Raw genomic sequence first — 143,207 nt, 5'->3', positions numbered from 1 at the left:
ACTGTACCCCCACCCCACCGCCACCCCACCCTCCCCAAGCTGCCTCGGCATTGACAAGGGAGGCATCCTCCCTATAGACCTGCAATTGAACTTCTCTGATGGGCTTAGGAGCAGGACGAGCAGGAAGGAAAATGCTGACCCTCCTTTTTGTCTGCGTCTTTCATTTCTGTTTCCTGGGTCACTCGCCATGAGCCCTGGTGATGCATAAAGTCTCCACTGACCCCTGGCCTGCAGATCTCCCCTCACTGTCACCTGGAGGTCACTCCACAATCAGGAGCGCTTGGCCCTGGATCCACTGGAAGGGAGAGGTCCCTGGACTGAGGGAAGGGAAGAAGTTTTATGAAGGGAACATACAGGTCAAATCCTATTAGAACAAATACTATGACATTTGAACAAAAACAGCTGTTAGACTAAAAGCGTCTCATACCTTCCCCCTCCCATTCAGTACCCTCCGTCAGTAATTAAGATGCAAGTTCCTTTGGAGGGACAGTTGAGATCTGAAATTACTTGCTCGTTCCAAGAAGGTGTCCCAGTGGCTGGGATGGGGAGAGACAATAGGGCATGTGTGCCCTGGAATCAAAGATTTCTCAAGGCAGAAGGAGCCTTCCAGATCAATCCATCGAACCTCTCTCCTCCCCATTTCATCAATATACATAAAAGCCTAAGCGACCGAATGACCAGATGACCAAACGACCGGCCGACCCGTCGCTATGATGTGCACTGACCACCAGGGGGCAGATGCTCAACGCAGGAGTTGCCTGCTGGTTGTCAGTGCACTCCCCCTGCTCAGCTGACCAACAGGCGCCAGACACAGGGCTCATGTCAGCGGTGCGAGCCTCTCCCAATTGGGACTGACTGGGCATGAGCCTGCAGCAGGCGCAGCAGGGCCGGGATGAGTGGGAATGACAGGCGGCATTGGACTGCCAGTTTCGGCCTGATCCCCGAAGGCCAGCAGGGATTGGGCCGAAACTGGCAGTCCAACATTCCCCGAGAGGTCCCGGATTGCAAGAGGGCACAGGCCAGGCTGAGGGACCCCACTGGTGCACAAATCCGTGCACCGGGCCTCTAGTAGATGATAAAACTGAGTGTCTGAGAACTTGGAATCAGATAGCCAGTTAGATGGGGGACCAGATCCCAGGCTTCCAACCCTTTGCCTAGGTCAGTGGTCGGCAAACTGCGGCTCGCGAGCCACATCTGGCTCTTTGGCCCTTTGAGTGTGGCTCTTCCACAAAATACCACGGCCTGGGCGAGTCTATTTTGAAGAAGTGGTGTTAGAAGAAGTTTAAGTTTAAAAAATTTGGCTCTCCAAAGAAATTTCAATCGTTGTACTGTTGATATTTGGCTCTGTTGACTAATGAGTTTGCCAACCACTGGCCTAGGTAACCCAGACACTATTAACAGAACTTGAGTCAGGAGAGAGATGTTTCAACTCCCAGTCAAGTGCTCAATCATTCTGCTGCCTTGTGGTGTAACATCCCAATCTGTGTTTTTTTGGCTTTATGACCATAATTCCATTTAGAACCCAAACAACTAGAAAGCTCACTTAATCACACATGTCTTCACAATGCTGACTCCTGACAATGTGTAGGCAAGGATATACAGGAGTAGAGTTTGGAAGTAACTTCTGGATCCATCAGAACATTGGATCAGTCTTCCAGGAGTCGGACAGAGATCTCTCCTCTAGCTTTGGACTGCCGTTTCCTTTGTGGGTCCCCGTTGGCTGGCATGGCCCCCTCTGGGGCACAGGTCCTGTCCCTGACTCGAGGAGTGGTCCACATGTGCTTCAAGTCAACTTCTAGCTCCAAAATTCTATATAAACCCTATTCAGTGGCATTTCCCTGTGTTATTTTTTGAACATTTTGCAGCCTAGGTTGGCACATATGACTAAACCATTCCTTATCAACTTCATGGTACAGTAGAAATAACTCTTCATCGGGAACAAGGAAACCTGGCCTTGCTGAAGTTGGGTGAGTCGTGGAATGCCTCTTCACCTCAGTTTTCTCACCTGTAAATGGGCATATTTATTCCTTGTCTACCCATCCAGCTGGGACACTTTGCCATGAAGGACTAAATCCATTACATAAGTTAGAGGGGAGGGGCAGGAAGCTTAAAGTGCACCACAGGTGGACAGCAGGAGTAGCATTTGGTGATGGGCATGTACTATAAATGAGGGAGCTGGCTGCAAATGTAAGATTGCATCCTAATTACCTTCAGATGCTGACCTATGTAAATATGCCTATTTTGCTTCTTTGGGAGGGGGAAGGGGGAAGAGATGGGGTGGGATTCATTAACGTCCTGCCTCTTTTGCAGCAGTTTCAAGGAAAATCTTTAGGAGGAAAAAGAACAGCTGTTTTTCTGCACGCAGCGGTGGGAGAGAGATGGAGAAGAGCCCTCCGCTTCTCTTTTTTTTGCCCTTTTCTCTTCTGGGTTGTGAGGTACATTTGTCCACTAACAGCACACGCAACTCCCCTTGGACAAAGTCCATAAACATTCCAGACATTTCTGGAGTGTGGCTTTTTTACTTCTGAAACCTGTCTGGGCACAGGTTTGCTGTGAGTTGCCCCCACACAGGAGGGCTGCCTGCATGGCGTTGGATGTAAGATGCCAGGCAGATGGTTTTTTTCTCTGGCAAGATAAGACTACATTAAGTAGGTCCACCGCCGGGATGCAGACTACGAGCGCCCAGTGATGGCCTCTGCTCCAGGTGCAGGGGCTGCTGGGGCTCACGGCTCAGGGAGGAGCAGGTGCCATCGGTGAGGATGGTGCTGGAGAGCATGGCATGCATCCTGAAGGTACAGCTCCCCACGTACCTGAAGCGGCTCCCGTTCCTGAGAGCATTACCAGGTTCGCCTGGCTCACAGGACTGCTCTCCATGTGGCCTGTGCCTGTGGCCGTCCAAGGATGGTGAGACTCCTAATAGAGAGACAATGCCTATTGGACCTCTCTGACATTGAGAAAAAGACAGCGCTGATTCAGGCCCTACAATACCCGAGAACGAAATGTGCAACTCTCCTCTAGACTCTGGTGCTGATCCAAATATAATGGACAACGATGGCAACACTGCTCTGCACTATGCTGTCCTTGGTCACAATAAAGCTATAGTGGAAAAGCTGCTTTTGTGCAAGGCAAATACTGAAGTGAGAAACAAGGTATAGCTCAAGTAACGTTATTTATTAAATATTTGAAATACATGTTTTTAGTTTAGTTACAAGCATTTAAAAAAAAATATGTTTGTATTGAGAGAAGAAGGAAGAGGGAGAGAGAAACATCAATGATGAGAGAGAATCACCCATTGGCTGCCTAAAAAAAAAAAAAAGACTACATTAAGTAAATTTCATGAATAGTCTCTCTCCCAGCCCCAGTGCCTGGGGGGGCCTCCCGTGATTGGTCAGTTGTATGATTATAATGGTTATTAATCATACCCAGAAGCTAAGGCTGGCAGGCCTAACTTACAAAGCCCTGGGTGATAAGGGTGTGGGTAAACACAATAGGTTAAAAACAACTTCATTCCTCCTGAAGGACAAAGGAATTACTTCTTGAAATATGAGCGATTTTAGGAAAACTGTTAAACAGAGACACAGGAAAAACAACAACACAGAAATGCTTCCAGCTTTTCACCGTGTAGGGGAGCACAGCAAATATGGATTAACCCTGTGTGGACCACAGTGGAGTCGGTAGAAGGCAGTCATCAACTCACCCCGGATGGATGCTGGGAACACTTGGATTTCACAGACACTCCCTAACTAAGGGAATTCTCGTAATTAAATGCACATTTAAGCCAAGAAACAGCTGGCCAACCTACACCCAGACACAAACACCCTTTACAAGGCTTCCTCTTTGCTGTTGTTAAAATATTTTTTTAAATTTTTAAATAATTCTTTATTGTTAAAAGTACATTCCCCCCATATACCCTCCCTTTTCCCCCCATGACTCCCTCCAGCCCGGCCCCACCCCCCACCCCAGGCCTTCCCCACCCTATTGTCTGTGTCCATGGGTTATGCCTATTTGCATACAAGGTCTTTGGTTGATTACCTCCCACCCACCCACCCTTCCCCACCTTCCCTCCGGGAATCGGCACCCTGTTCCATGCTTCCGAGTTTCTGGATCCACTCCGTTCCTCAGTTTATTTTGTTACTTAGATCCCACATAGGAGACAAGGCTTCCTTTTTTAATTCCAAATGCTTCTTCAGCAGCTGTTTCCCAGGCTACAAACTTATCCTCAGCCTGTGGCGCTTGTCAACCAGCGGGCTTGCCAATGTGCAGCGTGCTTGCCAAACATGCATAAGAGGCAGCGTGGGCACAGAGAGGCAACGCACACCTCAGAAGAAACTTTCTGGAAAGAGGGTGATGGGGAGCAGGAGAAGACACACAGGTGAGGGAGGATGGCTTGTTTCTGGGAGGACAGCTGACTCTGGTGTCTGGCACACAGGACTGGACTTCTCATTTATTTCCTCCCTAAACACTGGCTCACTTCCCATGACTTCGGGGTACACAGGGAACCAGGCGGGGGTGTGGTAGCCCAGCTGCTGTACTGCTCGTCCCCTTCAGAGCATGTGGCCACACTGACTAGAATACACCGCTCCCTAGTCTAGAATAGACCTCCCACACACCTGAGGTGTTTCAGTCCAGGAGGCAAACGGTTTTGTGGCAGATCAGCTCATTTAGTTTGATGACTGGGTCAGCGAGCCTGAGCCCAGTTCAGTGTTCTTAGACTTTTCTACCAGGCCCCATGTGCTCTGACCCCTGTTACGTATCAGTCCTCATCTCCTACTATGCTACCACTGCTTCCCTCTGATCCGGCCACATGGCCTTCTTGCTCTTCCTCAAATGGGCCTAGTTCTTGCCTCAAGACCTTCCCACTCACTCTTCCGTCTGCCTGGAGCACTCTCCCCCCAGAAATATTCATAGCTCCTACTCACTTGCATCAGGTCTCTGCTTAAAGACATCTCTTCCCCCCTTTTTGGTTGTCATTGTCACAAGTTACATCTTTATACATTGTGTGCCCATCAACATGGGTTTGTGATTATTGCTTTATGCAGTTGTCTCTCATTTAAATGATAGAGGGGGGGAAAAAGAGTAGTTACAAAACAAAAATAGATTAATGCTGTATTTTATACTTACTTCTGTTGATATAACCTTTAACAATGTTCCTTATTTCTGTGGGTGATTTTGAGTCATTGTCTGAAAGACTTTTCAGCCTGAAAAACTCCCATTAGCATTTCTTGTAAGGGAGATCTACTAGAGACTAATTCCATTTTTGTTTATCTGGGAATGTCTTAATTTTTTCTTCATATCTGAAGATATTTTGGGCAGAAAAGAATTCTTGGTTGGTAGGTTTTCCCCCCATTTCAATATTTTTTGACAGATCACCCCACTGCTTTCTGGCCTCCATGGTTTCTGAAAAGGAATCAGCTGTTAATCTTATTGAGATTCACTTGTACTAGCACATGGCAAATTACTTCTCTCTTGGCTTTTAAGATCCTCTTCATCTTTGTTATACAGTTTGATTAGACTTTATTTCTGAGTGAATCTCTTTGAATTTATCCTATTTGGAGTTGTTGGATTTGTCCTCTTGGATGTGTAGATTAATGCTTTCATCGAAATTGGGAAATTTTAGCCATTATATCTGCAAATAATTCTTCCCTTTCTCTCCCTTCTTTCCTGGAACTCCAATTATGCATATGTTGGTATTCTTGATGGTATCCTACACATCTCTTAGGTTGTTAATGTTCCTTCATTCTGTTTTCCTTCTGCACCTCAGACTAGATAATCCCAATTAATTCAATTTCAAATTTTCCAGTTCTTTTTTCTGTCTGCTCAAATATGCTATTGAGCCCACCTAATATATATTTTATTTTTGTAACTTTCAATTCCAGAGTTCCCATTTGTTTTTTTTTAAAATAATTTATATATACTAGTATATATATATATTTTATATTCTCTATTTGGTGGTACATTGTGCCCATGGTTTCTTTTAATTCTTTGAACATATTTAAAATAGTTGATATAAAGTCTTAGTCTACCAAGTCCAACATCGAGGCTTGCGTAGGAACAGTTTGTATTGATTGCTTTTCTTCCTGTGAACAGGCCATCCATTTTTGTTTCTTTGCATACTTTGTAATTTTTTGTTGAAAACTGGACATTTTGATTATTATAATTTTGCCATTCTGGAAATTAAATTCTCCTCCTTCCCAAGGTTTATAGATGCTGTATGTTGTAGTAGTTGTTTGTTTATTTAATAACTTTTCTGAACTAATTTTGTTAAGCCTGTATCCTCAGTCATTTATAAGCACTGAAATCTCTGCTCCATTAGCCTGGTGATCAGGTAGACATTAGACAGAGATGCAACAACAACACTCTCAGTCTTTGCGACTGTGCCCTGATGTGTACTGGGAAATTCCTTCAACACCCCACCAAGTAGTTGACAACTCTGCCTTGCCCTTTATTCTTGAAGGTTAGTCAGAGATGAGAGCTTAGGGATGCCTCATTTCTTTCCTGAGCATACAACCAGCCCTGGGCATGCATATGGCTTTCGAGATTTTCAAGAAAATGTCAAAGTTTTCTAAAAGCATCTAATTCCCCAGCTTTTCCTCCCAAACTTACTGCTTAATCAGTTGTTTGCCCAATTGTTATCTATTGTCCAAGCATCAGGGCTAGCATATTTGCCCTTAAATGTCTTTGACAAGTGCCCCCCAGGATAACCATCTCAGCACCAGGAGAGTTTTGAGATAAAGGCAGTCCCTTTGAACTGCTTCTTCCTTCCTTCCTTCCTTCCTTCCTTCCTCCTTCCTCCCTTCCTCCCTTCCTCCCTTCCTCCCTTCCTCCCTTCCTTCCTTCCTCCCTTCCTCCCTTCCTCCCTTCCTTTTCCTTCCTTCCTTCCTTCCTTCCTTCCTTCCTTCCTTCCTTCCTTCCGTCCTGTAGAGGGCCACCTGGGAAGGCACATGGGCATTTCTTTAAATTGTTGTCAGCTGAATCTGAGGCAACTGGCAGAGCCTCATCTAGGATACACCCTCCCCAAGAAGGCGGAGAGTGATATCAGCTTGGCCTTCATATCGGCCCAGGTGTCCGCCTAGCGGACTTTGATATGTAAATCCAGGCAAGCATCAGGAATGCTAGGGCCTACTCAAGAATGCAAATAAGCTCCTTTGATCCTAAGTTTTGGTGATACTTCCTGGTATTTGGGGGTATAAAATAAATGCGCTGCGTGAGCTCCGGGGTCCCTGCCTCTCCATCAGAGGTGGCAGCGGTTCCACCCAGCTCCCAGCTTTTTAAATCTATCTCTGCGTCTTCTTTCTTTCATTCTTTCTTTTATTTCTCAATCCCTGTCCGCCTCCACTTAGAACCGGTTCGCTCATCTCTTTCTGTGCTGGACATGGAAAAGGGAGATCCCTGCCATATCTGGCCCCCGCACCTACCTTCCTTCCTTCCTTCCTTCCTTCCTTCCTTCCTTCCTTCCTCCCTTCCCTTCCCTTCCCTTCCCTTCCCTTCCCTTCCCTTCCCTTCCCTTCCCTTCCCTTCCTTTTGTCCACAAATAAAGATGTGCCAGCCCTGTCTACATGCTAAATATAAAAAAAAACACACATACACCAAACAATCAGACTTTGTTTCTGCTCTCATTGAATTTACAACCCAGTGGTTGAGTCAGAAATGAAAAGGACAATCACAAATGATTAATTACCATTGAACCGAACCTAAGTAACAAGAGAAGCTTGCGACCTAATCTCAGGGGTCATGAATTGCAGCCCCAAAGAAAGGACATTTAACTTGGGATGAAGAGGAGGAAATAAGAGTAATAATACAGAAGAAGTAAAGGAAGTATTCAGGAGGAAGGGTCAGGGGTGTGCAAAGGCCCTGAGGCAGGATGATATCCAAAGGAGGGGACCATAAAGGAAGACAGTGTGCTGGGCATGAGACAGAGAACAGGCGATGGTACCAGATGAGCCTGGAAATGGAGTGGAGCAGGGGGCATGTCATCCAGGGTCTTGTAGTAAAGATTTGGACCTTATTCTAAAAGCAGTGAAAGCTGTCATTATCATAAAACCAGTGCAGAGAGGGTGTCCACACTTGCTCTCTAAGACTCAAGTGTGTCCCCTATAACTAGTATCAACCTGATCCTGCACTCTCACCACAAAGAAATCATACAACTCGAATCTGACATTCTTGACATCTTGGTTGCTCCTAATTGAAAGCAATCTAAAATGAACTCCTTTGTTTATTTCATAATGTGATCTCAATTCAATCTGCATTTTCCTCACTCCTCCTCCGGCCCTCCCCTGAGCAGCCTCGCAATACAGTGTTGTTTGTTTGGGGGTGAGGGGGGGGGGTTTCTAGTCTAACCTGACATTGTGGGGAAATGTGTCCTGTGGGCTTCTCTTCCTTGTGCCACCCCTGGGTCCTCACCAAGCTCTTCAGAGATGGGTCCCAACCCTTAGTCCCTGGTGCCTGGTACCTGCTGGGAGGAGGCTGCCTCCCCTCTCCCATTTCTACACGACCCACAACCACTCCCTGCCAAAACGCCAATGTCCTCACCTTGGTAGCTTCCTTCTTCCCTGAAGAGGTATGCTTATCACATGATCACACAGCCAGGGAAGGGAAGGGAAGGGAAGGGGAGGGGAGGGGAGGGGAGGGGAGGGGAGGGGAGGGGAGGAGTTCCCCTCCCCTCGCCTCCCCTCCCCTTCCCTTCCCTTCCCTGGCTGTGTGATCATGTGATAAGCATACCTCTTCAGATGCAAGATGGCCTGTGTGCTTTTTAAGTAGTTAGGATGGTTTACTTGGATGCACCTCATTCTCTCATCCACGCTTGGGTCACCACTCAGTCACCAGTTTGCCCAGGACTCTCCCAGTTTTCACACTAAAAATTCTGAGCCTGCCTGGCTGGCATGGCTCAGTGGTTGAGGATCAATCTATGAACCAGGAGGTCACGGTTCAATTCCCGGTCAGGGCACATACACGGGTTGCCAGCTCAATCCCCAGTGAGGGGCGTGCAGGAGGCAGCCGATTGATGATTCTCTCTCATCATTGATGCTTCTATCTCTCTCTCCCTTTCCCTTCCTCTCTGAAGTCAATAAACACACACACACACACACACACACACACACACACACACACACACGTACACATATGTTTAAAAAAATATCTGAGCCCAGGACACCCTTCAATCTCAGACAAGTAGAGTCGATTAGTCACCCTACACCCATTCCTCCTTGTGGCCTGTGGCTAGAAGTCAGGGACCAAAGATACTAGTAGAAACACAGAAAAGAACCTTCACTGAACCAGATAAGGAAGTACAGTAGCTCAACCCCTATAGCCACAGGCTCCCACGCAGGTCTCCCACCACCGTGGTAAGAATACAAAACATCCTCCTTGCTTACATATTCATCAAGGAAGAGGTCACTCGCTGCAGAAATGACTCTGATGACATGAATAGAACACACGTGTTAAAGTGTGGGGACAAAGTAGCGAAGCCTTATGCCGAAGTCGGAAGAGAAACAAGAATCTTAGGTCATGTATCTACGTTTATGCAAACATCATCTAATTCTTATTTATTTGGTTAACACTCCAGAGCAGGAGAAAAAAAGTCAAATGTTATAGTTTCGGCATCAAAAACACATGTAGAGCAGCTCTGGCTGCCCTCGCGGATGGAAACTGGCCCTTCGGAAGGGGCGTGGAAGAATGCCTTTGCATTGCTGAGCGCTCAGGTTCCTGCCTTAGCAGATCAAGGGCAGATGTGAATGGATTTCTCTACTTCGTAGCCCACAGGGAGCGTGCGACTGAAGGCGGCTGGGAGAAAGCGTGCAGAGTACATACAGCATTCTCTCGGGACATGGACTTATTTTCATGCCCAAACTAGGGGCCATCGGGGGTGGATGCCTGGATTCACGGAGAGAACCCCGATTTGGAGGTACAAGGGAGATCCCAGAGTTTCTCCCCCAGGGAAAGGTCCCTCTTCAAAACAATGCCCCGCTGCCTCTTCTGTCTGGGGGAATGCCCCCCCCGGGGGGGGCGGGGCTGGGTAGAGGGCAACTTACTTGATGCTGTGCCCCATGCCAAGTGCTTTACATGCGTCCTCTCCTTTGATTTGCAGAATGGTCTGTCCAGGAAGGTCTTGCAGGTCCTCAGGCCTTTGTGCAAGAATGCTTGGGGCTGCCAAAACCGGTTTGGCTCAGTGGATAGAGCATCGGCCTGCGGACTGAAGGGTCCCGGGTTCGATTCCGGTCAAGGGCATGTACCTTGGTTGCGGGCACATCCCCAGTGGGAGGTGTGCAGGAGGCAGCTGATCGATGTCTCTCTCTCATCGATGTTTCTAGCTCTCTATCCCTCTCCCTTCCTCTCTGTAAAATATCAATAAAATATATTTAAAAAAAAAAAGAAAAAAAAAAGAATGCTTGGGGCTGATGTGTTTCAAACTCATGCCTCCCCGGGCCCAGATTTTAATAAAGGATCATGTGGGCATTGACCCTAGAGTACATACACCCCTTGGAGGATCTGTGGGAGCAGCCTTCGATGACACACATTTGTCTCCCTTCCCACATTCGGGGAGACAAATAAAAGCTATGCATCACTTCACATCAAATCAGGTCAGACCGCACCACTGAGTGAGTCTAAGCGCCAAGCATCTGGGTCCACGCTTGGTCCTGTTGGACCGAGTTCAACCAGTCCTGGCGTTGCCCGGCCCCCGGCCAGCCTCCTCTCTGGACCCCGGGCCTGGGTGCTGTGGCTGAGTCCTCAGGCCCCGCTGGGTTCCTCAGCTGCGTGGGCCCTTAGCACCCACCCTCCCTTCGTCAGACCCTGGTTCTCTCTCCTCGTCTCCCAGGAAGGAAGATGGGTGGGCTCACAGAAAGCAAAAGTCTGGCTCATTTTTCCAAGAACGAGACACCCTTGGACTCCCTGAGACCCCCCAGCGTGAGAACATTCCTGGTGTCTTGCACTATGAATGTTTCCAGCGCAGCAGGGTGGGGCCTGGCTCAATATGTACCAACCACTCACCCGCAGGTGCTTCTGGGAAAACAGTCGAAGGCGCCCCTGAGGTGGGCAGGCGTCTCCCTGACTCGGAGGGGAACACAGGGTTTGTGGGCGAGGCCCAGGTGAACGTCCCCACCAAGGAGAAAGTGGGGAGACCGTGAGCCGAGGCCTTCCCCGTGGGGTGTGTCACTCTGAGCTCCTTTGCAAAAGCAGATTTGTCCATGGTGGTTGCTGTCCTCTCCCTCTCCCCTGGTTTCTGGCCAGGAGGAAGCAAAGGGTCCAGAGAAGAGAGGCCAAAGCCATGAGGAAGTGTGGGTGCTGCGGGGCCGGGGGCCGGGGTGCTGGTGGTGATGGGGTTGGGGACAGCGGGGCGGAGGGTGGAGGGTGGAGGCCCTCCCTGTCCCTGCTACACATTCCGCTGCCTGGTGGGCCACCACTGGCTCCTGGCTAAGTCACGCTTACAGGGGCACGGCTGGCGGGCTGGCCTGCGGCTCTGTGGGGCTGCAGTAAGTTGGAGCCCCCCAGTTGCACTTGGCCTCTTCAGGCAGATGGAGAATGTCTATCAAGACGATGCAAAAGCCTCGCTCTTCAGGGGGGAATCGAGGGCCCAGGGACTGCAGCAGCGGGAAGGCGGCGTCCTTGGTCCCCTGCGCCCCAGCCAGTGTTCCAGCCTCCACAGAGCCAGGTAGGCGGCTGGCAAGCTGACCGGAAGAAAGAGTGAAAAAGTAATCTTCGCGAGAACGTTCAGTCTCTTTCTTCTCCGTTTCGGAGGGACTTGGCCCACATCCTTGCCTGGGGAGAAAGTGTTCCCGAGAGCTGGGCATGGGGAAGGGGCGGGGAGAGGGAGGGGTGCTCACTCTGATGGCCCAGGCCAGGGAGGGTCCAGGTGAGCACCCTGGAAACAAGAGATGGCCAGAAGGGCAGCCTCACCCGACTGCCACTCCCTGGCCGTGGCTCCACGCCGGCCACTGTGCTGCGGGCTGTATGTGGGGACCATCGCCCTGTGTCACCAACTCTAAAACAGACACCCAGGACATCTTTTACCATCACCACGATCTGTTCGTAGCATCTTAGCAAGGAGTCACAGTCTGACCAGCAGCATTTCTTTAAAAACATTTTTCAGTGCGTGGCACAGAAAATAATGGTGCCTCCTATTACTGAGAGAGGCCACACTGTGAAGCTACACGCATCAGGTTTCAATCCTGGCTTTCACTGCTTTTTAACAAGTTGATTAGTTCCTCGGACTCTCTGAACCTCAGTGTCTTCATCTGTGAAATGGGAACAATAATGACCCCCAACGGAAATACTGCCTTGTGTACAGAAAATGCCTGAAGTGGGGGAGGGGGGTGCTCAGTCAACTGAAGTTTCTTTATTATTATTATTATTATTATTATTATTATTATTATTATTGTGATGATATGATGATGATGATGGACAGACACAGGACCTTTCCTGGCATCACACCTTTTACACTCCGCCCCTGGGGCCCTGCCACCCTGTCCACTTGGCCCCCCAGTTCCTGGGCTGCTGACACCTGACATGTCCAGTCACTGCCCCCGCGACGCTCAGGCAAGCTGGGTCCACAGCCCAGGCCCTCCCCTGGGACTCCATTCGCAGACAGCTCCCTCTGCTACTTCTCATCCCCAGCCTGGCAGGAAGGGACCATGATGCCCATTTCCCAGATGAGGAAACAGAGGCTCAGAGAGGTTTACTGTCAGGTCCCAGCTCACACAGCCAAGATGTGGACACAGCCTAGATTTGAGCTCAGGGATGACCACAATGACCTGGCGACCTCCTGACCTACCTTCCAGCCAGAGGTTAGACCCGTGGTCGGCAAACCGCGGCTCGCGAGCCACATGTGGCTCTTTGGCCCCTTGAGTGTGGCTCTTCCACAAGATACCACGTGCGGGCGCGCACGTACAGTGCGATTGAAACTTCGTGGCCCGTGCACAGAAGTCGGTTTTCGGCTCTCCAAAGAAATTTCAGTCGTTGTACTGTTGATATTTGGCTCTGTTGACTAATGAGTTTGCCCACCACTGGGTTAGACCAACTGCCCGGGGAACTACCGTTTGCCACGGAATCTGACAAAGCCTGAAGCAGGAGAAAGCCCAGCTGCTTAGGGACCTCGGCCTGTTTTCAGAATTAAGAGCTGTACACTAGGCCCACCCACAGCCCCATGAGGGAGGGGGGTGGGCGCACCTCCGGGGCTCCACCCGCACTGACCCTTTGGACTTGTTCCAGAGGAAGATTAGTGATGCCCTTGCTGGGAACTCCCACAAATCTGCTCAGGAAGAATATGACCACAAGAACTTTCTAGAAAATATGGCTTCCACTGCTCTCCCTTAGCCCCATTCCTGTGGGTGGTTATAACCTGACCAACAAAGAGGAAAGAATTTCAGGAATCCTCAACTGAAGATAGCCATAAAATTCCAGCCTCCGGCAAGCCGTGAAAATATTCCCTTCCACCTCAGTGACCCTTCTTCTGCTCCCTTTGTCCAGAATGTTCCCTCACAGCCCACTCTATCTAGTGAGCTCTCAGACCCTCTTCAAAGCCCAGCTCCAATGTCACCTCCTCTGAGATGTCATCCCGGATTTACCCAGGAATATGGTCAGTGCCCCCTTAGACGTTGCGGATACCTTTTAGAGCTGTTACTGGAGTTGTCAGTTTACTTATCCGTCATCCTCAGCAGACAGCACAGTGCTCAGTATACAGTAGGTGCTCAATAAATGCAGATGCCACAAATATATTCATGAATAAAAACCTGTTTAGCTAAGTTTACGCTGGAAATTGCAAGAAAGCCATGGATTAGGTCTTTGCACCAGCCTGTTCTGGTACATTTCATTTGAAGATTTATGACAGTGGCCATAAGAAAAGAAACGACACTTGCTGCCAAAGCCTCTGCTTTGGAGGCCTGCATAGAGTCTGGTGGGTTCAGGTCCTGGTAGCCTTGTCTTTACTGCCCTCTTGTGGCAAAAAGTTGCTGCAGCAGCAGAAAAAGCTGGAGCTTTCCTTGAGGCCACAGAGAGGGAGATTTTCTGTCTCCTGAAGCAGATTTTTTAGGGTCCCTGAGTCATGTTGAGCCCAGTCCCAAATACCCTGTTTGTATCTGTGATTCTCTGTTCAATGCCTTGAAAGTATGTTTAAAAGAATAATAGACCATGGACGCAGACAGTGGGGTGGTGAGGGCGGGGGGCGGGGTGCTGGGGTGAGCTGGAAGGGGTCGATGGGGGGGAAAAAGGGGACATGTGCAATACTTTCAGCAATAAAGATTTTTTATAAATTAAAAAATTTTAAAGAATAATAGGTAACTAATAGAGCCTGACTGGCCTCAAAATGAACATCAAAGAAATGACAATAAATAAGGAAAGGAAAGGAGGGAGTGAGAGCGGGAGGGAGGAGGGAGGAGGGAGGAGGGAGGAGGGAGGAGGGAGGAGGGAGGAGGGAGGGAGAGAAGGAGGGAGTGGAAGAGGGAGGGGGAGGGAGAGAGGGAGGGAAGGAGGGAGGGAGGGAGGGAAGGGGAAAGGAGAGGGAGGGGGGAGGAGGGAGGGAGGAAGGAGGGAGGGAGGAGAAAGAAAGAAAGAAAGAAAGAAAGAAAGAAAGAGAGAGAGGGAGGGAGGGAGGGACGGAGGGAGGGACGGAGGAAGGAAGGAAGGAAGGAAAGAAGGAAAGAAGGAAGGAAGGAAGGAAGGAAGGAAGGAAGGAAGGAAGGAAGGAAGGAAGGAAAGAAAGAAAGAAAGAAGGAAGGGAGAGAACGAAATGCCAAGTGTTCATCACCTCTGGCTTAGGACTGTGCTGGGTACCTGGGTGTGGAAGGGGAGGGTGTGACAAAGTCTGTGGCATATTTCTGCTCTCAGAGACCTAACACTCTATGTGTAACACCTCCACTAAAAGTGACTAGTTCAGGATGACACTGTCTGCTAATAAAGAATCATAAAATACCTGTCAACCTAACAGCCAAGGTTTGGAATCAGATAGTCCTGGGTGTCTATCCTGGTCCCACCACTTACTGCCTATATGACCTTGAACAAGTTACTTCATTACTCTGAACGTCTCCTCACCTGCAAAACGGGTCCAGTAAAAGCTCTTCCCGGTCACGGTGATTAAATGAGATGACGTGTGCCGAGAGCTCAGCATGGTGCCCAGTGAGGGGTAATTCCCATAAGTATGTGAGCCATTCTTGTTTTAAGTAGTAAGATGTAATAAAGAGCTGGATAAATATATTCCTAATCATGTCCTTCTCAAGGCAGATCTCATTTTTAAAATTTTCAGAGCCCATTGCAATAAGGTGTTTATTAATATGACAGTGCATCATGAGCAAGATGACCCATAGGGCATCTTTGTCTCCAGGCTGCATGGAAAAGATGGCTCTAGCAAGTCAAGTTTAATTTCCCCCTCCTTTACCTGCAGCAGACATCACTAATCAATCATGATGCCCTCCTACCCTATGGTAGACATCACTAATCGATCATAGCCCTCCTTCTCAAAGACCATGCATATAATCTCCTGGGTTATGATCGAGCTCCAGGCAGTTACACCAGTTAAGCAGAGTAGGAAATGGCCTAAAATCTAATTTACCTTTCTATGTCTTGACACACAGGTAGATTAAAGATGTTTAGAGAAAGGGGGAGGTGGCATTTTAGCTAGAGGAAGTAGAGTAAGCTGGATGTCAAGTGCGAAGACAGATCTGATAGGGAAAGGAAGTTAGAGAGGGGCTGCTGTCTGGAGCCCAAGACGCCTGGCTGACTCGTGCAGGAGGCAAAGGGAATCACGGAGGCGTGTCGGGCCATAAGGCCGTGGCAGCTGCCCTGAGGGGCAGGATCTCTCTGCTAGCCAGCGCCGGGCAGGTTGGCCGGAGGCCTGAACCCTGAGAAGCGGTGAGCAGGGCTGGAACTCAGGACCAGGTGCTGAGGGAGATAAGCACCAGGGGTACCGGGAAGGAAGCTGCCGTGGGCTTCGTGACTCCGGGCACATCAGAAATGAAGGAAGCCCTCAGAGCTGCGTCTCTGACCTTGAACTCTGCAGGCTGGGAGAATAATGGCACCTCCAGCAGGAAGCGGGGTTGGGGCACAGGGAGAGGATGCGCTTTGTTTCAGCCAAGGAGGCGGAGGAAGAGGTGGCTTTGGGACAACCAGTGGCAATTTCCTGTGGGCAGCTGGAAATGAGAGATTGGAATCAGAGGGAGAGCTGCAGAGATTAGAGAGGAAGAGAGAGAAGGAGAGAGAAAAAGGTTAATGCTTTCCAGTCCAGCCTCACTTTTACTGAGAGCTTTTTAGGTTGGAGAAGAGAGAGTGCATTCAGGAAAAGATGAACCGGGTGAAGGTCATGGCTTAATTAAGAGGCGTCTGCTGCAATCTAGTTATTCCAAAAGATACTGCATATCTGGGTCAAGTATCTTTTTCATGATATCACTAAAAATGAGTAGGAAAAAAATGTGGGGTTTTTTTGTAATAGGGAACAGTAAGTCTCACTCACAGGACCCCTAATGCTCCTATTGCTAAGAAAGAAAGTGTATGTTTAACTGAAATACCCAAGCAATCAGAAGGGAGGTCAGAGGGATGATTCCTTCATTAGAAGACTCCATTTCCTAATGCATAACAAAGTCACTCCGGCTCGAAGGTCAAGCAGGCCTGGATTTGAACCTTAGCTCCACCACTTCCTAGCTGTGTGACCTTGGACAAGATACTTAACCTCTCTGAACCTTTGGTCCCTCACCCATAAAATGGAGATAATAGAGTACCTAATTCATAGGGCTGTGGTGGCAATCAAATGAAATAATGTATATACAGGGTTAGTCCACTACTTGATGCGAAATAAGGGCTGAATGTATCAGTTATCTTTCTGTCCTAGCACCTAACTCTTTTTAGGAACAGATTTTAATCAACCAGGGCATGTTTTCCTGGCTCATAGGGTTCCTGGGAAGTCCTCTGAGGGAGGCAGAGAAGCTGAACAATGAGATGAACCAGCGGGTTACATTTCTTATGTCTAAATCCATTGCTTTTGTCTAAATGCATTGTCTAGTACAGGGGTCCTCAAACTACAGCCCGCGGGCCACATGCGGCCCGCCGAGGCCCGCTGGGTGCCACTGCCTGTCCTGCTTAGCAGCCGACTCGTCCCGGGCCCACAGTGCGCATAGGAATTTGTTCATAGTTTTTTTTAAAACTATAGTCCGGCCCTCCAACGTCTGAGGGACAGTGAACTGGCCCCCTGTTTAAAAAGTTTGAGGACCCCTGAAGGGACAAAGTAAGGGCTTCAGGAACTCTGTAGAAGATTAACAGCTCATCTTTAGTGGGCTGCTACCCCAGGCAAGGTCTTCTGCTCTCCAGGGCCCTTCCCCATTTCCACCAACATTTACATAACAAAGGATTTCCTGGGAGGGGTCACAAGAACTTGTGTTAGGGCCCCCCTGGCAAATGAATGGGGGACTCCCAACCAACCCAAAGGCGAAGTCCTTGAACCAAGGACAGTGAACAGAAAAGGGTCTCTACTCTTGACCCTGGGCCTGTCCTTGAGAAAACCTTTGAAGAAGTCCTACCATGGATGGCCAGCAGCTGATTAAAAATCTAGACATTTCTGGAGGGTTCTGGTCCCTAGGTTGGAGTTTAGGGAAGGGCAATTTGTTGTAGGAGGGTGAAACTCACAGTAGAATAATAATAATACTAACATTTTCTGAGCAAGTACTATATGCCGGGATCTATTGTATGTATGTGCTAACTCTATCTTCGTCATGACTCAGGAGGGAGTTACCATCCCATTTCACAGGTGGATCACTGAGGTCGAGAGACGTTAACAAACTTCCCTAAGGTTCAACAGCTGCTAAGTGATGGAAGAAAGTTTTGAACCCAGGAGGTCTGACTGCAGAGCCTGAACTCTAAGCGCGGTGCTACAGCTGTGTCCCAGGCTGGGTCCACCCTCAGGGAGGCGAAGGGCCAGACCTGAGAAAACACTCTGCGGGGAAAGGGACCACCGGGAAGTGCTGTTGCCCAGTGATGGAGTGTCGTGTCAGGTGCCAGGCACCCCGATGCAGAACCCAGCGTCAGATGCCCCCAAGGATGAGTCACCCTCGGAAGCCGTGAGACTCTTCTCGGGGTCCCTGTTCTTTGATCTCCCTGTTCCTTTCCTGGGGACACAGCCTGGCAAGGAAGGGACTGCTGGTACCCCCATTGTCTAGCCAGGAAACCGAAGCCTGCAGGAGTGAAACAATATGCCAGCCATTCAGCAGTCAGCCCTATGCAGAGGCGGGCCCAGGTGGATATCCAGTCCATGCATTTGGCTTGGTTACTTCTGATTTGTATTTTATTCCCACCTCACACCTGTAAGAGGGGATGTCAGACAATAACTCATTAATCATAACTCAATAGCCTACTTGAACATTATGTGGGCACTGAGTTTACATGGATGATCAACACAGGCATAGTCTCTGTCCTAATCTAACGAACAGGTCTTTGAACACCCATGCGGGCCAGGCCCTATGGGAGGAGCTGGGACCATAGCAACAGAGGTAGCAGACAAGGGTCTGTGCTCAAGGACCACGTGTTCCCATGAGGAAGATGGGCATCAGATGCAGAACGGCCGGCAATGAACAGGGCTGTGGGCGGGAGAGAGAGAGAAGTCAAAGTAAGGAAGGGCTTAGAGCAGGGGTGGGCAAACTTTTTGACTCAAGGGCCACAATGGGTTCTTAAACTGGACCGGAGGGCCGGAACAAAAGCATGGATGGAGTGTTTGTGTGAACTAATATAAATTCAAAGTAAAGGAGCGGAGGGGAGAGCAAGAGAACCGGATAGAACAGCCGGATCCGGCCCGCAGGCCGTAGTTTGCCCACGGCTGGCTTAGAGAGTGGCGGGAGTGGTTATTCTTCAAGTAGAGTGGTCAGGGGCGACATTGGAGCAGAGACTGAACAGGTGAGGAAATGAGCCACGTGGACACTGGGAAGGGGACAGTGCAAAGGGCATTCCAGACAGAGGACATTCACGCCCTAACGAGGGAGCAAGCTGGGTGCACACAGAAGCAGCAGAGTGGCTGGTGTGGGTGGGGTCCATGGTGGACATTGAGTGAGACTGAAAGTCACTGGAGGGCAATCTAACAGAGAAACAAAATCACTCTTTGTCTTTCCTGCTATAGACCAGTGGCTCTCCACTGGGGGTAATTTTGTTCCACTTTGGGGACATTTGGCAATGTCTGGAGACAATTTTGGTCATTCCACATATCGGGGGAGGGGTGTTCCTGGCAACTAGTGGGTAGGGGCCTCAGATAAGGCTAAACATGCACAGAACAGCCACCTCCACCCCAACGAAGAAATAGCTGGGCTAAAATCTCAATACCAAGGTTGAGAAACCCGAGTATAGACTTAAAAATGACCCATATGCTCTTAGGACGAAGGCAGAGCCCACAAATGCAGTGTTCAAGTCCCTCGGGCCCAAATCCCTCCCTTGCGCCCTCCCTTCCCCAAGAGGTAAGCATCCCTTGCCTTCCTGTTGGTATTTCCTTCTCTGCTCCAAGGACCACTTCCCTGGGATATATTCCAGGCCACGTCCTGCTGCTTGGCGCCTGCTGTGTGTCTCAGCTGAGGATGATGAATGTTCTGTGCTCAGGGCCATGCGCGTGTGTACGCAGTCCTGACGTCTTCTGTGCGCCCCGCGTCCTGAAGTGTAATTTATTAGGCTTAATCCCTGTCTGGGGTAATGGTAAGTCTTCCCTGTGGAAATGCTAGGGAGGAGGATATGCCCCATAATTATTTTATTAGGACACCACTGGGCATTCCAGGGGTCCCTGAGTAGACATCACATGCTCCTCGGATGATTTAGACAAGAAGCCCTCCCTGCTCTCCGCCCCCTTTCCCCAAGCAGGGGGCCTCGATCCTCCCAAAACTCAGGACAAATATCCACAGATTTCCATGCACACATCCCACGCTCCCTTCTGATTACTAAATTCCTTCTCCTCGCTTCATGCCAATTGTGTGCTTCCACAGCGGGAGAATACACGCACATTTGAAGGCATGCAATCAGGCATTTACTGCTTTCTCAACGATGCGAGCAGATTCAAAAGCTCAAGTCAGCAGCAAAGGTTTCTAACCTCCAAACTTGTGCTTTCGGTTTCTTCTGAAATCAGCACTGATGGAGGCTGCTAAGGCAAGTTAGCATTTCATAGATGGTCTCTCCTCCTCCAGCCGGCCTGTCTCTATTTGCAGAGTGAGGGGGGAGGTGTGGAATTATCAGGAGCCTCCCAGCCTCTGCTCCCCCTCAATCATCTGCCTTTGCCATAATTCCCCACTCCCTTCCTACGTGCAGGGTCAGCTTCTATGTACCCTAGGTTCCCGTCGGTTTGAAGGTCACTGGTTTCTAATTCCCCGACTCACTAAGGTAAATTATGTGTTGCATGTTCATTTCAGCTCAGAGATCTCTTCTCTTGGATCCTTTTCTTTACATCTTCTTGCATGAAGTCTCCCATTGATTTGATATGCGAATGATTCATGGACCTTTCCCGCCCTAATACTGCAAAGGGTTCACCCCTTGTCCAAGGTCATCCATCATCACCCATCTTGCAGCTTCCCTCATTGCTATGGCAAACGGCTGGACCAGGAGTGGGCCCTGAGAGGCTGCAGAATAAGAACCTTAAACTTAATTCTAACACTACACTCACTGAGATCCCTTGGGTAACACAGGTGTAGACCCAAGAATAGCCAATATGCTCTTAAGACGAAGGCGGGCCCACAAATGCAGTGCCTAAGCCCCTGGGGCCCAGGTCCCCCTCTCCCCAGGTGAGCATCCCTTGCATTTCCTGTTGGTATTTCCTTGATTCCCCGCTCTGAGCCTCAGTCTCCTCACATGGCAAATGCGAGTCATTTTCCATCACGTGTTGCTTACGGAGAGGATATATCCTGAGAAAGGCATCGTTGGGTGATTTTGTCATTGTGTGAACATCACAGAGTGCACTTACATGAACCTAGGCCAGTGGTCAGCAAACTCATTAGTCAACAGAGCCAAATATCAACAGTACAACGATTGAAATTTCTTTGGAGAGCCGAAAACCGACTTTTGCGCATGGGCCACGAAGTTTCAATCGCACTGTACGTGCGCGCCCGCAGGTGGTATTTTGTGGAAGAGCCACACTCCAGGGGCCAAAGAGCCGCATGTGGCTTGCGAGCTGCAGTTTGCCGACCGCTGACCTAGGTGGTCTAGCCTACTGCACACCTGGGCTGTCTGGGACAGCCCGTTGCTCCTGGGCTACAACCCTGTACAGCAGGTTACTATGCTGAATCCTGTAGGCAATTGTAACTCAATGGTAAGTTTTGTGTATCGAGACATGGAAAAGATCCAGTAAAAATGTGATCTAGAAGATCAAAGTTGGTACACCTGCAGAAGGTGCTCACCATGCATGGAGCTTGCATGACAGGACGTGGCTCTGGGTGAGTCAGGAAGTGAGGGTGAGTGAATATGAAGACCTAGGACATTACTGTTGGCTACTGTAGACTCTATAAACACTGTACACCGTGGCTACACTAAATTCACAAAACAACACAAGATTAAATCAATCGCAAGAGAAAATGACGCAATCGATAGACGCGGTAAACACGAGATGTCTGAGGCTGTTGCTGGCGTAAGACGGCACACCATTTCACAGCACAGTTTTTTGCAAGTAGAAAGGGTACACTGGAAAATAACCATAAAAAGCATAGTATAGCCCTGGTTTGGCTCAGTGGACAGAGCGTTGGCCTGTGGACTGAAAGGTCCCAGGTTCGATTCCGGTCAAGGTCATGTACCTTGGTTGCGGGCACATCCCCAGTAGGAGGTGTGCAGGAGGCAGCTGATCGATGTTTCTCTCTCATGGATGTTTCTAGCTCTCTATCCCTCTTCCTTCCTCTCTGTAAAAAATCAATAAAATATATATTTTTTAAAAAAGCATAGTATAATCAATATGTGAGCCAGTAACGTTGTTTGTTATCATTATCAAGTGTTACGTGATTGCATGTGCTGTACTTCCTACTCCGGCTCCTCAGGAGGTGTGTTTACACCACCGCAGACATGTGAGTGATGGGTTGTGTTATGTGCAATGCGATAGGAATTATTTGAGTGTTCTAGACCCTTATGGAATCACTGTTGTGTATGTGGTCCGTCGTTGACCGATACGTCATTGAGGTGCGTGACTCTGATTCATTGTATTGGGGTGAACGGCAGATGAAATAATGCATGTGAAAGCGGTTTTCAAACCACAAGGTGCACTTTAAATGTTTCGATTTGGTTCTGCCATTGTGCTGTGAATTGATGAAGTAAGAAGCATTAGGGTGATGTGAAATGCAATAGTCTCTCCTTACCCGCGCGTTCTCTTTCTGAAACAGTCCAAAAATGTTAAATGGAAAATCCCAGAAATGAAACAATGCATACATTTTAAAACGCACACCGCTCTGAGTAGCATGATGAAATCTGTCGCCGTCTCCGTGATCAGATGGACCGTCATGAGATCACAGTGCTTGTGCTGGTCATCCTGATTTTACCTTCAGGTAAGTTTTATTACAGTACTAGAGGCCCCGGGCACAAAATTCGAGCACAGGTAGGGTGCCTAGGCCTGGCTGGCGATCAGGGCCATCAGGTTCCCCCACCTCCCCGCCTCCCCACCTCCCCCTTCCCTCGCTCCCTCAGCGCCTCGCCGCTGCCGCCACTGGTCGCCTGCCATGTTCCACGCCACCCCCAGTGATCAGCGCACATTATAGCCAGTGATCGAACTCCCGTTCTCCAGGTCGAACTTCCAAGGGGACACTTTGCATATTAGCCCTTTATATATGTAGATACTGTTATCATTGCCCTATTGAATTGTTGGTTGTTGCTCATCTCTAACTGTGCCTAATTTATAAATTAACCTCTATCATAGGTGTGCATACATGTATAGGAAAAAACAGTCTATGGTATAGGGATCAGTACTATGCTCCATTTCAGGCATCTACTGGCGGGGGCAGGGGGGTGTCTTGGAACATACCCCTGAGGATAAGGAGGAACTACGGCAGCTCCTCCTCTCGGGCTTAGTCAGAGCCCCGGGCTTGGTCTGAGCTGGGTGAGGCCACCGTGCAAAGTGTCACCAACTTATGAGCTGATCAGGTGACGGGAGAGGAGAGAGGGCCACTGGGCATCGCTGCCTCTAAGGCGGGTCCGAGTTTCCACATGTGAACGCCCTGATGGTCAGCCTCCCCCGGGGAAACCAGCTGACGATGGAAGCCGACAGGAGCCCCTCTCCTTCCCTTTCCGCTGGACATCCGGCAATGCAGTCACGGAGGGAAAGTTCACACTCCAAGTTTCGAAGTCATTTCTGTTGAGCTCATCAATAATTGCCTTATAAGAACTATCCCATGCCTAAGAAGCATTTTAAGCCCTTTTAAGCTCCAAAGATTAGGGTGGAACAGGGAGGGGGTGGGGGGCAGGCAGACAAACAACAGAAGGGAGAGCATCCTCCATGCAGAGAAGCAGGTTCTGTACTTTGGTCAGATTAATCCCCAAATTGAAACCGGCCCTGCGCGTCATTCCGAGAACGGAGAGGCGAGATAAGAGAAAGCCCTCCACAAAGCCCCGGCATTGAGCTGTTTGTGGAAATGGAGCCAGAGGACAGGAGCAGCCCGCAGAGGGCAGATAGAGGGTGAGAGTTTCCCAGGACAGTGGGGAGGGGGGGTGGAGGAGGAAGGGAGGAAAAGCAGCAGGGGCCACGGGGGTGATGCCTGCACCCGGTCCGCCAAGACACCCACGCGTCTTTCCCTCTCAACCCGGGGACCACCGACCTGCCTGTTTCCACACCATGAAAAGCACACGTGTTGGGTTTTGCAAATAAGGAGCCACGCAGTCTGGCTCTGCTTCTGGTCCAGGCAGGACATTGAACACTCACCTGCAGAAGCCAGCCCCTCTCTGGGGTATGCCTGGCTTCCAACCCTGAGACAGTGGCCAGGCTTTGGCTCCAACCCTGGGCAATGAGAGGGTTGTCTTTGGGTCTTGGTGGGCCTGTAGGAAGGGGAGACCCAGAGTGCCATTTCAAAAGCTCCGTGGGGCCCAGCCAGCGTGGCTCAGTGGTTGAGCATCGACCTATGAACCAGGAGGTCACGGTTTGATTCCCTGTCAGAGCACATGCCCGGGTTGCGGGCTCCATCCCCAGGGTGCGGAGTGCAGGAGGCAGCCAATCAATGATTCCGTCTCATCATTGACATTTCTATCTCTTTCTCCCTTTCCCTTCCTCTCTGAAATCAGTAAATATATATATATATATATATATATATATATATATATATATATATAATTAAATTATATATTAAAAATATATATATAATCAGTAAATATATATATTTACTGATTATATATATATTTTTAATATATAATTTAATTTATAATTTTATATATAATTTAATATATATATATATTCCTCTTCATGGGGAAGGTGCCCAAGAAGACCCTGGGCTCCCCATTCTCACTTCTCCAGGCTCCGTGAGCACAGGAAGGACACCTGCTGGTGGGACATAGGAACCTCGGGGACACTGCCGTTTCAAGGGTCTCTTGTCATTAATTTCCTTCACCCACAACCGTGTGGGGAGGCAGGAGCCTGGGCTGGATGCCTGTCCAGGATCTGAGATATTCCCAGGAGTGTGGGTTGCGGGGTAGGACAAGGAGAACATTCCAGAAAAGGCAACAGTCCATGCAACTAGCCTAGAGAAGGGCCCTGAACTCTGGTAGGGGAACTTAAGAGGCCACTGAAAGGGACGGCCAATAAGTAAATTCACTCCGGATTGCGGGAGCACCATAAAGGATGTCAAGATAGAAAATAATAGCCCTTCTCTTCTCCGAAAAGAAAGCTGAGGCAATGAGTGCAAAGGAGCCACGCTTGCACAGAGCAGGCTGAAGGGAGGTCCAAGAAGAGGCAAGTGAATGTGCAAAGGGCCTGTGGCAGTGACAGGGGGCAGGGTGTGTTTAATGAACTGCGAGGAGGCTCTTCAGCTGGAGTTTTGCAAATGAAGGAAAGAATGGTCCAAGCAAGGTGAGCTGGTCAGAAGGTGAGGGCCAGACCCAGCGGGGCGTGTCTGGCCAAGTCAGGAGTTTGATCTTATTCTAAGCACAACTGGAAGGCGCTGAAAGCTTTCACCAGGGAAGCTACAATGACCCCATTTTTGTGCTTGAAGATGTCCTTTCTGGAGAACGAACCAGAGGCATCAATGAGGTCCCTCTTTCCTAACTAGAGGCATGAATACCTCATCTTTCTTGGGGAGAGAGGACCATCTCCTGTCCAGTTGTTATCATGGGTGGCCAGCCAGTGGTTCAGGGGCCTGGGAGAAAGGAAGGTGCTCAACAGAAAAGCCATTCATGCCAAGATGCCTGTTTGGCCACATTTTATACCGAGTTTCTCGCATCGCAACCCAGCAGAAAGCGCGCCAGCATGGCATGTCGGCGTCCCGGGTGAGTGGAGGCTGCCTGGGCAGGGAAGGTGGCAGCCCCACAGCTTTCTTTTTCTTTTTTCTTTTTTTTAAATATATTTTATTGATTTTTACAGAGAGGGAGGGAGAGGGATAGAGAGTTAGAAACATCGATGAGAAAGAAACATCGATCAGCTGCCTCCTGCACACCCCCCACTGGGGACGTGCCCGCAACCAAAGTACATGCCCTTGACCGGAATCGAACCTGGGACCCTTCAGATCGCAGGCCGACGCTCTATCCACTGAGCCAAACCGGTCAGGGCAGCCCCACAGCTTTCTGTCCCCGGGTTTTCAAAAAGGAAGACCGGAAGGCTGGAATCACAGCCAGATGCAGTCAGTCCTCTATTAACATTTTTTTTTAACACCTGAACTCCTTCCTCGGTCTCCCTGGCTCCACAGCAGGGGTCCCCATGTGATTGCTGCCGGGATCCACCCCCACTTTCAGGGAACAGGGTTTGAGGCGCTGCCCCTCCACTTTTCAAAGTCTTTCCCCTGGTCATCAGAGAGTGTCTGGTTGGGGTTGGGCTCTGTGAAATCGGGAATCCCTTCCCCGCCTCCTCGGCCTTCCCCCGCCTCCTCGGCCTTCCTCCTCCCTCCCCCCACCCCTCCACTTTTCCCTCTCCTTTATATGGAGTTATCTGTTCAGAGCAAAGCCATCTCCTAGCACTGCTTGGATGGGGGTCTTATCTCCCATCAAAGCCACAGAGCCTTTCCCGGGCCCAGCCAGCGGTGTCTGTCAAAACTTCAACCGTCGCTGGAGGCAGCTCTTCCCCTCTTGGACTTAGGAAGGGGAATGTCACCTGCGAAGGCCCAGCACGGGCTGGTGTCCCCTCCTGGTGCCTGGTGGCTAAGGTTATGTTTTGCTAATTAAAGCGAGGCTTGAGCCAGCCTCTGCTCTGTAAGGCTTAGTGATCAGGGGCCCTGGGGTCAGACGGCCTTAGTTCACATTCTGGCTACACAAGGGACCAGCAATGGGATGGACAGCAGGCCATTAAACCTCTCTGAGACTCGGTTTTCTCATCTGTAAAATGGGGGTAAGGAACGTAGTGCCCTCTACTTCAGGTTCTTGAGAGGATTAACTGGGGTTAAAATACATGGAAAGCACTTTGCTCATGGAAACAGTCAAGGAGGTTTCCTGCCATCCTAACTAGTGAGATTCCACCAGATTCTGTGGGTGCCGGATCATGGAGGAGGCATAGACGTTTCCAGAGATGCTGTGGGAAGCAAGGAAAGGGGAGGATAACCTAGCTTCTCCCTTCCTTCTTCCTCGAATCCTTCCCTAGCGCCCCCCCCCCTGCCCCCCCATTGGCCAAACCTGCTCAGAAGCCAAAGGACAGGAGAGCTTGACACAGGGAGTTCCCTCCATACAAAATAAAGCATGGGAAGGACGGGGATGGGTCTGAGGACAGACATACATCCCCGTGCAGTGTACACACGTGTGCACATTTTCACACTCTGGGCACATGCGGTTTGGGTTGCATGCTCAAACATACAACACATCAAGAAATAAGAGCAAAGCACTTTACACAAGCTACCCCCAAACACCTCTAAGGTAAGGAAACAGGCTCAGAGGGATTGATTTCCCAAGATCCCCCGCATGATAAGCGTGGATCCAGAACGTCTCACCCACAGCCTGAGCTTCAGACCAACCTGCCACCTGCACGTCAGGCACCTCGGGCTCAAGACCAGGGTCCCGTCTCCTTGTGAAGGAGCCAAAGGTGCCACCCTCTCTCAGCCACAAACAAGGACCTGCTCTTTCAGGAAACTTCCCAGGGCAATCTTTTCTCCTGCTTTCATTTTTCGCATACATGCCCTCTGTCACTTAAAATCACTTCCTTGGCAACACTCAGGTGGTATAGGAAACGTGAAAGAGTCACTTGCCCCCCCAAATAAGTACATAAATGAGTAGTAGCTTTGGGGAAGAAAAATATTGAATTCTGTTCACATAAATGCAGTGTAAAGTAGTTTCTGACAAGAAATCTAAATAATTGGCCTCCCTCTCCCTCTCCCCCTCCCCTAAGGCTCCAGGTAAGTCTGGGAAGGTCCTGGGCAAAACGCAGGGGAGGGGGCAGCAAGGAGTGCAGACTAAACACACGTCAGCCCTAGTTGGTTTGGCTCAGTGGATAGAGTGTCGGCCTGCGGACTGAAGGGTCCCGGGTTCGATTCTGGTCAAGGGCACCTGCCCGGGTTGTAGGCTCAATCCCTAGTACGGGGCGTGCAGGAGGCAGCTAATCAATGATTCTCTGTCATCATTGATGTTTTCATCTCTCTCCCTCTCCCTTCCATTCTGAAATCAATAAAAATATACACTGAGTGGCAATATTATTATGATCTCTGAATGCATAATAATCTGGCCACTCAGCAAATATATATATATATATATATATATATATATATATATATATATATATATATATATATATTACAGGCCCAGTGCATGAATTCGTGCATGGGTGGGGTCCAGCCAGCCTGGCCAGGGGGAGGGGACATGGGCGGTTGGCCTGCCTGCCTACTGGTCAAACTCCTGGTCGAGGGGACAATTTGCATATTAGCTTTTTATTATATAGGATATACAGAGTGGCCAGATTATTATGCGTTCAGAGATCATAATAATATGGCCACTCAGTGTATTAAAATAAATAAATAAAAATAAAGCCACCCATCACCTGCAGCCCTGTCAACTCAAAGAGCAAGTTACCTCCAGCCACCAGGCCCCCACCCCTGGGCCTGCTCCTCCTCAGCACCCAAGACCAGGGCTGAGGGGAAGTCAGCAGGTATTTAGTGAGCAGGCAAGCATGCCAGCAAAATGTGTACCTGCACCTCTGGTGTGGTTCTTTTGTTCAGTGGTTGAGCATTGACCTATGAACCAGGAGGTCACGGTTCGATTCCCAGTCAGGGCACATGCCCGGGTTGTGGGCTCGGTCCGCAGTAGGGGGCATGCAGGAGGCAGCTGATCAATGATTCTTTCTCATCATTGATGTTTCTATCCCTCTCTCCCTCTATCTGAATGCAATAAAAACATATTTTTTAAAAAAATGTGTTCCTTTTGTTTTCCTTTTGGGGGTTGATGGGAGTAGGAGGATGGGAAGAGGAAGGATGAGCTCATGTCTTATTTTTATAATTAATCACTTGGGCTTATATCATCAGGAAGACCAGACTCAGCCTCCCTCAAGACCTCCCACTACTGAATTGTGTAATCGCCCCAGGGGCTGACTTAGTCCAAAGGGGAAGTCAGCAACAGAATCCAAAACCCAGGAGGAGAGGAAGCTGGGAGCAGAAGACAAAGGTCGAAGCTGCCCCACGTGTGCTTTATGGGACTCAGACAATGGTGACCCACACAGGTTAAAAAAATCAATGACATAGTTAATGTTTAGAAATGGAAAGAATTCGGGATTTCTGGCTTCTCTTAAAAAAGCCACCTCTATGGCCACAAGGCCCACATTCCTGCAGGGCAAGGATGCTGACTGCTGGATGGGGTTGCCCCGGTTCACCCAGTCTCCACCACCCCCTATTGCTCCCCACCCCGAAGCTAAGTGTTAATTACCTTCCCTCACCATCCTCAAGCTATTTTCCTTACATCTTCCCATTCCACTCATTGCAGATTATCTGCCTGGCTCCCATAGGCATCCACACTGTAGCCCTAGACTCATTAGCTTGTTCTTGCCATCACTTCTGTCCTCACACTTGCCACCAGTCCCCCTGGGGCCACACGGAGCCCATCTGTCCTCCCAAAGTTACTTCCTGCTTTGCTTCCACTTGAGGCCTCCATGCAGATAAGTAGCTTCTCACTTTCAGTTCCTTGAGAATGCATCGCCCCTCCTACCTCGGAGCCTCGGCTCTTGACATCTCCCCTACGTTTTCTTTAGCAACTAGATTGTAGCCTCCGTATTAGTTTTAAATTGCTGCCATAACAATGTACTTAATGGCATAAGCAACACGAACGTATTCTTTTCTAGTTCCGTGGGTCTAGTTTTCTGGGTCTCCGTGGGCTAACATCAAGGTGTCTGCAGGGTTGTCTTCCTGCTGGCTTGCTGCTGGGAACCATTTCCAGCTTCTAGAGGCTGCCCCCGTTCTCGACCAGCGGCCCTCTTTCTCCATCTTCAAAGTTTAGTCTCTCTGACACCTTGAGTCTCTCCTTTTGCTTTGGCCTCATCCCTCTGACCCAGCAAGGAAAAATCATCTGCTTTTAAGCATTCATGCCTTTAAGAAATTGGGTCTACCCAGATAATCCAAGACAATCTTTCCATCTCAAGGTCCAAATCCTTAGCCACATCTGCAAAGTCCCTTTTGCCGTAGAAGGTAACGTATGAACGGTTTGGGGAGGTGGGGCACGGACAACAGCTCTTTCAACCCAGTATGAACCAGCCCTCTCACGCCACACCCTGTGTGCAGAATGGGGAATTGACTAAATTTATAGTTGATCCAAATATTGGTCAGTCAAATTGGTCAATTCGATAGCTCCCCATGGAAGTGTGTCCCTCTCTGGGGCGGGTGCCATCTCCAGTGTAAATGTTTCAAAGACACCTCTGTGAAGACGTATCAGAGAACTGGTCTCATGAGAAAGGGCTGGAAGAAACTCTAACTAGAAAGAGGCCCAGAGACCTGGACACCTCTGGGATCTGTTGGCCTCAATGTGGTCTCAAAATCTTCAATCCAACCACAAAGTGAGCTTGGCTTTAAGAAAATATACGATTCCCCCCTCCCCCTTAGAAACTAATTCAGGTGTACAATGGTTTTTACTGTTATGTCCTTGAGTAACAATCTAGTGAAAAATTAAACAAAGAACCCTAGCCTCATAAAGGAACCATCAGGATGTTCTACAAAGTACATGAATAATTTTCTCCTGCAACATGTGCTTTTATTTGTGGTGGTTGAATTTATTGCGTTTGGGCAACCCAGGAAAATAACATCTGCATTTATTAAGTGCCTACTACATGCAAAGATCTTCCCACGTAGTACCTAATTGGATTGGCCTTATTGGTCTCAGCTAGTGGAATAACCAATCAATCCCAGATCTTTCAGCTAGAAAATGGGGACACTGAGATCCAAAGTCCCCAGCTCCACTGTTCCTGTGTGTGAACCCCAGTCCTCCAGACCCCTAATTGTTTCCTGTGGAGCCAGTGGGCGGGGTCAGGCTGGAGCTAGCACACGCCGGAACCATGAGTATTGACAGGCAAGGGCGGCCTGTTCAGCAAGAATCAATTCCCGAGGGTCCATTGACAAACGCATTGACAAACGCTCCCTTTACTTACTTGCTGTTCCTCTCGCTTCTATTTACTTAGCCCCAACGATATCCTGGGAACAGCCTCAAACTAGATGTGGGGGCCTATCATCTCCAGGGGGCGTCACTGCTTGTTTCCAAGCTGCTCTGTCCCTCTTTCTCCTTCCTCTCCCCCACTCCCCAATCCCTATTATCTCAGAAGCCCCTAAAGTGACATGTACATATCCACTCCTCCAGCAAACAGATACTGAGCCCCTACTGTGTGCTGGAGACACAAAGACAAGAGAATTATAATCTCTGCCTCAAAGTGTCCCCAGGTATGACATGCCAGGGTCCTAAAGCCATACATGTTCAAGGTGCCAGGGGAGTCCTCAGGGTAGAGAGTGGACTCCAAGTCCTAGGGGAAGAAAGCTTTACCCAGGAGGACTTTTGACCTGAGGTTTAAAAGAGAAAGAGCGAGTCTTCCAAGAACCAGAGTGGGGAGAAGACTTCGCTGGCAGGGGAACCATGAGTGTAAATAAGTGAAGGCATCGGCAGGCCTGTGCCTGGCGGGGAGGGTGGGTGTATGGTGGTTGGGAATAAAGCGGGTGGGGAGAGGAAAAAAGCAAAAGACTCCAGGGGCTGCTCAGCAGGGCCTCCTATTCAGCCTGGACTTTGTCCTGTAGGCAATGAGGCACTGATGACGACTTTTAAGCGAATGAGTGACACAACCACATCGACATTTGAGAAGATGGCTCACCTGCCCAGCCCACATGGCTCTGTGGTTGAGCATCGACCTATGAACCAAGAGGTCAAGATTCGATTCCCGGTCAGAGCACATGCCCGGGTTGCGGGCTCGATCCCCAGTGGGGGGTATGCAGGAGGCAGCTGATTAATGATTCTCTCTCATCATTGATGTTTCTATCTCTCTCTCCCTCTCCCTTCCTCTTGAAATCAATAATATATATATATATATATATATATATATATGAAGATGGCTCACCTGGCACTGTGAAGTCTGGAAGGGAAGGCAGAGCTGAGAAGCTGGAGGCTATTGCAGAGATCCAGGCGGGCAGGGATGTTGATGGCCTGAGCCGCAGCACGGCGGTGAGGGCGGGGCTGCGGGACAGATGCAAAAGACGGGTGTGCACAGACTGACGCACTCACATGCATCTTTTGCAAGGACTCCTTCCCCGGGGGTTGGGCAGGCCTGGGGGCTGCACGGAGCCCAGTCCACAGACCCCGGCAGGTCAGAGGAGTAAATGAGCTCTGGCGAAGGGGACTATGCAGACAAGAGCACCTGCCCCAGGTCAACTGATAAGTAGGGTTGCACAAACAATTGCAGAAATGGCTGCTAGGTGCAAGGCAGGTGACAGCACACCGATCGATATCCTACAGCTCAGGGAAGAGGGCGGTCAGCAGGGGCAGGAGAACAATCAGCCCTTTCGTTCAGGAGGGCGTTGTGTTCTCAAAGCATTCCAGCCTTCCACCACCGCATCGGCAGAGTGGGTCAAAACGAACTCCATTTTACAATTGGGAAAACAGAGACCCAGGGGCGTTGCGCATTTGCCCAGGGGTACCAGACCGGCTGAGAAGGGGCTAGAACCCAATCCTGACCTTCAGACACCAGGTGTAGCCTGTGGCCACACCATCCTGACATCCTCTTCTCAAATTCTGCGCCAGATGTGGCCTGTTCCACGCGATCTAACGCGTGGTCTGTCGTTAATTATGTCACGGGGCAGTCATGGCTTAACGTCGGAGGTCTGTGCTACATCACAGGAGCTGTGGACACACTTCACATGCTGTGAACGGGCCTCAGCCAGTTGGTGCTTTCAGCCGCCGCCAGGCTCCTCAGGAAAGAACAGGGCTCCCCTGCTAATTAGAGGAGGGTGGGAATTCGCGGCTTCCCCTCTCAACCTGCTACGTGGTGGTGTTACAATGAAAGTAGTTCTGCCACAGGTACAAAGAGGCATCCGATCACCCCCATGCCGGTCCCTGTAGGTCCCCACTCCCTGCCTTCTTAGGCAGCCTGAGCAGGGGAGGGTCACTGTGTAATCACAGCTCAACGGCGGGGTCAGCTGGCCTTCTGGCTGGCCCAGGAGTCCAAGGTAAGACCAAAAGGAAGTCTGGACCTAGACTTTTCTCTGAAGGTGCTGGATGCCGGCTTCACCAGATTCTTTGATGCTGTTTGTGCCAGGGCAAAGGTGCATCCACCAACAATTCCTTTCTTTCCTCATTGTTTGTGCTAATTCACTGGGTCCCCGGTGCTGTTTTAGGTGGTAAGATCTGTAGTACCCTCTGCCATGGACACCCTGCAGGTGTTTGGGGTGTATGTCAGGGGAGTGGGGACGGTGGTAGAGAATAAAGCTGGTGGGAGAGGAAAAAGACACAGACGTTTAACAAACGCTCTCAGAGCTTCCACTCGGTGCCAGCATGGTTCCACGCGCTTTGAATTTTCCACATCGTAACCCACTGAATTGTTGTGACAACCCCATGAGATACATACTGCTATTGTTTTCCCATCTCAAATGAGGAAACTGAGTCAGGGCAGGTAAAGACTGCTCCCCCAGATGGGGTGTGAGAGCCTTGAAAATAGAGGCTGTGGGTGGGTCTGTTCTCCCATCTCCATCCACAGAGCCCAGCCCAGTGCTAGGCACACCACCACTATGTTGGGTAATACCAGGTAGATAATAATTACCACCGCAACAGTTGGTTTTACTGAATGGCCTGAGGTTGGAGAGTGTGGCTAAGTAGGAGTGTTAGCTGTTGGTCATGAACGAAATCCGTTTTGCACCTGTCATTCTTCACATTTGTCTTCTCCAACCCCCATGCCTCTTGTGTGGCTCAGAGTTGGCCTCAGCAAGGACCTGCTTTCATAGATTGTAGATTTGCCTGCTTGATTTTCCCTTGACAGAGACAGACTCTCTTATGCATCTTGGGGTGCCATAGTGCCCCCCACACCATGAATTCTCCTAAAATGAGGGAAAGAATGCATGATGCAGGGAGAGAAGTCACACAGTTCTGTGTTATTTTGTTTCCACTCTTGTCTAACTTCTTTTATAAAAACTTGCTTCACTGATGATCATGCCAATTTAGAGGAAGCTGTTGTTTCCATAATAAATTAAAAATAAACCAAGAAATGGAATAGAAAAAGGGGAAAAGATAACACAAGTCAAGTACATACTGTGTGCCACGTACTTCCACATACCTTCTCATTGAATCCACACAAAAATTATTCAAGACAGGCTCAGAGAAGTCAAGCAACCTGCCCCAAATCACACAGCAACTAAATGGCTTTATTTAGAGGCTCCAACCCAGGCTCTTGACACCTGGGTTGCAGAGGTAGCAAGCAAAGGTACTTCGGAAAGATGTTGTTGTCAGGCAGTGGCTAGAAGTACATTTTACTGGTAGAGAGGTGCTAGAGCAGGCGTCCTCAAACTACGGCCCGTGGGCCACATGCGGCCCGCTGAGGACATTTATCCGGCCCGCCGGGTGCTGCTGCCTGTCCTGCTTAGCAGCCGACTCGTCCCGGGCCCGCAGTGCGCATAGGAATTTGTTCATAGTTTTTTTTTTTAAACTATAGTCCGGTCCTCCAACGGCCTGAGGGACAGTGAACTGGCCCCGTTTAAAAAGTTTGAGGACCCCTGTGCTAGAGGCTCCGAACTGGCCTCAGCAAGGACCTGCTTTCCCCAAAGAGAAAAGGCTTTGAAAATAGCACAGCACACTCTGCTCAGAAAGCTGACAAGTCCAGACAGAAAGAGATACCCACGTCTCAAGATCCCTCCTCTCTTTCAAGTTTTCTACTGCACTGAAGGGAGGGGGGAGGGGGACTAGCCAACATGCAAACCATATGCAGAATTTTATTCCAAAATGTTTAATAAATCAAAGATGCACTTAGAACAGGAAACATCACACAGCCCAGGTGATAGTTCTTTGTGAGGCTGAAGATCCAAGGGGGCGGCCGTGTGTTTCTGTAAAACTGATTGATGGGATGGGAGAGATCAGGGGGAGAAAAAATGCATTCCCTGACACAGACAACCGCGGAACAGAGAGAGTTTAAAATGCGAGAGGGAAGATGGAAACCCCACTGGAAGATTAAAGGAAGGAAATATGTACAAATGGGCAGATCAATGATTGCGTGACGATCCTGAGGTGTGTAATTCACACCGGGCTGGGCAGCATGAGGAGGTTACACAGTTGTACTGCGCCGGGGGTTCTTCCACCTTTCCAAACCCCACAGCTCACAGGAGCCAGAGCCACCAGTGACCAAAGGCCAGGATTCATTTGGGGAAGAGGGAAGCACCTCTGAATTTGGAGTTCATGGCTTGGCTGGGAGCCCTTGCTAAGAGAGAGACTTTAGTCATCTGATCAAATGTGGTTGCTCACTGTCCCTTGATCCGTCTATCCATCCAGCCATCCAGCCATCCAACAAATATTTATTGACATTCCATACCAGGTCCTGAACTAGGAGTTGGCCATGAGCATGATGGGCCAGGTCCCTGGTCTTCCTTAAAACGCTGCATGCCCAAGAAGAGCCCACGGTGACGTTGAAGAAGCAAGCAGAAGCCAGATCAAGCAGGGAACTTAGTCTACGTGCAAAAGGAAGATATGAAAGAGTTTTATGCTACTGGGTGGTGTCGAATGGATTTGATAGGAGGCAGGAGTAGAAACAAAGCCCTGAGGGGCTCTTGCAGGAGGAGATGGTGTGGGCTTGGAGTAGGGTGGGGGCAGCCGAGGTGGAAGCTGCTGGAAGGATCTGAGATGCATTCTGGAGGTAGAAACATGCTGATGATTTGGGTTTGGGGAGGCAGAAGAGGCCTGTGGTGATTTCCAGATTTCCAACTTGAAGCCACATGTGTATTGGTGCCATTTTCTAAGACGGAGAGGCCTGGAGGAGGGTGGTCATCCTCCCGGCCTCCAGCTGGCATTTCCTGAGCACCTGCTATCACCAGCTTCTGAGGACCAGGAGGAGAGTCTGATCCAGGCTCATCCAGGCCTCTGGCTCAGCCTGATAGATGGGCTTCCTTCTTCTGGCCACGCGGAGGGGCCACGTGGAATTCAAGATTGCCGGTGTGTTGGTGGGGTTCCCTGTCCTATTGACTCAACTCCAATCTGGGCTCATCAGATCATAAGATTTTTTTAAAAATCAAAATTGGCCTGGAATTGACCATAGGTTAAAAACCAAGCCCTTTCTTTTTTCCTGTGAAATGGACTGGAGGGTGATGGAAATCATGCCAAGTGACCAGGGTTTTCTTTTTCCTTTGGCCAACAGAGAACTTAGCTAGACGAGGGGTAGGGAACCTTTTTTCTGCCAAGGGCCATTTGGATATTTATATTATCATTTGCGGGCCTAACTGGCATGTATCAGTGTTGAGCATCAACCAGGAGGTCACAATTCAATGCCCTGCACATGCCTGGGTTGCGGGCTCAATCCCTAGTGTGGGGTGTGCAGGAGGCAGCCATCAATGATTCTCTCTCATCATTGATGTTTCTAGCTCTCTCTCCGTCTCCCTTTCTCTCTGAAATTAATAAAAATATATATTTTTTAAAATTAGCCTGCTGTATTTGGTCAAACATTTAATTAACTCACCCCTAATGCCTTGGCAGGGCCAGACCACATTATTTCTCAGGCCTTCTATGGCCCTCGGGCTGGACATTCCCTACCTGTGGGACATACCTTCATAGCTCAGCTGATGACTGTATCAAGTTCATGGTTTCCATAACGGCATTCTGGTTTTCTCCTAGATATTGATCACCCCAACTAAACACCTGTGTCTGTCCCACGGACCTGGGTCCACCTGGCCATCTTTGTCACTCCAGCCATCTCTGATTAGACCAAGGATCGACAAGGGATACTCATTTAAAACCTGGCTGAGCCCGTTAGATTTCCTGAATTGGATATTTGGATCAAGGCATGGACATTTCAAGTTAACAACTGAAGTGGATGCTGGGGGTGGGGGGTGGGGGCGGGTACCACCAGATCCCCTCCTCACAAACAAGGCCTCCTTTCTCTCAGCTGCTGGGTATTGGCAGCTAAGTTCCTCTCTGAAAACTAACCCTTCACCAGAGTTGCCTGGCACAGACTTCTACCCACGGGGGTAGCCCATATCCAAAGATGGCGATCCCAGTACACAGGCCCAGCCCCCGTGGCGCGTGGGCAGCATAATTTCTGGGTAAACCCTCTGAGGGCAGCAGCGTGTCATCTGTCCGGGGTCCCCTCCCATGGTTTCCAATGTCTCCATTGTTTCCCAGGGACTCCCCCTCCCGCCCCCCTCTTACCCCCCAACCATGATGTGCGAGACTCTGGCTGCCCCTGTATCACTGGTGCACAAACCATGACCTTCTTCTGGAAAATACGATCTGATTGGAACACAGCCAATATGTCACAATGCACATAGGCGCCTATTGTACAGTATGAACAATCGCCCGTCAGCCTAAGCATTGCCCATGGCTGCTTTTGTGTTACAATGGCGGGACGCAGTGGTCACAGCAGAAACTGGATGGCCAGGAAAGAAATTAAAATTTTCATTGTCTGGCCCTTTCTAGAAAACGTTTGCTGACCCCTGTCCTAGAAAGAACAAATGAGATAGGCACCCCCACCAAGAAGGCAATCATTCCTTCCCCGGGTTGGGGATCACTGAACACAAGGCCCTTGCATCTCGGAGGGTCTGGGGCTCAGTAAGTGCCATCCCATAAAAAGACTCTATTGAGATCAAGGCCTGGGTGTCTGCAAAGGATGCTCTCTACCGGCCGCTGCACCCAGCACCTCCCTTTTATGCGCGCACGTGCACCTCTCAGTAATGCCATGAAGTGGGAATGTTATGATTCCTATTTTGCAGGCCAGGAAACAGAGGCCCAGAGAGCCAACGACCCGCCCAAAGTCACACAGTGGGGTGTGTGTGGGTGGGGGTTGAGGGGTGTGTGGCAGAGCTGAGACTCTCTCCAGGTCTATTTGAGCCCAGGCTGCTGTTTGGGGGCCCGCTTCCCCCTGCCTCCCACGCTGAAGGCCCAGAAGATCTGTTACTCCCCGAGGAAGAGCAGTAACAGGGAACAGGTGGGCTGAGGCCCAAGCGGTGAAGCTGAATAGAAACTCTCCCTAACCCAGGGCATCAGAGTGTGGGGCTGGGGCCGGGCACCGTGAGGAGGCCTTTCCTTGGGGTGAAGGAGTCAGCCACTGTAGGAGTGGAGTCCCGGGGTCACGGAGGCAGGCAGGGGCTCCTTCCAGAGACCTGGAGCCCAGCATGTGAGAAAGGGTCACCCGGAGCTGAGGGAGTGGACCGAGGGGCTGCTAGCTGAAACCCCACAGGATGAGGAAGCAAGGCTCTGCATTTAAAATCAGAAACTGCAGGTAGGTTTGGTCCAGCTCCCCAGAGAAAGACACATTCCATGATAAACGCGCCCCTTTGTCCTCCTAAACGGAAAGGATTAAGGATCTTTTAGAGAATTCTCCCCTTTCAGGCTACGTGCAGAAATGTATTCAATTCACCCTGTGGTGATAACAAAACGTTAGGGAAATAGGAGACAATGTGCGGGAGGCCTGTGGTTATTACACAAAGAGCAGTTTCTCCTTGTCATAAAGGGAAGATTACATGTCAGGGAAATTAATCCGGATTAAAAAGGTGCACAGCCAACTCACCTGCTCACTTCACGATCACACGGGAAGAAACGCTTCTGGGACGCTCTCCACAGTCAGAAGGCGGCGGGTTCACACAGGGCCCAGGAGGGAAAGAGACGCGGAAGTCACGTGAGCGATTCTGGGCTCGGACCTGCCTGGACTTCCGTTTCTCCTTTTCACCGTCTGGGCCACGTTACAACGGCTCCAGCTTTGAACCTGAACAACAGTGAGCTCCTTGCACACGTGGCCTCTTGGGCCCTTGCTCTGCGATCAGAGAACCATCAACAGTGTCAGACCACACCTGTGACCCACCAGCATCATCACCATTATCACCACCTCTTAGCCTACAGAAACCTCCCACCCACAAGGACTTCTGTCCCGTCACCTCCTTTCATTCTTTTTCATGGCTATCACAAGCTAAAGGTAACCTGTTTAGCCCAGCCGGTGTGGCTCAGTGGTTGAGCATCAACCTGTGAAGCGGGAGGTCATGGTTCGATTCCCGGTCAGGGCACATGCCTGGGTTGCAGGTTCGAATCCCTACGGGGAGGGGGCAGGAGGCAGCCAATCAATGATTCTCTCACCATTGCTGTTTCTATCTCTCTCTCCCTTCCTCTCTGAAATCAATAAAAATATATTTTTAAAAAATTAACTTATTTCCTTTTTTTCATTGTCTGCCTACCTCCCCCTAACCCAGACCCTGTGGTCTTTAATAGCAAGCTCCTCTCTGCCTCCTCTGACCCTGCATCACCAAGGCCTGGCTCACAGCAGGTCATTGGCAAATATATGATGCAGATTGATGTTGTGTTCATCAATAAATAGAGGTTGCTTAAAAATTTCACAAATACTTTTAGGTTTTCTTTTCACATTGAGTTGGCTATGCTAACTTAGGTGTCCTCGTTATAAAGTATACCACTGTCACTTTCATAAAGCGGGTATTCACTTAACACATTGCGGACCAGTAGTTTTATTGCTGGCTTTACCCAGTGGCCAGATAAGTTTCTATTGAACGAGTACAAAAAAGTTTTACATAAATGTTAAAGGCACGCCTTAAAATTAAATATACACTGCATTTTGAAGTTATTTATGACATGTCCTTTCAAGCTAATATCTTTTTAAAGTATGATACTTTGTAAAACACTGTGTAATATGAAAACACGAGAATTCTCGTGATCCGTCCACAATGTTAAGATATATTTATTCGGCCCAGTCCGAGTGACTCAGTGGTTGAGCGTCATCCTGTGCACCAAAAGGTTGCTGGTTCGATTCCCAGTCAGAGCACATACTTGGGTTTTGGGTACAATCCCCAGTCGGGGCACATATGGAGGGCAACTGATGTTCCTCTCTCATATGGATATTTCTCTCTCTGTCCTCTCTCTCTCTCTCTCTCTCTCTCTCTCAGCTCGTCTTCAGGTCGGATTTTTTTTTTAAAGATATATATTTATTGAGCACCCACCACAGGCCAGGTCAGTGCCAGGCCTCCATGCCAGGATTTCAATGGTGAGCCAGAGTGCCTGCCCTCATGAGCTTTCGGTTTAGTGGGGGCCATGGGGGAAGAGACATTAATGAAACAGCAATGAGTATGCAATTGCGATGGTGCTACAAAGATGCAGGGCCTCGGAGGATGTAATGTTTGGGCCGAGATTTGAAAGATACATTAACTAGGTGAGCTCACTGAATCACCTTGCTAAAGAGTGATGAGGATTAAGTTAAGGACGGAGTAAGGGTTGGAGTAAGGACCAGGGTAAAAATGGGATGAGATTAGAGAAGACCTTTCCAGAAAGGAGGATGTTGACCAGGGGTGAGTGGATGGCTGCCTAAAATAGGGTGGAGACAAAATAAGTAGAGAAAAGAAGACCAATGAGGGGTCCTTTAGGAGGTAAAATGTCAGGACTTGGTTTGTCCTTCAAGGGCCATCAGATGGCTGGGGCATGGACTTTGGGCTTCTCCTGGGATGGATCCCATGGGCCCTCCATGGCCAACACCCTGGCTTCCAAAGGTGGAAGCAGCCCCTAAGCATCCAAGTGTGTGTGCCAAAAAGGATTGCAGATGGGCGAGCGGGAGGCCCAGGAGCGCCTGCCTCATTCACAGCAGGGTTTCAGTACCTGGATTTAGGACTCAGGTAGCCCTTGCATAGGTGACTGTGGGCAATCAGGTGTTTACAGGAGCTGAAGGCATGCTTATTAAAGAGAGCCCAGGAGAACCCACGCTTAATAGGTAACTATTGCTTTATATAGCCCTTCCTACAACCAGTGTATCTACATAAAGAACATAGGAAAAAATTGGCCCCAAACATGAGCATCATGGGTCTCTCCCCCCCACACACACCTTGATCAAAGAAAGAGTCCAATGGGGGAGGGGAAGTAATTAAAAAGTAAAAACCTTATGTAATGAAATTTGAAAGAAAACTTTTGAAGCCAACAAGCAACCACAGGCAACGCTTCAAAGGGCCCAGAATCAATGTTTGTCAATAGCAGTTTTGCATCCTTTAATTTATCTTTCATGAATGTAAAGCGTGATGTTATTAGGAGCTTGTCCATGCCTTAATTCTGTTTGAGATTTGATGAATCAGAACTCGATTCCCATTCTGTGTGAATCCGCAATGTCAGAGGCCGGTGGCAGAAACCTCAGGTCACCTGGAGCTCTCATCCCGCAGCTGGGATGCTATTAACCATCCCGCACTGAACGCTGGGCTGCCCCCCTGCCCCGCCCAAACACAGCTGCAGCCAGCAACCAGGGGCATCTTATCTCGGCCACTTTTTTTGGAGACTCTCTCCCAGAAAAGAAACCACCCTATGACTCAGCCCAGCCCCAAAGTCACCATTTGTTTAATCAAGATAGTTGGTTTGCAAAACATTAAACATTAAACAGTATTTGATGCCTAGTTAATAATTTGCATCCTCTTCATTTGTTCCTGAATCCTTGGAGACAGACATCTTCCCCCCGTAAAGGCATGGAAAGAAATTTAATTTAGAGCAAAACAGGAGTCCTTAAGCTGCAAAGATGTCTGCCAGAATGTCTGATCTCCGTGTCCTGCTGCTTCTGGCTCTGGCGGGAAAGACAGCCTTCGGGGTAAGTGTTCTTCTCAAATACCCGTGGTTGAGAGACTCTGAGCTTATTAGGAAGACCAAACCAGCTGGGCCAGGAGCGACGAGAAAGCCTACTGTTGTCAGGTCGAATGCATCCCGATGACCAGAGCTGAGCCAGGCCTGGGATGGTTTTGTTGAGCACCTAATCCCATAAAACCGTGCAAATGACTTGAGCCCTCTTGGAACTGTCTCCAAAGACAGGGATGGGGTAAGAAATTCTGCTAAGGCCATGGGTCGTGACCTGGCACAGGTCAGAGACCCCTTTAAGAAGCCAAGGATCCCAGCCGGGTATGGCTGCGTGGCTGAGCATCAACTCAGGAACCAAGAGGTCACCAGTTCAATTCCAGGTCAGGGCACATGCCCGGGTTGCAGGCTCGATCCCCAGTTGGGGGGCGTGCAGGAGGCAGCCGATCGATGATTCTCTCTCATCATTGATGTTTCTACCTCTCTCTTGCTTCCTCTCTGAAATCAATAAAAATAAATTAAAAAAAAAAAGCCAAGGAAAGCTGTAAAGTCTCTCTCTGCGCATGCTGACACGCCCAGTTTCCCAGTCCTTTGGGGCAACACCAGAATCCTTGTGCTTTGGCCCTAGAGGAGAATCCTGCCGGCCGCCAGTGAGCCTGGCAACAGGTTGACTTACACGGGTTAGATTTGGAGACAGTGTATTGCTTTTCCCCTTACCCTGTGACCGTGACTGGAGTGATTTAAACGTGAGTAGGGCCCACGAGGGTCGTGGTGAGCAGGGGAGGAAAGGGGGTCTTGCGTGGGGAACTCAAGACATTTGGGAGCAGATGAGCTGTGGAGATGCTGCTCCTGCTGCGTGCCGTTGTGGTCCAGGAGTGTTAGCTGCGTCTCTGTGTGCACGGGAGTGGTCCGTCAGCACAAAGAGAGCCTCCTGGAGCTCCAGGCTGGCGGCCTGAGGGCGGGCGGTGGAGCCAGGCTTGGAATGGCAGCTTTGCCACATTCTAGCTTTGTTATGTTGGGCAAGTATGATGTCTCTGAGCCTCCGTTTCCTGTAACTGCCAACCCAGTGATAATCTCTCACAAACTCAGAATTGATTGAATGAGGCGACCCACTTGGCCTTCACTAAGCGCTAGCTCTTTTCCCTTAAAATTTCTAGAAAGGACACAAGTCGTCTATAAAAATCAGAAAATGCACCCCTTTATTGGGGGAGGGGCAGAGAACGAGCAGGTTATGGGAACTGAAATAACAACCATAACCTCTTTATCTCATTACATACCTTTGCATTTTATTCCCCATTTTACTTCATAGGGCCTTTTCCTGCAGGAAACAGATTAAATTCCAGGTTTTCTGATTAGCATGCTTTAAAAACAAACAGCTCCCCTTTCGGCAAACGGTACTCAGAGCCTCCCTCCACCCCATCTTAAGCTGCTAAGTGGCTCACCTCTGAGTTTATTTTCCAATGCCAACGTGTGTGTGTGTGTGTGTGTGTGTGTGTGTGTGTGTGTGTGTGTGTGTGGTGGCCGCAATGACACGTTGTTATCAAGCCCCTTCCATCCTTTGATTGCTCGTGGGATGTCTGGGGCCAAAACCCAGCAGAAATATCGCACAGGTCTACAGAAAAGCGGTAGAAATTATCAGAGGCCCACAGGGGGTCCAGAGAAAGGGCCAGTCAGAAAGAATTAAATCCTAAAGTTTGCAGGCAAGGAGGCAAGTTGATGCAGTCTGTTTGAAGTTCACAAAAAGATAATGGTCCCCAAAAATCCTTTTTTTTTTTTTTTTCTTTGCAAGCCCCAGTGAATGTTTAGGGTTAGCGATGAAATTATAAGTCAATAATGGATAAAAGAGGAAATGCGAGAGAGAGCCTTCAGGCAATGAGCTTAGTCAATTCCAAGGAGAGGACTCGGGGCTTTGGAATGTTTCTTACCCCAGATGTGAGCCAGACAGGTGGTCGGGGAGGCGGCTTGCATTTCACAAGCCAGGACACAGACAGCCGGGGGAAAGTGGCCAAGTCGCTCAGATGCTTTGGAGAGTTCAAGGCATCACGGGGGGCAAGGAGCCGCTTAGCAGATGGGCTGGGCGGCCTCTCCTGCCCCACGGAGCTAAAAATAATAGCCAACTGCTACCGTTTCGTGGGAAATCCTGTGTGCCAGGCTCTGTGCTCCCCAGGGACCATTTCACGTCTGGAAGGACCCTGAGATGTAGGTACTATTACTGCTCCCACTCTACAGTTAAGGAGCTGGTGGCTCGGCTTCCAGCCACACGGCTGGGAAGTGGCTGAGCTGAGTTCGGGACTACGGTGGTATCCCTGTGTCTGGACAAGCTCTCTGGCCTGGACCCCGGCTACGGATGAGATTGCTTCAGGGTCATGGTCGTTCCTGGAGGGACAGGAGGCTCTTAGACCAGGGGACTGTTGGGCAGGACTCAGCAGACATGTGAAAATTTGAACGAAAGTGGTCACAGGGTCTGTGATTGTTATCCGTGGAAAGACACCTGGATCCCACCCATGAACTCAGATCGCGCAGCAGATCTCATGATGACATCTCTGACTCATCTTTAGCATAAATGTTTATTCAAATATCTGCCATCCAAAGAGGTACAGGGCAAATATCGCTGCCGTGGGCACGGGGGCCCACTCAGAGGGCCTTCCCTGTCCGGCCTAGATTTGGTTATCCTTACCGGGCAGTGTTGAACACCTGTCCCCAGCACAGCCCTGTACTGTTATCCTTGTTTTATGGATGAGAAGCCCGCAGATGGTGGACTAACTTCCCAGCCAGGATTGGGACCCAGATCCATCTGACTCCTGGCACGTTACAGAGGCCTGCTTGACTGTATGGGGGTCGTATACTGCCTTCAGGGCTCAGAAACCTTTGCTTGCTGTAGTTCTTAGGGTGATTTGGGGTGCATGGACTCAGCCAGGATGGAATCTGACCTCTTCCGGGGTCAAAAGCCAGAGCACAAGGCTTGTTGGGCCTGCCCTGCTTATCTCGATCCATCCCCAGACAGGAGAGAAGACACGGCTCGCCCTGCCCCCAACAAGGTGGTCTTTGGATTAAAATGCGTGTTTGTGCCTATTTCTGGGTTTTTTAAAGCCCAGAGTTTAAACGCAGGAACTCTAGAACTTAAGAATTCCCCTGGATCTAGAGCTGCACAAATGTTTGCATAGCCCAGAGGTCGCAGTTCTGCTCACAGCCCGAGTTTTATTTGGAAGGTGGGGGTCAGTCTGAAGATTTCCTTTCAATGGCTTGGCAACATTTGAAAATCAGAAGTTTTCACACAAAAGTACAAATCTCTAGCCTTTCTTGAAAACCCTACATCCTCGTCTGGTGGAGTTCACATTCTCGCACGGCAGCGAGAGAAGCTACCGCTGCTATTTATTGTTAGAAAGGTGCGCCTCCCAGGTCCCACAGGCCCCACCATTCTCTATTGTTGACACCCTTTCTGCCTGCCTGATGCACATCACCTGCCTGTTTCTACCTGAGAGAGCAACAGACAGACAGACAGACAGAGACAGAGAGACCGAGAGAGCCATCTTATCTGGTTATTCAGAATCACCATGGGTGTCAAAGTCTTTTTTTTTCTTTCATAACCTATCAATAATCACTTTATTTTTTAATATATATATTTTTATTGTTTATATATTTTTTATTATTGTTGATAATATTACAGATGTCTTCCATTTCCCCCCCCCCCCCTTTACCCCTTCCAGCTGCTATGACCCCGCCCAGGTCTTCACCATCCTATTGCTCATGTCCATGGGCTATGCATATCCTATATAATAAAAGGCTAATATACAAATTGTCCCCTCAACCGGGAGTGTGACCAGGGATGGGGCCGGCCGGCCAACCCTCCGTGGCCCCTCCCCATCACCAGCTCCACCCCCAATCGGCCACTCCCACCTCTATCAGGGTCGGGGCTGGCCAGCTAACCTCCCACATCCCCTCTCTGATGAGGCAGGCCGGCTGGACCCCACCCATACACGAATTCATGCACTGGGCCTCTAGTAAGTATATAAGTTCTTTGGTTTATCTCTTCTCGTCCCTCCACCCCCACATCAAGGTATGTCAGTCTGTTCCATGCCTCCATGCTTCGGGTCTTATTTTGTTGGTCAGTTCATTTTGATCGTTAGATTCCACGAATAAGTGAGATCATGTGATATTTGGCTTTCTCCAGTTGGCTTGGTGTTGAAGTATTGGGATCATGTTGGATGGTCAAGTAATGGGTTCAGCCGCTGTTAATTCAAGCACCCAAATCTTTGTGGCCCTCAGGACAAAGAAGGCCTCGGACGGCAGATACGAGCACCCCCTTTCCAAGCCTCGATGCTCTAGAATGCCAGTCTCTTGCAGGTTTAGAAGCCCTCCCTCTCGCTGTAACCCACCATCTTAAGGCAAAGGGAGGGCCTGAATCGCATGGCACCTGCTGATCAATTTTTTTTTTTTAACTGATTTTAAGCACGAGCCCGACTCGTTAGCTTTGGCAGTGTAGCCCGGGACCTAGGGAAACCAGGTCGCAGGAGTCGCATGTGTATCTAGGCACAGATACTGTGACATTTTAAATTCATTAGGGTTCTGCTGTCACAGGGAAACAGCGTGGCAGAATATTTGGCAGCCATGATTTTAAATAAAACATGCTTTTTCTTCATAATTAATATAACAAGGTTTCCCGGCTTAGGACTTGGCAAAGATCCCAGGTTTTTTTTTAAAAAAAAAAGGGGGGATGGGGGGTTGTGTGATGTGACAATGACCCGACAAACAAGTTCCAGAAGAGTCTGTGCCGAGTGAGCTCGTCTCAATGGCTCCACAATTTGCAAAAAGTCCATAAATAGAAATGTAAAGAATTCCAACTCACTGACAGCAGTGGCTACTAGTCACAACCATAGTCATAACAGCAACTATTTATCAGCTATTGTGTGCTGTGGGCTTATTATGTCATTAAAGCTTCCGGCAGCCCCATAAGGCAGGGACCACGGCCACCCTCATTTCACAGACCGGAAACGAAGCTCCAGAGGAGTTAAAGAATCTGCCCGAGCTGGGGTTCAAACTCAGGTCTGCCCGATGCCAAGTCCCACGCGTGCACCCATGCTTGTGCTGGAGGCTGCCACGCCAGGCGCTATCCAGAGACAAATGAGCCGGTTGGAGGTGGTGTGAAAGGTGTCAGAGGGCCGGGGCCTGAGGCTCCTGCTTCAGGCCGGAGCTCAGGTTACTCCCCGCTGCAGGCTCCATCCACAGTCCCTGAAGCTTTTCTTCTGGTCCCCGGACAGATCCAGTCTTCCAGACAGCTAGCCAGTTAGTGCCAGTGCTTTCCAACTTTTAATCATGCATGAATCCACCTTCAGAAATCTTGTCCAAGCCCAGACTAGTCTCTCATACTTTTGTTAAAACAGACTCACCTTTTCTCTAGCTAAATAGATGCATTTTTTAAAAGGAAACTGCCACAACTATAGATGGAAAAAATCAAAGAGAACAAAAGGGTGTCATTGAGCGCTAACTGGCTGCAGTGTTCACGCACGCTCAGAGCCTGCAGCCTGCTTTCTCCTTGGTAGAAGGGGAGATTAGCGAGAGGTAGACGATAGAAATGTACCAGCATCCCTCCCCCAACCCCCCGAATCACTTTGTGACGGGATAGGAAGGGTTGACACTAAAATCAAGAAGTAACACTAAAATGGATGTTACGTCACACCCTGGCCAGAAGCCACGCAAATCAGTTTGGGTGCCACCAGTGGTCCCCATCCCACACCGTGAGGAGCACAGGCCTGAGGACAGCTTCAGGGGTGCACTTGGCCCCCAGCAGTGGGCAGGTGCTTTCCTGAGCCCCCAGGATGTTTGCTGAGGCCGATTGGCCCAGGAGGTTAATGTGGGGGCCTGTGTCCACGTGGCAAGCCCCAGACTCATTCACTCTTTTGTTTTTGTTTTGCTTGTTCATTTGCCTTTTCAAAGGGCTTCTAGGTACATGATCAGCTCCAGAAATGAGAAGGTTGTACTCCCTAACCTTCAATGCCGCCCCCCAATGCCTGTTTGTCCCAAGTCCCTGGGATGACACATTTGTACCAATATTGGTGGCCACATGCTTACCTGAAGAGTAATCCTTTGCAAATGCTATGCTTCCCCTCAGCAAATCCCCTTGAATAAAACATCGGGCTGGGTAAGGGAATTCTTCACTTTACAATGGGGGAAACTGAGGCACGGAGAAATTCAACGACGAGCACAGGTACAAAGAGAGGCCCAGGAGTCTCCTTGGCTGGGAGCTTCATGCCTAAGCGAGGGATAATCAAAGAGCGGCTGAGGGCAGAGCCACCTGGGTGCTGGTTGGAAATGCACGTTCCGGGCCCACTCCGGACCCACGGAAGCCCTACCTCTGCGAGTGAGGCCCAGGGACCTAAATTTTTATCAAGCTCTCTAGATCGAAAAGAGACTCTTCTCTCTGCCCCCTGCCCCATCTTTGCTGACCCCAGGAAGCTGCAGCCCAGCCCTCAGTTAATGCGGCAGGGGTCTGAGTGGGCTCTACAACTTTGAACTTTAGAGCTTCTCAGGATCCCTCTGAGCCAGACACATGACTGGTCTCAGACCCAGGAGAGCTGGTCTGGAGTCCCTGCCCAACCCCAGTCCACTCAGAACCTTACAGGAGTCCTGTACCTACCTCGCTGGGCCTCGCCGCCTCCTCTGCACATGAAGGGTCAGGCCAGTTTCTCTCCGTGATGCCTCCTGGCTCGCCACTGTGGTACCAGGCCTCACCTAGGCTCCCAAGAAGGAAACCACCCATATGGACCACTGGCCGGTGCCTTCTCCTTTGGCCTCCAAATGTCCCCATTAGAGTCATCCCTCCTTGCCCCGAGCCCCAGGTTAGGACAGCGTGGCACAGCTTGTGAGCTAAAGCAAGAAGGGCGAGACTCCTTGTGAGTGACACCACTTCACGCCCATGAGGATGGCAAGAATTTTTTAAATGGAAAATAACAAGGGTTAGCAAGGATGTGGAGAAATTGGAGCCATTATGCTTTGCTGGTGGGAATGTACAATGGAGCAGCCACTGTGGAAAAGAGGATTGTGATCCCTCAAAAAGTTAACCATAGAATAAGCATTAGACCCAGCAATTGCACTCCTAGATATATACCCACAACAATGGGAAGCAGAGACTCGAACAGGTTTTTGTACACCAACGTTCACAGATGCATTGTTCACAAGAGCTAAACAATGTCAATCACCCAAGTGTCCATCAACAGATGAATGCGTCAACTTAATATGATGCCCAATGGAATGCTATTTAGCTATAAGAAAAAAGAATGAAATTAAGATATATGCTACAACATAGATGGGCCTTGAGAACATTATGCAGAGTGAAATAAGGCAGTCACAGGAGGACGAGTATTATGTGATTCCACGTGTATTTGAGAGGTACCTAGAGCAGGCAAATTCGTAGAGACTGAAAGTAGAATAGAGGCTACTAGGAGCTTGGAGGAGGGAGGAAGGGGGAATTATTGCTTAATGCATATAAAGTTTATGTTGGGGATGATGAAAAAGTTTGGGGGACAGATAGTAAGTTTAGGGTAACATAGCATTTATGATGGTGAATATAATGATAGGAAAAACGATGTGAATATAATAAATGCTGCTGAATGATATACTGTAAATGGTTAAAATTAAAAAGATATATTATGTATCTTACCAAAATTTTTTTTTAAAAAAGGGATTAAGTGGCTCTGCAGCGAAGCCTGGCATCTCATGATACAGCTTATGTTTGCAGCACGAGCCAGAGCGGGAAGGTGGTATGAGGCAGCAGTTGGGCTAATGACTGGAACGCTGGTGACTCCTGTCTTTTGTCACCGCCACCCCTCACCCTGACCTGAGCTCTTTGTTCAGCAGTGGGGATGGGGCCTGCTGAGCTGTGCACTCCTGTCCCGGGCCTGCCTTCCAGCCCGGCAGCTGCAGCCTCACTTAGCCACGGTGCAGAGTTCTCACCTACCCAGCAGCCTTAGGAGCAATGCAATCCTTTCCTGGTGGCCATCTGGTCTACCACCAGTTCTTCTGAGAGAGAAGGAACGTCTGAGGAGGAAGGGATGGTTGGGATTAGAGTTCCAACCTTTGACTTACCAGGTGAAAGATTGTTTTGCTTTGGTGTCATTCGAAGCCAAGCTCTGGCCCCGAAGGACAGGACTAGCCCCATCTCTCCCCTCCATTGCTTCCCAGTCCTCGGAGAACATTTTCTATCAGCGAATTCCTGGAAATCATCCACTCAGACAATTAGTCTCTGCCCTTTTGTTCTGTTTTCCAGAAGGTTTAGAATTCTTAAAGGCAGAGGAAGAACCTGAATTGAAATAATCACTAGATTAAAGATAGGACAACATAGATTAGACCCCAATGCCTTTCACATCTAAGATTACACTGTTAATTAGTAAGACTCGGGATCCTTCCCTCTCAGTCCCTCCCCACTAACCACCCTTAGCCTGCAAGACACCAGACCTTGACACAGGCTCTCTGGTGACCAGGAGGCGGCTGACATTGCCGAGGGCCTGCTCCTCACCAGGGAAGGCCTGAGTGCCGAGCCATGGGTCCATTGAGAAAGCCCAAGTGGACCAGCAGTTGGACCTGGAGGGGTTCTCTCTGAATCCATGGCAAAGCCTCTACCTTTCCATGTGTGCGAAGCAGCTGTGTGCAGCTCTCCCAGAGGAGCTGGGTAGATGGACCTCACGCTGCTGTGGCCCTGTTGAGAAACGGGACAGACGTGGCAGAAGAAGCGGGCGTGACTTGCCTGCCTAAACTGGGTGGCGAGGCTTGTTGAGGTGTGGATGGGCTGGGGCTCCCCAGCTTTCACCAGCACCTAATGGCCCTCTCCGTGTCCGGCCAGGCCTGAGCCCATCTGGACAGGACTTTCACAAAGCTTTCAAAGAATAGGGGCCCAATCTCTTTCCCTCGCTCAGCGCCCTGTCTCTTAGGGTTAGGGAGCTCTTCTGTTTCCTTCTCCTCTATCCTTTCATTACGGTAGGGGCACACCATGGTCCGCTCAGCAATGGAGGTTATGAGTGAGGGTTCTGGTGTAAACCTGGCTCCATTGGATCTCGGCTCCAGCATCTACTAGCTGAGTTACTTTGGCCAACTCAATCTCTGCCAACCTGTTTTCTTTCTTTCTTTCTTTTTTGAATCCTCACCTGAGGATATTTTTCCATTGATTTTTAGGGAGAGTGGGAGAGGGAAAGACAGAGAGAAGCATTGATGTGAGAGAAACACATCAATTGGTTGCCTTCTGCATGCACCCCGACCAGGGCCAAGGCCAGGGAGGAGCCTACAACCAAGGTATGTGCCCTTGGCTGGAATCGAAGCCAGGACCCTTTGGTCCACAGGCCAATGATCTGAGCCAGACGGGCTAGGGCCATTTTCTGACCTCTAAAATGGACATAATCGCAGTGCCTCAGTGATCAGGATTGTGTGCAATCAGCGAGACAGAATGCATGTGAAACATCTAGCACAGTCCTTGGCACACTGTCAGCTCTTAGTCAAAGTGAGATCATAGTTGTCTTCTCCTCTTCCTCTTCCTCTCCCTCCTCCTCCTCCTCCTCCTCCTCTTCCTTCTCCTCCTCCTCCTCCTCCTTTTTCTCCCTCCTTTGTGTTGCCCTTCTTCTCAGATTTGCAAGTCCCAGGAGTAGGACTTCTATCATATATTTCCTTGTCTCTGTGTGGGGAAACTGAACAGAATAATGGAATGAAAGAAGACAAATATTGCATCTATTCATTCCCCCACCCCCACCATCCCCCAGGTCAGTTTCAGGATCTAGATCCAGGTCATAAATAACCGGCTACTGACCTGATCTTTCCCATACGGTCCCCCCAGTGTCCAGCCTGATGTTTGCACTGCCCGTTTCCACATTTCACCACAGCCTCTCTCCGCGGTGGACCTGGTGATGCACAAAATGAGCGGGCCTCTTCGGATCCCTGGGACCCGCTGACCTGCAGCCAGGCTGCACAGCTGGGCGGCAGCTGCTTCAGACTCCCTGAGAGCCGTGGGATCTGAAGCCCCCACCCCACCCCAGGCCAGGAAGGTCCGGCTGGGCTTTTTGTTTGGTTTCCCTCAGCTCCAGTCCAGTTCCAGCTCCTGGGAAGGGCACGTCTGCCCCCTGCTGGCCATGGGCAGCACAGCACCTGGCTGTCCCTCAGGCTCCAGTTTAGAACTAAGATGTGGAGCTCTGCCTGGCCCAGATACTGGTCTGGGAGGGTCTTTCCATACTGCACCCTGAGGACGAATGCTCCTTGAAGTCCTCCCTCCAGACCCACCCACATCTCAGCACTGCTGGTAGCCAGGCTTGGCCCACACTATTCAGCTCAAATAGGAGAATTCAAGGGGATATCTGTCTCCGCAGGGCTGACAGGTGAAGAGGGCAGGCCCAGCCCCTCAGACAAGCTGGATGGAGAGAAGATGGGGTGGGGGTGGGGGGGTTGGGGGAAGGACCAGGACCAAGGCAGAGCTGACTGGCTGTGACAGGGTGAGGGTGATGGGGGGCAACATACATTCGTCCTCGGGGTCCTCTCTTGCCCTGACACTCGAGCCCAGAGGTGTCAACTCCAGATGCTCCCCGTGCAAGTACCCCAGGCCCAGGACCACCCTCAGGACCCGACCCTGCCCTTCCTCTGCCAAGCCTCCCACTATCAACCTGCCATCCCGGCCAAGCAAACCACCCCCTCCCTTGTCTCATCTCCTGCAGCAACAGGGCTGTGGGGCTGGGAGGCAATCACACAGGCACAGTCCAGGCAGCAAATGGCCTCTCTTCCTTTTTGCACATTCCTTTCCCCTCCCCAACCTTTTATTTTGTAATTTTTCAAACCTCCAGGAGAGTGGCAAGACTCATGCAATGAATATCCTTCGCCCAGATAGACACAATGATGAATACTGTGCCACGTTGCTTTCTTTCTTGCTCTCTCGTGTATGACTCTGTGTGTTTGGTGTGCCGAGTCCTTTGCAGCTAAATTGCAGACAGCACCCTCAATACTTCAGCATCTCCTAAGAACAAGAACATTTTCCCACAGAACCACAATGCCCTTATCACTCTCAAGAAATTCAACATTGAGATAATGATACTATCTCACAGAAGTCTATATTCAAATTTCCAAATTGTTCCAAGAATGTCCTTTCTAGCTGTTTTTAAAGCTCTTGGATGCAACCAAGGGTCACACGCTGCATTTTGGTGCTGTGTCTCTTGAGTCTCATTTAGTGAAGAACAGTCTTCCCATCCTTTTGTGTTATGCAGCATTGGCATTTTTGCAGAGTCCAGGTGAGCCGCTCCGTAGCAAGCCCACCACCCAGACCTGCATGTTCCCTGCGAGTAGATGCAGGACAGGCATGTTCCCTGCGAGTAGATGTAGGACAGGCATGTTCCCTGCGAGTAGATGCAGGACAGGCATGTTCCCTGCAAGTACATGCAGGACAGGCATGTTTCCTGCGAGTACATGCAGGACAGGCATTGCTGCCAAGGGTGCTGCTTGCTGATGTCCCGCCCTCGGTACATCTTGGGATGCGTTCTTTCTTTTTACCTTTCTTTCCTAATTTAGCATCTGCCTCATTCCCCACATGGGTAAGGAAGCCTACAGTAAAACAGAATTAAAAGTGAAGTTAGAACTGGTGCTGCCTAGATGGACGTGGGCAGCCGGAAGATGCATCGCGGTGACCAGCTTTCTGGCCACCAGGGCCCAAAGGGAAACGTGTCGGGCCACAGACCTCTCGTTTTCCAAGTCAGATGTCAGCAAACGCTGTCTGTAAAGTGCCAGACGCATATTTGGTGCTACACTATCTCTGTCACAACTCCCCTCCATGGCAGCACAAAAGCAGCCTTAGCACCATGTCAGCAAATGGGCATGGCGTGTTCCAATAAAACTTTATTTATAAAACCACAACTGCGGAGTTTGGCCCAAGGGCCCTATTATGGACCCTGGACTTAAGTGAAAAGAAATATCCCAGCGACTAAACGAGGAAAGCTTTCTTTTTCTGGTGGGCATTGCATTCTAGGAGGAGCTGTTAATATCATCTATCCTGCACAACCTCTTTGAGGAATGCCATGTGCCAGCACTGTGCTGGGTGCGGGTACATACGTGTGAGGAAGCAGGCGCGCGCCTGGCCTTGCTGGAGGACACGTCAGCGGCTCAGTGACTCACTCACCTGGCTCTGTCTGTGTCGCTTTGTTTTCCAGTTTTCCCTGATGTCCCTGTTTCCGGACCTGGACCCAGGTGAGTGTGCCGATCGCGGGGGGCTCCCACCCCCACCGGCTGGCTCTGGGATGAGGGGAAGGGCGACCAGGCACGGGAGTGTAGGCACCACCTCAGAGTTCAAATGGTCCAGAGGTGTCGCAGACTCCTTTGAGGATTTTCCCAGAAAAACGCACACCCAGGCGTTTGTATGGCCATACAAACACACACACACACACACACACACTCACACACACGGTGCTTTACATTATTTCGAGTTGCCCCTGGACACCCCTGATGCCCAGTCTCAGGACCCCAAGGGACAAATTGCTGATGCAGTTAAACCCCTTCATCTTACAGAGCAGGACACTGAGGCCCAGAGAGGGGAAGCAGCTTGCCCCAGGTCACCCAGCCCTTTGGTGGCTGAGATGAGGTGACAGGTATGAGACAAAGTCAGGGTGTCATTCAAGCAATGACTGGCTCCGGGGTGGAGGGCAGCCCTATGCCACCCCCACTCACTTCACCCCCTTAGGTGGGAAGCCAGCACCTCTATGCTGAGAGGAGGGTGTCAGTGCCATCCAGGGAGCCCCCAGGCTAACCCACCCCTGGCGATCGCTCTCCAGTATCCCCACCTGGTCTCGCTCCTCGAGATTCGATGCGTCCACCCCCCAGTGAGTCTCTTTCACTCAGCCTCACCCTCTCGCCTTCTCCCTTCCCCATCCGCTGTGCCTCGTCTCTGGCTCCGGGTCTGAATCTGCCTCTGGAGACTGCAGTCACATCTAAACTTTGGATTTATTTGGAGCCAAGATGCCAATCATTGAACCAAATTGGTACGACAGTCAATATCCTTCCACAGCAAAGCCCAGGATGGGCAGGCAGGCTGTGCTGCTCCTGGCGATGGATGCCTGGCCTTTGTCCTGCCCGCCTGCTCGGGAAATGTGTGTGGAATTGCACAGGAACGTATGTGAGGGTGGTTGTGGGTTTCTAAGAAGACTTGGGTCTTTCCCCAAAGCAAAGCAGAATGTCCAAGCCAACATATAATTCAGTTCCTTGGGGAACCCTGTTTCAGAGCGCTTCCTCTGGCTGGCCACACCAGCATCCACACGTGGACTCCAGGGAGGGTCCAAAGCCACGCGCTGTCCCCTCCCCAGTCTTCATCACTAACTGCTCAGGCACCAGCAAAGGGGCTTCTCTGGCCTGGGTGTCCGGAGACAGAATGGCAGAACTGTGGGTCCCCCAGTGACGAAACGGGGGCATGAAAGTCTCCAGGGACCACGCTCTCTCCAAGTATTTGAAAAGCAGATGCAACCCTCGTACATGAGGTGGACATTGTGGGAATTAAGAGGTGTCTTGGCCTCGTGGCACTGGATTGCCCTCTGCCGGAAAGTTGTAAACGACTTACGTCTACAATGACCGTGGGCTCATGATGCCCTGGATTGTGCAGTGAACAACAGGAACCACTGGGAGCCGTGGCCCCACTGAGCAGAGGTCACCGAAAAGGGAGTGGATTCATTCACGGTGTCCACAAAACTCTTATCCAACAGGTTGGAGTCTGTAGGGTCAGATTTGACCTGCGAACAGGAAGGACGTCCTCATCGTCAGAGTTGTCCAGACATCTGAATAGGCTGTTGGGCTCTTGAGAGGTAGTGAGCTCCCCATCACGGGTTGTATGTAAGCACGGGCTACAGAACAACTTAGTGGGAGTGGAGAGGGTTGGCTTTAACATCCCGAGATGCTGGGCTCGCTCGGTAAGAACACTGCCAGGATCTTCTGGCATGGTGGCGAGTAGAGGAAGGGACCGTGGGGCACGCCTCCCCTCGGCTTCTGAGTCTGTCTCGAGGTGTCTGTCAGCCTCTGGCTGTGGAGCGGGGTGAGATGTAGGGCTGAGTCTCGCTGCAAAGGGCAGCTTAGGTTTTAAAGACACCCCTGTTGGTGTCTGAGTTAATTTCACAGGGGCGCTGTGCTTTGATGAAATCTGTCAGAACCCAGCAGGCTTTGGACCACAACGTGGCCCGGGAAACGCTGTCTCCTGTCCACAGGCAAGCTGTTTCTGCCGTTGATCTTGCTGGAGACAGTGCACGGCGAGGGTCTTGCTGGAAGAGAAGGTGCCCACGCCACGGTCCCCAGTGGGTGGCAGGGGAGGTGGCCATCAAACGGCACAGGATCTGCCCATCTCCCCAAAGCAGGTGACGCGACAGCCAACAGGCCTGCGGAAATGCCTCTTCAAAGCTGGCTCGGCTCTGCCCAGCGACACAGGCTGAGCCCATCCATCAGCTGTCCCGCCGCCTGCCAGGGAGGGTCTCCGCTGGGCTTGCCCTGTCAGCCGGATTGGAAGCGTCAAATGCAGACAGACAGGGCTGGGGTTTCGGGGAGGCCCTGGGAGGAACCGGCTGTGCCACGGTGATGGATGACGCCAATGGGGACGGCATTCCGGGGATTTTTATTCCGTTCCACACATCTGGCAAGCTCTTTAACCGGAGCAGCTGCAAAGCCTCCGTCACAGCAACTCTGGAGTTTTTCCGAGAGACCTGGGTCTGGACCATGGTGATTCGGGCCGAGGGACCAGGAGCCTGGGTTAAAGAAAATGTTCCAGTGCGTGTTACTTCCTGGAAGCCAAACCCATGGGGTTTCATGAAACATAAGCCCTCAGGGGGCTCCAGGGCTCATAAAAAAGCACCCCAGACTTGGAGTTGGGTAGACTTGGTTTCAGATGCCACCTCCTTCTGCCTTAGGTTTTCCTCTTCTGCAAAATACAATAATAATACCGATGCCATGGGGTTATCTCAAGGTTAAATAAGATGGTGTGCAGCACATTGATCTGGGATAGTGCCTGAGACATAGAAAATACTCGATACGTAATGACCTCTAGCTAGGATGATTCTGGTTAACGCAGGAAGCTCGCGCTCTTCTCCCTGATAAACTCTAGAAATAGACTCTGAATAGACAATTCCACAGGGATTTCTTTTTATACCTAATATAATGTGCTCCTGACAGCTGCTGCATTCTCCCCCAAAGCTCTCCCCTTTTCTACAGCCCAGAGAAAGTCTCAAGTATTGGAACTTAGACTATATTTTTAATATATTTTATTGATTTTTTACAGAGAGGAAGGGAGAGGGATAGAGAGTTAGAAACATTGATGAGAGAGGAACATCAATCAGCTGCCTCCTGCACACCCCCTACTGGGGATGTGCCCGCAACCAAGATACATGCCCTTGACCGGAATCGAACCTGGGACCCTTGAGTCTGCAGGCCGACACTCTATCCACTGAGCCAAACCGGTTAGGGCTGGACTATTTTTCTACAATCCACCAGTGGAACCAGATTTCATGTTAGGCTGCCATCCCTCTCTACCCAAGAAAGTACCTGGACAAGTTTATAGACTCCGGCAGAGCTCAACAGGCATTTTCTCACCAAACACCTGACCCAAATCTCACAGTTTCTCTCCTAAACTCCCCGTGTACTCAGTTCCAAGCAGACGCCGTCTTTGCTGGTACAGCTGTGTGCCTGCTGTGTGCAGACCAACAAAGGGAAGGATTTGGTCACAGAGGGAAAAAATAATCTGTCAAACACACACATTAGGTGCATATAGGGCTCTGTGCTGGGCATGGTGGGGTAGAAAGAAAAACAGGGATGGCCCTGCTCTTCAGAAACCAACAACTGACCTAGCTGGAGGAAACACATTGATAGAGGAGTTAAATAGGAACCACAAGAGAGAAGGGCCATCTGAGATCTGGCCTTGACACTTAACCTCTGCAGCCACCTGGGCCACGGAGGAGTGTCCTAGTGTCTAAAATTCTAATCCCACAAGCAGCCCGATACCAATCAAGCCCTGGGTGTCTGTTTGTTATTACTCCTCCAGACTTAACGGTTTTGACCAGGGGTCCTCAAACTTTTTAAACAGGGGGCCAGTTCACTGTCCCTCAGACCGTTGGAGGGCCGGACTATAGTTTAAAAAAAAAACTATGAACAAATTCCTATGTGCACTGTGGGCCTGGGACAAGTCGGCTGTTAAGCAGGACAGTCAGCGGCACCCGGCGGGCCAGATAAATGTCCTCGGCGGGCCGCATGTGGCCCGCGGGCCGTAGTTTGAGGACCCCTGGTTTTGACCATCAACAATGTACGTAGATCTTAATTCTTCAGGTCGGCAATGTTGACTTGGCTTGGCCATGCCGTTCTGGTCTGGACCAGGCTGAGCTGGTGGATGGGCTGGGCTTCCTCACATGTCCGAGGCCTTGGCTGGGACCGCTGGACCTGCTGCTGCCCCTCATGTCTTCTCATCCGCCTATAGAACAGGCCACACTTGTTCACATGGCAGTCACAGGGGTCCATGGGGGGAGGGGCAGGGGAGGGGCACGCACAGGCTTCCTGAGGCCCAGGCACACTTTCACCACATGCTAACGGCCAAAGCCAGTCCCCAGGGCAGCCCAGACCCAGGGCCAGGGAAATGGGCTTTATCTTTTGGTGGGAGGAGCTGCAAAGTCACATGGCAAGAGGTGTGGCTACAGGGAGGGGTGGCAGCCAGGGCCATGTTTTCCGTCCGATTGGCTCCGACCACACCAGAGGGCCAATGTGGAACTTGAGGCTCCCAGGCCTGAACTTGGCCACATCTGGCTTCCCTACCTCTGCACTACCCTTTCATCTCCTTCCTTGGCTGGTTTTCTTCCCCCACCAACCCAGACAAGAGGCTCTTCTGATGGAGGCCACATCCCCTCTTATTTGTACTACTCCCCACTGCTCCCAAGGCCTTCCTGCACCTGGCATAATACTTGGCCTGTTGTAGGTGTGCAATGCACAGTTTTCACCTAGGCAATGGGGTAGAAAAGACAGTTTTTTGTCTTTATTTTTTATTAAATATGTTTTTATTGATTTTAGAGAGAGAGGGAGGGAGAGGGATAGAGAGATAGAAATATCAGCAAGAGAAAAATATCGATCAACTGCCTCTTTCACACCCCCTACTGGGGATCGAGCCAAAAACCCGGGCATGTGCCCCAACTGTGAGTCAAAACTGTGAACTCTTGCTTCGTGGGTTAATGCTCAACCACTGAACCACACTGGCCTGGGCAAAATAAGCTTTAAGTCTGAAGGTGAAGAACCCTCCCGATGCTGCTGCAGCCCACCCCAAGTGGGAAGGATCTTAGTGCCCTTTGCACTTCACCCAGATGCATGGCTCCCAGTGACCTGGGACCGCCAGGGCTCTGCAGCCTCTGTCCACCTTTACCCAGGGCCTGGGCCCTGCAGAATAGCAGGAGCATGATTCAAAGCCTATCTGGTTTATTCCCTGCTTAGCTTCCCCGAGCGATGAGCAGACCTTGTTCCTAGGGTTGGATTCAAGTCAAAATCGTCCAGCGGACACTTCATCCTTGCCCTGTCACCCCAAGAAGTCACTGCATTCCATCCATGTGAAACTCTCTTCTCCTCACATCTGCAAAGGGGTGGATTCGGAGCGGCCTCGCCAAGATTAGCCCGTCTGACCCTCCACCCGGGGGAGTGATGGGAGAAATGACAGGAGCAATCGGGAGGCACTTATCTATAAACACCTGTTAGAAAACAAAAATACATTCTCCAAAGCAAAAAAGACAGAAAGGGATGATGCAATACCTCATTATCAGACCCCATTGTCTCTCCCAAATGTCAGCTGGAAATCTTTTATGTCAAACTCAGAAAAACATTTTTTTCCCCTCACTTTCTCTCTGCTTTATCAAACTAGATGGAAAGAAACTTTATTTGCTCCAGGAAGACAATGGCCTTATCTTCAACCCAGATCCTCATCCCTGGAAGGTGGCCTCCTCTGGGAGCGTTCTCAGAGTGGGGAAAGGCAGTTCGGGAGAAATAATGAGCAAGCAAAGGGAGTCTCAACTTGACACTGTGATAAATGAGGTGAAACTCTGGCAAGGAACCAGAGTTGGCAGATTCAAAAAGGAAATAAAAAGATAGTTCCATTTTAATGGGAAATATAAAACAGCCATTGTGCAAAAGTCGATTTTTCAAAAGCCAGAGAGATAAAGACTCGAAGGGGATGACTGAGAGACGAGTGAGGTAATGCGATTGATAACCGGGCCTGGGTAAAGTGCGGTCCTCGGAGCCATCAGCTGGCTCGGTGGGAGCGCCTTTTCAAGTCGGCTATCTGCATTTGCGCTGGCCTCATTATCATATGCATCTCTGGACAGCTTCCGTACAGCTTCTGCCTGCCATGCTCCTGCCAGCTGGAGCCAGCCAAGTCCATGGTGTACAATGCACATTTTTAAATCTAGACAATGGGATTAAGTGCCAACAGAAGAGAAAGGACAAAATAAGCTTTAAGTTCAGAGGTGAAGCAAGCCTCCCCGGCGATGCACCCATAAAGCACCTTCAGCACATGCTGCAGCCCACCCCAAATGGAAGGAATCCTAGCGTCCCTCTTGCTCGGCCCCCCAGCTGCTTGGCTTCTGCAAACTTTCTGCAAACCCCAAACTTCTCTCCATGAGCCACAGAGCTCCCAGCATCTTCCAAGGCCCCACATCAATGAGCTTGAGTCCAGTCTCACACACACTTGCTCTTCCCAGTGGACTGGCCCAGCGTGAGGTTTGCACCTGGGGGAACGCCATAGATAGCCCTGCCTTTCAGTGGGCAGGATCCATGAACCTTCTCAAGGTTGTCGTTGGGTGATTCCTAATGAGCAGGCTGGCTATTCCATGGGATGGCTGGACCCCTTTCCCAAGGGCAAGTGTAGAGGTACCTGAAGCCCATAAGAGGCCCCTGAGCAACCAAGGGTTCAATTAGGGGTTCTATTGAGATAAACTGTCTTAATGTATATCCTGCTGTTTATTAGCTATGTGACCTTGGGCAAGTTACTTAACCTCTTTCAGCCTCGGGTTTCTCAACCTAAAATAGAGATAATAACATACCTGGATTTTTATGAGGATGAAATCGAAGATTCGTGTAAAATGCTTAGTACAGGGCCTGGTACACAGTAAAGGCTCAATGAGCATTAGCTGTTGTGATGACTCTCTAGACCAGGGGTGGGCAAACTTTTTGACTTGAGGGCCACAATGGGTTCTTAAATTGGACCGGAGGGCCAGAATAAAAGCATGGATGGAGTGTTTGTGTGAACTAATATAAATTCAAAGTAAAGGAGTGGAGGGGAGAGTAAGAGAACCCTCTGCTCTTTCGGCTCCGCGGGCCGGATAGAACAGCCGAACGGGCCGGATCCGGCCCGCGGGCCGTAGTTTGCCCACGGCTGCTCTAGACACAACTTGGGAGAGTTTGATGCTGTGACCAAGAGGACCGTGTCGTTTCTTTGACTTCTTTAAGCTCAGGTGACTAATAAAGTCCCATCGAGAAATTTCATTCATAGAACCACCCCATGGGGCACTCAAGTGCCATTGGCTTTGACCCTGGGCAGATCTTACACAGGACCGTGGAGACCTTTCAGGCTCCAATCATCTTCATGCTGCTTCTGACTGAGAACACGTGGACACCAAGAATACAATTGCCTTGTCCAAGGTCACAGTTAGTGGGAAGCCAGAACTTGGCTTCTTCCCATTTCCAATCAGGTGCTCTTGGCCCTGTCCAGTGCCAATGCTGCTTAGCTAGGGGTGACAACACCCTTCTTCCAAATGGAAACTCACGATGTTTGACCTCTTTGTCCACCCCATCAGTGTGAGGATCTCGAAAGACACATGATTCCTCCTTCAGGACTTGGAAATCATGGGGCGAGGGGGAGAAATGTTCAGTGAAATAAAATGGCTGATGTAACGATTAGGGTTTCTTTGGTCCTGTTCCTACCCCTGCAGATTGGACTCCCGACATCTATGAGTACAGCGCTGAGTACGATACCCAGGAAGAGAACACGGGTGGTGCTGTTGACCACCCCGACAATCCTGAGTGGTACTACGAAGATGACAGTAGGTACCATGCTGTTCCTGGGCCCTCCCAGGAGGAGGGCCGCGCACCTGGAGGTGAATTTATGTGTTACCGTGTGCAATGGCCTCCCTCTCTTCCTGCTCTCTGACGGGCATTGTAAAATAGGGATCAAAGAAATGATTTAAACTGGCTATTTTCCCAGCTAGCATTATATACTGCGAGGCCTGGGGAGGTCCTTCGAGACCATCTCTCTCACCCTCAAAGGACAGGTGAAGCAAATGAGGCCAGGAAAGGAGTTGACTCAGTCAAGTTGATACACAAGTTAGTGCCTCCCCATCTAGCTCTCCCGACACTGTGAGTAGGAGTCAGAGTCAAAATCATCCCCAGAGCTTTCATGACAGGTAGGTCCTAATTAGGGAGAAGCGTCTGAGTTAACATTCAGCGTCAGATTTGCAGCATTCACAAGCTTGGCATTGGCACTTCCCTTCCCTTCCGCCTGCGCTGTGTTTTTCTTCCTCTACAACTCTTTAGAAGCTTTGCTTTGTTTTTAGGATGTGTGTGTGTGTGTGTGTGTGTGTGTGTGTGTGTTCACATTTGTGCTTCTGCCCCATTTGTTTTTGATGTGATTTTTTTGTGTGTGTGGCTTCTTAACCGAGCCATAGTGCAGAAAGGAAAGGGAGACGCTGGCCCAAGCACAGCCATGTGACTTACAGCAGCGGAAGAAACGAAAAGCAGTCAGCCGCTGGAATAAAAGCTGTGAAACTGTGCGAAGTGGCCTGGAAGGCAGGGCTAAGACATGGGGCATCGGGGGAACATCAGAAGGGACTATCAAAACAAGAGCGGGGCCCAGGGATCCTAGTCCCTGAACCAAAGAACAATGCGTGTGAACAGAAGGATAAAGAATTCCCCGAGGGAAGATCCATTCAGACAACCATGAAAAGCCAAAGGCACAGATGAAATATGACAAAATCTAACTGAACAAGTAGTGGAAGAAAGATGAAGGCCACTGGGTCATTTCCTCCTTGCCGTCAATTTTTCTGTCACCCTCTTCCCTTTGGTCTTCGTGCCTGATGTTCAGAAAGCGTGTGTTCCATTAAGGGTGGGTTTTCTTTCCCCAGGCCTGACCTCCACCCCCGGGCCCTGGGAGTAGGGGAGGTCTTCAGGCTTGTGAAATGCATTCAGCATCAGAGACAGACCCTGTGGCACTCCCAGCGAGACTGGGAGGAGGAAAATACTGAGGATGGGAAAGGGGAGTTTCTCAATGAGAAAGGCCCCCTCGCAAGCCAGGCCGAGGGGAGACAGTCACGATTCCTTCTCGCCCGTCCTCTTTCCAACCTGAATCCCTCTCTCTGGTTGTGTGACTGCGTTTGTCCTTGCTCTTTTGTTTTGTTTTGTTTCTGTGTTTTGTTAATCCTCGCCCGAGGATATTTTCCCATTGATTTTTAGAGAGAGTGGAAGAGAGAGGGAAAGACAGAGAGAAACAATGATGTGAGAGAAACGTATCAACTAGTTGCCTCCTACATGAGCCCCAACCAGGGCCCGGGTAACTGAGGTATGTGGCCTTGACCAGAATTGAACCCGGGACCCTTTGGTCTGCAGACAGATGCTCTATCTACTGAGCCAAACCGGCTAGGGCTTCCTTGCTGTGTCCCCTTTTCACCAATCACTGGCTATGTAGTTACTTTCTCATTTGAGCCGGAGACTGAAATTCGATGAGTACGTAGGGGGTTTCTCGCCTGCCTGCTGTTTATTGCAAATATTGCTTTCTGTCCAGGTGTCTCAGATCCATGCCTGTCCAACCCCTGTGAGCACGGTGGGGTCTGCCTCGTCAGTGGGGACACTTTCAAGTGTAGCTGCCTGGCCCCTTTCTCTGGAAGCAGGTGTCAGAATGGTGAGTGCACCTCCACTGGATTCACTCTTCCCTCTGCAGTTTCCTTCTCCAAGTCAATGGGGTAAAGAAGGACTGAGTGATCCCACAGAAAGGATCATCACCGCGAACATTAGATCATGCATGATGGACTCCTCAGCATGGTCACAGGCAGCATCTCACTGAATCCTGACCCTTGCATATAAATAGGACTAGTGTGTCCATTCTACAGATGAGACCATTGAGGCTAAGAGCTGGACTCTGACCAAGACATATTCCAAACTCAGGACTTTTCTTTGTTTTGGTTTGAGTGTTTAGACTAACGACAACAGAGAAACGTTGTTCTCAAATGGAAGAGCAGGAAGCACGTCAGGGCCCATAACACCCAACTCCATTAGAGAAAGAGCCCAAGAGACTGCAGGGGACTTCCTCATGGCCACACAGCTAGTTAGAAGAACAGCATAAGTTAGAGCCCTGGTGCCTAACGCCTGGCTCCATGCTCTTTCTCCCTGCTCTCCCCACTCATGGGGACTCTGATAAGGGCTGTGTCTGCCTTCAGTGAGTTCTCAGGGGCGAACGATAAGCACGACAAATTAAACTCCTGTGGACTAATTGCACCCCTAGAGAGCACCTGGATTCTGTTCCATCTAGCAACCATCTAACCAGGGTGAGGGAGGCAGTGGAGGTCTTACATACATAGGGTTTTATGGTTGACTTCTTTCTTCTGCGTCCTCTTTATTTCTTTCTTCCATTTTCAATCCTACAAGTCCTTCCACAAATGGTTCTGGATGGTTTGGTATATCGATACAAACATAGTATCTGAGTTCACCCCTTACCTTCTCAGAAGAATGGGGGGAGATGTAAATGGAATATAAAATCAGCTATGAAACGGAGAAACTCAAAGTGCAGCTCTGTTAAAGGTGTAAACGCTATCAAGGTTTTTATCAAGATAGAATAATAAATGAGTAAGTATGGGAAGGAACACTGGAAGGAACTGGGAAGCAATCATAATAACCTGAAGATTAGAGAAAAGCCTTGCCTGGGAGCGGGGGGAGGGGGTGGTGGACGCGGTGTGTGTGCAGGGTAAAAGAAGCAGGTCTTTTAGGACCATGGACAAGGGCACACTCTCCATCAGCCATCCGGCCCTCAAACATGGTACTGTTCAGGTATCCCTCTAAGTGAAATGTGCCCCCATTAATGTCCTGTACTTTAGACCTTCTTCTCTATGGCTCTCCTACAGTGAAAAACAAGTGCACGGAAAACCCATGTGGCCTGGGCGAATGTCTCATTACTCAGAGTCCTCCCTACTACCGCTGTGCCTGCAAACACCCCTACAGGGGTCCAGACTGCTCCACAGGTAAGTGCTGGCAGCCCCTTCCCTGCTAGGCTTTCTCTGCCCTGGCTTGTGCCTGGGGTCTCTGCACCCTACAGTCCAGATACATTTGATGTTCTAGTAACATCCATGATGGCCATTGTAACTAGGAGTTTTAAAGATTCATCATCCCTAGAGAGTTACTGAGAATTGCTTGATCTGTGCTCCTTCCCATCCAAAAAGAATCATCTTAAAAATCACTTCTTCCAGGAAGTCAGCCCTGGTTTATTCCCGGAATGGCTCATGGTGGGGCATAAATTTATACTGATTCAGTGTATGTGTCAGGCATTGTCCCAAGTGGTGTATATTCTCTCTCACATTCTCCTAAAACACTGCAGGGAAGAATTTTATGGATGAAAAAAGTTAAGTTCAAAGAGGTTGACTAACTTGCTCACAGTCACACAGCCTTAAAGGGGGACAGCCAAGTTTCAGCTTAGCTCAGACTGATCCCCAAATGCCTGCCCGTCCATGCCTCTTGCTATTCCTTACTGTGTGACCCATGTACTTGCATACACTTTGTGGCCTTCATCACAGTGCCTCATCCATGTTTGTAGATGATCTTTGAGTTGATGTGCACATTTACTAGGGTGTCAGTTGGTCTGTCTGTCCCTTGGGTGACCCATCTTTGTGAAATGATGGACACCAGAAGAATACCACCAGTGTCTCCTCGTCATCTCAGATGTGGCCGCAACTCGTTCTGAAGACCCTTCCCGGCCCCACTTCCTGTGTTCACAGCGGTTCCTGTGTGCAGGCCAAACCCCTGCCAAAACGGTGGCACCTGCTCCCGGCACCGGCGAAGATCCAAGTTCACCTGTGCCTGTCCCAACCAGTTCAAGGGGAAATTCTGTGAAATAGGTATGGGTCTCTGCCACCACCTCGGCAGAATCTCAGGGCCACCAGAGAGGCCTTGGGAATCCTGCTTTGTTTGGGTTTTGTTCCCAGAACGGGATTCAAGTCAAGATTCCCAAACTCTGCTGTTGCCTCAGCCTTCTAACCTGAGGGCATACGGTGTGTTTGGCTCCAAGTAGAGGAAGTAAGAAACTGGGATAGAGTGTAGGCAACTCAGATCCACCTGGGCCTCCTCTGGGCCTCAACCCACCTGCCACCAGGTCTTGTGAGAGTCAAAGTTAAGTAACTAAGTTTCCACCCACCCACAAGCACTTTATATTTCATAGGTTTTTTATTTGTTTGTGTGTGTGTGTGTGTGTGTGTGTATGTATGTGTATATATATATATATATATATATATATATATATATATACATTTATGTATTTTATTGATTGCAGAGGTGAAGGGAGAGAGTTAGAAACATCAATGATGAGCGAGAATCATTGATTGGCTGCCTCCTGCACACCCGCTACTGGGGATCAAGCCCACAAGCCAGGCATGTGCCCTTGACCAGAATCGAACCCGGGACCCTTCAGTCCGCAGGCCGATGCTCTATCCACTGAGCCAAACCAGCGAGGGTTATTTCACATTTTTGAGCTGGGTTAAATGTGGGACATTCAAGGCACCTTCTTTTTGGGACTTTGTAGTGAACTCTCAGGGTGATCAATATTCAGGCCCAATCATCTCACCCCCCTGACACACCTGCCAAGTCCTTTTTGGGAGCAGCATACCAGTTGCTTTCCGTTCTCACATCCCTGCCTGCTCTCTCCAAGGTTCTGATGACTGCTATGTTGGTGATGGCTACTCTTACCGGGGGAAAGTGAGTAAGACAATCAACCAGCACTCATGCCTCTATTGGAACTCCCACCTCCTCTTGCAAGAGCATTACAACATGTTTATGGAGGATGCTGAGGCCCACGGGGTTGGGGCGCACAACTTCTGCAGGTAAAAATCACCTTCTTATGCTCAGTCTTGGTCACTTGTCAGTGTAAGGGTTGGTTTGTCTCTTTCCTCTGCTCCAAGTTTTCCTGGGCCAGCTTAGAAATTTTGGGACAGAACACTGGAACTCATCCGCTTTCTTTCTAGGGAGATTTTCATACTCAGGATAGGCTAGGTTATGCTGCTGTAATAAACAAACCCCAACCCCAGTGGCTTGAATACATCAAAGCTTATTTCTCACTAATGTGTCATGTGGGTTGGTAGGGGATGGGGGGATTCATCTCCACAAAGTGACTCAATTACCCAGGAAGGGCAAGAAAGGAAGAGAATGAAAAAATAGGAGCATTAGTTTTGCTTAGTTTTTACTACTTCAACCTAGAAATGACACGTCATCTCTGCACACATATGTCATTGACCAAAAAGTGTCATGAGGTCCCATATAACTTTAAGGGAGAAATGTAGAGAAGAAAATGGGATGTCTGGTGAGTGTTACAGTCTTCGCCACAAGAATGTTCAGGTTTTCCCAAGTAAAGGTGACAATAAGTTCCCTTCTGCCCCTTCTGGTGCCTCCAGACCATTCTGCTGGTTTTCTCTCACTGTTCACTGTCTAATCAAGGCCAAGGGCTTTCATGATCTATATCTAAGAGACAGGAGTTCTTTGTATGGCTTTAAACCAGTTCCATTAAGAAAGAGGGACCTTCTACTTTCATTCACCTTGAGCTGTTCCCTTCATGGAGCTGTCTTCAGAGTGACTCCCTTGGCGGCCTTTCTCAGAGAATTCCCATGCATAGAATTTGGAGGTTAGGGCCAAGGATCTCACTTCTCTTCCGACAAATAATTTGATGTGTCCCATGGATCTGGCACAAGGCTCATGAACTACTTCCTGGTCATCGGATTCTTCTCTGGAAGTTAAGGTTTTGCCAAAAAACTACAACCACCCTTATATGCCAGAATCAATCCATGATCCCAGGGACACACAAGAATGTGTTGCTCTTCTACCCAAAGGTCCCATAATGAGGTCCAGTGGGTTCACCAAGCCTTAACCCTGGGTTATTTTGGTTTTTGTTTTAGAAACCCAGATGGAGACAAAAAGCCCTGGTGTTTCATTAAAGCAAACAGTGCAAAGGTGAAATGGGAGTACTGTGATGTCCCAGCCTGCCCAGCCCTAGGTAAGACCGTGGCTGTCCAGAGGCCATGGTGGTGGGGAGGATGCAAATCCATAGACAGATGTTCCTGGGCCCCCATCTCTCCCACCTTTGTCTTCCCACCGCATCTGCTTTACAGACCCTCATCCCAATGGCAACCCAACTGCCGGGTCCTCCACACCCCTCTTGGGATGCCAAGCAGGCCTGGAGACCTTTGTAAATTTGGGCCAGTGGCGCAAATGTAAATTCGTGTTTCCTAACTCCAAGTCAGTGCACTCGGCAAATATTTGTTGATTGTTTGCTATGTTCTAGGAACTATGCCTGGCCTTGGGTGTACAATGGTGACCAAACATTGGCTGGGCCCCCATAGCCTCTCAGGATACAAAACAGCCTGGATTCCAGCCTCACAGTCTTCCAGGCTGCGCTGGCCCACCTCTCTACCCACAACTGGAACAATGCACCCTCCATCCTGATCAATGGGATTGCCTACCTGGACAGTTTCACTTCTGTGCTCTTAGGATCACCTTTGTCTGTAACACTGCATTCATATCAACTCTTGTCCATATCCCACCATTCTGTGAGAACCAACTCAAGGAGCCCTCCTCCAGGAAGTCCTTCATGATCTCCCAAGTATAGTATTATCTCCCCCTCCTCAGAAACCTCAGGGAAAGAAACCAGGCACCATCCTTATAACACTTACCACTTTGTATGGTGGTTACCTCTGCAAATGTCTTATTTTCCCCCATTCTACTTCATCTGGATCTCTTTCCCTATACACTGAAGAGGCCCTCAAATATATGTGTGTGCTAAGGATAGCTAAGTATATGCCTAGTGATGCATTTATATATTTGCACTCACATCTTTGTGTGTGTATACATGTCAAAATAAGAATGAAAAAGCAACGTTTTTCATTGTTAACTTTATAGACTTGCTTTACATTAATCAATGTACTCAGCAAATATTGTGTACCTACTACCTACTCACCCTGTGTGCACCCGTCTCTTAGCTCTGGACACTTGCTAAGTTGCTAGACTCGAAGTCATACCTCTAACAAGGTCCTTCTGAGGACCTGGAGGGAGGGTGAATGGTGTGATTTGTCTTTCTTGTGTCCCACAGACATTATCGACCCCGTAGAACCCCTGACCAAGCTTCCGGGCTTTGACTCATGTGGGAAGACTGAGGTAACAGAGAGAAAAATCAAGAGGATCTACGGAGGTTTTAAGAGCACGGCCGGCAAGCACCCGTGGCAGGTGTCCCTGCAGACCTCGCTGCCACTGACCACCTTCATGCCCGAGGGCCACTTCTGTGGGGGGGCGCTGATCCACCCCTGCTGGGTGCTCACTGCTGCCCACTGTACTGAGTAGGTGCCTGCTGGGAGCAGAGGACAGGGGACCTGGTCCATGGGGATGTTCTCCCCTTCCAATTTGAGCAGCACCTGTTGCTCTCCAAGGCAAAGAGGGTGGCAGAATGCGTACCTTTGAATTCCATGTATTTATGGCATTTAATTCTCAGAACAATCCACCAGAAGACAGGCTGAGGGAGGACAGGGATTTTTACCTTTTATGAATTAGTGTCCCCACTGCCCAGAATAGGTCTTTGTATGAGCAAGTACTCAGCAAATACTTGGGCAAAGAGAGAGTTAACTGTTACTCTCATTTCATAAACGAGGACCCTGAGTTTGGGAAGGTTTAGCACCTGGCCGTAAGTCACGTGGTAAGGAAGTAGGTGAGTGGGATGTGAACCTAGACCTACCTGCTTCCTTAACCTCTTTAGTCATATCTGGACAGAAAGAAAAAATAACATGCTCCCATCTGATGCCCTCACCAGTGAGCCTCCCACGTCAAGTGTCTTCAGTCCTATGTGCCTCAGAGAAGCCAGAACCCACTGGGAGCCTGAAGAATCACTACCTCCCCTGACTTCCCTAAGTTCGTGGCCAGGGCTGGTCCCATGGAAGCCAGGTTCTGGTGGTGGCCTTGAAAGTCTTCCTGTCCACCCTGTTCTTAGACAATTTCTTCAGGGAGTCTAGGAGTTTTACCTCAAGGGTCAAACATGCAAACATTAGCATCTACCAACGATATTTGTTCTAGATGTTCATTGGCTGCTCTTTAGCAAAACCTGTGGGGAATGAGAGGTCTCCCAGGAGACATGGGATACAAGTTACAGCTTGTATTTAAAGACTGTCCCATTAATAAAACACTTTCTTCATGTTGTCCCATTTGGACCACACAGCAGAATTCTGTGAACAAGACAATGATAACAGATGAGGATGCCAAGTCTGCAGGTGGTTGGGCCATTTACCAAAGGCCACACAGTTCACCAGGAGCAGAGCCAGGGCATGGCTGCAGTCTCTCCAGGGCTCCTTCTTGACCATCTTACTTTCCCTTGCAGCATAAAAGCCAAGAATCTAAGAGTGGTACTAGGGGACCAGGATTTGAAGAAGACAGAATTCCATGAACAGACCTTTAGGGTGGAGAAGATATTCAAGTACAGCCGCTATCATGAACAAGATGACATTCCCCACAACGATATTGGCAAGTCTCTTCTAGCGGGGATTTCCCGTGGGTCTTGTCCTGGGTGGATTTCTCTACTGATGGAAAGCTGAGGGTTGGTCCCTCATAGACCTTATGAGGTAGAAAATTTATTTCATCACTTCTAGTTCTTAAAGGTTACTGTTGTGGGTAAACATGCACAAGCTCTTAAGTTAAGGGGAAGAGATGTTGTGTCGTGTGAAAGAGCATATCCTTGAATCCCACCTCTCCCACTTGCTAGCTAGCTTCACCTCTGTTCGCCTCAGTTTGCTCTTCTATAAAATGGGAACACTGACTGCAACCCTCAAATTACTGTGTGTTAAGTGTCATCATGTGCATGTGTCCCCATGCACACCTCACACCTGGTAGGTAATGACAGACTTAAGCTGCTTACTACCCAGTTTTCCATTCACAGTATCTCTCATTCTCTCTTTTATCAATATCTTTTTTCCCCTCATAAAGCCTGTTGTTTTTTTAATTAGTTAGTAGTTAAAAGAATGAAATGTTGGAAGAAGAAGTGGGGCTTTGCTATAAGCACCTTCCCATCAAGCTGGAGCGGATGCTTCTTTGATAAAGAGGATAGCATCACCCATTTCCGCTTTCTCTATCTACCTAGCTTTGCTCAAGCTAAAGCCAGTGGATGGTCACTGTGCTTTGGAATCCAAATATGTGAGGACTGTATGTTTGCCTGATGGTCCATTTCCCTCTGGGACCGAGTGCCACATCTCTGGCTGGGGTGTTACAGAAACAGGTGAGTCTGGCCATGCAGTCTCCTGAGACTCAGGTGAGTTATTTTAACCAGAGAAGAAAGGGTCAAACTCAACTGCCCTTCTGAACTTGAAACCAGTGTTATATTCAAAATGTATTATCAAAAGAAAGATTGCATCATCTCTCAAGCTTATTAAGTCTCATCACCTCCAAGGAGTGTCCCCTGAACTCACACCTGCCCCTGGCTCCTGCCCCCGGACCCTTGACTTTCATCAAGCATTGACCCTGTATCCATAAAGAACTGTTGCCTTCCCTAAGTAGACTGGAAAGAGGATAAATTGGAAAGAAGATGAATTGTGGAATCAGATTTTTGGCTTGTCACTCGGGCAGCTGAGTTTCAGTTTTCCAATAACCATATTTACCTCCTAGGTTTAGAATCATGATAACAGGAGATAGAATTCTACAGAGATACTGATTAAGTCAGCCCAGGAGGGTGGGGTCAGGTCTCATTCATCTCCCACTGTGTGCTGATCTTAGTAGGCATTCTATAAAGTTTTGTTAAATCAAACTTTTGATTTGGCTACAGCGTTTGGTCTTATCTAAGAAAGTAGCCACAGTGTTACTTTGCTCATAGTACTGACATGATGATATCTTCTAATATATGAGACTTTCTCTAATATTCAAGGTGGATTTCTTCCCCATACATCATGTCCTTAATAATGAAGAGCAGGAATCACTTTAAGTAGGCCTGTATTCATAAAGAAAGTGGCATGTAATATATGAAATGGTCAGAAGGATTTGGGTAAAGAAGATACCTGGTTCATTGGATTTAGGGTTAACCCTGTTTGTAGCTATCGTCATTGTAGTCCATATAACCCTTTCCCTGTCAGCATGCTGACTAAGAGCGTTCTTGGCAGACATAGGTTTAGGGGAGGAAATGTCTGCTCTGGGAAGCAGGTGATGTAGATGACCAACCAGGGAAATGCATCCATCATTAAGCATTTTCTACATGCCAATCCTCTGCTAGTCATGGGAAATTAAAAAAATGGTTAAGACACCTTCCCTGTCCTAACCTTACGGTCTAGCTGGGCAGACAGAAGGAATAAATGATTCTGTTCCATGGTAATAAGCAGAGTACTGAAGGTCCAGAAAGCCCTGGTGACAGCTGCGGGCAGAGCCCATCTCCTGGAGAGACCCTTCCTTCCCAAGCTTAAGAGCTGGTGGCCCTCTTCTTACTCCTGCTGGCTTCTAGTGGGGTGGGTGCCACCCTGGTCCCCACAGTGGCCACCTCTTCTTTCTGCCCCACAGGGGAAGGGTCCCGACAGCTCCTGGACGCCAAAGTCAAGCTGATCGCCAACACTCTGTGCAACTCCCGCCGACTCTACAACCACACGATCGACGAGACCATGATCTGTGCAGGAAACCTGCAGAGACCTGGGACAGACACCTGTCAGGTCAGAGACTCCAAATGTACTTGGAGAGCAAGAGGCTGGCAGGACCTTACATGGGCACAGACCCCCTTAGAGCCCTGGGCTGGGAGTCAGGCTCAGGGACCCACCTGCCATAAAGCACAGGCCTAAGCTGGCATATCTGAACCCATATCAATCCAGGAAGACAGCACAATAACCATAGTGGTCACGTTGCCTGCATTGCTGCATTTCATTCTTGTGACACTCTGATCAAGGGGATGTCACTAGCGTTATTTGACAGACGCTTAGAAATTTCTCACCGTCCTGAAGGCTGGAAGTCTGAGATCAGGGCGCCAGCGTGGTCGGGATCCAGGGAAAACCCTCTCGCGGGTTGTAGTCTGCCAACTCCTCGTTGTGTCCTCACATGGTGGTGAGAGAGCTAGCTCTCTAGGGTCCCTTTAACTAGGGCACGAATCCCATGCATGAGAGCTCCACCCTCATCACCTAATCCCCACCTCCGAATACCATCACTTTGGAGGTTAGGTTTCAACATATGAATTCAGTCCATTGCACCAAAATCATTCTAGAAGCTCAGATGCCTCATCTGAGATGAAAATGTTGTCCCCATAAGATCTGAGGCAGAGGAAGAGAGATAACATTGAAAATCCTGTCTACACAGTTGTAGAGTGTAAGCATTGCTGTGTGGTTGAGAGCCATCCTCCTCCTCGCCACTTTCATTGGGGGGTTGGGGTTTGATATAAACGAAGCATTGTTCTATGTGCTTTACAAACATTAATCCTCACAAAAATCCTGGGGGTGGGGAGAGTGTTCTGTTGCTAACCACCGTTCACAATATGAGACATGGAGGCCCAGCTGTCTAGCAGGAGGTAGGGCCTGATTAGGAACCCGGAAGATCTAACCCCATAAACCATGCTGGACGTCTTAGCCATGCGCCTCTTAGCCCCACCCTCCCACCCTGCGTGTGCCGCGTGGGTCCTGGAAGGGCTCTATCCTAACAGGGCACCCCCCGCCCACCCCCGCCAGGCCCTGCTGGAATGAGTCATCAAGGGCCCCTGAGACTCATGGTAGTAATGCCTGTGTTACTGAGAGTCATGATCGCATCTGGATGTGAGGCTGTGACCACAGCGCTGTGGCCTGGCCCTGTGCCCCTCTGCCAGGCCCTCCCTGACTCAGGGGCATGGGTTGGTATTTGCTTCAGAGCCTTGGGTCTCATGAGGCCTAGGAAGAGTCTTGTCACTGCTTTCCCAAGGGCCCATGCCATCCCTCGCTGCCAACCCCTCATGGGAGGTAGGGTGTCTCCCAATGCATTATGTTCACAGAGCTGAACTCTCATCTTTCCCCCCCAGGGTGACTCTGGAGGCCCTCTGACCTGTGAGAATGATGGGACCTACTATGTCTATGGGATAGTGAGCTGGGGTGAGGAATGTGGGAAGAAGCCAGGGGTCTACACCCAAGTTACCAAGTTCCTGAATTGGATCAAAGCCACCATCCAAAGGCAGCCTGGCTTCTAAGGTGTCTTCCGAACCTCAGAGCCCCTCCTCCTGAGCACCCAGACCAGGCGATGCCTCATGGGAAGCAATGGACACCGCTGGGAGCCTTCAGGGTGCACACAGAGAAGTGTCCATGCTCTAAGCAGATAACAACTTCCCGGCCTGGGGCATCCCAGATCAACATCTCCACCATCCTCAGGCTCCCTCCTGAGTCAGCCAGGAAATGACAGAATCAGCCCTAAATATATTGTGCTTGCTTCCCTTCACACCATGGCACCTTCTAGAAAATCACGGTTCACTGACTGCCTCCACCTTGGACATTGGCAAATGTGGGATCTCAGAATGCTCCACATCGGTGGGTGTCCCCTCGGCATCTTTATGCCTCATCCGAGACACTCAAGGTGGCCCAACAGAACGAGCTGTCCACTTCTAGGTAGTAGCTAGAGGATCACAAAATACCGCACTCTCCATCTGCTTTCACAGACTTATTTCTTTAATAAAGGCAACCAGGGCATGGCTGGTGTGCTGTTCGTTGCACAGCTCGTCCAAGCTGAAGCCGAGGCCTGTCGCTGGCGTGCAAGCTTCCTCTCCAGCGTCTCTCCCAAGAATCCTGGGTGGACCCACTTGCTCACAACGGCAGCACCTTCCTCCTCTTGACGTGCAGAATCTCAGTGGCATCTGGGTTCACATCCCCCCTCCGGTGATCTCCGGGCTCCATAGCCTCTGGCCCCCTCTGCAGAAATCAAACACACCTCCCTGAGTCCAAACGAAGCTTCCAGCCAGCTCCCTTAGGATGAGCTGTCCAAGATGCCCCAGGAGCATTTAACACGTCCGCCCTCCCTTACTTTTCACCTCCACCACCCTGTCCAGAGAAAGGGTCCTCAAGGCAAGAATGAGGAAGAAGCAAAGCCAATCTCTCATTTAGATGCGCTGTCTTTCTTCTGAACAAAGGAGGTTCAAATCCCAGATTGTTGTAGCCAGCAAGTCCCTGACCCTTTGTGGGAATGTAATGAGCAAGCAGGCAGCCCAGCCTGGCCCGCCGTGGCCCAGCACTAATGCAGCCCCAGCAGGTTCGTCTCCGCAGAACTAATGGCTGTGACTTCAGAGAAAACCCTGCAGGAAGTTTAACCCAGGTGTCACCCGCCTGGTCACCTCAGACCCATGGAATTAGGCACCTTGCTCGAGCTGCATCTCACACTCTTTAGAGCCAGCTGACCTCTGGCCAAAAATAAAGTCTGAAAAAGGAAAGGTGAGCTTGCCTTCCCCCGTGGCATGCAAGCCGGGCGGGTTTGCACCTTGCTACTTACGTAAGCCCCCTGGAGAGCCAGGCCCCTTGCATTGGCCAGTTCTGCAGCCCGCCGAGCCATCTCCACTTTGTAGGAGCCAGGAGGGGTCCAGCCAATACCTCTGGTCAGGTTCAAGTCTGATTTGTACTTGACCTTGGGGGGGAAAGGGAAGTAAGAGGATGTGTCAGGTTTGGGGATGGTTTGGGCACAGGGTGGAAAGGCTTAAAGGTGAGAGTGAGATGGAAATGTGTTGTCAGTAAAGCAAGGAGAGCAAACTTATCTAAAGCAGGAGCTCCCTGACCCACTGTGCTGTGAGCCTGGCCAGCTTGTCGCTGTCCCTTGCATCTTTCTCAGGGCCATGTGGGTATTTATAACATCGTTCGTGGGCCATACGAAGTTATCAACTTAAAGATTAGCCTGCTCTATTTGGTCAAACATTTAATTAACTCACCCCTAATGCCTTGGCAGGGCCAGACCAAATGATTTCTCGGGCCTTTCTATGGCCTGTGGGTCAGACGTTCCCCACCCGTTTCAAGTGATGGGAGCACAATGGGGGCGGTGGGTGAGAAGACATGGTTTAAGTTCAAGCTCCTACCTTAACTTGCTCTGTGGCCTTAGACAAGTCACTTTCCTTCTCTGGCAGTTTCCTCCCAGAGAGAAAAGGGCAAAGGCTGGGTTGGGTAACTACTAAGATCCCCTGGAAACCGTTTGGCATAGCAATCAAGAGCGTGGGCTCTCACGTCAAGCCAAAGGGGTTCATGTCCCAGGTCTGCCACTTGTTTGCCACGGGATCTTGAATAAGTTACTTAACTTCTCGAATCCTCAGGTCCCTCCTCTGTAAAATGGGGCAATGATGGAGGTATTGGGAGGACCACCGGACACAAGGCCTGGAAAGCATTTGGCACCGCAGCCTGGCCCACAGTAAGGACTGGATAAAGAGCAGTTATTGTTATTACTTCTTCGGGAACTAATGTATCAGGCGTCCCGGGTTCTATCTCAGCCTGGCTCCTCCCAGATGGAGCCTGAATGTGGGGTTAGAGCCAGCTCTTTGAAGGGCCTTGGCCAGGCGGGTGGGGCAGCTCACATCACTCTGCAGCTGGTGGGCCCTCTGTGCGTGCTTCAGGCCCAGCTGCTCCGGGTCGCAGGTGGGCTGGGGCAAGGGCTGCCTGTAGCACACGTCGCTGGCCAGCTGCTGGCTCCTCTTGGCCTGGAGGAAGCCGGGCTGGTCTGGGCGGCTGTGGAACCGGGACCGATTCTTAGCAAAGTCCTTCTTGTACTCATTGTCACTCTGGAGCTTGCCGACGCTGAGGAAATGCCTCATCCTTGGGTCATCGTTGATGCTGCGGTACCCGATCTGCAGGCCCCGGTCCCGCAGGAAGGCCTCTTTGTACCGAAACTGCAGGTCAGAAGAGCAGAGATGGGTCATTGGTACCCACCTCTCCCCATGGATTCTCAGCAGGAATTCTACAGTGGGTCAAGGGCACAGCTTTGGATTCAAGTAGACTTACCATCTGTATGGCCCTCTGCTACCTTCCAGCTGTGTGGCCTTGGGCCAGTTACTGAGCCTCTCTGAGCCTCAGTTTCCCCATCTGATAAAAATGGGAGAATGGCCCTAGCTGGTTTGGCTCGGTGGATAGAGCATGGCCTGCGGACTGAGGGGTCCCAGGTTTGAGTCCAGTGGAGGGCACATGCCGGGGTTGTGGGCTCAATCCCCAGTACAGGACATGCCAGAGGCAGCCAATCAATGATTGTCTCTCATCATTGATGTTTCTACCTCTCTCTCCCTCTCCTTTCCTCTCTGAATTCAATAAAAACATTTAACAACAAATGGAAGAATGAACTTCCACCCTATGGGAGATGGAGAAGATTCCATGACATGGAGGGTTAGCTTCATGTCTGGCACTGAGTGGTGGCTACGAGTATTATTGCTGCTGTAATTCATAATCTAACGGAAGAGAAATGTACCCATTCTCTCAGCAGCCACTCTTCCTCTGATTCTTTCCATCTTTCAGGGACCCATTCCAGTGCTCCTCAAACTCCCTATATAAAGGACCACATCCATTTCAATTTGCTTTTTCAATATGCAATTCACCAAATATATGGTCCTACTGCACACGATTAGTGCACAGTGGTACCATGTGCATTTAAAAACACCCAAACTGGCCTCCCTGCTGCTCAACAAGATGAGTCCACAGGTCACATGCCTGGATGTCACATGTCTAATGGTTAAACATCTTTCTAAATGCTTGCTCTTGGTTTCTGTATGTATCTCATTGTGGACCAGTACCAAGGCGTCCATAGATGATCCATATCTAGCCACGATGCTTCCTCTTCCATCATAACAGTTGCTATGGTTGGACACCTGCTATGGGCATGACACTCTAAACCAGGCGTCCCCAAACTACGGCCCGCGGGCCGATTTATCTGGCCCGCTGGGTGCCGCTGCCTGTCCTGCTTAGCAGCCGACTCATCCCGGGCCCGCAGTGCGCATAGGAATTTGTTCATAGCTTTTTTTTAAAAACTATAGTCCGGCCCTCCAACGGTCTGAGGGACAGTGAACTGGCCCCTGTTTAAAAAGTTTGAGGACCCCTGCAGTAAACCATTCTGTTTTCATTCCTACATGCATCCTAGTAGACAAGTGTTAGATCCCTATTTCATAAATGTAGAAATTTGAGTTCAGAGAATTTAAGCAAATCGCCCAAGACCTTCGAGCGAATTCCTAAATGACTGAGCCAGGATCTTAACTCAAGTCAATGAAGGGCAAAAACCAATCTCTTCCAACCCCATCACACTGCACTACAGCTGAAAGAAGTCCCTTTACTGCAGCTCAACAAACCAATCACGTGTTAATGGACTTCTCAAAAGTAAAGCCTATTTCTTCCTCTCATGTGAAATACTGTTCCGTTTTGGTTCCTGTGGTTTGCCTGTCCACAGGACTGGGAAAACCGGAGTAAGACCTATGGGTCACAGAGGGCGAGAGAGAACACAAAGCCTTACGTCACTGGCGATGTCCCTGGACGCCCGGGCAGTCTGGAACGGGATGGCGTCCAGCCTGAAGTCGTAGCCGCCAGCCCGAGTCTGCTCCCAAGAGTTTCTGTAGACTTTCTAGACAAGGAGAACAAGGAAGTGAGCGAGCAGGCGTCACTCCCTGTCTGCCATGTGGTTGGTTCTCAGCAGGGCAGTTTCTAAGCACAAACCTTCACCTTGATGGTGCCCAGAATGGCAGAGCCCATGGCCCATGTCCATCCGGGACCTCCTCTGCTCTGGGATCGCTGGGACTGGCCACCAAGGGCTACAGCTCTAAGCGCAACCTGAGCGCCAGGTGCTGCTCTTGTGGGTCTTGGGGTCTGTGGGTCTGGCCCACTGGCCACACTCCGTTGGTATCAGAGGCCCCGCCCCCTCCCTCCCATGTTTGCATTCACATTCAGGGACCAGGTTTGCAGCTTCTAGATGCCGGAAGTCAAAGCTCAAGGGCTCTGTTTCCTCCCACAGCAGGAGGTGCAGCTCCTCGGGTCCTGGTTCCCGTGTTCATCAGCTCCACTGACTTCCCAGGGGCCCTCGGCTATTTCTGATGTGAAGTCACCCCATAACGCTGCATCCCATAAGCTCCCTTAGTGACTGCACTGTGCAAGGGAAGAGCCTTCACCTGAATTAAATTGATTGTCGAGAGCCTGACTGAGTCCCTGACCTATGGATTTCACATCTTTCTCTTTCATTTTCCTCCTTTTCAAGTCGTTCTCACAACTCCTCCAGGAGCCTGGAATCACAGCCCCTGGGTCCCCAGGTAGACCCGCATCACGGACAGAGGCATCACAATCACCCGTGCCTTCAAGTAGCGGATATATAAGGCAATAGCTCCGTGAAAGGAGTCATCTGGAGGTGCCTGTGGAGGATCTGTCCTTTATTCGGCCACAGGGAAGGGAGACAGCGGGAGAGGCTCATCACCAGCATTTGACAAAGTGATCGCCTCAGAGCGGGCCGGTAGCTCGCTCGTTCTGTGAGCCACAGCAGGTCAGGGCGCCCTTAAGGACCTCACTTTTGTCACTTGGAAACAGAGCTCAAGGCCGGGGCTCTGTTCTGCAGGGGACTAGGGGGCAGGGGGGAGGGCGGACCAAGCAAAGGAGCAGTGGCAGATAAAAAGATAAAACCCTCACCCACTCTACATCTAGGCATGGAACCAGAGGGGACCACGAAGGGCCTGGGGCAAGCCTGATGGGTCTTATCATTGCCGTGTCCTGCTGCCCATCTTCTCCTGCATCTTAGCCTCCAGCCCCAACATCTACCGCCACAAACCAGGACTCAAAAGCCTGCCATGTTCAAGGGTCTCCAAATACAGAACTGATCATTCCTGGGGTCATCACCTTATTGGTGGACCTCAAACAGGGCCCACATGATTGGATTTACTGGGTCACTGTTGAGTTTAGCAGGCAGGATGGGGAGCCATATAGAAGGGGTCCCACAAATATCCCAGCAAATTGAGTCAAACCCTGATCATTTCCTGGAGAGGGAATAGTCAGGGTCTTCCTAATTCAAGAACCTGGCCCACACCAGACCTGGGCTACGTAATGACAGCATCCAACGCCAACATCACCCCAGTTTGGTGTTCAGTGCACCCCAGCTTCTGAGTCTCTGTAACGGAGGGTCAAGGAGAGCGCGTGACCCAGATCGGGGCTCTCCTTGAGGCCCCGGCCCCCTTCCTCCTGGTCACTGCTCCCTGGATACTATTTGCCTGATGGTCATCACTTCCTCCCCGAGTTTTTGATTCTGTTGAGGTTTTTGCCTTGCCACTGGGAGTCTTTAGATTCCGCAGCCCCTTTGATTTGGAACCCTGGGCGTTCCTCTTCTTTATCACAGTGGGCACAGTTTTGTCCTCATCCTCACACATTACAGCCATTTGATTTTTAGTTATTTCGGCTGCCTGACACATCTCAATGGCTTTCTTTGCCCAGGAAGGTCACTTTCCCTCCACATCCTCCGCACACAGCACTTGATCCAATTGTGTGTATTCCACACGCCCCGAAGAAGTGCTCTTTCAAAAGAGGTCCGTAAGTTCTCCACACCCGCATGCCCCGGTGGCTAATTTCAGCTCCGGGACTCTATAGACAGGCATCCCCCGCGAGAAGAAAGATGCGTCCATCACCAGCCCGGGGTGGCTGTCCTCCTTAAGCTGGGCCCCACGTGGACTGGCAGTCCGATCCCCGTCTCTAGGGCTGTGTGGGCCTCCAGTGGTCCCTCGAACGGAGGCCTGGCCTCCCCCATCCTCGAAGCGTTAATGAGGCGGATGTTTTGTTCCAACTCTGCCGAGGGGGAGGTCCCGCTTCCCCAGATGGAGGTCAGCCCACCAGAGCTGCTGTTCTAAAATTATCCCGCATGCATCCCTCCAAAGCCTCAGATGGTCATAATGACTCCTATTTACAAAGCACCATCGCATTCACTGCGTGGGATCCCACAGGGCTTTACAAATGCAACAAACTCTGTACACGCTAACTAGAAGGCGCCTCTCGCCAACCCCCGCAAGGCGGCCACCTCTGGGGTGACCGGTAGCAGCTGTTCTTCTGCACGGAGCCCCAGGACACAATGGCCAGGCCAGGGAGGGGAGAATGGCCGACGCTGGGAGGCCCGGCGCAGCCCCAGGCTGACACACTCAGCCCGTGTTATTCTGATCTGACAGCGTCTTTTGATTCTGCCGCCTCGCTACCTGTTATCCCAGGATCACAGCTTTGCTGGCCAAGCGGCCGCCTATTCTATTACAACCAGGGGCCTCCAACCCCCCGCCAACTACAAGCCTGGGTTTAGGAAACAGCATATTGGTTATGCACGCAAAGGGCACACATCCAAGGGAAACTGAAGTGTGGAGGCCACAGCCTCATGCACAAAGGAGCAAATTGTATTTGGGCCTGATGGGCCACAATGGCAGCAACTTTCCAAACTGCAGGGTGAGAAAGAGCCACCGTTTCTCCAAGGTCACCCTCTGCATGGCTACGGAGGGGTGTCCAGGAAACAGAGAGAGCAGGTGTCCATGCCTGACGGGGCCCACTCCTCTGACTGTAACCCTGCACACACTGAGGTCTTTGCAGCCATGTCCAGAACCAGAATGTGAGAGTTGGGAGGAACCACAGGCATCATTAGCTCAGCTCCATTCCCATTTCATAGCGGAGGAAACTGAGGCCCCGCAGGGAAAGTGACTTAAAGTCCCACTCTCAGGGCAGTGTTCCTTTTCTCCTAAGTCTTCCTCTCTAGGACTTGTGTTTTTAACAAATAAAAGCCACTCTGGATAATTTGACAGAAACAGGCAACCCTCTCACCCGGCCCCCATGAATGGCCAGCTCACTCACATCGCTCAGGTGCAGCGCGTTGAGGCGGGCTCTGAGGAAGTCGGGGTGGTCGGGGATCAGGGTGAATCTGTGCAGGGATTCCGCATCCCCGGACCTGTACAGGCGCTGCAGGTAAAACAGGTTCATGGTCAATGTAGAACTCCACGTGCTGAACGCACAGGTGAGGAGCAGGCTGCTCTCCACGCCTGCCCCTCCCGCTCGAGTGCCCATCTCAGGAACACAGCCCAGCCTGCAGGACGGCATCCCTCAGAAGCCACCCAGGGAGGGAGGGCCCACATGGTCAGGGCCAGGTGGGGTGGCTGTTTAAAATATTCCTTGAAATCTGCTCCAAATGGGCCACTACACCAGCATCCTGTGGGCCCCACCCGTGTGCTTTACAGTGTAAAGGGTATGGATGCTTCGGAGAATCTTTGCAGCTGAACAGTGTTCAAGCTTTTTACTAATAATAAGATGCCTTAAGATGACACAAGAACTAATTAGTCTTTTCATTCTAGGATTCTTTAACGTGTGTTCAGAAAAGTAAAGTTTTCATAGTTATCGGGGTCCCAGAAAGACACGATTTTAAAGCTCCCTCTTTAGCTTAGCTGCTATGGTTAGAGCAGCACTTTAAGACTTGCAAACAATTTTAAGAAGCACTGGAGTCCCATCTGTGTTTCGAGAGGGAATTTAATACTTAATATTCCGATCCTTTCCCAAATTCAATGTGGGCTTTGCCAACGTGAGCGGGAGAGCATTCAGATTCCGAGTGAGGCTGGCACAGCGTAGTCACTGTGTGTACAGAGCTGAAATCTCTGAGATTTAACATTTAAATCTCGGAGAAATAACATTTAACTTCCTATTCTTTGAAATAAATACAGGAGAGAGGAAATGGGGCTAACTCATACAGACAGTAAAGCAGAAAGAAGCTTTTAATATAGCTGTTCTTTTCTTTTCTACCTGGGTTGTGTGAAGCTGATAATTCCATTACCATCTATCAATAATTAAGATGTATCTGATCACCCTAACTGGCTGGGTGGATCAACTGGTTGGAGCATCGTCCCATATACCTAAAAGGTTGTGGGCTCGATCCCAGATTGGGGCATATACAAGAGGCAGCCTTTCGATGTTTCTCTCTCACATCGATGTTTCTCTCTCTCTTCCTCTCTCTAAAAATCAATTTTAAAAAAGGATGTATCTGATTTAGTATCTAGTAAGGGATCATCAATAATACTTAGTATTATTGTAACAGTTATTAATCAAACCACAATAAGGGACATTTATTGAGGACTTATTATGTTCCAGATGCGTGCTAAAAGTGTCATGTGCTTTTATTTCTTTAATCCTCATTTAACTCAGTTCATCTTATGAAATGGGTGCTGTCGCTGCCTTCCTTCCTAATAAAGGGACTGAGGTTGGAAGCGATGAAGTTACTGGCCCGAGATCATCCAGGTGGCAAGCACAAGGTTTTCACACACATCCATCCTACTGGGAGATTGTGCTGTTCAGCACTGACCACTGAGCTCACCACCCAGTGCTGTGAGCCTGGGAGGAGTGATGAGAAAAACCCACCTCACTGCAGTGCAGGTAGCTGTTCTTGGCATGAACCAGGTCCGGGGAGTCGACCACCGAGGTGAACTTGAGACTGTCTGGTTTTTTCCGGTACTTGGTCTGTAAAAAGAAGGCAAAGATACCCACGTAACAGTTGAATGTCAGGCATTTTTCTGGATGCAGCTTCATCCCACCTAATCAGTCCCAACTATGCCGATGACATTACTGAAAACAAGTCTCTCTTCTTGGTGGGCATGTAACAAGGACACAGAAGAGACCCAAGCTGCCTCTGTGATAAGGAGCACTCCATAGGTATTCACACTCCTGGAAAAAAGGCGGCTGCAAAATACCAGAGCTCAACCCAAGGAACTCAGCGGAGGGCGGGATTCGGCATCAACGTGGCCCGGCTGGGACCCTATCCAAGCAAATTCTGTTATTAAAAAGCTGGAGAAGGCAGTGGCACCCTGGAGGGGATCCCAGGGCAAGAATCCCCGGCCATTAAAATAAATGGTGGGAGTTCAGCCAGGACGGTGTTGCTCCGTGGTTTGAGCATGGACCCATGAACCAAGAGGTCATCAGTTTGATTCCTGGTCAGGACACATGCCCGGGTTTCGGGCTCGATCCCCAGTAGGGGGAATGCAGGAGGCAGCCAATCAATGTTTCTATCTCTCTATCCCTTTCCCTTCCTCTCTCTCTAAAAATTCTAATAAAAATATTTTTTTAAATGGTGAGACATCAGTTAATGAAACTATCCCTGTGCATCTTCGAACACCTGCAATCAGAGAAGCCCTGGACACCCTGAGTAAACTGAGAAGGTGAGTGGTGAATTCTGTACCCCGCTCCCTGAAAACAATGGGCTGGTGCAGATCATATTGTTCATAACGTATCTACCAAGAACCTTCTAAGCATCTTCCATCTTTCACTGCCCAACATGAACGTGTCTTTAAAGCCTCAGCAAAGAATTCACTTGGAGAGAAAGCTTGTTCCATTTTGGGATTTGGCTGCAAATGGTCCCGAAAGAATACTGGGAGTTCAGTGGCCATGGGGTTCTCTTGGGACCCACCCCCCCACCCCTCATCCCCCTACCCTCCCACCCCCCCTGCAAGTAGGTTCCCTCTTCAGAAGGAGATTAGGGCTAGGCTGTAGTCGCAGTCGTGGCAGGTGGGTGGTACCTCGCTGATGAGCTCTCCAGCCTTCTTTGCACTCTCTATCTGCGGGGAGCTCAGCGCCAGCCATCCTGTGCCCTTCATGCCCATCAGGTCTGACTTGTAGCGAAACTGCGGAAAGAACATTTCATCAGGGGAGGTCTGAGCCTGTGGGGGCATTGGTCATAACGCTCCATCACAACATCACGACACCTCCATGCGGAGCGCATTCTGCACGATGTTAAGCGAAGGTGTTTGAATGTGTACACTCTGCCAGGGATTAAACAGTGGATCGTGTGTAAGACACAACCAGAACCCGCCGGCGTGATGGCAGGGCTGAAAGCGGAGGATGAAGACCCGTGGGAATGACCTTGTAAGGGAAGAGCTGAGACGTGCTCCAGCCAGAGCACCAGCCCCAGGATTTTGCTTCATTCTGACAGCCACGTGACTGACCAACCGCCTCAACGGAAACATTTCCCCACTCCCGCTGACAAAAGTGCTTTGACCTCCGGGTCCCACCTGCTGTGACTTGGACCAAGTCACTTGACCAATATGTGACTCAGTTTCTCTCTCTGATGCCTGGAAGTCATAGCAACCACTCTGTGCTCAAAAAACAAAAACAAACAAACAAACAAAAAAAAACACTGGAGAGTATTTGGGGGCAAAAGCTACTCTATTTGCTAGGTGTTTTATTCCCTTGTGGTAGTGGGGGGAGTGGAGGGGACCATGGGAACAGGACTCTAAAAACCAGACCAAACTTAGATACAACCAGCTAAATGTATCTTTAGTCTTGTGTGCAAGCCATTTTAATCTTTCTGTGCCTCAGTTTACCCCCTCCTCCCACTGTTAGTCATGATGTGCTTATATTGTAAAAAATGGGCTAAGCCTTATCCATTTTTTTTTGTTTTTAGGGCTCAGAAGATTAAAACTACAGCATCATTCCTGGGAGAAACTACGTGGTGCTTTAAGACAATGGGTCTGGAGGAGAAACCAAGATGGCGGCATAAGGTATACACCTGTACGGACTGCCTCTCACAACCACACCAAAACTACAACTAAAAGACAAAACGTCTATCACCCAGAACCACGGGAAAGCTGGCTGAGTAGACGTTCTACAACCAGAAGGAAAGAGAAAAGAGCACTGAGACATGCACAACCGTGGAAAAGCTGAGGTACGCAGGTGCGGGAATCGGGCTGGCAGTTGGCGACTAGGTGCGCTGTTTCTTTCAACCCGAAGGGAGACACAGCTCCCCATTACTCTGAACTCCAATTTCTGGCGAGACTCTGGGGACCCAGACCCCTACGGGGAGAAGCTGGACTGTCTGCCATCGGGTCGGAAAGGGAGGGTGGCTTTCTTGCAGAGCTGCACGCAGGAATCATTGTTTACTGCGCTGGGGCGTGGGACGCGGCGACTTGGAAATGCGGAGACCCAGAGACAGCTGACTGGCAGCCATCGCTGTTTGCCATGCCCTAGTGACGCCCTGAGACCCTGCCCTGCCCAATTTACAAACCCACCCAAACTGTACGCAGCGGCTTTTGCATATAAATGGCCTGCCCTATCACAGCTTAACCTAACAAACTGCAGCTCTGGTCAGACCAGGAGAAATCTGCAAACCTCGCTGTAGCTCCTGCTGGGTGGCCTCAGACAGTAGCTGACCTGCACGCCATTGGAGATCCAGAAGCCAGTGTACCTAGTGGTCAGTGTGAGACGACACCAGATTTCAACTTCTCACATCCATAAATGACACATTCAAGAGGCAAACTCAGTGAGCACCAAAGCCCCACTGAAACAAGTCCTGCCCCATAAGGGTGTCTCCAGCACAGCAGTTCTTCCATTATAGACACAGCGGGTCCTCACAGCCAATTGGCCTGGAGGTAAATTCCTCCCAGTATACCCACAGCAATCAAGGCTTAACTACAATAAGACTGTGCACTCAGCCTACAAAGGGGTGCACCAAGAGTATCCACCTCAGGTGATTGGGGTTGGCTGAGCTACTGGCCCCTATAGGTCACCTACCACACAAAGCCACTCCATCAACACAGGGAAGCAGCCAGAATGCAGAGACAAAGAAACATGTCACGAATGAAAGAAATGGAGGAAAGCAAACTACTGGACATGGAGTTCAAAACCACATTCATAAGGTTACTCAAGAATCTGCTAAAAACCTCTGAGGAACTTAGTGAGACCTTTAAAGATCTTAATGAGAATGCCAAAAAAAAAAAAAAAATGGAAAAGGACCAGTCAGAAATTAAGCATACACTGTCTGAAATAAAGAATATACAGAAATTCAACAGTAGATCAAAGGACTCCAAGAATCAAACCAAAGATTTGAAACATGAGGAAACAAAAAACACCCAACCAGAAAAACAAAAAGAAAAAAGAATCCAAAAATAGGAAGATAGTGTAAGGAGCCTCTGGGACAACTTTAAGCGTACCAACATCTGAATTATAGGGGTGCCAGAAGAAGAGAGAGAGCAAAATATTGAAAACCTATTAGAAGAAATAAGGACAGAAAACTTTCCCTACCTGGTGAAAGAAATAGACTTATAAGTCCAGGAAGTGCAGAGAACCCCAAACAAGAGGAATCCAAAGAGGACCACACCAAGACACATCATAATTAAAATGCCAAGGGCAAAAGACAAAGAGAGAATCTTGAAAGCAGCAAGAGAAAAACAGTTACCTACAAGGGAGCACCCATACAACTGTCAGCTGATTTCTCAACAGAAACTATGCAGGCCAGAAGGGAGTGGCAAGAAATATTCAAAGTGATGAATAGCAAGAACCTACAACCAAAATTACTCTACCCAGCAAAGCTATAATTTAGAATTGAAGGTCAGATAAAGAGCTTCACAGACAAGAAAAAGCTAAAGGAGTTCAGCACTACCAAACCAGGATTATATGAAATGCTGAAGGGTATTCTTTAAGAAGAGGAAGAAGAAGAAAAAGGTAAAGATAAAAATTATGAACAACAAAATGACAACAAATACATACCTATCAACAAGTGAATCTAAAAATCAAGTGAATAAAAAATCTGATGAACAGAATAAACTGATGAATATAACAGAATCAGGGGCATAGAAAGGGAGTGGACTGGCAATTCTCAGGGAAAGGGGGTGTGAAGGGTGCGGGAAGAGACTGGTCAAAAATCTTACACCTATGGATGAAGACAGTGGCGGGGAGTAAGGGCATGGGTGGGGTGGGGAATCAGGTGGAGGGAAACGAAGGGGGTTAAAAAGAGGAACATATGTAATAATCTGAACAATAAAGATTTATTAAAAAAAAAAGACAATGGGTCTGGTTAGGGGTCTTCTAAAACCTTATTACTATGCCTTGATCTGCCCACCATCACAGATGGTGAGACAGCTGCATGCATGCTTTTCTTCTTCTCTTTATGGTTATTAGGCATTTTTAAAGATGGAAAAAGACCCTCTGAGGAAATCTAAAATTTGGATCTAAACAAAGTTGATAGCATTCCTCTAATTTAGACATCGGCTCTGCTGTAACGCAAAATATCGCTCCGGAAATTGGCCTTTCAGCCTTGTTAGTTCCCTTTCATTTCAGGATTCACAGCGGCCCTCGCAGCCGGCCTCAAAGAGGGTCCGTCTCTGATGTACTGTCTGCTGGTGAATGCCCCCGTGCAAATTCCACTCTGCTTCCCAACTGATGCAGGAGACATCACTCGGGTTCAGGAGCAGGTTTCAAAACCCCGTGTCAACCAGATTGCTTTTTAGAGTGCGATCTTTCAGTCTACACCGGCAAAGCTTATGCCTTCCACTCTGATAAAGAACAGAGAAAATTGGACAAATTTCTAAGTTAGAGAGAATAATCCTACAGGGCCTCTTCACAGCCGGGCCTTGCTCCTTTCAGAAGCAAGATGAAGTGGGGAGCGCTCTTTCAACTCGCCTTTTGTTGCGCTGCACAGTACAATCGCAGGTAAGTCAGAAAGCAAGATGCAGGTTCCCCAAAGATCTGACTGCGCCTTCGACTCTCTTATAAAATGGACGGCTTATTAATATTTCAGCTCCCGGTCCAGCTTTGACTATTCACGCAGACCCTAAAAACACCAACACGCCTGCCTCAGACTTCACGATAAAAAAAAAAAAAGGGAGGGGGAGGTGGAGGGGAGTCAAGAAGACACGGCTACCCAAAGATGGTTTCGAAGAAGGATTCTAAGATAATAAGAGACCTCTCAAGCGGCCTGGCTGAATCCAGCATCCCCATGTGGCAGCCTCACTATTTCTCCTTGCACACAGTAAGGCCTGGAAGCCACCTGCAGATTCAGACACTGTGTTGTAAATGCACAAGCTAAGTATTTGGGTCCCTGATTTATTTTTTATTTATATTCTTATTGATTTCAGAGAGGATGGGAGAGGGAGAAGGAGATGAGAGAGAATCACTGATCGGCTGCCTCCTGCACGCCCCCTACTGGGGATTGAGCCTGCAACTTGGACATGTGCCCTGAACCGGAATCAAACCCTGACCTCCTGGTTCATAGGTCGACGCTCGACCACTGATCCACACTGGCCAGGCTGGGTCCCTGATTTTTAACAGCAGCATGCCAGCAGTTGCACCCAGGAGGTGGCCATGGGAAGGGTGTATTTGTCATCTTAATAAGAATCATTATAATCACTGCCTTGCATAAGGTGTACATTGCTTTAGACTCCTCTCGTTCTGTTCACACACCATCCTGCAAAGGAGGGGTTCTTATTTCCACCTATAGGACTATTTTGATGTTCAAACGGTTGTTCCGAGTCTCAGAAGAGCCACCAGCTGCTGTCCTCTGGGCATGCCACACCTGGGGCCCTTGAGAGAACCCTCAGGAGCTAGAGCACCTGGGTTTCCTAATCCGGCCAATTGGGGGAGCTGGAGAGTACTGAGCCAGAGTCAGGAGACAAGTGCCCCCCTTTGCCTCTTACTGGCTACGTGGTCTTGAGCGAGTCATTTCCCCGCCAGTCTGTGACCCTGGGCAAGTTGCTCCACACTCAACCTGAGGGTGAACAGCACAACACTGAAGTTCCAGGAAATTGTAATAATCACTGGATCGTCATCGTGCATTCAATCATTGTATCATAATTAATCATCAATTATGTGTTTAGAATAACTGGCCTGTGCCATACATAACCAAACTAAGAACAGTCATTGCCTGACCGTGACCGGAATTGGGAGGCCTGGTGTAGGGAACGTCATCAAAACAACTCATTCTTGCCCTAACTGGTTTGGCTCAGTGGATAGAGCGTCAGCCTGCGGACTGAAGGGTCCCAGGTTCGATTCCGGTCAAGAGCATGTACCTTGGTTGTGGGCACATCCCCAGTAGGGAGTGTGCAAGAGACAGCTGAATCGATGTTTCTCTCTCATCGATATTTCTAACTCTCTATCCCTTTCCCTTCCTCTCTGTAAAAAATCAATAAAATATATTTTTTAAAAAGCAAAAAAAAACCCCAGCTCATTCTTACTGGTGTGCTTCCATGGACCAGGCACCGTGCTGCGTGCCTCATATGGACCCGTTCTCAACTGAGAACTGGCTTCTCCCCCGGGTGCAATGCTGTCCCCCAGGTACATCTGGCAATATTTTCAGACATATTGACTGTCACACTGGGGGAGGGTGGGTGCTATTGGTATCTAGTGGGTAGAAGCCTGGATGCTGCCAGGGCGGCCCCCACGACAAGGAATTCTCCAGCCCCAAATGTCAAAGGTGCCGGAGTTGAGAACCCCCGATATGGATGATGAGGGTGGATGTGACAAGGGTCCCGTGGGCTATGCTCTGAAATGAGAGCACCTCCCTCCTGGGCCTAGAGCCAATGCGCACACAGCCCGTATGTGCTGACCACACGTTACCATCGTTGCCATGTCCCCGCCGAGGACCTGAGGCTTGGAGGGGGGCTGGGACTGGAGCTGACCTGGGCGGGGCTGGTGCTACCTGCCAGCCTGCTTGGTGCCCTTGCCTGGGAGAGGACCGCCTCTATCTGGGCCTCAGTGTCTGCTCTGAGCTGTAGGAACCATGACTCCCCCACAGAGAGCTCCCTCCGGAAGGGCAGGATGGTACAGAGTGTGGGCCCCAGAGCCAGTCCAGCCTCGACACTTCCCGGGTGACCTCTTCTTAAAAACAGGAGTAACAGCCTGGCTGGTGTGGCTCAGCGGTTGGGAACCAAGAGGTGGATTGTTCGATTCCCAGTCAGGGCACATGCCCAGGTTGCAGGCTCCATCCCCAGTAGGGGGCCTGCAGGAGGCAGCCGATCGGTGATGTTCCTCTTTCATCAATGTTTCTATTGCTGTGTCCCTCCCCCTTTCTCTCTCTCTGAAAAATCAATAAAAACCTATTTAAAAAAATAAAATGAAACGTGAGTAACAAGGGGCGCTACCTCCCAGCACTATAGCGAGGGTGACAGTAACGGCGAGCAGTCCGTCAGTGTCAGCTGCGAGACAATGACTTTCCTATCATCACCATCACTCCTGCCATTAACGATCGAGCCCCTCTTCTCTCTCGAACCCTGGGACGTCCTCCCCACCCACTCACATACTTCACTCTGGCCTCAAATGCGCGCAGGCTGCTCCTGCGCTGGGCCTCAGCCTTTGAATTTGCTATTCTGTTTGCTGGAGAGCTCCATTCCCTTCCAGCATCTCTTTGCTCTTTGCGCAAAAGCCACCTTTTCCAGGACCCACCTCACCCACCCCCGCCCCCCGTCTTCCATTGCATATGTGCATGTACACACACACACACTCACATCCTCCTAGCCCACTTCCCGGCTTTGTCTGTCTCCACAGCAGGCATCACACTAAATATTTGACTTATCATATTTTATCTCTCTCCCATATCATGGAAGCTCCAAGAGCACAGAATTTTTTTTGGCTTTTTTGGTTGACTGCTGTAGTCCCAGCACCTAGAATAACGCCCAATACATAGTAGGTGCTCGATAAATATTTGTTGAATGACGGATTGGCGAACTCCAGCCCAGATAACACAGACTGAGCAAGTCGTCATTGGGCACAGGGAGGAGTGTCTGACAGGCTAAGGAAGGAGCAGAGATTGTAAATTATACCCAGGCTTGGTGGTAGGAGGAGGGTCAGGAGCTGGTGTCTGACCCACCAGGCGCCCCCTACCTCACTCTGCAGGGCGTGAGCTTTCTTGGCCCAGGCCATCTTCAGGTCCTCGGGCAGCGCCGTGAACTCGTGGCACCGTGTCCTGTAGTCGTGGTCGCTGGCTAGGGCCTGGGCCTTCCTGGCGTGGACCAGGTGCACCATGTCCATGGGCAGGTGGTACTGTGCTTGGCTGCCCACTGCTTGCCTCCTGTACTGGAGCTCGCTCTGCAGCTGGCCCACCCGCCGGCAATGCCGGAGCCGGGGGTCGTCGTTGACACTCCGTGCCCCGATCAGCCTCCCTCGCTCCTTCACAAAGTCGTGTCTGTAGAGAAACTGGAAGAGAAGGCCCGTGGGTGAGGGGCTGGCGTACCACCTGCTGAAATCCCACCTGCACGTTCTCACGGCAGTCCCTAGAAAAGTCACCTGTTCTGACACTAGGAAGTGATGATTATAAGAAAAACCACAGTGAGGCCAGCCTGGGAGCATGCTTCCTGCCTGGGGGACCAACAATTAAAACATCCCTCCATCCTTCCTTTCTAATTACAGCCAGGTCCTCAGGACCCAAGCGAGGGCCCCACTCCCCACACTCTGCGCATGTGTCCTGTGGCCAAGAGGAATTCATCAAAAAGGGTTAAAAAGAAATGTATCCATTCGCACTTGGCAAACGGTGAAACCCAAAAGGCAGGACCCATTTATTTGAAGTCCACATCTTCTGTGATTTGTTTGTGGGGAAGAGAAAGTCACCTTCATGTCCCAACACTACGGACGCCATCAACAGAGTGGCTGCACACAGCCAGCGAATCCTAACGCACAGCCGGCGTGTGAAACTGCAGAGAGCCGGGACCAGACGTGTTCGGGCTCAGTACAATTTCCCCGGCGAGTTTTCCCTCTAATTCTGGGTGGAGTCAGAAGGCAGGCAGCTCCCCGGGTCCAGAGGGATGGTGGCCTCGACATCGCAATTAGAAATAAATCGTCATCTCCTTCCTGCCTGAGACCTTTGTCTGAATTTAGCTTCTGATGAACAAAAGCTCGCTTAGCCTCCCTCCGTCAGAGAATCTCATTCGTAACTAATATATTCTGCAGGTGACATCCTGTCTCACATGGCAAGAGATTTGCTTTAATTCAGGAAAATCAGCTGCAGACATGGTTTTACACGAAGTTAACAGAAATTAGGCGAGACGGAAGGTCATATCATTCCACTCACATCACTGGCGATATCTCCAGAGACCCGAGCAGCCTGGAAAGGGAGCGCGTCTATTGTCAGCTTGTAGCCTTGAGCACGGAGATTATGCCAAGACTCCTTGTATTTTGCCTACAATGGAAACACATGTAGATGTTCTTTAAAAAAAAAATTACATGAATCAATGAACAAAGGCTACCCCTTTCATTTTGTAGCACCGTGTCCCGGAATCGATTTCTGACAAGTGAAAGCTTTCTATTTTGCAAAGAAAATCTCATCAGCACACCCGCTGTCGTGGGCTCTGACACGTTATGAACGCAACACGTTTGTGAAAAGGTCTATTTAACATGCGCATCCAAAAGACACGTGTGTGTGTGTGTGTGTGTGTGTGTGTGTATGTGTGTTTTCAAGTTCTTGTGAACGCCAGAAGGGTCACTGTTAGGTCACAGACATACGTGGCTTTGGCGCGCGCTTGAACTTCAGCAACAAGAAAGGCTTACGTCACTCAGGTTGGCCGCATTTGTTTTCGCTCGGGCGAACTCGGGCAGCCCCAGGGTCATTGTGTACTGGTGTCGCACATCCTCCCCAGCTGCTTTATAGAGGCGCTGGGCAAACAGAAAGAAAGGAAAAGCAAGAAAATCGCTGTGCATTTCTGCAGGGCTGGAGGTCCCTCCCTCGCTCGCGGTCGGGAAACACATCTGTAAAAGGCCATTCGCTGTGTCGTGAGTGCACTGTCAGCCTTGGGGAAGAGGTTTCTTTCGATGAAGGCTTTTTGCATGAGTCAAATTGAGTGATATAAAATGTATAATAAGAAACTGCAAGTTGATAGGGTTCAGGACGTGATACCCCCAAACAGGGCACCTTGGCATGCCGAGTATCTCAAGCTGAAGGGATTTGAGAAATGCAGGTGCTACAAGAATGCTCTCTGACTCCCCCGTGAGGCAGTCACCAGACCCTCCAGGGAGGGTGCCGTCCCTACACCTGAGGAAAGAGCATCCTCATCTCCGAAGACGAAGGGACGCAGGACACAAGAGAGGAGCTGAGCAAACAGACCTTGCTGAATGTCCCCCACTTTCCTCCACTTAATGGATACCCTTTGTCCTATCACATTTTCCCACGACTTTTCGCTTTTCATCTAACCCAGTGTCATAACGCTCGGGCTTAACCATGTCTTCAGGTCTTCGTTTCTTTACAAAGGCTCCCCTACCATGTAAAACACGTATTAAATAAACGTTTATGCTTTTCTCTCGTTAATCTGTCTTTTGTCACAGAGCCCTGGACCAGACCATCCGATGGGAAAGAAAAAGATGTTTTTTCCTTCCCTACACGTTGCTCAATAACAGCCCGAGGAAAGAAAAACCATTTAGGAAGTCTATCTCAAGGTTCTTCCCATATTCGACTTTTCCCTCAAGGACTCAGTGTAAAGACAACACGAAGACATGGGAAGTGTAGGAGAAACTCTGTGATGTGTAAGGGAAGTCCCCAAACCTTAGTCTGTGTTCTTTACTAAAACCGCAGATCCTTCCACCCCAGTGCTAGCCTGAGCTCAGGGTCTCAGCCGGTGCAAAAGCATTTATTCACGTGATGAGAAATGGGTCTGTGGTGGCTGAGTTCTTTGAGGCCATAACAGGTTTTGTAAACCCAAAGCATCCAGCTCACCACTCAAACAAGAAAGGTTCAACAGGAATTTAAAACTTAACACTCATTAAAGAAGCCCTTTGGACGTTCTTATCCCAAGTGAGAGTGGGAAACTAACAGTAGAAATAGCCAAATCTCAACCGACTTCTAAAAGAGTCGGGGAGAGAATCTTAAAAACTAAAGATGATGCAAAATTTAATTCTCTGCCAAGTTCACTTTCTATTTCAAGCTTGTCAGGCAGCCACTAAGAAGAAATAGAATTGAAAAGATGGTTTAACGTGAGATTCCTTTCCTTGGCTCCCCCTCCGATAGATGTATTAAAGTGTAAATTGGGTAAACGATGAGTGAGAGGATGACGAGGTGAAATCTGACAAACAACATACACTACTACTGTCCTTGGCTAACCACAAATCCCTCCTATGACAATCATCAGAATGGCGCTATAAAAGTGGTCAGCCAATATTTGTTGAGACAGAACAAATGAATGGCACACCAGCACGTCTCAAATGTTAATGCACAGTCGGTGGGTCTGGGGCGGGGCCTGAGGCTCAGCATTTCTAACAAGCTCCCGGGAGAGGCAGATGCTGCTTGCTGGTCTGTGACTGCACTTGGGGGATGAGACGGCAGACAACCAGATTTCCACCTGGGCCTTCTCTCCTTCTGGAAAATGTTTAAGCTCTGTATAATGGCGTTCTCTTCTCCTAAACCTCCACACCAACACCCAGGCTTTCCACCACCTCCCCAAACCCACACATAGTCACACGTACTTTTAACAATCTAGCAGTTTCTCAAAAGCCCGTTCCAAAGCCATCAGGGGGAGAGTTTACCTCGTTCGTAATCTGGTTGCTGAGTTTTGCTTGAAGGAGGCTGGGGGTGTCTGTCACAGCTGTGTACTTGAATGACTGGGGATGCTGACGGTATTTGCTCTGAATTCACACATAAGAAGGAATAAGAAGACGTGGTAAGATATAGAACCAGCTCTTGAAACACTAGTGATAAAACCTCTTTTTGCAAAGGCTGTAAGTCTGTCAGCTGGAATCTATGCTCTTATGACCTCAGAACTCAATGGGATGGAGGAGCAGAGAGGAGCACAGGACAGACTGACTCGGATGCTTACCAGCAGGAAGGAGAGAGCTAGTCCTTTGCTATGAATGTGAACGTGACTATCGCAATTCAAGTTTTGCTCCCAACCTTTGCTTGTTATACCGTAAATCCAGGGCTCCTAAGCGTTGGGAACGTACCAGAAACGCCTGTACATATGCCTGCACCCACCCGGGAGATCAGGATTCAGTAAATCGGCAGTGGACCCAAGGCTTTGGATCCAATGAGGATTCCGATGCACCTCAAGGTTTAGAAACCACTTGTTTTAGACATTTCATTGGAAAAGGAAAGCACAAAGTTAAATCTAAACTTTGGCCAATTCTGCTGGTGTAAGCAAGCCATAAGCCCATCTAATAATGCACCCAAGCTGGCTACTGACCACCCCTCGCTTCCAGGGCCTTCCATTATGCCCTTCTGTCCTTGATCTACCATGAATGGAAGTCCCAAAGCCCTCTCAAGGGAGAGCAAGATTCCTCAGGATTCAAGGAGCTTAGAATTCTAGACTTCTATATTTCTACCAAGAAACTATGACCCGGCTTAGAGCAACCATTTCATGTACAGCCACCAGAGAAGCACAGAGCTTGGATTAGTCCCAATCCTCACAAAAACTAAAGAAAGGTCATAATAGTATCCCCATTTGGCTGATTAAAATGTTGAGGCTCAGAGAGGTTAGGTGACTGGCTTGAAGTCACACAGCAAATGAGGGCTGGCCTGGAATTTCAGCCTCCATCTGTTGGTCTCCAAAGCCTACCCCATTTACACTGCATCACAGCGCCAATCTCCAAAAGGACACAAGGAAGATACATCTAATGAGTCAGTGAACAGTGAATAATTCTTCTATGTGCACAATGGAACTGACTCGATATCTGCAAAGCTGTCTTAAATGGCATTTGGTCTGAATGGAGAAGCCAGGCAAGAGGTTAGCAGCCAGTCACCCATGTTAATAGTGGGACATGTAACTCACTTTCACAGTAAAAACAAACAGATGGTGCCCAGCCAGCATGGCTCGGTGGCTGAGCATTGACCTATGAACCAGGAGGTCACAGTTCGATTCCCGGTTAGGGCACATGCCCGGGTTGTGGGCTTGGCCGCCATTGTAGGGCATGCAGGAGACAGCCAATCAATGATTCTCTCTCATCATTGATGTCTCTCTCTCTCTCCTCTCTCTCTCTCTCTCTCTCTATCTCTCTCACACCTTTCATCTCTGAATTCAATTTAAACACACACACACACACACACACACACACACACACCTGATGGCTATGCAATAACCTCTGCTGTAGAAATATACTGACAGCCCTCACCCCTCCAGTCCCAGTTACCTCACTGATGAGTTCAGACGCTCTTTTTCTTCCTTCTATCTCTAACGTGCCTGGAATGACACAGGCCACCCCTCGCATGAAGTTCAAGTCCGACCGGTACTCACTCTACAAACAACAACACTGGGAATCAGAAGAGCCAAACTTGCAGAACAAGGGAGCAGAGAGGAGCCAGAGGACCCGGGACAGGAAAGCGTCGTGGCTGGTACTCACAGCCATGCCAGTCTCTCCAGATGTCTAGTACTCAGCCAACACACTTAGTAAATGCTCATTAGGAAAATAGACGCTGGGGCGGATGGTGGTTAGAAAGTCAGTTGTCTCGGGGCAAATGTGGAAATGGTCTGACAGGTCTTCTAAAACAAAACCCAGCGGCAGCGGGTGGCACGAACGAATCACGGGTTAAGAAAGAACTAATGAATGAATCCAGAAGAATGTCGCAAAGGCCTGCCTGAGTCTGCCGAGTAGGGCTCGTGCGGGTACCTCAGTGATGTGGAGTGACACTTTAAAGGGCCCCCAAGTTCACTCCCCTTCAGCCATGGAGGTACCGCTGGGCGCACCGCCTTCAAATCGCTATCACGAGGAGAGGTGAGGCCAGCGAGGGCTGTGCTCAAGTGACAAAGGGCCTGCGAGCTGAGCCTGGCAGCTCCCTGTCCCTACAGCTGTTCTGCGGTTCCTGACAGCTTCTGTCATTCAGTGAACGCCGCACACGGGCATACAATCTGAGCGGACGACAGAGACCCAGATCTAAGTGCTGTGGGCTGGAGCCGTTTTCTTTTCTGACACAGGCCCGTTACTGCAAATCTCACGGCACGGGAGCCTGGCCGGCTAGGAAGGCGGCTGAGGACCAAACGGGCTGCTGAGACATCCTGTATCACCTTGGGAGTGAGGAGATCCCCGAGTGAATAATTTTCCCACCCTCCTGGGCCTGCCTGCTTCAGAAAGCGGAGGCGTGAGCCACGAATGCACTTCCAGGCTCAGTCCCCTTCTCGTGTACAGCCGTGTGACCTTGGCCAAGCTGCCCAACTCCTTCCAGCCTCATATTATTTCTCTGCAAAATGGGACCAAGACTATTAGCACAGGGTCATTTTGAGGTTTAAATGAGGTATTGCACGAAAACGCACGGCTCAGAATTCAGCAGGAATACTAGTACTCCATAAATGGTGGTTGTTATTAGATCTGTGCACTGTGCTTCCTATTAAGAGCTAGGGAGGAACATGGTGGGGGGGGGTGTTTTAAAAGAAACCCCCGGTTTTGGATATCCCTTCTCTGGAGGCTCCCCACTGAGCCAAACGGAGCTGCCAGGTCAGTGCCTTGTGGGCAAATCGGAGAGGAAAGAGCCCTGAGAGAGAGGGGCCAGGTCTCCTTACCTCGCTCTGCAACTTGTGAGCTCTCTTGGCACAGCTGAGCCTCAGGTCCTCCGCCAAGGACGTGTACTGGGGGAGCGGGTGTCTGTAGTCCTGGTCGCTGGCCAGGCTCTGAGCCTTCTTGGCATGCACCAGGGTGACCATGTCCAACGGCAGATGGAACTGTGCCTTTGAGCGTTCAAAGCCTTTCTTGTAATTCACCTAGTGGGGCAGACAGATCAACGGCAGCTATTTCAAAGCCACCATTCGCCTCAGGGGCATCAGCGACGGCCATGCCACTGTCCCAGGGAAGCCTGGGGGAGGTTCTTGGCGGGGCCAGGGTTCCTTGCTTTGGGGACTGGCTTAATACACAGAACGCATCTCCAGGTCCTACGGCTCACCACCCCCAGCTCCTGGAGGTCACTCATTTGGGTGATGAAGACCCATGGCTCCCCGACTTGGGGAAGATATAAAAGTTCAAGTGACCGAGACAAGGTCAATGATGTCCTTGCTCCAGACAGGCTCTTCCCATTTTCCCAAGGCAAGAAGATGCATGCCTACCTGAACCCTCCCACCGTAGTTTCTTCCCTTCACCTTCTCAAGTTCAGGTTCTAGACACCAGGGAGTTTCCTCTCAAGCTAGCTTATGAAGAGCTTCTTCAAAACATCAGGTGCCCTCCCAGGAAATCTGGGAGCCAGGCACAGTGGGTGGACACCTGGAAAGCTAGTTCGGAGGGGTAGGTATTCCCAAGAGCCCAACACCCATCCCGGGAGAGAGAGGGAGGGGCCTGTTGGCGACCACAAGCTCCACTGAGTCCTGGGAGGAGCTGTCTGCAGGTCTGTGAAGCGCACTCCAGGCTTCTTGGGAGTTAGATGCATAATCGCCACCTCTTAGCTGCAGCCACTCCTGCCTAACCCCCCAGTCCCACCCTCTCGAATCCTCCCCTCACCCCTACCATAAAGCCAAGGACAATTCATGTCCAATCCCATACTCTTAGGTCAGCACCCCAGGACAGAACGGGGAAAACAACGTTAGAAATGGGGACACTGAGGCAGAGAACACGGTAAGTTGTGGAAAGAGTGTAAGATGCGGAGCTGGCTCCACCTCCTGGCTCTGCCCCTTTCCAGCTGATCTCAGGCAAGGGGCTGAGCCACAGAGTCTAGGTCTCCTTATCAGTACACCCAGGATGAATACACAGATGACGTTCCAAGAGAAAGTGTGATGGTGAAATGAGACATTGCATGTCAAAGTGTTTGGTCCTCCGTAACATGTGGTCACATATCAAATTTCATCACTACTATTAGCTAAGTCCCACACATATGTGCAAGGGAACAGGGAACACACATGTGCCAGCATCCAGAGGGTGAAGTCAAGGGTTGTAATCTGAGATGCCTCCAGGAGCCAGACAGGCAGCAAAAAGGAGTGAAGGAGGAAGTGGGGGGCGAGGGGGCGGGGCTGCGTGACCAGGAGGGCACAGGTCCCTCTAAATGCAGCTCTCCGTAATCAACGGCACCTGTAGCTTTGCAGACTCCAGATCCGCCTTCTGGCCAGAAGCCTAAAACTTTTATGTCAAAGTTTCCGTTTTTAAAGGCTTGCAAAGAATTCACTGTAGACCAAACAAAACACTTCTGCAATCCAAACCCAGACTTCAGGTCCCTTTTAGAGGCCACTGGGCAAAAATCATAGAACTCCCAGCCTGGAAGGAGTAAGCGGTCAGCTAGCCCAACCTCTCACTTGACGGAGAAAAAAGCTGAAACCCAGAGGGGCCAAGGGACCTGATCATGCCACAGAGACAGTCAGGACTGAGCCAGTCCCCCGCAACCAGAGGATGATCGACATTAGCCAGCGGCGCATGGTGGGGGGTGGGGGCGGGGGTGGCTGTGTTGCATTTGTCTCCCACTCACTTCACTCTGCAGCGAGCTGGCGTACACTGAATGCGCAAGGCTGATATCGTCTTCCAAGCTCCGGGAGCCGAGCATCTGCCCTTTCATTTTCTCAAATGCCTCTTTGTATTTGTACTAAAGGGAAAGAGAACAGGAGAGAGTAACAGCTCGGGGACAAGGGACACGGAATGGAAGAGGTGGGCATTGGGCGAAAATGTTTTGTTCTTTTGACAGTGACTGGGTGAGTTAAAAGAAACTCGTGGGAGTCGTCAAAGGGCCTGTTCTTTCATATGCAAGACTCTCAATGACTAAAGGGCTGGGATGTGACATGGCAGGACGAGGGAGCGCTCGGGCGGCCCACACTGGAAGAAGGTGGGTGCATTGTTAGCAGTCTCTGCACAGGGACCTGCTTTAGGCAAACGCTGGGCGGAGGGTGCATTTCATCTGCCCAGGGTCCGTGTTTACAAAGCATCTGGCTTTGTACCCCAGCAAGGGCATGTTTTGTTGTAAGGTGCGTTCTTTCTCATTGGTCGCTATCTGATTGCCCTACCACAGTCAGTTGGGAGAGGAGAGGCTATTATCCACAGGCAGGCAGGGGGCAGGGGCAGAAGGGATACACATCGGTTAGTATTAAACGTCGTCACGGTAATGGAGATGGATGCTCACATCGCTGATGATTTCACCGGAGGCCTTCGCCGCCTGGAATGGGATGGCATCCAATCTCAGTTTATAGCCGCCGTCTCGAAGTTTGCTCCAGGATTCCTTATACCGTGTCTGTTGGGAAGACGTGCGCAAGGAAAGACCGCTGTGTGGCCTGCTGGCTTCCCAAACTCCCGTTACCAAAATGGGAATCTGGTTTGTCACGGGTTTTTCTCCCAGTTGGGAGTCAGAGATCACTGGGGTTTAGCGCAAATCACCAAAGAGCTGGCTCCTGGCTCCTGCCCACCCATGGGGGAGGGGAGGCCGTGGGTGAGGGACGGGGGTTAAAAAGCAAGAGCTTTGGAGGCAAACAGACCCAGATTTCTGTGAGCAGCAAGTCAACTGCAAGAAGGAGGCATGAGGCTGTACGTGCATGGCTCTTTACGTAGGATACAGAGAACTCGGCTGTCTCTGTCAAGCAACAGGTAGGGGGGCTGACAGAGACTATGGAGGTGAAGGCCCCCAAGTCTCTCCTTGCCACAGCTGCTGGGTATACTCACCTGTATTCCGATGCCCATCTACCAGTCCCACAGTACAAATGCCCTTTGCACTAAGGCATTTCTCTTGGTCTCTTCCTTGTAAATGACATTGACTCTCCTGCAGGACCAGCTACCTAATTCGCAGGGCCCAGTGCCAATGGGAATGTGGGGCCCCTTGTTCAAAAAGATCACACATTCCAAGACAGTGACAGGGCATCACACCAAGCGGGGCCCTTCTGAGCACAGGATGCTGTGTGTCTGCGCAGGTCCTCCGAGGCCCCACAATGAACACCTGTACCCCTCCACCAGCCTCACCTCGCTGATATTCATGGCATTCAGCTTGGCCAGCAGGACTTCGGGGAGGTCGGCTGTCTGCGTGTAATGATGCTTTATGTTTTCTCCTTGTTCCTTGTATAACCTCTGTGGGCGGAGAGAGGTTTCGCATTAAACCCAGAAGCCTCCCCCACGCAGCCATCAGCCAAGTGAAACTCCAAGAGACGAGGATGAGGCAGCTGCCACCTTCCCACAGAGGCAGGACCACGGGCGCCCTGCCTCCGTCTCGATTTCACAGCCAGCGCAGTGACACGCGCTTCATTCCCTCCCGCGTTCTACATCCCCGCTCAGAACATGACAGGCTGAAACTGCGCCCTGGGTTAAGGCTCCACTGGAAGCACACTGCTGAGACGGGTGTCAAATGACAAATGAGGTCCGGTTAACGTCCGTAATTTTGTTATTAACTATAAGCTAAGAGAGGGCATCAAAACTCAGGAGGCATGAGAGACGATGGCTCGCCCACAAGTGAGGTTTTCCCTGGATTTACATCAATCCTCATCCCTCTCCCATTGCAAGGATTCTTGTGCTCAAAACTGCCTCCTGCGCTAGCTGGTTTGGCTCAGTGGATAGAGCGTCGGCCTGTGGATTGAAGGGTCTCGGGTTCAATTCTGGTCAAGGGCACATGCCCGGGTTGCAGGTTCAATCCCCAGGAGGAAGCATGCAGGAGGCAGCTGATCAATGATTCTCTCTCATCATGGATGTTTCTATCTCTCTCTCCCTCTCCCTTCCTCTTGGAAATCAATATAAATATATAATTTTTAAAAACTGTCTCCTGGGTGGGTCTAGGGCACTATTCACCCAGAATTCTGATTTGGGCTTTGGGATATTCTAGTAGTGAGCAGGGACACATGGCGCTGGCAACAGCCACCAGAGAAAGTTTCTAAACTGCGATTTTTTTCCACCCCAAATCGTATCCGATGTATCCAAGTTTCTGTGCATCACAGCACTGCCCCCTAGAGTTGGTTAGGGTAAGGAAGAAGCAGGTATCATTTTCCTTCGTACAAAAAAGTTCGTGTTTCTCAGAATCCAATTTGATTCTGATGGCTGATTATCAAGATAGGATACATTCCTAAGCCTGAACGTTTGTAAATCACCCCAGAACATATTCGGACGGGTGCTCGGGCCATTTCAGAATGCCTGTCGAATAAGGCACAACCAGAATAACTGGCCCAATTGGGAAACGGGAGAATTCTGAAACCCCTCCCCGCAAGGTTGACAGGTTTTCCTCGTAGCAAGTTGAATGGTTTGAAGATATTTAACAGGCATGTGTGCCCTGCACAGAGATCTGTGGATCTCTCTCAGTAGAATCAGCCAGACCGGGCTGACTCGTGTCCTCAAGTGACTTTTTATAGCACCTCATCTTTCAGTGAACCCTGAGCTGAGAGGACAAAAGGCCAGATCTTGGTTGACATTAAACTGAGAAGATGGGACGTGGCTTGACAGTTTAGTCCAAGGTACATACATGAAATCCAAATCATTTCCAAAGCCTTCGGGAAATTCCAAGAGGAAGAATTCCTGTCCGTGGGCCCCTAGGAGCCCTGAGCCTGGCTTCAGTGTTCTAATTACTGAGAATTTCACCCAAAAGTTCCAATTCTGGAAACAATGCTTTTAAACAAAAGGAGCTGGGGGAAGGCCCCACCACAGACAAATCTTCACGACATGCAAATAGGAAAAAGTGAGCCTGGGGCTGTGGGGTGGCGGAGCCCCAGTTGGCATCCTGAGAGCGTTAGCAGCCCCCAACCCCACATCCTAATGAGGCAGCACCCCGCTAAGGTGAGCCTCAGCAAAGGACAAGACGCTCCTTCATCCCTAGAGCAACAGAAGGAGCAAGCCAAGAACCCCTCGGCTTCAATCGCAGGGTTGAAAGAAGCGCCCACTCTCAGAGTCATAATGTATATACATTATCGCTTACATCCACTGCTTGGGTGTAACTAATTCTGGCCTGGACCATCTCCGGAGTGTCTTTAATACTGGTAAACTTCAAAGCATCTGGATGCTGACGGTACTTCTTCTGTTGAGCAGAAAAAGATCAAAGCTGTGAATTTTGTGCTGCTCTTTCATGCCATTTGAAAGAGAAAATCATAGGTTGCTTGAGATTAGAGTGAATTTGTGAACATAATTATTATTCGGCTTCCTCCATCTTTATATCCTCGGTGACTTCAGGTTAATATTTGTTTCCATTTAAGAATAACCTCGTGTCAATTAACATTAAAGTATATCTACCTGGTGCAAAGAAAACATCTCAAAATTAGGTTGTACCAGTAAAATACGGTGGGAGACACACTTAGGAAAGGATGTCTTTTTTATAGGCTTCAAATACGGTCTCACAGTTGTTTACATAGCTTAGTTTGAGTCTCTGAGGCAAGAAAGAACATTCATAGTTACATTTATCAACTGAAGCTGTCTAATTTTCTTTCCACGAAAGGACTTGGCAGAGATTATCACAGTCAAAACCCTTGCATTTAACAGTGAGTGATCGTACACTAACCCGGTTCAGTTTAAAATGGTTAACAAGAACAAGAAAAAGGGCAATTGGAGTCATCATGCAGTTTGAAACAACAACAGCAACAAATTCAAATGCTGGTGAAGACTTATAAACCCAATTTTGATTCTAAAAATCATGCTTAAGTTACTTAGTTTTTCAATCAAAGTACATTCTCAAGAGACTAGAACGGTTGCCATCTTCATGGAATTAGGAAGCGTACCTTGCCTCAAATCAAACAATTATTTTATGAGCACTCCCATATCCTGGGTTGTCTTAAGAAGACACCGCTCAATATCCATCCCAACTTTGTAAATAAAGTTTTATGGGAACACCCCATGCTCATTCATTTGTGTACTGCCTGTGGCTGCTTTCATGCTACAAAGACAGAGGTGAGCTGTTGGGACAGAAACTGTGTGGCCCATAAAGCCAAAAATATTTACTATCTGCTCCTTCACAAGAAAGGTTTGCGGACGGCTGCTTTCACTGATAGGTGGGTGTGCAGTTGTGGCTCTTCTGACGGAGCCTCACATTCCGTCTGAAAATTAAGAGGTCAACCCCATGTGACACTAACCTGGAAGCATGCCAGACTGCAATGAGATGGATGGGAAAAGGCGCTAAAAGATGTCCTGACTTACTGAAGTTTGAGGACTTGTCTGAAGCATGGAAGGTAAGCAAATTTGTTGAGTAAATTTGCAAAATGAGGTGGAAAATTAAGACCCTTGTGGGGTACACCCGGGATGTGGGGTAGATAGTTCCAGGTAGATCCCTTAGCTGCCAGACTTAGGTGCACGGAGGCACCATCGTGAAGTCTAAATGACGTGTATAATGGTCTTTATTCTTTGTGTCTTGTTATGCGGGGGTTCCCTATGGAGATCCTGGGGCCATGAATCCGCAAACCTACATGTCTGTTCCTGTAAGTTTCCCACAGGCATCCCCCTAACATGGCCTTTTCTTCATTCGAACTTCCCAGGGCGGTACAGTTTCCGCCAGGCTCTCAGGGTCTTCTGAGCCTTGAATGTTGACTAATGTTTCTAAAAATTAGGCCAACCAGAGTGAGCCCGCTTTCCCAATCAGCTCCGTGACGTGTCAGTAAGTCGGATGCTCTCCTATTGGGAAATATCAGTGCTGAGTACGTGTTTGAAAATCCAGCACAGGGGTCTGTTTTAAGTACACATTCAGTCTCCTCCTGGGACCAAAAGAAGGTCCCAGGGGACTCACTGCCGAGGCTGAAGTCTTCTGGGGCTACGGCCACTCTGGTCCCCACCCGGACAAGTCCAGAAGGACCAGGCTACTCTGAAGGCCACTAAACAAATGCTCACTTGGTTTTCTGAAGAAGTCCCTCTCCAAACAGACAGGAGCAGGGGTGGATCTGGGTTGTTTGGGGGTGCGCGGCCTCTCTGTGAGCGTGAGCCAAGGACAGCTGCCTGGTGGGTCTAGTCGAGTGGGCCTCTACCTTTCAGCAATGTCTGGAATTATTTTTAGTCGTCACTACTGGCACCTAGTGGGTAGAGGCCAGGGATGCTGCCAAACATCCTACAAGGCCCAGGACAGTCCCCACAACAAAGATGATCAAAATGTCAATAGCGCCAAGATTGAGAAACCCTCATCTGCTCCATGCAGCTGTCCTACAATGTGAGGAAGGGCCCCTTTTCATAAAGCCGGAATCCCTTAGGGTCCAGGGAAGGTGGCCACAAGGAGACAGGCGTGAGATTTAAATAGAAGACCCCCCTCCCAAAACAAGAGAGAACCGTATCACATGTTCCACACCACGTGAATATTCAAAAGCTGTTTACACCGTGGCAGAAAGAAAGGGAGAAAATGCGCATACACTCACAAAAGGGCTTCCTGGGAGCAATAAATGTGTCTTTTCATCATCTCTCCCGTGTTGCTTCATTAAAAAGGTAAGTTAGTGGGGTAGCAATCGGAGCTCTCGTTTGATTGTCATTATTATTCATAATATCATTTGTCACCCACTTTGTTTTTGCCAAGCTCTATGGGTGTGTGTTTGGTATGTGGTTTCTCTATAATTACCAGCCCTAGTCTGGGGTTGGAGGTCTTTCATGTAGCTTTCCCTTTTTCTTTGCCTTTTGAGTGGAAATTATTTTAATTTTATACAGAAATGCCACATGCCTCATGCAGCCGGGCCTGTTGCAGGCTGTCAGGAAATCTCACCTCGCTAATGAGTTCTCCTGCCTTCTTTGCCTGCTCCACATTTAATGACCCGACGGCGACCCAGCCCGCGCCTTTCATCCACTTCACATCTGCCCTGTATTGGTTCTGACAAAGGAGAAAGAAAAGAAAAGAAAAAAAAGACAGGCCATTGTTGGTATGCAGGCATTTAAAGGGCTATTAACAGCTGCCAACGTAGCCTTGGTGGCAGCTGAGTCGAATGAGATGCCACCTTTGTCTTATCCATTTCTGCACAGTCACAGGTAAGGCTCCAAAAAGTAAATTAATTTCCCCTTTAATTGCAGCCTGCCTGCTGATGGCCACTCCAGGCCCTGCCCAACACTGCTGGGGGTGGGGAGGGGCCAAATCCACCTGGTCCCTCATTAGGGACTGATTTCTACCTAGAGAAAAGGAGCGTCCTCATTGTCTGCTTTCCCCGTTTTCTTGTTTAAAATGACATGCAGGGGAGAAGAAAATGAGAATTCGCAACGGAACCCAGGAGGGGAGCTATTGGAGGGAATTTCACAAGACATCCGAGGCTTCCCACGCGCCAATTCCTTCCTCGGTGGGGAAGGTGGGGGTGGAGTTCTCATTCCCTTACTTGCCAATGAAGGAGCAGATTTAATGGAAAGCCATTAAATGGACACGTCTCTAAAACGGGCATATCCCCTATCTCTCGTTAACAGCTCTACCTGCAAGGATGTGTCCACACGGCACCCAGCCTACCCCGTGTAACCGCTGGCTGCCGCTGACCTGCCTTTTCAGTTCACCCACCTTCGTGTACAGGAGCCAACCAAAGATGAAAGAAAACAGAACCAGGTGAGGAATGTAAGGAAAAGGGGGCGAGGGCTATTGATCAGTGAGCTGATCATTCTAAAACGGGGACGACTAAAGTTGGAATGCACATCAGAGATGCCCCCCCAAAGGAAGCCACCACTCAGAAGGTCACAAATACATCCCCCTCACCAGGGGGCAATACAAAGAAACATGGAAAACGTATGCAGATCAGAATTCCAGGGGAAAAAAAGGAGCTTCATAATTTTCTGTTCAGTCATATTGAATTTATAATGGGCATAATTTGAATAAGAGTTAAACCACTAGGAAGCTAACATGTTTCCACCTGGGGACCCAGAAATAGGTATTTCCATAAGTATCAACTATTGTCTTGAAGGATCTGGGTAACCTGCACCAACGCGAACACACACACACACACACACACACACACACACACGTACACACACATACGCGGAGCTTACATCACTCTGTAAACCGTAGGCCTTCTTGGCCCATTCCACCTTCATGTCCGTGGGCAGGGCTGTAAAGTGATGAGATGCCGTCCTGTAGCCTACGTCTGTGGCCAAATGCTGAGCCTTGCGGGCGTGCACAAGGTGGACCATGTCTAGGGAGACATGGCACTGGGACTTGGTGTCCTCGAATCCCTTTTTGTACTCCAGGTCGCTCTGCAGCTTGGACATTTGCAGGGAGTGGCTCATTTGCGAGTCGCCCTGGGCACCCTGGGCCCCAATGAGCTTTCCTCTGGACCTCTCATAGTCCTCCTTGTACTTCACCTGGATGAGAGGAGGAGAGCAGGGGTGGGTGAGAATCTCCTAAAGGAAGGGTGGCCTGGCCAGTGTGGCTCAGTGGTTGAGCACCGACCCATGAACCAGGAGGTCACAGTTTGATTCCCAGTCAGGGCACATGCCGGGGTTGCAGGCTTGATCCCCAGTAGGAGGTAGTTGATCGATGCTTCTCTCTCATTGATGTTTCTATCTCTCTCTCCCTCTCCCTTACTCTCTCTCTAAAGTCAATGAAAACATGATTTTTTTAAAAAAACCCGCAGTTGTGAAAGTTAAAACAAAGCCATATGACAGAATCCTAATAGAATTAGTGGCATAAAAAGTTTGCCTCCTTTGAACAACCTTTCATCAAACAGTGAAATAAAATATCACTGCTCATTATTCCCTTTCCACCTCAGCTGCCAGAAAACTCAGAGCCACAGAATATTCAGCTATACAACAGTCTTCTCCCAATTTCCTGGTAAAATTCCATCTTTTCCTCTATATTATTTGCTTCCCCTCTTCCTGGATTTATTTTTAAGTGCCCCTTTGCTTTCCTGAAAGCCACTTTAAAATCCTTTTTTGGTAATAGTGAGAACATTATAAATAAAAAGTATTCATGAAATTAAAAAGACACAAAATGTCCAAAATGCAATTGCTCTTTGAGAAAGGAGCTTAAATTAAAAAACAACTGGGACACATAAATATTTAGAAGTATGGGTACCAAAGGAAGCATATTGGCCTGAAAAAAAAAAAAAAGGTATTGGGCCAAGAGCAATGAGAATCAGGAGAAAGGATAAGTATGGGAATGTTTTTAAAAGTGTTACAGGATACCAGTGTGTGGCACTATTTTCAACACTGTCATTGCTGTGGCCATCAGGTGACCTGGGCTCCTCGCTCACCTCTGCCAACAGCAACAGCAGTATCAGTATCTGTCACCATTCCCTGGACGCTTTCTCTGAGCCAGGCTTGGTATATGCCTGTGCCACTCCAGGGGCATCTGCAAACCAGAGCTGGTTTGTAAAACGTTACCCTCTGACAATGTAAGGAGCTGGTGTCGGAATGTAAATCAACTGATCACCATGCCACTGTTTAGTTCAGCTGACATCTCTCTATATCTATGTCTATGGAATCCATAGATTACTCAGGCGTCCTCAAACTACAGCCCGCGGGCCACATGCGGCCCACCGAGGACATTTATCCGGCCCGCTGGGTGCCGCTGCCTGTCCTGCTTAGCAGCCGACTCGTCCCGGGCCCGCAGTGCGCATAGGAATTTGTTCATAGTTGTTTTTTTTAAACTATAGTCCGGCCCTCCAACGGTCTGAGGGACAGTGAACTGGCGCCCTGTTTAAAAAGTTTGAGGACCCCTGGATTACATAATATATACATGACCTACAGAGTATGTAATGTGTATATATACATGCTGTAAACGGCAGGATTCCTGGAGACATGGATACGTTGGAGACCGACTCACCTCGCTGGCCAGGTCCCTCTTGGCTTTGGCTGCCAGGAAGGCCAAGGAGTCAAGACGAAGCTCAAAGCCTTTTGCCTTCTGGTGTTCCCAGCTGCTCTTATACAGTTTCTAAGGGGATTCAGGAGAAAAGAGATCATCTTCACATGAGACCGTTCCCTTAGACTCTGTAACGACCCCTCTGGGAGGCAAACACCGATCACGCCTTTCCCCCAAACCCCAAGACCTCAGAAACCCTGTAACCTGAACACAACCAGGCCTCCTCGTTCCTGCCTTAACGCCTCTCGCTACACATGGCTTCAATCAAAAGAAGCAGACATTGAATTCGAGAGGCCTTGACATGCCAAAGATGGGATACCATGACATAATACACAGCAACATTTCTGAAGGGTGTTCTCCAGCTCTGTGCACATACCCCACCCATCCAGCCGCTGCCCCACTCTCTTCTTTCCGTCCCCCAGCCTCATGACAACACCATGAGGAAGGGACTAGTATTACCCTCATTTTACCAATTGGACAACTGAGAGCAAAAATTTGCCCAAAGTCACACACCTAGTAACTGGCAGAGCCAAGGACCAAACCCAGGCAGTTTGGAGCAAACGTCTCAGCTCTTACTCCCTCCCCTATGACACTGCTCTTATGCTGTTTCCACTCTGAGCCCAGGATAACCACTGCCTCCTACTCCTTCACATAGTCAGTGGCTCAAGTCACCACTGGCTCACTCCCATGAAAGGTTGTCCTCCCCATAAAACACTGGTCAGAAACAAGGTTGCTGGGTGAGCTGTTTACAATGACCAGATGTATGCAATCCGAGCTGACACACCAACATGGCTGGTCAGGTTTGGGGTCCTGGTGCCCACATAGGGAAGCCGGGCCCACGTGCTGTACCTCGCTGAGATTGGCAGCATTGGCTCGGGCCTGTAAGAAGAGGGGTTCATCTTTGCTGATGCTGTACTGGTGGAGGGACTGCTCGTTTCCTGCCTTGTAGGCCACCTGTTGGGAGAGAGAACTGGGTCAGGAGCAGGTGGGTGGATGGGCATCACTCATGGGTTCTTATGTCTGCTTGAATCTTCTGTGCCTTGCCTAGGAAGATCTTACAAAACCACCCAGACCAGACAGTGGCCGGAAAGATACAGGAAATGAGGCTTAACACAGGAGAGTTAACAGGAGGAGAAGCAGCAGTGAGGAGTTGAGAGAAGAACGTGGCCGGGGAACCAACCCCAAAATCCCTCCAAGGTTTTTTGTTTGTTTTTTTTAATATATTTTTATTGATATTTTACAGAGAGGAAGGGACAGGGATAGAGAGCTAGAAACATCGATGAGAGAGAAACATCGATCAGCTGCCTCCTGCACACCCCCTACTGGGGATGTGCCTGTAACCAAGGTACATGCCCTTGACCGGAATCGAACCCGGGACCCTTCAGTCCGCAGGCCGACGCTCTATCCACTGAGCCAAACCGGTTTCGGCCCTCCAAGGTTTTTGTTCTCATGCCTTTCCCTTGAGAAAACATAGACCTCCCCAAGGTGTTCTCACCTACGCTGTCTGCAGCCTTAAAATAACCCATCAGAGAGCTCAAATGAGCACAGACTCGCCACGTAGGAAAAATAAGCAGCACACTCTGCCTCCTGCGCCCCATAATCGATCCTAATGCAGTCATAGGTCTGACACCTGGAAAGTGAGCAGCGACCAGAACGACACCATGAGTGAACATCTCCATCACGCTTGCTCTTTCTCCCTCTCCTTTCCTCCCGACCAACAACTCGAGTTTCTAAACAGTGGTTTTCTGCTGACTCGTTATGTTGATAGCATCCTTTCTGGCAGGTGTACCTGGACCTTTAGGAGGGAAAGTGAGGACCGTAGCAACTACAGTACCTACTTGGTACAGGTGCGCAACCAGTGTTGAACACTGATGTGTAAATAACACATGTGGAGTTTCATTGCTCAGGGCCCTCCCCCCCCCCCCACCCCATGTGAGCTCAAGCGGGCATGAAATGTACACAACCCACAAGCAAATATCATAGTCCCCCATGATAAATCTCTACTGGCTCCAGAATTATAGAACCTCCGATGAGACATAGAAGGAGAAAGAAAGAAGAAGAAAGAAGGAACTAGGCAATAATGAAAGCTGAAAGGAATAAAATCAGATGGCATCAACCCCAACAACCAGGGAGAAGTGTGGTGGATGAGGCAGGGAGACCTGGGGTCCTGCTCCCAGAGACAGCCTGGAAGCCTGAGAAAGCTGGGTCCAGCCTATTTAAAGGGATGATTCTTTGTTGGTCCCTGGATCGTGCCTGGGCAGCACCTGCTGTTGTCCCCAGAGGCTCCAGGCCCAGGACACAGCGGCTTAGAGAAAGGGCAGCCCGGGACTCACCCCGCTCTGCAGCTCCTGGCTCTTCTTGGCGTGCTCCATCTGGGAGCTGTCGGCCACACTGGTGAACTTCAGCTCGTCCACCCTCTGCCTGTAGTTTTTCTGTTTCCAAAGAAAAGGGACCCCATTATGATGAGGCTGTCCCACCACACACACACACACACACACACACACACACACACACACACACACTTTCCATGGCCCAAGCATGTCCTGAGGTTGAGGGGGATGTTCTCGCTGGTTCTGCACTTAGGGCCAGGCAGACCTGAGACTGCCGGCTCTGGTGAGAATGTTTTAGTTGCTACTCCTGCGTTTTCTCCTGATAAATCCTGTATTTCACTACGTGCCCTGAGATGTGTCCATCTTACAAATCTAGATCTGACCCAGGAGACTGAGGGGTAGGGAACTTGGACTTCACAATCATGAAGACCGAAGTTCGAATCTCACCTCCACCTCCTTCCAGCTTCAGAGATGAGCAAAACCCCCAGTGCTGTTGGCAAGAGGATTATAGGCACCAACTGAACCCCAAATAGGGATTGGAATATTAAATACTCCAAATCTCCTCCCTGTAGGAAAATAAAATTCTAGAGCAAATGCTTCAGACACTTGCAATTTCCTGTCTAGCTCCACTGCACTGATGGAAAACTCCTTCCCTACATAATTGAAGGAAGTGACATTGCCCTTCCAGGGTTGAAATTCCCACTGGTCCCACACTCCACACTGGCCAATGTTCTTATTGAGGAGCCAGGAATCACCCTGGACAGGGCACAGCAGGAACATTAAAAAGGCCAAGGATATGGTATCTACATGTCCCTCGAGGAGCTTAACAATGAGTAGGCACAGGAAGTGAGGTAGAAACACATTCCTCAGGCTGAATTCACTCCTAAGGCTAGTTGGGGCCCCTTACGGCACTCCTGTTCAAGTCAAATGGGACTTTGCTTGCTCCCCCTGTATTTTAGCTGGTCTCAAAGAAGCTAAGTAATAGGACCCTAAAGGGTTATTCTATTCTCTCTACCTTCTTTATTTATATATTCTGGCCATAAATGTGTCCGGGTCAGAGAGAAGGATGAGTACAGTAGGAAATAAGGATAAATTACAAAAACGTGCTTTGGGGGGTGCAATATTGCTTAGTGGTCAAAAGCCAGGGCACTGGATCAAACACTTGATTCAGTTGCCACCTCTGCTAGTTCCTGGAAGTGTGACTTTAAGTCTCACTTTCCTCGTGTGTAAAATGGGATGTTAACAGAATAATAATAGTGTCACTCACCTAGGGCTGTTGTGAGCAATAAATGAGCAATATGCATGTAACACACTCGTAGTGGTAAATAAATGACAGCAATGAGTACATAATTATCAGTCCACAATTGGCAGCTATGACTACCACTATTATTACCATTTGCAAGAGATGCCGACTCAGCCTTCCTGGCCACGACACAAGAATCCCCTTTAAAAGATCCCAAAGAGCGATCCTGAAATAGTCACATTTCCAATTGAAATGCCCTTTAACAGTCCTCCTCTGCCTGCTGCCAAAGCCAGCTTTACATGGTGCAAAGAGAAGCAGGCTTGGAGCCACGGGGACTTTGGAGGGTAGTCTGTCCAACCTTCTCATTTTTAGGTGAAAGAGGGTGGAAAGGGTTGAATGACTTGCTCAAAGTCTGCAGTGAATGTAAGGCAAGGGCGTAATGAGAACGCTGTCCTCCAAATGTCAAACTCTAATTCAGAAGTAATCACAAACTCTTACACAACCAACAAGCGCTTCCGTGTGCCAACTGATCGTGTATGACACCCTTTCTGAACTATTCTGTGGACGCACCCGCTACTTAAATGGCTGGGCTGCGCACACATACCTTCCCCAGGTGCAAAATAAAAAAACACTCCTATGAGTCATATCCCAAATAATCTGGAGGATTGGGGAGGGGGAATCAGAGGACAAGATCACTACTAGAAGCCAGGGGCCTCTGCTCAGGTTACCTCGCTGACCAGCTGTCCAGCCTTCTTGGCCTGTTCCAAATTGAGACTGCCCTCCGTCAGCCACCCCACGCCTTTCATCCACGCCAGGTCAGCTTTGTACTGCAGCTGCAAGAGAAACAAACGCCAAGCTCTAACAGATGCATGGGGGCAGACTGCGCAAAGTTGAGGGGAGAGTTAGAAAAACCCTTGCTCCTGCATCATCTTCCTAGAGCAGTGGTCGGCAAACTCGTTAGTCAACAGAGCCAAATATCAACAGTACAACGACTGAAATTTCTTTTGAGAGCCAAATTTTTTAAACTTAAACTTCTAACGCCACTTCTTCAAAATAGACTCGCCCAGGCCGTGGTATTTTGTGGAAGAGCCACACTCAAGGGGCCAAAGAACCGCATGTGGCTTGCGAGCCGCAGTTTGCCGATCACGGTCCTAGAGGAACTGCTCCCTACTCCTTCATAATCTGGCAGGACTCTGCCTAGGTAGGGAGGACACTGGGCCCACTTTGTAACCATGTTCTACGTTAGCACTGACACGTCATAACCTAACCAAAAAGTGGGCTTTTCAGACTTTTTGATCAAGGACCTCATCTTTCGACCTGCTCAGTTTCCGAGATTTACTTACCATTTTTCAACATTTGATTTCCTCTTCGCTCATCTTGGGCCCCTGTCCTGCATCCACTGTCTCAGCTAAAACTCTATCTCTACCTCCCCATCCACCCTCCTCAGGCCTGGTACATCTGCAGCAGTTCTTCCTGGTCCTTCTAGTTATGTAATAGACACATGCACAGGTTCACTCTCAAAGTGTCACTGTATCCCACTGTGAGAGATGCATGGGAGACTGTCAGTGAGGGGGGGCTCACTTCGCTCTGGAGCCCGTAGGCTTTCTTGGCCCACTGTGTCTTCATATCTTCGGGCAGCACGGTGTATTCGTGCAGCTTTTTCCTGTAGTCCACGTCACTGGCCAGAGCTTGGGCCTTCTTAGCGTGCCTGATGTTTACCATATCCATGGGCAGGTGAAAGTGGGTCTTGCTCTCTTCAAAGCCTTTCTTGTATTCAACCTTGAATGTAACAAAACAAGGCCCATTACTCGAAGCCTGTGTTTGCAGGCGTGATATGAAAACACAGGAAAGAAGCCCACATTTTCATGAGAAGTTGGCACTCTGGGCAATGGCATCCATCTGTCAGAAAAGTGAGACCCATTTCCGGCTCTGTAAGATGACAGTGCTGGAAAGCTGAGATTCCACACTACTCTGTCTCTGGGAGAAATGCCTCCTTCCAATCCTAAATCATTTTATCTGGCTACCCCAGGAGGCAAACACTTTATCCATGGTTTCTACAGAAGCTTGAAAAGGTAGAATAACAAAGCTTTGGCTCCAGAGCCTGAGTAGCCTGAGTTCAAACCTGCCCTGCCCTCTGCCAACTGGATGATCTCTGGAAAGTACCATCATCTCTCTAAGGGCTCATTTTCCTTGGGGGATTATTGTGATAAGTCAACAAAATAGTAGATGATACCTGCTTCATGCAGAGGCTGGCATATAGAAAACACTTGGTAAATGTTAGCAATGAGGTTGGCATTGACAGCGGTGATGATGGTGGTAATGGTGGTGTTGACGATGGTGAAGATGGTGATGGTGATAATGATGGTAATGATGGCCCTAGTGATGATAATATGGTGGTGAGGTTGATAATGGTGATGATGATGTTGGTAATGGGAAGGATGGTGATGATGGTGACAGTGAGGATGATGATAATGATGATGGTGATGTTGATAACGGTGATGAGGATATTGGTGATAGGAATGATGATGATAGTGATGATGGTAATTATGGTAATGATGATAATGGTGATGATGGTGGTAATGATAGTGTTGGTGATGACAATGATGTCAGTGATGGTGATGATGGTTGTGATGTTGATAATAGTGATCATGTTGATGATAGGAATGACAATGATGGTGAGGATGGTGCTAATGATGATAATGGTGCCGGTGGTGGTGGTGGTGATGATGGTGATAATGATGGTGATGATGGTGGTGACGGTGTTGGTGATAATAATGGTGACGGTGATGATGGTGATGTTGGTGGTGATGGTACGGTGGTGGGAAAAGGTAGTGATCTACAGTAAAAAGAATATAGTGCCAGTAAGCAAGAGTTCTAGGATCTAGTTCTCTCCCCCTCTACCACTATCACTGACTACTATATGACCTTGGGCAAGACACAATCTTTTCAGCCCTAGATGTTCCAACTGCAAATATGAAATACCATTTTGTTCTCTATCTAAACCAAAGCCAGATTCTCGATGTCTCTGTATGTTTCACAACTATGCACTTTAAAGGGCTTGTTATATAGGCACATCCAAAATGGTCACTCAGACACCAACCTTCTTACTCTATTCAAGCCATGGCTCCTTAATGATTTAACAGGTAATTAGACCTGTCCGCGCCATCAGAGCACTGTAAGCTGGCCCCACAGGTTGGAGCAGGCAATCGTAAAGCAGAAACCTGATACTTAAGTGTCCTTTTTAACTGTTCAGTATTGGCAGAAAAAAGTTGATTAGAAGCCACATCTGCCCCTTCTAGCAGAATTTACCTCCCCACAAGGGTTTCAGTAAGTGACAATTTACCATAGTTCATCTCCAGCCATTAACTACAGTTGTTTACAAAGAAGCATCATTTTTGCCCTGACCGGTTTGGCTCAGTGGATAGAGCATCAGCCTGCGGACTGAAGGGTCCCAGGTTCGATTCCGGTCAAGGGCATGTACCTTGGTTGCGGGCACATCCCCAGTGGGAGGTGTGCAGGAGGCAGCTGATCGATGTTTCTAACTCTATTTTTTTTTAAAAAAAGCATCATTTTGATTGGTTGGAGCCTAGATGCCCGGTTGTTTGATAAATATTTTGAATATTATGTGCATTTGTAACCACAGGATTCAGCTAGGACATTGCCACAATAATCCAGGTGAATACTGTCAAACCCTCTCAGAAGAACTAAGCTCTGTCAGGGAGGAACCTGTTAGGTGGTGCTCATTCTTAAGGCCCAGTGTCTCTCACACAGGATCTTGCCCATAGTAGTTGTTTAGTAAACATTTTTAGAATCAGTAAATGAGGCTGAACACCTTTGTACCTTCACTAGGAGATCCTGGTCACTCATAGGGAACACACTACCCATCTATTTTAAAAGAATGCTTTGGCAAACAAAAGAAATGGAACAGCCTGGCCGCTGTGGCTCTGTGGTTGACCATCAATCCATGCACCAAGAGGTCACTGGTTCAATTCCCGGTCAGGGCATATACTGAGCTTACAGGTTCTATCCCCAGTAGGAGGCGTTCAGGAGGCAGCTGATCAGTGATTCTCTCTCATTCTTGATGTTTCTATCTCTCTCTCCCTCTCCCTTCCTTTCTGAAATCAACAAAAATACATTTAAGAAAAAAGAAATGGAACAAGCTCCTCACACAAGCCAGGAAAGATGTCGTAGGTGGGAGTCAATAAAAAGGTAACAGTCCCAAGTGAAGGAGGCCCAGGAAAAACTTTAAAGTAACACAACTCTAAGTAAAGGATGGAGGGTAGAAAGGAATTTACCTCGCTGCTCATCTTGGCAACCTGCAGGGAGTGCAGAAGCCTAGAGTCCGTAGTTCCCATGGCTTTGCCTTTGCTTTTTTCATATTCTTCTTTGTATTTAATCTTGAGAGAAAGAAGAAAGTCTACTGTGAGGGAGAGAGAAACTTTGCCATATCAGGGGTTCTGGTTTTAACAAGTGCAAGGGGAATAATTCTGCAAAAACACCTCCCAGTCTTTCGCACCCAGAAGATTAAAGGGTTGTGATGTTTGCCACGTTAACAGTCATTATTTTTTTCTGCAGGACCACTGACATTTTATGGAAACCATTTCTTATGCATTTCTGAGTTAATGAGAGAAAAACCTACATTGCTAGCAAGCTCTCCAGAGGCTTTGGCCGCCAGCAGAGATATGGCATCCAGCTTCATTTCAAATCCTTTCCCCTTGGACTTTTCCCAGCCTTCTTTGTACTTAATCTGACAAACAAAGACACAGGTGAATTAGGAGTCCCTATACATACTCCTGCCAAAAGCTGAAGAAACAAACAAACAAACAGTGAAGTTGGCTTCTTCATCTGTCTACAGACAAGAATCTTGGTGTTATTAGCAAAAGGATCATAGCAATTATTACGACAGTTCATGGATTCCTTAGCTGCTGAGCCATGCAGGGCAACGGTAATGGGCAGGACAAAGAGAAGACCCATGTTTTCATCCTAGGTCTGGTGTTTCCTGATCATGTGACCCTGGGTAAATTACCTTTTTATGCCTTAGTTTATCATTTGCAAAAAGAATATCCTGTTGGTGTCTCAGGATGGATGGGAGAATAAATTGGATGTAGTATATGAAAACAGATCTTAAGCTGGTGAAGTGTAACACATATATAAGGTGTTGATATTGGTGTTGCCATGGTAATAGCGCCTATTGTTTTCTGGCCCTTTCCTATGTGTCTTCTACACATCAACTCTAAGTCTTTGCATTGAGCTTGTGAGGCTCAGAGACATTAGGGACATGGGTTAAAAGTGGCAATGCTAGCATCTGACCTGGGTCTATCTGATACGAAAGCCCATGCCACTCTGTCCCTATAATAAACAGCTACTGGGAGTATGACAATTTTATAATTCCATTGCTTCTCCCAGTGCCCAGCCCAGAATACACATCAACAAATATTAGTTCCTTTCTCTTTTCTTCTTTTGCCCCACAAATCCTATCTAGAATGAGAAGCCTAAACACAGCCCATTTGGGACTCCAGGAAGAATCTGATTAACATCAATCTTTAACTTAAAGTTTTTCCACACAGCAAAGCTCCAGCTTGAAGTCCCCCAGATGATGATGATGATGGCATGTGCATGTTCATGCACGTATTGTACAGATGCTCATATTGTGAGAATGAAATTGCTAAGATCAATTTACCCCCAGTGAACTACCACAGGCCATATGACAGCAAGATTCAAAATTATAACATGGTCGGTGCCGTGAACGAACCCATCTCATGAGCAGAATAGTCCCGGCTCGTTGGGACTGGTATCATCACGCTCACCTGTGCACATAACCCCCACCACACGCTCCCCACGCTGCCTGCTTACCTCGCTAAAGAGCTCGGCGTTGGTTTTGGCCTTCGCCAGTTGAGGTACATCCTGGGGCAATGTGTAATTCAACTTGTTTTTCTCATAGTCAGCACGGTAATTCACCTATTGGGTTTCAAATAAACGCACGGGGTAAATGCAAGATGTTTGGATGGGCAGAAGAATGTTGTAGAGAACACTCTCTTTCCCACTTTCCCTTTAGACCAGGGGTGGGCAAACTTTCTGACTCGAGGGCCACAATGGGTTCTTAAACTGGACCGGAGGGCCGGAACAAAAGCATGGATGGAGTGTTTGTGTGAACTAATATAAATTCAAAGTAAAGGAGCAGAGGGGAGAGCAAGAGAACTGGATAGAACAGCCGGATCCGGCCCGTGGGCCGTAGTTTGCCCACGGCTGCTTTAGACTCATAGCTGAGAAGGGGTTTCTGGAAAAGGCACTTGACAAGAAGCCTACAACTGTGTGAATGTTTTAAGTGAACAGACTGAAGATGCCCAATGGAAAGTGAAACAACTCAAGAGGCACTCAAGGTCATGAGCTTGCAAAGGCTTTCCCTGTGGCCACCTCAGCAGCTCTCCTCTGATGAACTTGGGAGGGGATGGAGCTTAGTTTATTATCTCACTGCCATGCAGAACATCTTGCGACATGCATGGTGGATACTCAAAGGGTAATTATCAAATGTCTGCCCACACCGAAGAAAAGCAATCTTAAATCTCCCAAGAAAGAGCCACCCAGACATTATGTGATTCCCAGTGGAAGAATATAGCATCATCTGAGACACAGTCTTGTCCCAAAATTAAACCTGAACCTGATCGAGTCTATAGACCCAACCACTATTTCATAGGACAAGTGGAGGCCAGAGGGACATGTGAAATCCACACTGGGATGCAGTTGGCAAAGCTTAGACTGTGGGAAATGGTACAGGATAAACAATCCAGTCTCTTCAACAGACAACTTGCGAAAAAAGAGATTTTTTTAAAAAACTTAAAAGATGAAAAGTCTTAAAGACATATCAACCAATCACAAGATGTGGACCTTATTTGACTCTAATTCAAACAAACTTTAAAAAAAGTATAACCTTATGAGACAACTGGGATGTTGAATACTAATTAACAGTGATATTAAGAATTATTAATTTTGGGGTGTGATATATAAAAAATGCATAAATATGTTTTAAAATTTTTTCATCTTTTGGAGATTCATACGAAAATACAGAGTATATATGATACTTGGGATTTTTTTCCAAATAACATGGGAGGGGAAGGGAGTGGATGGGCATAACGATAAAGCAAGATTGGCCATGAGCTGATGGTAAAGCTGGGTGATGGGCCCTGACCGGTTTGGCTCAGTGGATAGAGCATCGGCCTGTGGACTCAAGGTTCCCAGGTTCGATTCCGGACAGGGGCATGTGCCTTGGTTGTGGGCACATACCCGGTGGGAGGTGTGCAGGAGGCAGCTGATCAATGTTACTCTCTCATCAATGTTTCTAGCTCTCTGTCCCTCTCCCTTCCTCTCTGTAAAAAATCAATAAAATATATTTTTTTAAAAAAACAACAAAAAATGCTGGGTGATGGGTCATGGGGATTTTTTACACTATGCTTTTTACTTCTGAATGTATTTGAAATTTGCCAAGGGAGGGTCATTTCATAGCTGTAATAAGACAGATGTCACCATTCATGAAAGTCACATCCTTGGGAGCCCAATATCCAGAGGCCACCCAGCAATCACAAGTCACCCACATCCAGCGGGGCATGTCGGGTCACGTACATGACTCAGTTGCTGGGCGTTGATTTTGGCTTGAACAATCTGAGGGGTGTCGGTCACAGAGCTGTACTTCAGCTTGTCGATGCTTTGCCTGTAGTTGACCTGGGTACAAAGAGGCACAGGAAGATGTCACTCGCGCTCGTCTCTGAGACCAGCTTAGCCCCATCTGCCTAAGCCCAACAGAGCCGCGATTCTCAAACGACTAGAAAGAGAACCAAAGATTCCAACCGGAGACAACAAACATTCCGAGCCCACCTGAGCCTTTCCAGGTTCAGACTCCACACTGGCCCTTTAGTCAGCTGGGCTGTGGCTCTGATCACCCACCCCACACATAGTCATCATGCCTCTGCTGTATTTTTGTTTGTTAATCCTCACCCGAGGATACTTTTCCATTGATTTTTAGAGAGAGTGAAAGGGAGGGGGACAGAGAGAGAGAAAAACATTCATGTGAGAGAGACACATCGATTGATTGCCTCCCCCACACGCCCCAACCAGGGCCAGGGATTGAGCCTGTAACCAAGGTACTTGACCTTGACCAGAATTGAACCTGGGACCTTCAGTCTGCAGGCCAATGCTCTATCCACTGAGCCAAACCGGCTAGGGTATGCCTCTGTTTTATTGCCTAAAGCCCAGGACCCCACCCAGCACCCAACACACTGTTACAGCTTCTTTAGGCCTAGATTCAAGAAGAAAAGTTTTTGCACATTCTGAGTTTGGGACATGGGGTATGTAGGGAAAACTAGGAAATATAAACTCATTTCAATGTCAACTATTAATGAGATTAGAGTACAGTGGCTTCCTAATGCATTAATTCAGAGGGGAAAATTATCGTCTCATAATGAGGTGTCTAATAGAATTCAGAATTATGCACAATAAAAGGTCACAAAAACTGTATTTATAAAATGGCATATTCCTTCCCGATAACTCTGCATTAAGTACGTGGCAGAGCACAACTGCCTTCCTCTGCAGGACATAACCGACAGTCTCCGTGATTAACCACACCTTAGCCACATCACAGATGCTTGGCCATTGCTTCAGTTTTCTCTCTGAAGGCGCTCTTGGCTGAGCACAGTCTCACTGTAATGCTGTTAGTGTTTATAAAACCCATCTGCAGGGAACCCTCTCTAATCAAGGGCTGTACTTATTTAATTTCATAGCTGTCTGAGCACCTTTAATGACTACCAGACAGAAAGAGAGGCCCCAAATGTTCTTGTAATGGATCCCCCAAACTTCCCGAACACCAAAGCCCCTACATTAGGGCATAAACTCAGAATCACAGGGAGCGGAGAAAGTCAGAGGAACGTGACGACAGAGAGCAGCTGCCACTCTGTCCCAGCCAAGCACTGCCATGCAGGAACTGGGGCCACAGTTCCCTGAGTTTGCCAACTTAAAAAAAAAAAAAGAAAAGAAAATATAAATTTGCTCTCTTACATAAATTTCTATATATTGGTCCAATTTTTTTTTAAACACTCTGTGGCCAAATACAACATCTCAGCAGCCTGGATCTGGCTCATGGGCTCCAGTTTGGAACTTACCTCTGCTTATTTCTAATCCAGTCTCTAATTTCATTCTTTTCCCAGACTTCCAAAGATGAGCTGGCTATATTTCAGGTGCATGGTTTGAGTCAGCCTTATACAGATGAACGTCATAGCAAGTCATGTTATAACGGGAGTACACGTTGTAGGAATCTACCTTGGTTTGCTTGTGATATTACGCATGATTTCTATAATTCTACTGTAAGAGCACACCCTCGAATTTTAATGAAATGCTCTTGATCCTCCCATTCCCCGGGTAATGTATGCAGCCAAAAACAAAAAGAAGTCGTTTTGGTAGTCAAGTTTAATCTTGGGTTTCATTAAGGTGAAGTGAGCAAGTCAACCCAACCAAATTTTCCCAGAAAAAGAGAAGCAAAGTTTAAGTCCTTTATATTCCTCTACCGCCCATCCCTTGTTTTATTTGAAAGTCCCTTTCATCCATTAAACTATCATTTGCCAATGATTATCCTCCATTGTCCTACAAACTGTGTCAGACACTAGAGATACCCACCACAGCCAACACTGCTCTTACTCTGAGCAAAAGACAGAGTGACGTACAGACCTACCTACCAACAGCAAAACCCAAGTCAACTACTGATCCCAAAGGAATGTGCAGAAAAGTAGCACTGACCATTTACTAAGTATATGTTGAATTATTTGTTAAGTCATTGACTGATTTATGATAACCTTTGCTGACAAGTAACTGTGATACCAACTCAATTCTAAACCATCTTAAGTACTTTTTAAGATAGGACATGACTTTTGTCTTTTTTTTTGTACTTTTTCTATAATTTCTAAATTTTCTGTAATAAACATGTAGTAAAATTCTTATAATTAGAAAACGATAAATTTAATTAATTATGCATATTTTATTTGGGGCTAGCCAAACTATAAATTAATAAAAATCACTGATGTAATATGAGTTATATATTATTCCACACATATTTCCCAAGTGCTACTAAGAAAAAAACCTGAGTTACCATTACCACTTTCTCACAACTTATAGCCACTTTATTTTATTTCCTCCAGTCCTTAAACATACCACACTCCTAAACTTAAAAAAAAAGGTCATCATTGCTGAGGAACAATTACTTAATGTGCCCAGCAGTGGACACAGTCCACCAAGTTCCAACAGGAGAAACTGAACCTCAGGCTATTTTTAAGACAAAACGAGAGTTGTCCTCACCTTACATTGAAAACCTAAGAGTTTCCTTAGCCCTGGCCGGGTAGCTCAGTTGGTTAGTGCATCATCCTGATATGCCAAGGTTGTGGGTTTGACCAGGGCACAAATCAATGTGTCTCTCTCTCTCTCTCTCTCTCTCTCTCTCTCTCTCTCTCTCTCTCTCTCCTTTCTCTCTCTCAAGTTAATAAAATAAAATAAGAACTAAGAGTTTCCAAACATGCATAAATGGACTTCCTACTGAAAAAGAGCGCCCCTTTCTCAATCCCTTCTTCCATTTCCTATGTATCTTGTTTCTTTCCATCTTGCTGCCTAAGAATCACTCCACAGGAGAGAAGCAACAAGAAAAGAGCAGAAAGGGCTATTGGAAGAGGACTTACATCTTTCAAGGGAACCAGTTTCATGACTGTTTGATAGGAAGGAGTGAGAGTGGCTGGGTAGTTGTAGTCGACTACATCGTGTTTATAATCCTCTTTGTAGGCAATCTGAAACACAAAGAACAAGAAAAGAGAAATTAGCCTCTACTTCTTTTTTTTCCTTGTTTGAATGTCATAGGAAGTATTTTAAAAGGTAACGGGGCGGGGCGGGGGGAAGTAACCAGAAACAAAATTAATTCAGTTTCATCACCTCCAAGGAAAATTAAATTATGCTCACACTTTTGCCTTCCTTTAATTTGAATTCTTCCTCTTAATTAATCCAAAATTCATTAACTTCCATCTGTAGCACGTTTCTTTTATCTTATTAAATATGGAACCCCTTGTAATTTTTGTTAATAAGAAGTATTTGCGCATGAATATACAATGGAAGAGCTTCTTCCAGAAAATAAATGAAAAGTCAAGAGTCTTCAGAGTGCTTTCAATTTTTTTCCCTCAAGATCAAATTTGACATTCTCAAGCAGAGGATATTTGACATTTCTATGTTTTGATAATGAAATTGGTAAGATTTACAACTTGGCATTTGCAAACCTATGAACTGAGTTGACAAAGCCAAAGACGGATTAATAGATTTCAGGCTATGGTGAAAACAGGGACCTGATCTACTCTGAAGACCAGTGCCTTCAATGAACAGAAGGTCTTCAGTGAACAACAGCATGGAATAAATAAATGAACAAATCAACCAAGCACCCAACCAACCAACAAATTTCATAGCAGGAATTTCAAATAAAAATTATGCTCATCCGCCCTAACCGGTTTGGCTCAGTGGATAGAGCGTTGGCCTGCAGACTCAATGATCTCAGATTCGATTCCGGTCAAGGGCATGTACCTTGGTTGCAGGCACATCCCCAGTAGGGGGTGTGCAGGAGGCAGCTGATCTATGTTTCTCTCTCATCGCTGTTTCTAACTCTGTCTCCCTCTCCCTTCCTCTCTGTAAAAAATCAATAAAATATTTAAAAAAAAATTCTGCTCATCCATTTCTCTTTATCGCTCGGAAATTGAAAGTTTTTCTCACACTGGATCAATTACAATGGATCTGACTACTCTTCAAACCAGAGAAAGCTGAGGTAAGTACTAGTAAATATAAGCTATTGAAAAATGTCAAGGATCTTTGCCTAGCCTTGGTTGTATCGGTTCATGTTTAGAGACTTATGGGTCGGCCTTTACACAATAGAAAACTGATTTTTCCAAAGGGAAGCTGAAAAGAATTGGCTGAATTCTTTATGCCCCACCTCTTCCCACTCTAACTGATCCCCAGGACCTCCAGGCCCCTCCCACAAGGACTCACGTTGCTGGCCAGACTTCCAACCTTCATCGCATGGAGAGTCCGTCTGTCCATACCAACTCCTTCATAGTGGCCTCTCATGTGGTTCTGGTAGTTTTCTTTATATTTATTCTACAGGGGACCACAAAACTTTCAACAAAAGCATTCTCTTTCCAACGTGTTCAAAATTAACTACTTCTCTTAATGGACTAAATTGAAAATATAAATGATTCAAGACAACCCATTTAAGTAGTCAGTGTTTCACTGAATAGCAAGTAAGACACACCTTTAAAAAAAAAATAAACAACTGAAGTTTCAAGCAAGGACAAGAAGTTGGAATGGGGCAAGCACACAGCAGGCAGGAAAACATAAAATCTGATGGGCACAGACAGCACAAAACATACCTGACTTTCAAAAAATACTTTCAATTGTCTATATACCAGACCTTTTTCAATGTGCAAACCTACTGTGAGAGCATGGAGCTCTCCAATGGGCAAGCCCTGATTGTGTGTGAAGCCCCGTGCTGGGGGCTAGTACAAATCACTGCAGGCTACTACCTCCATTTCTAAATAGATGAAGGATAAAACTTGAACTCTGCCAGATTCTACAAACCTTTCATCACAGATTGGTCACTACTACAACGATGTGAAATAATAATATTGTGTCCCAAATGCAGCTTACCAAATAATGAGAACCAAAATGGGATAAGAAGCCATAAATAGGAAAATTTGGGTAGCATCTAACGAAGCTACGTTAAGACGACCTGCCCTGGGAGGCCATTGAGTTATTAGGCACTGAGAGTATTTAAACAGAATAATGTTACTATATATCAAGACAGGATTCTACTTATCTCAGTTGATCTCACTCTATGAGGATAGGAATTACCATCATCCCCATTTACAATGGGCAACGTGGCTGGAGAGCTTAAACAATTTGCCCAAAGTTGGCCACTTGGCTAATTGTGAAACCAGGTCTGTCAGCTCCAAAGCTGGTGCTCTTTATGAAAAATAAATTCCTCATTGAGCCTTACAAAGTCCTGAGTGACTTTAAATCCTACTAGGATGCACAGCTAAACAGAAGTCAATTCACATGATTTAGTGTAGATTATGTTACCAGGATACATCTCCAACCTTCTCTGAGAATTTCCAAATTTGCAAATGCCACTCCAGCATATAGCTGCTTATCTGTAATCTGGGGAAATAATATCTGTTTCCCCAGGTGACTCTGCAGGTCAAATGAGAGCAGGTATTAACACCTGGCTGACCGGTCAAGAGGTAACTCATGTCTGCATTTACATTAATCTAAGTCATTTTAAGCTTTCAGAGTTTTAAAATGACTTAAATTAATATAAATGCAGACACGAGTTATCTCATGACCGGCCAGCCAGGTGTTAAGTTAAGAAGGACAAATTTGCATTGGGAGAGGATGTTGCATGCTCTGCTCATCAGCATTCGCCTCTAGGTACCGGATACTGCCATACACGAAGGATGCAAGAGGACAGGCAGGCACTGCCCTGAGCACTCAAGGTCAAGTATGCATGGGGAGGTGTAAAAGAATTCAACACTACATAGGCCAGTCCCAGCAATATTAACCAAACCTGTTAGGTATCTGTGCTGAAAAGGCCATGCATTTCCAAGACACATAAATACATTCACATGGGCTGTCTCTTAGGAGACCCAGAAATGCTTAGGCATGAAAAACTCACATCACTGGTGAATTTTGAGATCTTGCTCACGTTCCTGAATTGAGGTGTTTCACAGTAGTTGATACTGTGACCTTTACTACTTTCATGATCCTTCTTATACTCCACCTTAGAAACCAAACCCCAAGTCACTCTTGAATATGTCACCAGGAATTTACCAGGACTTTACCAGGATATTTTTAGAAAACTTTCAGCCCAAGATTTAAAAATACCAGGCCCAGCATACTCTTAAGTTAATAGTACAGATTTTCCTTTCAAGAAAAAAATAAGTGATCATCCATTTGGTTCTAAACATTAAAAATATACAATCTCTTTCAAGAATACTCTAAGATTTCATATCACTTAAAAATGGCAGAACTGGTTTTAGGAATCAAGACAGTGGTTACTACTGGGGATGCGTGTCTGAGGGGATAGACAGAGAGGGGGGTGTCTGGACTTCGATTATGTTCTGCTTCTTGATCTGGGCACTAGTTACACAGATGTGTCCACTAGTGAGAATCCTTCCTGTTACACTTAATGATATATGCACTTCTCTGTATGTATGCATCAATAAAATACAACCTAAAAAGTTACTTTACAAGGGCATAGGATAAATACAACCATAGATGCATACAGTGTCTTCTCATTTTAAATGGGTTGGCTAGCTGAGCTCCCCTGGGTAGCTGGGTGTAAAATGTGAGGCTACAGTTATTAAATAGACTCCAGGTCACTGGAGAATGAGCTGAAGGTGACTGCCACTAATAGAAGCATAGCTGGTTTATCTCACTTGGTAACCATAAGGGCAAAAAGAAACCGAAGGCTCCCTTGCGACCTCTTACCAAAGGAAGTACAGTTTGTTATCCTATTTTATTAAACACTAGAGGCTCGATGCATGAGATTCGTGCACTCAGCGGGGGTCCCTCAGCCCGGCCTGTGCCCTCTCACAGTCCGGGAACCCTCGGGGGATGTCTGTCTGATGGCTGACATCCTTAAGGCTGCTGCGGAGTTGGGAGAGGCTCTCGCCACCACCACTGTGCTCGCCAGCCCTGAGCCCTGCTTCTGGCTGAGCAGCGCTCCCCCTGTGGGAGCACACTGACCACCAGGGGGCAGCTCCTGTATTGAGCGTCTGCCCCCTGGTGGTCAGTGCACATCATAGCAACCAGTCATTCTGCTGTTCGGTTGATTTACATATTAGCCTTTTCTTATATAGGCTAGGGCAGTGGTCGGCAAACTGTGGCTCGCGAGCCACATGCGGCTCGTGAGCCGCGGTTTGCCGCTCTGTTGACTAATGAGTTTGCCGACCACTGACCTAAACTCTCGATTCCAATGATTACAGGCTGTTGTTGTTCCTAGTGATTAAGCAGTGGTCGGCAAACTCATTAGTCAACAGAGCGCAAACTGGCTCACGAGCCGCATGTGGCTCGCAAGCCGCAGTTTGCCGACCACTGGGCCAGGGTGACTATACGCCTTGGTATGCAAGATGCTGATGCTCACAATAGGATATAAAATTAAAAAGTACAGCTGGATTCTAATTCTAAAACTATACGTTCTTACATTCATGGACTTGTTTATAAATTATTCACACGGAAAAAGGTCAAAATGGTAACAGTGTTGTTCCTGGATGGCAGAACTATGCTGTCAGCCTTCTAGTTCTAGTTCTGTCCCTAAAAGTCTCTTTGAACCAGAATGAGACACCTTACTTTTCCAGGCCTATGACAAAGGAGGGGCCTCCAGGCTGTAAAGGTCCCACCCAGATCTAATGCCCTGTGACCAGGCACGGTTCAGTGACTGAGCATCGACCTGTGAACCAGGAGGTCATGTTTCGATTCCCGGTCATGGTCAGGGCACATGCCCAGGTTGCACAGAAAACAATCAGTGATTATCTCTCATCATTGATGTTTCTCTTTCTCTCCCTCTCCCTTCCTCTCTGAAATCAATAAAAATATATTTTAAAAAGAAAAAAAAAGAGCAAGGTTCAGCCAACATTCATATAGCATTCTTCCCTTCTATGATCTGTTGCCAATTCAAATGCCTTTAGGGTCCAGACAGGTAATGCAAATGAGACTCTGGGAGTTAAAAAGGACATGAAGAACTAGAGGGGAGATTTCCTTACCAAAGAGTCCTAACAGTTCTAAATATCTTAATCACTGGGTAGGACCAACAAAACACACCCTCTGGCAGCCAGTTCAGCCTCTAAGATAAAGGTGATTCATGTAGTACCCACAATTTTCTCGGGAACTTGACTACAATGATGAGAGAATGGGAGAGGTTCAAGTTCAAGCCACTTCCTGTTCATTGATTCCCACTCTATAATGATGACAGATATTTCTAAAGGTTAGCTCACCCAATATTCTGGCAACTAGAAATCTATTGTCTGGAACTTCTGAATAGCTCAGCCCTGTAAGAATTCAGGGAGAAGCTTTTGAGCCATCGGAAAACTAAATTTGTTATTTATGAATTGGTTTCGTTCTGGGCTCGCCTGTGAATTGCTTTCACTGTACATTTGTTCTTTGGGAAATGGCAGCCCAGGTATAGTGTATGTGGCTTTATATGGAGTTTTTTTTTGGGGGGAGGGAGGGTTGCCCTTTATGGGGGTTAAAGGGAGTGATAGCAAGCAGTAGCGACTGTCCCCCATACACACCTCGCTCACAAGCTTGTTCACGCTCTGAGCCCGCTTCAGAACCAAGTTGTCCTGGGCCGGGAGGGAGTGGTACTGAGCGGCACCTTTCATCCTGTTGAAGTCCTGCCTGTATTTTATCTGAAAGACACACGCAAAGAGGGTCCAGGGTTACTGTCTTCATGCTCCATGGCAGAACTTACCCTCAAATTACCCCACACTTAATGTCAACATCCACTTCACAGAATTTCCTGAAGGACAAATATCATATGGGATTTTTTTCTCCATACAAACCACATACCACTCAGTCCCTTTCGTATTAAAATGTTATTGGCCCAGGTCACTTTTATTTGGTGCACTGTCAGTACATCTTTATGGAAAATGGCTCCTTTTCGCACCCTAGAAATACTCTATAAATTTTCTATGTAATGTAATTGTAAACTGAAATACAGGATCACGTTTTAAATAAGGTGAATAAGAACAAAAACAAGAATTTCACTAAAAAAAAAAAAAAAAAAAAGTTACTGGCCCTTTTCACACTTTGCACTCTAATCCTGCATAAAAAAAGGTGCAGTCCCAAACCGTCTGCCCTAGGTTTCAACATCATTTCTCATCTTATCTGCTGAGGACGGGCAGAGAGATGAATGTGTCTTTCTATTTCCCCTCGGGGTCAAAGTGCCCTGCTCTGGGTAAATGGGTTTAATAACTGAATAGTAACCGAGTAATGGAGAAGGACAAAGTGGTGTGAACTGAATGCCTGGCTTCCAATTATAGACCAAGTTCAAGTTGGTGTCTTAGTTCTAAAGAGAGTGTGTGTCACTTTACCAAGTTTAATTATAGCCTGTCTCTCAAGGACCGCCAGCTGGCCAACCTTCCGCAAATAAAAATCATTTTATCACCTGGGTTACACCCAGTCTGATAATCATATGACTTTTCTAATTAGCTATTAAAAGTGCTTGATTTCTAGATGAGTTATTTTGCAGAGTGTCCTAGCCCCAGCGTATCTGGTTGGGCCAGCATTTGCACTGGCTTCAGCTGACCTAAAGTGAGGTATGCCATTTGTCCATATCAGGGGTGGGCAAACTTTTTGACTCGAGGGCCACAATGGGTTCTTAAACTGGACTGGAGGGCCGGAACAAAAGCATGGATGGAGTGTTTGTGTGAACGAATATAAATTCAAAGTAAAGGAGCGGAGGGGAGAGGAAGAGAACCATCCGCTCTCTCGGCTCCGCGGGCCGGATAGAACAGCCGAACGGGCCGGATCCGGCCCGCGGGCCGTAGTTTGCCCACGGCTGGTCCATATCAATCTCCTTTGAAGCAGATACATGGGACCAGACAGTCAGAACAAAAGCAGTGGATGCCAAAAATCTGGATAGAAATTGAGAGATAGCATTCTAGTTTGGCTCGGCTCTAATAAATGTATCCGTGTGTAGGTTTCAGTAAGCACAGCCTTCAGTCTCACTTTTCCTCTGCTTCCGTGGATCTGCGGGTGGTCCAATGTGGTACTTACATCACTAGCGAGTTCGTGGGCTTTCTTGGCGTTCTGATAAGCTGGGGTGATCATGGCGGGGAAGCTGCCCTTCCCTCTGTGCTCGTCATAGTCCTCCAAGTAACCCTGCTGAGTTGATCAAAAACTTCCATCAGTAACGTTCCCCTCCCTGCATGGGTGGGGAATGAGCAATGATCTTTCCTAGACTCTGTTCTCACTGAGGCCCGTCCACATTGGACATTCCAGTGATCTCCCCAGGAGTGGTACCATGTGGTGGTTAAGGCAGCAGACTATGGAGTCAGCGCTACCTCCTGGGGCCCAGTCCCCAGTCAGCACTAAGTAAATGGTGGCTATTCTCATTATCATCATAGTCCATTTCCACCAGATAAATCAAGACACTCTCCCAGTCTCTCAGGCCCATGGATAATGGAGAATTCCTTTTGGAGTGGATGCCAGGAAAGCCCTCCTGTCTCCCAGTAGCTCTGAATGCTACCTTTCTCAGGCCCACATTTAGAACAAAATCATTTTTGCCAAATATGGATTTTTTAAAAAGTTGTCCTGAACCTTCTCCACAACATATTTAAAACATGAAATCAATAAAAAAAAAAAGTATTCTCACTGAGTTTAAAGCACTCAGAGACCATTTAACTAACTTATTGTGGAATTTCATAAAATGGTCTTTTTAATTCAAAACCAAATATTTCTGCTCAGGCAGACATTTGCGATGGAGTCGCAAACTATCTTCACATGATTATATCCGCACGTGGACAACTTGTTTCTCTGAAGAGAGAAATAAGTTATTTGTTATTTTTATAAATTATGTCGAGTGAGTCATTTATGTTGTATAGTCTACCTACTGCCAAAATTTCACACAACTGCCCAATCAAGAAAAAAATATTAACTAAGCTCATTGAATGTACTCTTCAGTACACACAATTGGTCTCCCAATGTTCTTTACTTACAACAGTGAAAAAATGTTCTCTTTCTCAAACCCTGCGACACCTGTCTAGTACCAGAAAATAGGGATGTGCAAATAAAAAGTAGCTTGTAATTGTTACCTCAATCTTTTTACACCCTATCAAGTATAGTTCATTTAAGAAGTAAAACTGGGAAAAGGGTTTGCATTCTCTGGAATGTTGCTTTATCTAGCAACCCAGATAAGAAACTCCACTTTCTAAAAAAATGAGCCCTGCTGCTCAGTGAATTGTTAAATATTTTTCAAGACACATATTTTGATCCCCTTTGTGCTTATGCAATAGTGGGTTAAAAATAGCCAGTCCTGCCCTGGCCAGTGTGGCTCAGTTGGTTGGGTATCGTCCCAGGCACTAAAAGGTTGCCAGATCGATTCCCAGTCAGGGCACATGGCTGGGTTGCAGGCTCAATCCCTGGTAGGGGGCATGCAGGAGGCAGCCGATCACATTGATGTTTCTCTCTCTCTCTCTCTCCCTTCCTCTCTTCTCTCTTTTAAAATAAATAAAAATATATTTTTTAAAAGTAGCCAGTCTTAGTCCTTGAGACCGTTCTTCAGGGAATAGATGAGAATGCTGTATTCTTGGCAAACCACCATCTTGATATAGGTCCTTTATTTAAAAAAAAAGGGGGGATGGATGCTTGGAATCTGTTTTGCTAACTGGTTCAAGATGATCCCTATGCAATTGCTTGCCCGCTAATTTCTGGCTTGGAAAATCCACCTTTCATAAATAGGGCAAAGATATGCCACGGCGCAACCTCTGATGGAATGGCCATGGGCTGTGTCCCAGGCTACATAACTGACCATCACCAAGGGCCATTCTCCCAGAAAGTCATTTTATCACATACCTGACCACACTGGTCCACATAGTCCCTCGTCAATGCGCCCTCGGCTGCCGTGGCTGAGCCAGCCATTCCCTTCATTTCTCTTTGATATTGTTGGTGGTACCTCACCTGTTTGAAGGGAAAGGACAAACCTGGTGAGTTCATCCTCCTATGCACAGAGGCCAGAAGTGTAAACCTAAATGGCTGTGGAATGTTCTTTTTATGTTTGGGTCCCGGGAGTGTGCTTGGACATAAAGTGCCAGATTGTATTGAAGTTGACTGACAACCATGAAGAAAAGCTACTTCTTGGATCCAGAGTACATGCAAAAGGAGACAGGAAGTTGGACTTGTCAGGCCCAGGTAACTTCCTGTTTCCTCCCCTTGTTGCTGGGGACACTCACATCACTCGCCAGCTCATTGGCCCTTTTGGCTATCTGATAAGCAGGTGTGATCATAGCAGGAAAACTGCCTTTGCCTCTCTGCTGTTCATAGTCATCAGTGTAGATCACCTGGAAAACGAAAACAAACTTTGAATCACATGACACCATCCCGCTATCTACCAGGCAATCAGGGTGGGAAGGCTTGCTAAGGCTCCTGAAACACCCCACAACCCCCTATTCACAGTTGTTATGTCACAGCTGTTATAGCTGGATGGATCCTGTGCATCTTATTTACCTTCTTATTCCCAATACCTGGCACAGTGCCTGGCACATGAAACTCAATGTAGAATTCAACACGTGCCTGTGCAGCACCTGGTGTGGGCCAGGTGAAGGGCTGGGCAGAGGAATACGGCTTCAAGTCTGGGAGCCAAGAGAGGCTTCTCAACCCAAGGCAAATAGAAGCCACTTGTTCAGCTGAACCTGAACTTGTGTTTAAGCGTCCCACTCAGAACAGGAGTGAGTTCTTGGTCTTATCCTATGGAGCAACTAGACTATGAAAAGTGGTAGAAATTCTTTAGAAGTTGTGGTCTATAATTTTCAGTGGCAAGGAGAGAATATAAAATGAATTCTTTCCGATTCATCAGGTACGTCTGATTTGTCACTGTTTTCTCTCTAAACCTGAGTTTTCACAAGGTCTACTAGTATGTGAGCTGACTTATCTGATCCGACCATACCTGACCTTAGGAAGTTCTCTCTGTTCCCTGTGTAGGACTGACATGCCTCCCACATTCCCCCTCCCTCCTCCTTCAAGTAAGGAAAGAATGGGGAGTCATAAATGAGAATCACTGAGTCTCCACCTTCATCATTTCTTACATCATTTTGAAGCTGTCCCCCAGCTCTGGCCCGTAGCAGCTCAGGAGTGTCCGCCACTGTGGTGAACCTGGAGACTCGCTCATCGTGCCCTCTCTTGTATTCCACCTGAGGAGACAGTATAGGGTCAAGGTCATACTCACTGGCCTTTATGAAAACCTCTCCTTGGAGTTCTCCAGAAGTTACACACCTTGGGGCTACTGTGAACACACACCTGGGGTGAGTCTGTATGGCTTGCTACATGCGCTCCACTTCAAAAAGCAATGATGCTAACAGGAAAAGTCCAAGAGAGTACCAAGCACTGCTAAACATTAACAAATGCTAACTCACTTCATCACCCTATTTTGCATAAAAGTAGCTGAGGCCTAGAGAGGTTAAGTGATTTGCTCATGGTCACACAGCCAGCAAGAGAGCCAGGATTCAAATTCCAGCATTCTGGCTCTAAAATCTGAGGTCTCAACCAGCAAGCTAGGCTATTCTTCAGGAGGGTCTGCTATCCGCTTAGTAAGAACCAGTGTCCTTCATGCTAAAGTGACCTCAAGAACTTATTTGGCCCAGTTTTTGGGTGAGACACATGATCTTCTCTCCATTTGATGGATGCGACCCAATCCTGGCACAGAGGATAACTAACAGGGGAGAGACAAAAACACAGCTGTCTCCATAACACCACACTAACGGTGCCTCTGTCCAAAAGCACTGTCTCACTGACTTTTATCTGAATCCCGGGGGTACACTAATAACAACAATTAGCATAATTAATAGTGACTAAGCACGAACACACTCACTTGGCTGGCCAGCTGGCTGGCTCTCTTGGCCCTTTGATAAGCAGGCGTGATCATGGCTGGGAAGCTCCCCTTGCCCCTCTGTTGCTCGTAGTCTCCTGTGTACTCCTGCTGGTCAGAACCAAGGTCAGCATGAGAACCAATATGATTCCGGATGAGAACTAACAAAATGGCAATAGCAAGCAGCATCAGAACCAATGCAATTGGCTTTATAAGATACCTGGAAAATAATTCAGCCACCTGGAATGAATCCGAAAATGTTATTCACATTTTGGGAACTATTATTCACAAATGAATCAAATAATATTCCCCAGGTAAAAAACTTTCTCCCTTCCATGTTGACATCATATTATGTGGAACCTGACACACCTCAATGAGCATTTCTTTGATTCAAACGCATGTATGATAATCGACCCATTAATATGCAGGAGACCTGCCTTAACTTGTCCGCTAGAGACAGTTCTACAGCAAGCATGTCAAACTCAAAGGCTAACACAGGCCAAATAAACAAGGTTTAAGTTTATGTGGGCCTCAATAAAACAAAAGCTTCAATTTTCATAGAAACGTAGGTTTATTTTGATAGAGACATGCTGAATAGAAAGGGCTGAAATAAATGAGTAATCGTTAACATAAAATAATAGAACATTTTAATAAAAATTAATATTTTTTCTTGAACATTAACTTACCAGACACTGAATAACTGCACAAATTAATAAGTGTAACGCAAATAAACCTGTTTTTTTTTTATTCTCCAAAAGCAAAATATTTCCTGTTGTGCACACCAAACAAAACTAGACTGGCATAATTAGTCAGTACAAGACTAATGATGTGGCCCTAACCAGTTTGGCTCAATGGATAGAGCATCAGCCTGCGGACTGAAAGGTCCCAGGTTCGATTCCGGTCAAGGGCATGTACCTTGGTTGCGGGCACATACCCAGTAGGGAGTGTGCAGGAGGCAGCTGATTGATGCTTCTCTCTCATCGATGTTTCTAACTCTATCCCTTCCTCTCTGTAAAAGATCAATAAAATATATTTTTTTAAAAAAGACTAATGATGTGGCAATTGGCTGCTAAAATATTCGCTGCTAGTATTAGTGGAGAGAAATGGTGCGCTTGCACATAAGGTGTGTGAGGGAAATGAATACAACACGATTATAGTAATCAGTCATTAGCAAACATTGTAGTTCATTATTAATAATTATGTATGACAGGATATTGTAAAAATTAAGTTATGAAATATTTATTAAAATGTTTCTTACATGCCATTATATTGGCTGGGATGCAAAAGTATTCGTTGTGGGCCACATGTGGCCCGCGGGCCGGGAGTTTGACATGCTTGTAACAGCATTGGGCGTAAAATGTTGGCTACTTTTTCCTCCTCGCTTTTTTAGTATCTCTACTGATTAGTTTTCCTAATAAGACATAGAAACTTAGCAGTTGTGTTTCTATGGTTTCCTTTCCATCTGCTAAAGGAAAAGTCACTGAAGACTAACCATATTTTCCAAAGTGACTTCTTCAAAGGGCAGGTGCCCCGGGTGTGTGGGGAGGACGGGAAGGGATTCTGTGCAAATTGTTAAGGATTCCACCATCTGGGCTACCACTGCCTTTTTCACACGAAAACCTGCTAAAGTGAGGTCTCTCTTACAGTGTTGGCCATCAGACACCTAAGCCGGGCCCTCAGGGCTGATCCTTCTGGAGGCTCTAGGGGAGAACCTGTTTCCTGGCCTTTTCCACCACCTTCCAGAGGCTGCCAGCATTCCTTGGCTTCTGGCTCCAAAGGGCCTTGACCTCTGCTTTTGTTGTCATGTCACCTCTCCTCTGACTCCGACCCTCCTGCCTCCCTCCATATAAGGACCCAAGTGATTACACTGCAGCCACCCTAATAATCCAGGATGATCTTCCCATCTCAAAATCCTTACGTTACTCACATCCGCAAAGTCCCTTTGGACATGTAACATATACACAGGTTCCAGTTATTAGGACATGGGGATCTTTGGGGGAGGGGCCAATACTCTGTCTACCACACTTTAAAATAAAGGAACATTTAAACGAATGGCTAAAATAATTTCTAGGGCCCTTACCTCACCAAGAGACTTTCGAGCCTCAACCATCCTTACGATTTCAGGGTCTGGCAGAGCTCCTGGGCACCAAGCATTCCCTTCCCCATATCCAGTCCAATAGGGTCTCTAAAAAGGAAACACACAAATGCATACAAACACCCCCCACACGCATTTGGTAGGTAAGATTCCCCCTACCAGCCCCACCCTCCCAGCAATGCTCACACACATCGTCAACATCAGCGAGAAGTTCTCTAAAAACTACACTCCCCTAATGGTATATGGCAGGTCTCAGCTAAGCAAAATGTTCATTTTTTTTCAAACTATAAAAATAACCTCATGTCCTAAGCAACTGAACTTTCGGAGAATCACGTATATCATAGAAGAGTTCTAAAGGTAACTGGACAGTTGGATTTACAAACTGGATAAAAAGAACCTAACTGAATTTGTCTAGCAGTAATGAGAATGCATTTCATTTGCATAGGGTGTCATTCTGTTCTGTTTCCAAACCCATTCATAACTCACCTCGTTCACCAACCGTCGCTCATTAGATGTGGTTGCCCCATCCTTGGATTCCATGTCCCACTGAAACACCGATTTAAACCTTCCACCATCGTCTTGCTCATCAACCTACCAATGAAGATGTTGTCAGTAATGTTTCCATCGGAAAAAAAGAAAAGAAATAACCTACAGATGAATTGGGAGGATTTTCCCAAGTCTCAACTGCACGTCCTCACTGCACCACAACACACAGCGCTGTCAGCCTCCTCGTGGTTTCAGCTGTTCCACCAGATGGGCAGCACGTATAGAGCACTTGCTGTGTGCAAAGCTCACTTCAGCAGTGCAACTGCAAGGACTTAAAGTCTCCATGAGCTTATCACACAGCGAGAATTCAGGTTAAATTAACCTCAGAAAACACGAGACATTAGAGTAGCAATTCTTTAGTTTGTGCAACAGTTACCCAGGGAGCTTGTAAAAATGCTGGCTCCCCAAATTCAAGTAGGTGTTCTCTTATGTTTTATGATTTTACCTTTAGCATCTGGATCCATAACACATCTTTAGTTAATCTTTGTGTATAAATGTGAGGTAGGTATCAAGGTTCGTTTTTTTCCATGCAAATATCCAATCCCTCCCTCACCATTTATTTAAAGATCATTCTTGCTACACTGAATTGCAGTGGTGCCTGTGTTGTAATTCGAGTGACCATATAGGAGAAGTTCTATTTCTGGACCTTGGATTATATGCTACTGATCTATTTGTTCTTATGCCAATTCGACACTAAGTTGATTACTACTACCTTTGTTATAAGTCTTAAAATCTGGTAACCTATGTCCTGCAATTTTGTCTTTCATGATTTCTTGGCTATTCTAGAATTTCTGTAGGTTCATATCAATTTTAAAATTAGTTAATAAATTTCCATGAACAAAACCTAGAATTTGGGGATTGAATTGAATGTATAGATCAATTTGGGAGTATGACATCTCAACAATATCTTTGTGACCATAAAATAGGCAAAGATTTCTTAAAGAGAATGTAAAAAGGACTAACCATAAAATAAAAAATCCAAAGGTTTTAGGTCTAAGTCCAAATATCATAATTTATGAGGTTTAAAATGGGGCCCCAAAACCTGCAATATTAACAAGCTAAAGTTTAAACCATTAATTTTATAGATGAGAAAGGTCAGGGGAAAGAAGTGAACTCACTAAAATTTTTCAGTGGGTTGTCAGAGCCAGGTGTAGAACCCAGGGATTCTAGTTCCTCATCCAGGCACTTCCCATCATTGACTTTCTAGGCTTGATAATGCAGCTCCAATATGTATATTTCAAGGTATATAAATTGAGAGGTTTTACATGCTTTCCCCCTTGGATTTAAGAAGCTACCATGAACGCTACATAACGAAGGCAGCATTTCTTGTGCACTGCAGGATATTCAGCAGCATAGCTGATCTCTGTCCACCAGATGTCCCCCTCCCAGTTGTGATCATCAAAAAAGACACCATCAAATGTCCCCTGGAGGGTAAATTGCTCTCCTTGAGAGCCACTGAATGAAGGAATCATAACCACATCTTTGCGGTCCCCCTCCCACAGCACAAATCCCACACTGAGGAGTGTCTATCCCCAGAGACCTTCCACCAGATTCAGGATTATTCTGAGGAAGCAGGAAGAAGTTGAGGGAAAAGGCCTACATGCTACTTGTGGGTTAGGAAGCTCTAAGGGCTAATGTTCATTCTCTGGATAGAAAAGAACCTAGATGTTTCATTCGTCCACAAATTTCATTCACATCTACCAAACAGGAAATTCTGCCTTAGTACTTACTTATTTTTAAAATAATCACGTAGGTGCCCTTAGACATCAAGAGATGAAAACAAAATCCTGAAGGAATTAGCCTTCTCAGTAATCTAAGATTGCTTGTGACTTCTTAAGGCTCATGAATCCTTAGAAACCAATGATAAATGAACAACAATCTGAGCCTCCGTTCCCTCACCAGTAGAATAGGATAAGAATAGCATTTAATTTATTGGACTACAATGTACATTAAATGAATTAAGCAAAAAATGTACAGTAAATGCTATATAAGCTTGTTAAAAAAAAAAAAAGTCAAAATTAGTGCAAAGTACTTAGCCAAATAGGCTATCTTGATGGTATCTGTAGAGCGCCACACGATAAGGCTAAGGCTGATCTAATACACATTTTTTTTGAGAGGAGTATGGCCTGAGCAGGCAGGAGAGTCAGTAGGAAATGAGGTAACATTGGGAAGGAAGGTTTCTAGAGTGCCTTCCATCCAATGTGTAATTTTCTAATTTTAGAAAGCCACTAGCTCCACCCCAAAGAACTTCTTGTGGTGCATGGGGTGGGGTGGGGGTGGGGGAGAGAGAAGTTAAATGATTCATCATTTTAATAAATTCAATTGTTCAATCAATAGCTGGTTATTTGACAAAACTCCACTGTTGGTTTTTCAAAAGAGGATGGTTGATCAACGTGGCCTCCTTGTCCACCCAAATATCACTTCTAAATAAAAATCTTTGACCTACTGCTACCCCCAGGGGAAAGAGAGGCTGCAAATAATCTTAAGCACTACTGAGTTCCGAGAGATTTAAAATGGTCGTACTAGAGGTTTTTAATTTATCTATACTAAGAGAATTATGGGGGAAACAAAAGAAAGGCTTTTGTATCATTTTCTAACTATAAAAACATTGTTTTATGTATCAGGCTCCTGGTATATACAAGGCCTATTGTATAAACTGTCATCAATGTGTCCAAAGCTTGCAGACCAGAGAGATTACTCTGGATATAAGCACCTCAGATATTCAAGCACAATTATCCTGGATACTGGCCCCTATACTGTGGTAGGACCAATAGCAATATTTGTCACTTACATGCATGTGTATGTGGAGAAAATGGGCAAGTTCACATTTAGACATACTTGAAAACTTAATAGGCGTCTGAGCTAAAAAACGTTCTTTAAAGGCTGTTTTGAAATTCAAAAGTAAGTAACTTACCCCATGGAGGTCTCCTGGAGACTTCCTCCTGTTTACATTTAATGGCGTCTGATAGACACTCGTGAAAGTGTTGATCTTGGGGTTGTGACTACAAAAAATTGGTATAAAGTCAAATTGGAAATGTACTTTCTCCAAGATGATGGAGTGACTTATCTCAAAGGCACAGTCGTTTTTTAAAATTACTGAATAGAAAACTTAATAATTCATGATTTTCCAGACAGTAAGTCTTAAAGAAAATAAATAAAATAAATTCAATATATGTAACTTAAAGACTAAATATAACTGGAAATGATCACTTAAAAACTTTCTGAACAAATACAAAAGGATTCTGAAATTATTTAAAAGAAAAACTGTTAAAGCTCTATATGCATACGTCATGGCAATTATATTGTTTTGAACAATATTTAATAGTTTGACATGGGGTTATAGCGGGTAGATTTTATCTTTTACTTATAAGAAGAAATATGAAACTTTCAACTTTTTATTTACTGCATAAAGTCCTGCCTTAAGTTTCATCAGTGATTGTAAGTAAAAACCTTTGAGATGACATTTCTCGGATTTACCCCCGGGGTGCGTGATTTTGAACCTCTGATTGGCTACTTGAAAAAAATAAACAAAACTCAGGAGTACTGGGGAGGGCCATCAAACACTTACGCATGACAGTATGGCTTTTTCTGGTGACTCACGAAGTTATTCACCGACAGCATCATCTTGCAAACTTCACAGTGAAAACATGCTTTATGCCATATCTAGAAATCATATAGAAAAGATTTACCAAAATACTCTTTTTTTTTTTCAGACTCCAGATTCTTATATATTTCAGGGTTAGGGAAAAAAAAAGAGCTTTAGGCATAAAACGGTGATTTAAAAACACACAGCTACAGTATGTTATATAAATGAGTGACGTTTTTTGAGACAATATAGAAGACATAGCTAGAACTGGGTAGAACTGCCAAAGGGTGAGAAATACATCTTTTTTGGGTGGTTCAAAAGAATCCACACGTCCCTACGTGAGAAGATAAATTTCCCACGTTTGTAATTCTTCCCAAAGGCCAAGCAACTCTACTGACCTGATCTAAGCAGCTGATCTTCTCAGCGGGGTACACTCCATAGCCACATCTAGAGCAAGCCTGCACATTCATCCTGACTTCCCAGGGGAGGCGACAGAGGCAGGCAACAGGCAAGGAATCCAAGGAGAAGCCTCGGTCTAGTCGTTCAAGTCTCCCAAATCCCGACCACTATTCAACTCTGGGGCACCGTGATTGTTCAGAACCCAACTTCCACTTTCCTTTGCTGACCTTCTAGTTCGAAGCCAGCAGCTGGATGGCTTTTAAAGCTGCCACTTGCTCAAGGGGCTATTTTGGCCACACGCTCAACACGCATGCGTCTGGGAAACGAGGTAGAGGTATTTCTAGCTGACATGCTTCTCTAAATAGAAAAATGAACTCACAACAGCATCATGTTTGTGTGGATGACCAAATCCTGGGGTATGAGTAGGCAGCATGGAGTCGTTTCTCAACTAGCTGTGATCATAGCCCAAGAAAAGAACCCCAGAGAAAACGACACACCCTCCCCCGGCCATCAAATTAGAAAGGCTTGCTCTGTGAACAGGGTGACTAAAGTAGAAAGGCCAGTTCCCCAAAATACAGGAAATAAAGCAGGACTGATTCACACCACGGTAGGGGTAAAAACCGTATGTGAATCTTAGCTTTACATATTAAAAATATTGGCAACTGGAAACTGGCTAAGATATGAATCTGTGTTTAGCTTCTGTTAGAATGCAGAAATGAGAACCCTCGGTGCTTTGGCCTCGGTATGTTATTGTGCCAAAAAGGCCTGTTTATTTCCTCACCCCCAGGCCTGAAGGGGGGCAGCTTGAAGGAAAACTTTCTCTCCCTGGCTTTGTGAAGCCCCTCATTGCCCTTAAACGTTACCCTAAAATGGACCTTCTAGAAACAGTTTAAAAAAGATGGCACCTTGCCCAGCTGGAGTGGCTCAGTGGTTGACAGTGGACCCATGAAACAGGAGATCACGGTTTGATTCCTGGTCAGGGCACGTGCCTGGGTTGTGGGCTCAATCCCCAGGACGCAGCCAAGCAATGATTCTCTCTCACTATTGATGTTTTTATCTCTCTCTCTCTCCCTCTCCCTTCCTCTCTGAAAATCAATAAAAATATATATATTTTAAAAAAGAAAAACTTGGCACCCAACCTGATATAACCTTACCCTGTTTTAAATTCTTCATAGCAGTTACCCCCACCTGACATCTTAAATACTGTGCCTCTACTTTTTAAAATTATCTCTCTCCTTTCATCAAAACAGGATCCTTGGCCCTTGTTGTCATTTCCTATCCCGTGCCTAGAACAAGGACTGACATGGAAAAGTACCTATTCATGGAATCAATGAAATAAACATGACACTCTCACCAAAATGCCTATAGGGGCCAGAGGTCAAGTCATAGGTTATGGTAGGAACCTTTCCAAATGGGAGGGCACACACCCCAGCCAACTGTCATGAGTACCCAACATTGCGAGTATTCTGGTCTTTCCAGAGAAGCCAGATATCTGCATTTACACATGAAATTCCCTGTTTTGTCAAACACTGGGAACAAAACAGTAAAACAGGGCCATGGGCAGTATATGGTTGGCAGTCTACCAATTAATGACCTTTGGCCAAAACGTTCTGAGATGATGATGATGGGGGATCTGCAGGAGAAAAGCCAATAGCACGCTTGTGCTGCATTGGGAGAGCCAGCAGGGAGGAGGAGACTGCAAAGCAAGTGAAGAGGATTAGCATCACACGCGCTAAGGAGAGGGTACAGCTGGAGGCCCCCCATAGTAGATAGTGGGGCTCCACGCTCTCTCTCAGCACCTGGAGGGAAGGGGACTCTCAGCAGGGGCTCCAGGCTCAGGAAGACTCCCACGCTGAAATGTGACGAACAGGAACAGCAAAGACAAAGAACAAAAGACCTGAAGGCTCCCCGAATGTTCTACCCCGTGCCGAATTTCTCAAGCCTTACCTGGGAAGTGGGCTAGACGCCCCAATGACCACCAAGAACGAACTCTGTCCCAATCCAAGGGGTGCAGGGGGATGAGGAACCACCGTCAGTTCATCTCAAGAAAAAGCTACTTCCTCTCTGCCTGTGGTTGTGGTTGGTGGCACTCCACAGCGGCTCCAAGTCCTCGGTCACCCTTGTGAAATCCACAAGTGCCAAAATGAAAGATGTTACATGTGACTTATGCCACCCCTTTTGTTTTTAAAAGGCGCTTATTAGATCTCAGACTTTGTGAGGAGCAGCAACCCCAACCAACTGGAAATGGGACAGTTTAAGGAACCAGAGCGAACACTCATTGCTGGGGTAAGGTACACACAGCCCTCACCTTCTCCACAGACGCGGCTCGCGGTCGGTCCCCCGTGTCCATCCCACTCTGTCACATCTGGAGCCCCTCCGTCGTCACCGCGATGGCGTCAGGCCATGGGAGCCTTAGCCAAGGAGCACACGAGCGCCTCTGGCCGTCAGGATTGGTTCCGACAACATTTGTCTTAACCTGGGTTCCCCAGAAAACAGAACCTGAGGCCAGGGCTTATGGGTAAGGACTTTATTCAGAAGTGTCCCGAGGAACAGGAGCAAGGGGCAGGAAATGGAGGGGAAGAGTCAATGTGAGGGTTTGTTCTCAAAGTAGCCACCACTTGCTATGAAGTGCATTGGATCGCTTGATCCCCATCTTCCAAGGGGCCATCTAAACA

At 48.2% G+C, this 143,207-nt stretch overlaps 2 protein-coding genes across 9 annotated transcripts; one reads left to right on the top strand and one right to left on the bottom strand.

Annotated features, from left to right (window-relative positions):
* The first annotated feature begins 41,106 nt into the window (after positions 1-41,106).
* On the top strand, positions 41,107-78,585 carry HABP2 (hyaluronan binding protein 2). 3 transcript variants are annotated; one of them, XM_080688535.1, is made up of 13 exons: positions 41,107-41,278; positions 53,424-53,460; positions 61,191-61,301; positions 63,035-63,151; positions 64,368-64,484; positions 65,235-65,354; positions 66,161-66,332; positions 67,398-67,495; positions 68,588-68,831; positions 69,860-70,002; positions 70,616-70,750; positions 72,016-72,161; positions 78,406-78,585. In XM_080688535.1, the coding sequence occupies exons 1-13, from the start codon at positions 41,210-41,212 to the stop codon at positions 78,526-78,528; spliced, it is 1,632 nt and encodes a 543-aa protein (XP_080544661.1). In that variant the 5' UTR covers positions 41,107-41,209; the 3' UTR covers positions 78,529-78,585. The 3 variants fall into 3 exon arrangements, with proteins under 3 accessions (XP_080544661.1, XP_080544659.1, XP_080544660.1); XM_080688533.1 differs by lacking the exon at positions 78,406-78,585 and adding an exon at positions 73,484-74,877 and having other exon boundaries at positions 61,191-61,355; XM_080688534.1 differs by lacking the exon at positions 78,406-78,585 and adding an exon at positions 73,484-74,876.
* On the bottom strand, positions 74,090-140,844 carry NRAP (nebulin related anchoring protein). 6 transcript variants are annotated; one of them, XM_080688528.1, is made up of 42 exons: positions 140,532-140,844; positions 140,116-140,210; positions 139,462-139,549; positions 136,488-136,592; positions 135,987-136,091; positions 133,910-134,014; positions 133,128-133,232; positions 132,276-132,383; positions 131,899-132,003; positions 130,102-130,209; positions 128,616-128,732; positions 125,999-126,103; positions 124,318-124,425; positions 122,976-123,080; positions 119,884-119,982; positions 118,120-118,224; positions 116,906-117,013; positions 116,562-116,663; positions 113,848-114,045; positions 112,995-113,099; positions 111,027-111,125; positions 109,543-109,647; positions 108,658-108,765; positions 106,884-107,195; positions 105,631-105,735; positions 102,886-102,984; positions 100,956-101,060; positions 100,129-100,236; positions 99,484-99,597; positions 97,604-97,801; positions 96,240-96,344; positions 94,644-94,742; positions 92,679-92,783; positions 92,203-92,310; positions 91,020-91,331; positions 83,948-84,052; positions 82,797-82,895; positions 81,249-81,353; positions 77,911-78,018; positions 75,998-76,309; positions 74,935-75,066; positions 74,090-74,360 (listed from the first exon to the last, which is right to left on the bottom strand). In XM_080688528.1, exons 1-42 carry the CDS (start codon positions 140,601-140,603, stop codon positions 74,256-74,258), a joined length of 5,196 nt encoding a protein of 1,731 aa, XP_080544654.1. In that variant the 5' UTR covers positions 140,604-140,844; the 3' UTR covers positions 74,090-74,255. The 6 variants fall into 6 exon arrangements, 5 of the variants coding, with proteins under 5 accessions (XP_080544654.1, XP_080544655.1, XP_080544653.1 ...); XM_080688529.1 differs by having other exon boundaries at positions 130,102-130,206; XM_080688527.1 differs by having other exon boundaries at positions 133,910-134,017; positions 140,532-140,769.
* Positions 140,845-143,207: the final 2,363 nt, after the last annotated feature.

Source organism: Plecotus auritus (assembly GCF_963455305.1).
Source record: "Plecotus auritus genome assembly, chromosome: 9".
In the NCBI taxonomy this organism is placed as follows: Eukaryota; Metazoa; Chordata; class Mammalia; order Chiroptera; family Vespertilionidae; genus Plecotus; species Plecotus auritus.
The sequence above is the reverse complement of the archived record's forward strand: the minus strand, read 5'-3'. Positions and strand labels throughout refer to the sequence as shown.

Coding starts and splice junctions, on each gene's coding strand:
- NRAP (XM_080688527.1), bottom strand. CDS start 140,603: ATGAATGTGCAGGCTTGCTCTAGATGTGGCTATGGAGTGTACCCCGCT. Junction 133,233..133,909: donor CCAGCCAGCTGGCCAGCCAA/GTGAGTGTGTTC, acceptor CTGTCTCCTCAG/GTGGAATACAAGAGAGGGCA. Junction 132,384..133,127: donor GGGGACAGCTTCAAAATGAT/GTAAGAAATGAT, acceptor TTCGTTTTCCAG/GTGATCTACACTGATGACTA.
- HABP2 (XM_080688533.1), top strand. CDS start 41,210: ATGTCTGCCAGAATGTCTGATCTCCGTGTCCTGCTGCTTCTGGCTCTG. Junction 68,832..69,859: donor ACTGCTGCCCACTGTACTGA/GTAGGTGCCTGC, acceptor TTTCCCTTGCAG/CATAAAAGCCAAGAATCTAA. Junction 72,162..73,483: donor CTGGGACAGACACCTGTCAG/GTCAGAGACTCC, acceptor TTTCCCCCCCAG/GGTGACTCTGGAGGCCCTCT.